At 55.4% G+C, this 120,965-nt stretch overlaps 4 protein-coding genes, 1 long non-coding RNA gene and 1 pseudogene across 25 annotated transcripts in view; 3 read left to right on the plus strand and 3 right to left on the minus strand.

Annotated features, from left to right (window-relative positions):
- SPNS3 (SPNS lysolipid transporter 3, sphingosine-1-phosphate (putative)) overlaps positions 1–21,680 on the plus strand; it is a 57,598-nt gene extending 35,918 nt beyond the window's left edge. For 8 of the 9 annotated variants that reach the window (XM_045375595.2, XM_045375598.2, XM_045375599.2 and 5 more), the window contains 4 exons: positions 11,736–11,801; positions 19,697–19,795; positions 19,881–20,052; positions 21,269–21,680. In XM_045375595.2, coding sequence (XP_045231530.2) covers positions 11,736–11,801; positions 19,697–19,795; positions 19,881–20,052; positions 21,269–21,357 — 426 coding nt within the window. In that variant the 3' untranslated portion in view covers positions 21,358–21,680. The remainder of the gene's footprint in view (positions 1–11,735; positions 11,802–19,696; positions 19,796–19,880; positions 20,053–21,268) is intronic. The other variant, XM_045375596.2, reaches the window with a different exon arrangement.
- Positions 21,681–32,040: 10,360 nt separating this feature from the next.
- LOC123569451 (uncharacterized) lies at positions 32,041–34,526 on the minus strand. Its single transcript, XR_006693167.3, has 4 exons — positions 34,264–34,526; positions 32,789–32,935; positions 32,319–32,513; positions 32,041–32,216 (listed from the first exon to the last, which is right to left on the minus strand). It is a non-coding gene; the product is annotated as an uncharacterized lncRNA (long non-coding RNA).
- On the plus strand, positions 33,518–75,695 carry SPNS2 (SPNS lysolipid transporter 2, sphingosine-1-phosphate). Of its 8 annotated transcripts, none has more exons than XR_006693165.3 (13): positions 33,518–34,054; positions 48,679–48,744; positions 61,119–61,255; positions 67,290–67,441; positions 67,711–67,777; positions 69,438–69,580; positions 69,874–70,026; positions 70,132–70,321; positions 70,666–70,731; positions 72,770–72,868; positions 72,957–73,120; positions 73,468–73,628; positions 74,134–75,695. XR_006693165.3 is itself a non-coding variant. In XM_045375594.3 (13 exons), the coding sequence occupies exons 1-12, from the start codon at positions 33,685–33,687 to the stop codon at positions 73,622–73,624; spliced, it is 1,650 nt and encodes a 549-aa protein (XP_045231529.2). In that variant the 5' UTR covers positions 33,518–33,684; the 3' UTR covers positions 73,625–73,628; positions 74,134–75,695. The 8 variants fall into 8 exon arrangements, 4 of the variants coding, with proteins under 4 accessions (XP_045231529.2, XP_073874382.1, XP_073874381.1 ...); XR_006693166.3 differs by having other exon boundaries at positions 72,957–73,130; positions 73,582–73,628; positions 74,134–74,318; XM_045375594.3 differs by having other exon boundaries at positions 73,582–73,628.
- MYBBP1A (MYB binding protein 1a) lies at positions 75,564–92,503 on the minus strand. Of its 2 annotated transcripts, XM_005582562.5 has the most exons (26): positions 92,246–92,503; positions 91,982–92,077; positions 90,757–90,840; positions 90,583–90,657; positions 90,374–90,481; positions 88,718–88,893; positions 88,392–88,559; positions 88,147–88,264; positions 86,425–86,720; positions 85,726–85,836; positions 84,902–85,027; positions 84,521–84,688; positions 84,336–84,435; positions 82,193–82,289; positions 81,957–82,108; positions 81,615–81,698; positions 81,382–81,531; positions 81,126–81,296; positions 80,888–81,045; positions 79,426–79,678; positions 79,132–79,257; positions 78,980–79,048; positions 78,303–78,410; positions 77,977–78,078; positions 76,840–76,976; positions 75,564–76,646 (listed from the first exon to the last, which is right to left on the minus strand). In XM_005582562.5, exons 1-26 carry the CDS (start codon positions 92,441–92,443, stop codon positions 76,091–76,093), a joined length of 3,987 nt encoding a protein of 1,328 aa, XP_005582619.3. In that variant the 5' UTR covers positions 92,444–92,503; the 3' UTR covers positions 75,564–76,090. The 2 variants fall into 2 exon arrangements, with proteins under 2 accessions (XP_005582619.3, XP_045231525.2); XM_045375590.3 differs by lacking the exons at positions 90,374–90,481; positions 90,583–90,657; positions 90,757–90,840; positions 91,982–92,077; positions 92,246–92,503 and having other exon boundaries at positions 88,707–88,845.
- A 2,623-nt stretch (positions 92,504–95,126) lies between these two features.
- On the minus strand, positions 95,127–98,082 carry GGT6 (gamma-glutamyltransferase 6). Of its 5 annotated transcripts, none has more exons than XM_015437476.4 (4): positions 97,887–98,082; positions 97,063–97,265; positions 96,852–96,947; positions 95,127–95,975 (listed from the first exon to the last, which is right to left on the minus strand). In XM_015437476.4, the coding sequence occupies exons 1-4, from the start codon at positions 98,024–98,026 to the stop codon at positions 95,818–95,820; spliced, it is 597 nt and encodes a 198-aa protein (XP_015292962.3). In that variant the 5' UTR covers positions 98,027–98,082; the 3' UTR covers positions 95,127–95,817. The 5 variants fall into 5 exon arrangements, with proteins under 5 accessions (XP_015292962.3, XP_005582624.3, XP_015292961.3 ...); XM_005582567.5 differs by having other exon boundaries at positions 95,127–96,565; XM_015437475.4 differs by having other exon boundaries at positions 96,852–96,965.
- A 12,408-nt stretch (positions 98,083–110,490) lies between these two features.
- On the plus strand, positions 110,491–111,338 carry LOC123569537 (thioredoxin pseudogene; annotated as a pseudogene).
- Positions 111,339–120,965: the final 9,627 nt, after the last annotated feature.

A 120,965-nucleotide genomic window follows, 5' to 3' on the forward strand; every position in this document is an offset into this window, starting at 1 on the left:
GGGGTACAGCATGAACAAAGCAGGCAAAAGTATGTGTGTGTAATACAATTAACATGGAAAATCAACACCATAGGCCGGGCATGGTAGCTCATGTCCATAAATCCCAGCACTTCGGGAGGCCAAGGTGGGCAGATCACGAGGTCAGGGGTTTGAGACCAGCCTGGCCAATATGGTGAAACCCCGCCTCTACTAAAAATACAAAAATTAGCCGGGCGTGGTGGTGTGTGCCTGTAATCCCAGCTATTCAGGAGGCTGAGGCAGGAGAATCGCTTGAGCCCAGGAACCAGAGGTTGCAGTGAGCTGAGATTGCACCTTTACACTCTATCCTGGGTGACAGAACGAGACTCTGTCTCAAAAAAAAAAAAAAAAAAAAAAAAAAAAAGGCCAGGCACAGTGGCTCACACCTGTAATCCCAGCACTTTGGGAGACCGAGGCAGGCAGATGTCATGAGATCAGGAGTTCGAAACCAGCCTGGCCAACATAGTGAAACCCTGACTCTACTAAAAATACAAAAATAAGCAGGGCATAGTGGTGGGCACCTGTAATCCCAGCTACTAGGGAGGCTGATGCAGGAGAATCGCTGGAACCTGGGAGGCAGAGGTTGCAGTGAGCCAAGATTGCACCACTGCACTCCAGCCTGGGTGACAGAGCAAAACTGCCTCTCAACAAACAAACAAACAAACAGATACCATAGTATGTTAGATGGGGATGAGTTCTGTGGAGAGCAACAGCAGGGAAAGGAGATAAAGAGAACGACAGGAGCAATGCAAGGGGCCAGGGGAGGCCTTGTTGAGACGGTGACATTCCAGGAATAAGTGTGGGAAGAAGCCATGTGGGTATGGGGTGGAGCAGGGAAGCACAGTCCATGCGGAGGACAGCCTGTGCAGAGGCCCTGAGGGAGAATGCATGACTGGCGTGTTGGGGAAATGTGGCTGGAATGGGGTCAGCCAGGGAGCAGTAGAGGCGATGAAGTCAGAGGTCACGGTGATGGGGGAGTGAGGGTGTGGCTCATGGAGGGCCTTGTACGTAGATTCACTCTGGCTTCCCATATCACTGACACTGGAAGCCACCAGAGTGTCCAGCGCAGAGGTGAGAGGATCTGACTTCGGGGTTGTATCTGGTATCTACTACTGCATAAAAAATCAACCCAAAATTTCGTGGCTTAAAACAATGCCCAGTTATTTCTGATTCTGTGGCCTGACTGGATGATTCCTCTGCTGGTTTGCCTGTGGCCACTCACGTAGCTGCTTTCCTCTGGACGATTACTGCACTGGAATGTCCACGCTGACCTTACTCACCTCTGGCTGCCCCACGGGTCCCCTTCGTTCTTCTCCGTGTGGCCACTCATCCTCCCCTAGGCGAGACCAGCTTCCTTACATGGCCATCTCAGGGCGTCTAAGACAGCAGAAGTGGAAGTTGCAAAGTCTGTTAAGCCTCAGGCCAGGAACTTGAAAAGCATCACTTCCACCTGATTTATTTGTTTTATTTATTTGTTTGTTTATGACAGAATCTTGCTCTGTCGCCCAGGCTGAAGTGCAGTGGTATGATCTCGGCTCACGGCAACCTCTGCCTCCTGAATTCAAGCGATTCTCCTGCCTCAGCCTCTAGAGTAGCTGGGATTACAGGCACCTGCCACCACACCTGGCTAATTTTTGTATTTTTAGTAGACAGGGGGGTTTCACCATGTTGGACAGGGTGGTCTCGAACTCCTGACCTCAAGCGGTCTGCTCGCCTCGACCTCCCAGAGTGCTGGGATTACAGGCGTGGGCCACTGTGCCCGGCCTCAACTGGACATATTAAGAGGAAATTCAGCTGGGCGCCCAAGGCAAACATGGTGAAACACTGTCTCTACTAAAAATATAGAAATTAGCCGGGCGTGGTGGTAGGCGCCTGCGGTCCCAGCTACTTAGGAGGCTGAGGCATGAGAATCACTTGAACCTGGGAGGTGGAGGTTGCAGTGAGCCAGGATCACACCACTGCACACCAGCCTGGGAGACAGAGCGAGACTCCATCTCAAAAAAAAAAAAAAAAAAAAGCAATTGGGTGTGTATGAGTCTGGAGTTTGGGAGACAGGTCTAGGCTGGTTATTTCAAGCCATGAGACCAAATGGGGTCACCAAGGGCATGAGCGGGGACCTGAAGCTCGAGCTTGGAGACATTCCACACATCAGTCACAGCTGTGAATGCACAGTGCTGCCGTGGTGAGGTCAAGGGTGGGACCAACAGTTCACTCTATCATGCTGTATCAAATGACTTTGGTATTTTTATTTGGGGGACACTAAAAAAAAAAACAAAACAAAAGCAGAAAAGTGCAGAGAAGACAATAACAGTTATTCATGTTTTCATCTACAAGAGTGAATAATTCTTCACATTTTGGCCTTTTTGCTTCCATATTTAATTAGGTAACCGTCATTCCATATATGTGTCTGTCTATCCATTCACAGGCTTATGGGTAGGTAGAAATAGTTTTATTAAACTGGGGTCATATGGTAGCGCAATTTTTAAAAACAGATTTATAGAGATACAATTCATATATCAGGCTGGGCGCAGTGGCTCACGCCTGTAAACCCAGCACTTTGGGAGGCTGAGGCAGGTGGATCACTTGAGGTCAGGAGTTTGTGACCAGCCTGGCCAACATGGTGAAACCCTGTCTCTACTAAAAATACTAAAATTATGGGCTGGGCATGGTGGCTCACGCCTGTAAACCCAGCACATTGGGAGGCAGAGGCAGGCGGATCACGAGGTCAGGAGATCGAGACCATCCTGGCTGACACAGTGAAACCCTGTCTCTACTAAAAATACAAAAAATTAGCCAGGCGAGGTGGCGGGCGCCTGTAATCCCAGCTACTCGGGAGGCTGAGGCAGAAGAATGGCATGAACCCGGGAGGCGGAGCTTGCAGTGAGCTGAGATCCGGCCACTGCACTCCAGTCAGGGCAACAGAGCAAGACTCCATCTCAAAATAAATAAATAATTTTTTAAAAAGTACAAAAATTAGCCAGGTGTGGTGTTAGGTGCTTGTAATTTCAGCTACTTGGGAGGCTGAGGATAAGAATCGCTTGAACCCAGGAGGCAGAAGCTGCAGTGAGCCGAGATCACACCACTGCACTCCAGCCTGGGCGACAGAGCAAGACCCTGTCTCAAAATAATATTAGTAATAATTCATATATCAGTTCACCCAATAAAGTGTATAATTCACTGGTTTTTAGTACATCCACAGAGTTGAACAACCATCACCACATCAATTTTAGAACATTTTGCTCACCCCAAAAAGAAATTTCATGCCTATTAGCACTCACCCCCATCCCTCCAATCTCTCTCTCTGCTCCCCAGCCCTGGCCCTAGGCAGCTGCTAAATCTATTTTCTGTCTTTATAGATTTGTCTGTTCTGGATAATTCATGTAAATAGAATCATATAACATGTTTCATTTATATGAATCCACTTGCAGAAACTGAAGTGAAATCAAAGGAATTAAGTTTGAATTAGTTGTAAAACCGTGGACTTATTGATAAATACGAGCTATGAAAGAGGACACCAGCCTTCTTCTACCTCCTCTCTCCCTTCTCTCCCCAACCTCTGATTTTTGTTAGTTACATTATTAGTTTTACTTTTTCTAGATGTAGAGCATTCACAGTCTGTTGTTTTGTTTGGGGTTTTTTTTCTGTTCGTTTATTTTTTGCTTTCTTTTTTTGTTGGTTTTTTTTGCTTTTATTTTGAGATGGAGTTTCGCTTTTGTTGCCCAGGCTGGAGTGGAATGGCACGATCTCATCTCACCACAACCTCCACCTCCCGGGTTCAAGTGATTTTCCTGCCTCAGCCTCCTGAGTAGCTGGTATTACAGACATGCAACACCACACCCAGCTAATTTTGTATTTTTAGCAGAGACAGGGTTTCTCTATGTTGGTCAGGCTGGTCGCGAACCCCCAACCTCAGGTGATCTGCCTGCCTCGGCCTCCCAAAGTGCTGGGATTACAGGCGTGAGCCACCGCACCTGGCCACAGTCTGTTCTTTAAGCATCATCCTGGTAGTGGCTTGAGAATAGTTTCCTATTTAAGGAGATTCAAGGTTTGTTATCAGTCTGTTTACACAGATTCTTTATTCCTGAGTTCTTTATTTTGCTTCAACTCCTAACTGGGTAGATTTTGTGATTAAGGAGTTTTTATCCACCCCCGTCCCCCAAAAGGCTAGAGAGTTTATTTTCTTTTGGTTCATTTATGCATGAGATTGTCTTTTCTTTGATATTTATTTATTTGTTTATTTATTTTGAGACAGGGTCTTACTCTGTCACCCAGGCTGGAGTTCAGTGATGCAGTCATGGCTGTCTGCAGCCTCGACCTCCTGGGCTCAAACGATCCTCCCACCTCAGCCTCCCAAGTAGCTGGGACCACAGGCACGCACTAGCACGCCCAGCTAATTTTTCTATTTTTCGTAGAGACAGGGTTTTGCCATGTTGCCTAGGCTGGTGTCAAACTCCTCAGATCAACTGATCCACCCTCCTTGGCCTCCCACAGTGCTGGGATTACAGGCATGAGCCACTGTGCCCGGTCTGAATTAATATTCTCATTGCGTTGCTTTATAACTTGAAGCCAATATAAAGAATTTCCTTCTGCTCCTTCTCTTATCACTTATCTTTTAGGTTGGATTTTTTTGTTTGTTTGTTTGTTTGTTTGTTTTTGAGACGGAGTCTCGCTCTGTCGCCCAGGCTGGAGTGCAGTGGCACAATCTCAGCTCACTGCAACCTCTGCCTCCTGGGTTCAAGCGATTCTCCTGCCTCAGCCTCCCGAGTAGCTGGAACTACAGGCGTGCTCCACGACACCAGCCAATTTTTGTACTTTTTAGTAGAGATGGGGTTTCACCATGTTGGCCAGGCTGGTCTCGAGCTCCTGACCTCAAGTGATCCACCAGCCTCGGCCTCCCAAAGTGTTGGGATTACAGACATGAGCCACTGTGCCCGGCCAGGTTGGATTTTTTTCTCCTTGTCTCCCTCCTTTCCTTCCTTCTTTGCTTTTCTACAATATGTATCCAGAGTTTACACACTGAATGATTTTCGTCTGAGCTGGGTGTGGGCAGCTCTGCGCAGAAACTGGATTTGCTTTGATAGTAGTGTCGTGGGGTAGCATGAGTGACTTCGTGTCTTTGACTCTCCCTGCCTTCTCTGTGACCATTCCGTTGTCCAAAGGCAATGCAGTTTGAGTTGAGCTTAGGCTCTGCAGACTTTTCTGTTGCCGGAGGGAAATGCAGGGCTGAGGCAAATGAGGCATCTGTAAAAACACCTGGGTTCTCTGCTCTGTCTTCTGGGATTCAGGTAAACGCTCTATAACACGGTTCATTCTACTTAATTACTGGGTGCATTCCCTTCTGAGATGGGGATTGCCCTCGGGCCTTGAGTGGAGTCAGTGATTGGAGTCATTGTTGGCTTTCTCTGGTTTTACTCGTCTCTCCCCAGCAGCTTTCCCTGCTGGCTCTCAGGGACACCACTCAGTTTATTTCCCTCCAGATATGGGGGTTTTAGTGAATGACTGTGGGGAGGGAAAACCTAGAAGGGTAATACCCTCTTCTACAGAATCGTCTGCTCTTTTGCTTGGCTGCCAATTTTTTTTTTTTTTTTTTTTTGAGGATCTTGCCGTTCACCCAGGCTGGAGTGCAGTGGTGTGATCATGTCTCACTCACTGCAGCCCCAACCTCCCAGGCTTAAGGGATCCTCCCTGCCTCAGCCTCTGGAATAGGTGGGACCACAGGTGCATGCCACCATGCCCGGCTAATTTTTAAATTACTTGTAGAGATAGAGGCTATGTTGTCCAGGCTGGTCTTGAACTCCTGGGATCAACCAGTCCTCCTGCCTGAGCCTCCCAAAGTGTTGAGATTACAGGTGTGAGCCACTGTGCCTGGCTCCCAGTAGGGAATGTTTATTTCGCTAGGTTTTGTTCTTTTCTTTGGTAAAAAAAAAAAAATCACTTCTTTTCTGACTTACTATTTTTTGCTTCTGCGTGGAAACTTAAGTCTATGACGCAACTTTCAATCCTCCATCTTTGCACAGGAGTTGACCCTGGTGATCTTGAAGGCTGCTTCCTGCCCAAACCTGATCATAGCTCTGAGATCCCTCCTTGCCCAAGGAGAGATGTGGCCACCACTGCACACAGCAGAGCCAGCGTGGCTGTCACTGAGGCCTTTAGATCCAGGAGAGGACGCTGCCCTTCCCAGCCTTTTTTTTTTTTTTTTAAGAGAGAGTCTCACTCTTTTGCCCAGGCCGGAGTGCAGCGTCAGCCTCCCCCTCCCAGGCACAACCGATTCTCCTGCCTCAGCCTCCTGAGTAGCTGGGATTACAGGTGCCCGTCACCACACCTGGCTAATTTTTGTATTTTTAGTAGAGAAGGGGTTTTACCATGTTGGCCAGGCTGGTCTCGAACTCCTGGCCTCAAGTGATTCGCCTGCCTCGGCCTCCCAAATTGCTGGGATTACAGGTGGGAGCCACCGTGCCTGGCCCCTTCCCAGTCCTGAAGACTCCTGCGTGAGGACCTGGGATGGAGGCCTGATAACTGCCCATCTGGCGTCCACAGGGAAGCTTGCAGGGTGGCTGGCAGAGATCAGCCAGGATGTAGTCCACCATAGCTGTCCTCAAGGGGCAGCCCAGGATGCAGGGGGTGGCTGTGGGATCTGCTCTCTGGTCCCTGGAGTGGTGTGGAAAGCTGGGCTATGTGAGCTTCCCAACTCTGGGGAACGTTCCTACCGCTTCCCAGACTTGCCCCTTGGGGAGCCTCTCGGATAAGCCCTTTCTACCTGGCTTTCTGGGCTGGAGTAACCAGGCCCCACCAGACGCTGTCTGAGAGGGGCTGAGACAGGCCCACTCATCCTTCCTCTGAGGGCCCCACAGCCCTGCCAAGATGTAACAGGTGTCTGTTGGCTGGCAGCATGGCACACCAGGAGAGCACACAATCTCAGCCGAATTCTCTGGGAGGACGCAAAGCTTTTGCTCCCTTCACTGCCTCACTCCCCACCTGCCTGCCCACTGGCTTGTTGGGCTGCTGCCGGCCCCTGGAAACCAGGTGGTGCCCTTGTGCCCCAATGCCAGTCCTTGCAATTACAGGTTGGCAAGCCCAGGGACAAAGCGTGCCAGACGGTGCAGCAGCTTGCTGGCGGCTGGTCTGTGTCCTGGGGGCTGTGTCCTGACTGGCTCAGGCAAAGAGCTGGTCCATGAGAGAGGAGGCTTGGGTCTCAGCTCTGCCCTGGGCACAGCGAGCCCCCAGGGGATATTGGCCTTTTCCCTTCTGGTGGTGGGCCCAGAATCCATTCTTTGCAGTTCAGAGTCAGTTACCGCCCAGTTGGAAGACTGAGCTGAACCAAGATTGAAGGCACTGCCCCTGCCACCCCACAGGGGCTGACCGTTTCTGCCTGCTTCCTCCTCCTGCCAACCTGCGTGTGCAGGTGGACAAGAGGAGAGGAATGTGTGTGTGAAGATCTAAGCGTGAGCACATCCACTCTTGTGCATGGATGTGCACAAGAGTGAAGACACAAGCATGTTTGTGTACGTGTGTGTGTGAGCATAATTACTATACTTATTATGAGACCACAGGTATGCATGGGTACATGCCAGGTTGTTATTCGGCAAGTCCACCCCAACAAGCCTGTGCCAGGGTTTATAGCCATCATCTTTCTGGTGCCCTTGCCACACATGTTTTGATAGTTTGAATGGCTCCCCATTACCTACATCTGTACGTAGTTGTGGCATGTGAGTTCTTCGTGTGTGTCTCAGGTTGTGGGTGTCCGTGTGTGGGTGCTTGTGTGTGAGTGTGCTTGTGTGTGAGTGTGCTTGTGTGTTGATCTCGTGTGCACGTGTGGGAGGCCTTGGCTGTGCGTGCGTCTGGGCATGTTCACGCGGCCGCGTGCGTGACAGTGTGAGCATGGATACCTATGTGTGTGGGTCTCTGTGGCCGGGGATGACTAAAGCCAGGGACATTTATCATTACTTTCCTAGCTCGAGGGGGAAATTATCTTGGTCTGGAATGGCAGAGGCCAGGGACTGAGGGGCTCCATGTTTCTCAGGCTCCAGGCAGTGTTCCCAGGCCCTATCTCCCAAAGGGATCTAAGTCAGGGTGCAGGGAGGCCACACAGACTCGGAGGAGACAGGGGCAGAGTCAGATTTCTCTTTCGGAAGTCCCCTCCGGGGCTGGTGTCTGGAGGGATGGTGGGGCCTGGGAAACTGGGGAGGAGACGGCCGGGGAGGCCTGGAGTGCACTGGCCAGAGGCCATGGACAGGAGAAAGAGGCAGATTCAAGGAATGTGCAGGAGGCAAATGGACAGAAATCAGTGATGAGGGGTGTGAGGGTGAGCAAGGCATGTAGGGAACCCCCAACCCCAGCATCTGGCCTGGGTGATGGGGACCGGGTGCTATTCCTGAGCCAGAGGAGATCAGCTCCAGCAGCTTGCTGACCAGTCTGCGCCTGGGGCCTGCGTCCTGGCTGGCTCAGCCACACTGGGCAGCAACAGAGATGTTTGGGGACAGGGGAGAAAATGAGTTTAGGCAGCTGTTCAGTGTGAGGTGCCTGTGGCCGTCCAGGAGGGAGTGTCCAGGAGGGACCTGGGACTGCAGGGCTGAGATGCCCATGTAGGAGCAGCTTCGAACAGTCAACTGAATTCTACAAACCAGAGCCCCTTTATTTTTTATTTTATTTTATTTTTTTTGAGGCAAAGTCTCTCTCTGTCGCCCAGACTGGAGTGCAGGGGTGCGATCTCGGCTCACTGCAAGCTCCACCTCCCGGGTTCACACCATTCTCCTGCCTCAGCCTCCTGAGTAGCTGGGACTACAGGTGCCCGCCACCACGCCTGGCTAATTTTTTTTGTATTTTTAGTAGAAATGGGGTTTCACTGTGTTAGCCAGGATGGTCTCGATCTCCTGACCTCATGATCTGCCCTTCTCGGCCTCCCAAAGTGCTGGGATTACAGGCGTGAGCCCCTGCGGCCGGCCCCAGAGCACTTTTTGTGTGTTTGCTTTGCTTTTGAGTTGTGGAGCCCAGGTTTGAACTGCTTGTGGAAGCCACTGAGCTCTAGGACCCAGTGTGCACTGGCCTGTGAGGAACCCCAGTGCAAAGCGGGGTTACCAGCTTAACAAGCAGGGGCTGCTGGTGCTGGAGGGTCCTGGTGGAGCATCTGGGGCACCCTGGTATTGTACCGTTGGGGAAGCCAAGGTCCAGAGGTGGTGGCCTCCCCAGGCCCGCTCAGCAAGGCAGGGTGGGGCTGGGCCCGTCCACCCCAGGAGGTCACACCCCTTGGCTGTGGAACCCCTCCCGGAGCTGAGTCAGCCCTGGTGGCCGCCACCCCAGGAGACTCTGTAATTACAGGATTAGAAGGTGGTCTCTCCGCAGCCGAGCCCTTTGCCCCTCAAAGCTGCCAAGCGGAGACGAGGATTTGGTGGCGCGGTGCCGGCCTCCAGGTGTGTCTGAGGAGACCTGGCATCCTCGGGCGGCTTCTTTAGTCTGAAAGGCCCCATTGTAGCTGCAGCCTCCCTCTGATGGGCTCTGTTTGGGGGCCGGGATCCACCCTGCCCCAGCTGGAGGAAGGAAAAGGTGTATTTCAGCGTGTCCTATGGGTGTGGAGCGGCCGGGGAGAGCAAAACGGGGGGCTGGTTGGGGGCCGGGGTGCCTGGGCTGCACGGAGAGGGAGGTGGTAGAGGCAGACGCTGGCGACGTAAAGCGGGGAGAGGCCTGGAGGGCCAGGTGCAGGTGCCCAGAAAACATCGAAGGGGGGAGGGTGTGAGTCAGGCCAGGCTTTCATGTGGCCCCAGGAGGCAGCTGGCAGACCCTGCTAGGCTGGAATGTGGATCTGCAGCTGCCCAGGCCCCACCTGAGACCTGTCTGCCAACAACTTCTTGATTTCTGCCCCTGTGGGTGCCCGGCCCCATGTCCCAGGCCTGAGGGAGACCCACCTGCCCTCAGGGGCCTCTCAGTTTGGGTGCCAGGGACCAGGCACTGCAGTCCCAGGGGCTGAGTTAGACCAGGAGAACGCATGGCTGCTTGGGCTCATTGGCTGGTTCTGCTCTCCCTCCACCAGAGCTGGGCCACGTTCCTGCCCCACCCAGCATGGTGGGCACATCCCAGCCCCTTGCCTCCGCTCCCGTGGGTCCCCGGCTGGCGTGGTCTTGTGGCTGTCCCGGGCCCGTCCTGATCCTGACTGTCCTTCAGGGTTCTCCCCCATGCCACCTCCGCCCAGGGACTCCCTGCCCATCTCGGGCTGTCCTCTGATTCCCCGGTGCTAGCCTCACCAGGCACTGTGGATGCTGGGAACCCCCCTCCCCGCAGTGGCCTCTTCACCCTCACCATGCACAGGCTATCACAGGGCGGGGGGTGGGGGGCGCCCATCAGGACATGGCTTGATGCATGCCCTCTGGCCTGAGTTTATCTGTGAAATGGGTGTAATGACATCTGCCTTACAGGGCACCTAACCTGAGGGGTTAGACAGGATCACAAGAGAGGACAGGGCTGGTGCGTGGTGGGTGCTCGGGCGGTGGTCCTTCAGGTCCTTTGTCCCGGGTGCTCCCCCGCCACTGATCATCAGGTCTTTGGGTGCCTGAGCCTGGGCTACCCTGGGGACAGCCCCGTGATCCAGGAATGACTAATTCCACCCTTGCAATAAGCTCTTGAAAGCTTTGAGAAATGAGACTTTTTTTTTTTCTTTCTTCTTGCTGCTTCATTAAACTCTTCTTGAGTGAGGGGAATGAGGATTGTCCTAATCCCTTGGCACGAGGTGAAGGGGGGGCAGGTTCCGGGCTTGTGGTAACCAGAGGACACTGGGAGCAGAGCTGGGGGTGGGCACTGGGCGGGGGCCGTAAGCCTCATGCCCCAGGCAGGCTTTACTCAGGGTCAGCTGGTGACCCCAGACAAGCCCCGTCCTTGACCAGGCTCAGTTTGACTGTCTGCACGATGGGTGTCCCGGGCCTTGCCCACCTCCCTGTGCTGCTCCACGGGGAGGGGGATGGCCTGGAGGGGCCTTTGGTGGGGTGCCTGGGGCTGGGCACATTGGCTGGCACACAATAGGTGCCTTCTCAGTGTATACGAACTTTTGGGGAAAACAGAGGAGGGGTGGGCAATCTCCGAGCAGTCTTTTAGTCTTTGTCCTCTAAACTCTGTTTTTCTTTTCCTCTTTTTTTTTTTTTTTTTTTTTTGAAGCGGAGTCTCACTCTATCACCCAGGCTGGAGTGCAGTGGTGTGATCTCGGCTCCCTGCAACCTCTGCCTCTTGAGTTCAAGCGATTCTCATGCCTCAGTCTCCCGAGTAGCTGGGACTACAGATGTGAGCCACCACACCCTGCTAATTTTTGTATTTTTAGTAGAGATGGGGTTTCACCATGTTGGCCAGGCTGGTCTTGAACTCCTGACCTCAAGTGATCCGCCTACCTCAGCCTCCCAAAGTGCTGGAATTACAGGCTTGAATCACTGTGCCTGGTTTAAAGTCTGTTTTCTTACCTTTAAAAGTGGCCTGGGAGGAGGCCTAGCTGCTTCCTCCTGGGCCCCAGCGAGGGGCTCCAGGGGCTGGACACTCGCCTATGGGTCCTGGCTCTGTCTACCCACCGTCAAGGCTGCTGGAACTGGAAAAATAGTTCCAGGCCTTCCTTGCTAAATCCAATAAGTTTCAACAATGCCTTTCTCTGTGGCGTCCCAGTCTCTCCCCTCCACAGGTGGGGAGCAACAGGTTGGATTAGTGACTGGGGTCTGGGAATCCTCACCGAGGCCACCCTCTGTCCACAGGTGTTCCTGGGCCTTGGGGAGCTGCTTCTGTCCTGCAACTGGGCAGTGGTTGCCGACATCCTGCTGGTAGGTGCGGGAGTCGGGGTAGGGGGCTGAGCAGGGGGAGCTAGACAGAGTCCAGCTCAGGACTGGACCTCTGCTGGTGAGCAGCTGCCTGGCAATGGCGTCAGAGACCATGCGTTAGGGCACCAAAGTCATTCACGGTTACCTTGGACCAGAGGCCTCTGACACTCTCAGACGTCTCTGACCATCATCCCCATTTTGCAGATGAACAAATGGAGGTTCAGAGAAGGCAGGTGCCTGTTCCAAAGTCACACAGCCCCACCGCAGGGAGCCAGGGCTGGAACCTATGCATTTTGACTCCCTGGGCTCCCTCCCTCTTTTTTTTTTTTTCTTTTTTTTGGAGACTGAGTTTCACTCTTGTTGCCCAGGCTGGAGTGCAATAGCCCGATTTCGGCTCACTGCAACCTCCGCCTCCTGAGTTCAACTGATTCTCCTGCCTCAGCCTCCCAAGTAGCAGAGACTACAGGCACCCGCCACCATACCCGCCTAATTTTGTATTTTTAGTAGAGATGGGGCTTCACCATATTGGCCAGGCTGGTCTTGAACTCCTGACCTCAGGTGATCCACCCGCTTCAGCCTCCCAAAGTGCTGGGATTACAGGCGTGAGCCACGGTGCCCGGCCCCTCCCTCCTTCTTTCTGTAGCTTCTCAGCAAGCAGGCTCCTTGCCCTCCACTCTGGGGCGTGCAGACAGGATGCTATCCTTCGGGGCAGTAGCCACTGAGGCCCGCTGCGCCAGCCCACACCAACTTGTGTGTCACAGGCTGCCATGCAAGGATCAGCCCTGCCTGTAAGAGGCCTGATACTGTCTTGACCACATGACTGCTGCGTCCAGAGTCCCACATGCCCCTCCCTGAGCCACACACCCTTCGTCCAGCCTCCTTGCCTCTTTCTGGGAGGCACACAGGGAAGGACTTTGGACGCCATGAAGGGTTGTGCCTTTGTAGATAACGCAGGGCCCTGGGCCTGTGAGCGTCCCGAGAGCCTTCCTTCCACCTCCTGGCAGCCTGGCACAGTCTGGTGCTGGCCACAAGGGAACTGGACCAGCCTGGCCGTCGGCTGAGAGCTGTCCCGAGGGCAGTCCAATGTCGCGGTACCAGCCTGGATTCAGAAAACAGACCTGGCTGTCAGCCCTGGTCCTGCCACTTATGAGCTGTGTGGCCTTAGGCCAGTCACTGTGTGTCTCTGAGCCTTGGTATCCCCATGTGGAAAGTGGGGATGATAATGGCACCTGCCTTATGGATTGATGTGAGGGTGAAATGAGAAGATCCATGTGCCTGGCACAGAGAATGCTGGCTAGGATTCTTACAGCAATCCAGAATTTTCCATTTTCTCATTTTCTATCCCCCAAAGAAATCATATGGTGCCCTAGAATCTGAGTTTGAAAGGGTTATGGGCATGTATAGTCGTTTACTCTGTCAACAAACCCTGCTTGAATACTACTGTGGACGGGATGCTCACTCCCTGCCAAGATGTCTGGCCTCCCCAGCAGATCCCCTGACCCCTCCCCACGGCCCAGGCCCAGCGAGCTCGGAGAGGCCTGCCCTGCCTTTGGCTCCTGGGTGAGTGCATCAGCTGCAGGGCTGGCAGGTCCTCCCTGCCCCTCCCTCCAGACGGGAGACTTGGGCTCCAGCCCAGAGTCAGCCACAGACCTGCCGCATGGCCCTGGGCCTCAGTTTCCTTGTCTATAAAAGGGGTAATCAGCACCTGCCCGGTAGGGTGAGCGAGGCGGCCTCCAGGAACGCTCAGGGAAGGGGAAGGCATTGGCAGATGTTTTATTCATGGGATTGTCCGCTTTTAGGCTCAGGGAAACTAACATCCCCCCAGCATAGCTGGTTCTCTCTGAGGTGGTCCAGACGGAGCCGTACCTGCCCCCGCAGCTTCCCTGACCTGCCCCCCACGGCGCAGCTCCCTCTTCCACATGACAGCCCCGCAGATATGTGAAGGCTGCACCGTGTCCCCCAGCGTCTGCCTTTGTAAGAATGATTAACCTGGCAGAGCCAGGCTCTTTGTGGGGTTAAAGAGGAGAGTGTGTGCTGGGGAGGGCGGGTGGGGGAAGGGGTGAAGGAGAGTTAGGGACTGGTCAGCTGCACAGTTTTACCCATCTGGGGAGCTGCCCAGGGAGCCGGCTGGACAGGAGCCAGCCCACCTCAGGGCTCCCCATGGTCCTTCCTTGGCTTAGAGGCCTCCAGCCCCAACGCTTTGCAAGGTCCACCGCCCCAGAGCCTGCCGCCCCCTTCCCTGCCTTCCCACCCTCCTGGAGCCCTGCGGCCAAAGATGCCTTTCGGCCTTTGGGGGTCAGAGCTGAGCAATCCTTGTAGCCCCTGTAGTTCAGCTCCTCCATGTTGCTGCTTCCTCCCTGTGCAGGCCGGTGGAGGGGGAGCCCTTCTGTGCAGTGGAGGGGCAGATGCCAGCTTGGAGCAGGGTGAGGAGGGTGAGGAAGGGGAAGCAGGACACCGAGGGTAGACCATTCCCTTGGGGAGCTGAGTTGGCAGGAGCAAAGGGCATGGTAGCTGGAGTTGGCAGAAGATCCCGGGAAGCTGGCATTGCTTTTCTGCTTTTCAAGACGGGAGGCCAGAACAGCCTCCGGGAGCAGGGAGGGGCAAGCAGGAGGAAAGAGGGGGCCCTGTTCGAGGGTGAGCTGAGGGTGGGATCCAGCGCTGGGGGAGGAGGTAGCCTCCCAGCAGAGCAGGGGCAGGAAGTGTGTGGGGACAGGGCCTGTGGCAGGAAGTAGAGGAAGGTCCCCTTTGCCGGCCGGCACTTGCTCCTGAGACAGGAGATCGGCTTCTCTTTCCGCAGGGGCCCAGGGAAGGAGGAAGCCTTAGGGTGTATGTGAACAGGGGCCACAGAACAAGGGAGCAGGGAGCGAAGGGCAGGGCACAGTCATGTGAACGGCTTTCATTAGCCAAGAAAGCCACAGAGGGCTGATAGGAAAATGAGTGGAAACTGCAGGTGTCTGGGAGGTTGGAGCCTGTGGGGGGGTCAGAGAGCAGAGGGCAGCAGAGCCCAGGCTCAAGGACTCTGCAGCAGCCCATCTGCTTCCGCTTCTAGCCCAGCTCCTCACTAGCTGTGTGGCCCTGGCCAAGTGACTGAACCTCTCTGGGTCTTGGTTTGCTCACCTGTCCAATAGGTAGAGCGGTGGCAACCACCAATGACACCCCAGGCTATAAGGATAGAATGAATTCACTCCTGCGTCCTATAGATTCCTGAGTGGGTGTGTGGGCCCCGCTGACTTCCAGATCATCCATTCCTCGGGACACTCCTCTCTCTTTTTTTTGCATTTGAGACAGAGTCTCTCACTGTCGCCAGGCTGGAGTGCAGTGGCGTGATCTCGGCTCACTGCAACCTCTGCTTGCTGGGTTCAAGCTATTCTCCTGCCTCAGCCTCCCAAGTAGTTGGGATTGCAGGTGTGCACCACCATGCCCAGCTAATTTTTGTATTTTAGTAGAGACAGGGTTCACCATGTTGGCCAGGATGGTCTTGATCTCTTGACCTCGTGATCCGCCCCCCTCAGGCTCCCAATGTGCTGGGATTACAGGCGTGAGCCACTGCGCCTGGCAGGGATACTGCTCTCTTCGATGCAATCTCCACAATGGGGAGAATCCAGGTTCTCTCTGGAGAAGGGACCTCAGGGGCTCTCTGGTCCAGTGGCTTGAAGACATCACTGTACATGAGAGTCAGGTTTGAGGGAGCTTGTTACAAACCCCGATTCCAGGCCCTGTGTCCTCCAAGTCCATGCTGGGGTCCAGGGACCAGTGTTTCTGATGAACTTCCCAAGTGATCCTGCCATCGCATTCCGTAGAGCACATTTTGAGGACGCTGGTCTCGCATCGCAAGCTTGCCAGTCCATAAATGCTTTGCCAAATTCCAGCCATCCCCTTGTTCACATACACCTCCCGGGAGTTCATTCCGCACGCCTCAGGCAGCGCCTGCCTCTCGGGGGGCTTTCTTTCTTTTTTTTTTTTTTTTTTTGAGACGGAGTCTCGCTCTGTCGCCCAGGCTGGAGTGCAGTGGCCGGATCTCAGCTCACTGCAAGCTCCGCCTCCCGGGTTCACGCCATTCTCCTGCCTCAGCCGCCCGAGTAGCTGGGACTACAGGCGCCCGCCACCACGCCCGGCTAATTTTTTGTATTTTTAGTAGAGACGGGGTTTCACCGTGTTAGCCAGGATGGTCTCGATCTCCTGACCTTGTGATCCGCCCGTCTCGGCCTCCCAAAGTGCTGGGATTACAGGCTTGAGCCACCGTGCCCAGCCTCGGGGGGCTTTCTGTTGGTGAAAATGATTCGGCTCAGTCACAGCCAAGACCCACCTCTGCCAGCCTCGCCTTGGCCCCGCTGGGCCGCAGAGGGCCCTGCTCCCTGGAGACTGAGATTATGTCCCCTGAACCTGCATCTCCTCAGGCAGAGCTCCCTGCCTCCCCACACCTAGTCATGGGGGCTCCTCCCAGCCCTGCTGTCTGTCGCGGCCCTACTCAGGATGGCCCAGAGCCAGCTCACCCCAACCCCTCTCCAGGCAGGGGACGGTGTAAGCCAAGGTGTGGAGGGAGGATCCTGGGAGCACGATCTCTGGATCCCAAACAGTGTGGGGGCTAGAGAAGGAGGGGGCTCAGTTCCTCTTTCTCAGGCCTGTACTCTGGGGTCCTGCAATCCAGCCACAGGCTCATCTCCCACCCCTCAGCAGACGTCCCCACATTTCCCCGGAGAGTTGTCATCTCTGGGTTCTCCCCCTGCCCCAGGTTTCAACGCTTCCCTGCTCAGCCTCTGCCCCCCAGGTAGCTGTCAGCTCACTGGCCTGTCTCACCCTCCCAGGGGTGTTTGGGGGCGAGGCCTGGGTGGGGGTGCAGGAGGCAGGCTGCCCGGGGAGTCTGCACCTGGTGGCTGCCGCTCTGACTTTCTGCAAGCCCTTGGTTGGCCCCGGTTTAGCCCTGGGCTCTAAAGGGAACAGCCCTTCTAAGAAGGGAGAGCCACAAACAGAGGTGTTTTTGTCTCAGAATAGAGTGAGCCTGGATTTTTGGGAACCCAAAGCCTCTTATTTCTGAAATTACCCCCTGGGCTCTCCAGCTTCTGTGGGGCCCAGTCTCGGCTGCTGGCTGCATGGAGACAACGCGGACTTGGAACAGGCTGGGGGAGACCCACCTCCCTCGTCACTGGCAGCAGCGACAGAGCTGGGCCCAGTAGGTTGGGGTTCCTGGGAGAGGAGGAAACGGCCACCCTACCTGGACCTTACTGTGGGGGTCCCAGCAGCCCCAGCCTCCATGTGGACCTTTTTGGACATTCAGGTTCCTCCCTCCGGGAAGCCTCAACTGCCTTCCTGGAGCCACCAGTGAGTAATTACATAATTATAGGGTGAGAAGGAAGTCCTTGGGGAAGGTGCAAAGCTGTTGGTCAGTTCCTTCTCAGGCCTGTTGGCAGATCCCGGTGATGGCAAGAGGCCCGGTTTCTCTCGCCACCTGCGCAGGGTGGCTCAGTGCCAGTGACCCTGGGACCAGACAGTCACCACAGTGACTCCCGCCCTCTGCCCTGCCCACCACAAAACCCCCTGCATCTGCCCCCTGGGGTTCTGGAATGCAGAGATCCTGTCCCTGGGATCCTCCGTCCACACCTTTGCTTACAGTGTCCCCTGCCTGGAATGCCTTTCCCCGTCTCTTTGCCAATTACTCTGCCATCCGTTTACAGGGCTAGCAATGAACTTGTCCTCCTCATCTTTCTCTTGGATTTCTGAATGCTCTATTACAAATGCACAAATATTGCTGGAAACACCGGCTCCTCCTTGCCCATCACAGCAGAGTGGTCAAAAGGCCAGGTCCTGGAGGGAGAAGGCCTGGGATCCTATCTCAGTCCTGTTATTTCAGGCTGGGTGACCTTGGGCAAGTCACTTGCCCTCCCTGTGGAGGTTTTTCTCATCTGTACAATGCAGGTGGTCATCGTATCTCCCTCATGGGTTGTTCAAGTTGATGTATAAAATGCATACAGCAAGCATTCAATAAATGTTGGCAGTTATTATTTTATTATTTTTTTTTTTGAGACAGGATCTTGCTCTGTCACTCAGTCTGGAATGCAGTGGTGCCACCTCGGCTCACTACAACCTCCACCTCCCAGGTTCGAGCGATTCTCCTGCCTCAGCCTCCCGAGTAGCTGGGATTACAGGTGCACACCACCACGCCCGGCTAATTTTTGTATTTTTAGTAGAGACGGGGTTTCACCATGTTGGCCAGGATGGTCTCGAACTCCTGACCTCAATTGATCCACCTGCCTTGGCCTCCCAAAGTGCTGGGATGATAGGCTTGAGCCCCTGTGCCCAGCTAATATTGATGATTACTAACTCATGGCCTCAGATCATGGACACCTAGGTCTTGGGGATAAGGCTACAGGGTGGTAAGCTCCCCTGTGGCTGTCCAGCTGGGTTCATGTGACCATGGTCTCAGCTTGAATCCCCTCCCCCTCCCTCCTTCCACTCCCTGCTGTAGGCCTGGGTTCTGGCAGAGTTTCTCCTGGGCATAGTCTCCCAGATGGATCTACTTGACTTATTTTGTTGGCAGACTTTCAGCTAGTCGCCTCTGTGCCTGGTACCTCGCTGCACCCAGGGACCCCAAGAGAAATCAAAGGCCTTTGTTGCCCACACACCATAGGGAATATGGGGAGGTGGACAGAGAAAGGGCCCCTCCCAGTTCTGGGTGACATGAGTTCAGTTAGGGGTGTGCATAGGAGTTGCGGGAGCTCAGGGCAGGTACCTGAACTCTGAGAGGGCTTCACAGAGGAGGTGACCCAAATGCAAGTCCTAAATGACAAATAGAGATGCTCCAGCTGGACCAGAGGGTGGAAGGCATGCCAGGCAGAAGACGCAGCCGAGTTCAAGTGGCTGGAGCATTCCATCTCAGAGCATTATTTTGGTTTGATGTCCACACGAAGCCTCCAGGTAGCAGACGAATAATGATAATGAGTGACACTCTCAAGATCGGTACTATTATTATCCCCATTTGGGGATGGAGAGACAGAGGGAAGAAAGGTGAAGCAGCTTGCTCAAAGTCACACAGCTAGCCAGTGGGGATCGGATCGGAACCTGAGACTCTGACTCCAGAGTTCATCTTTTTTTTTTGAGACGGGGTTTTGCTCTTGTTGCCCAGATTGGATTGCAATGGTGCGATCTTGGCTCACTGCAACCTCTGCCTCCTGGCTTCCAGCAATTCTCCTGCCTCAGCCTCCTGAGTAGCTGGGATTACAGGCATGTGCCACCACGCCCGGCTAGTTTTTGTATTTTTAGTAGAGACGGGGTATCGCCATATTGCCCAGGCTGGTCTTGACCTCCTGATCTCAGGTGATCCACCCACCTTGGCCTCCCAAAGTGCTGGGATTACAGAAGTGAGCCACCGTGCCCGGCCCAGTGTTCATCTTCTTAACGTTCTCAGCCTCGTCCGTCCAGTTGTGCGGGCTTCTCCAGCAAGGCTGCTTTGGTCTCTGCCCCAGGGGCCCTGCGGCTCCTGAGAGGACTGAGCCCTCCGTACCACCCCTGCCCAATTGCCCGCACATGCAGACACCTGGCATGCACCTGCTCTTCTCCCCGCCCGCCTGCACTGCTGTGTCCTGGGCCCCTGAGCTGGGATACCCCACCCCCTTTCACTGTGGTCACAGTCATGCCTGGTTCCTTCCCATTTCAAGAGCAAACTCTCAAGAGGGGTGGCCCTGATCGGGGGACTTGGCACCCCCATCCTCGGGCACTGGAGAAGCTTCAGATGGGCCTGATGTTCTGGGGTGGGACTTTAGACCTTGGGGGTTGCCGACTCCCTCCCATCCCACTCACCTGAATGGCCTGTCACTCCTCCAGGCAGGTCCTTGGCAGGTGGGGAACAGGAGGCAAGGGTGCCCTCACTTGGGGTACCCCCCTGCTGTGCCTATGTTTTTCAGTCTGTGGTGGTGCCCAGGTGCCGGGGGACAGCAGAGGCACTTCAGATCACAGTGGGCCACATCCTGGGAGACGCTGGCAGCCCCTATCTCACAGGACTTGTAAGACGTGTCTGCGTGTGTGGGGTGGGGAGGGTCTGGGGGCCAGCCTGGTGGGCCTGGCAGACCCACCCCTTCTCCTCCACAGATCTCTAGTGTCCTGCGGGCCAGGCGCCCTGACTCCTACCTGCAGCGCTTCCTCAGCCTGCAGCAGAGCTTCCTGTGCTGCACCTTCGTCATTGCCCTGGGGGGCGGCTGCTTCCTGCTGACTGCACTGTACCTGGAGAGAGACGAGGCCCGGGCCTGGCAGCCTGGCACAGGTACCCTACCCCTTGCACCAGGCCCGGCTCAGGGCTGGACACGCTAGGGGCAGACAGCACCGGCCACCCCCGAACCCCTGGCCAGTTTGTTTGTTTACTCATTCAGAAATGCTTAGTACACCCCTGCTATGTACCAGGGAAGGTTGCAGAGGCTGGGGAGGGAAAGAATGAGGCCCCTGTAGAAACTGACACTGTAGTTGGTGAAGACAGACCAGAAACAGAAAAAGTAAAGATATAGCATGTTCACGGCGACGAGTGCTATGGAGAGATATAAAGCAGGAAAGGAAGGAGACAGGGGCCGGGCACAGTGGCTCACACCTATAATCCCAGTACTTTGGGAGGCCGAGGTGGGCGGATCACAAGGTCAGGAGTTCAAGACCAGCCTGGGCAACATGGTGAAGCCCTGTCTCTACTAAAAGTACAAAAATTAGCCAGGTGTGGTGGCACACAGCTGTAGTCCCAGCTACTCAGGAGGCTGAGGCAGGAGAATCGCTTGAACCCGGGAGGTGGAGGTGATAGTGAGCTGAGATCTCGCCATCTCGCCACTGCACTCCAGCCTGGACAACAAAGTGAGACTGTCTCAAAAAAAAAAAAAAAAAAAAGGGGGGGACAGGTGGGTGCAGGTTACAAGGATCCCCACTGCGCAGGTGACATTAGAGCAAAGATCTGGAGGAAGCGAGGGAGTGAGCCGTCCAGCGACCGGGGGGGAAGACGCTCCTGGCAGTGGGGACAGCCAGTGCAAAGGCCCTGCCACGGGATTGTATGCACCTGATGTGTTTGAGGATCAGCCAGGAGGCCAGTGCGGCTGCGGCAGGAGCAAGAGGGACAGTGGTAGGGGTGAGGGATACAGGGCCAGAGCAGGGGGTCCTTGTAAAGACTGTGGCTTTCGCTCGGAGTGAGGTGGGAGCTGCCGTGGGGCTTCCAGGAGAGGAGCACTGAGGTGGTCTGATTGATGTCAAAGCGTCGCCCTGGCTGCCGTGTTGAGAACAGACTGGTCAGCGATGAAGCTGAGAGGCATAGCCGACAGCCGACTCCCCTTCCAGGGGACAGTGGTGCTAAGACCACGCCAGTGGCATTGAAGGTGATGACGAGGGGTTGGATCTGGAAGGTATTTTGCACTGGGGACAGAGAGGATTTCCTGACAGCCCGTTCCCAGGCCTGGTCCCAAAGCACCTTCTGCATCCTTTGGGCAGGCTGAGCATCTTTCCTCCTGCAGGGACCCCAGACAGCAAGGATGTGGACAGCAACGACCTGGAGAGACAAGGCCTGCTTTCGGGCACCGCTGCCTCCACAGAGGAGCCCTGAGGTTCCTGCCTGCACTTGCCCTGCCTGCCAGCCTCCCGTTGGACCCCACAGTAGCTGTGCCTCGATTCCTCTTTGGCTGTCCTCGGGGACTCCGGCTGAGGCGCGTCTGCCACTTTTGCATTCCCGGCTGGAGAGCTGGCAGGACCCTGTGGCTGGGCTACGAATGGAGCTGTCAGCACTCTGCGCGGGAAGCCTGGGCCTGTGCCTGTGCCCCACTCAAGGCTGCCCCAGCCTGGGTTCCCCAGCCTGGCTGCTGCTGGGCGCTGAATAAAGCGAGGCCAGTACAAAGCCTATGGCTTTCAGGCCTGTAGACAGCCCTGTTATTTATAGCCTCTTGTGCCTCTGCTGGAGGGGAAGGGGGAGAGGACGGATGGGCGGTCCAGGCCAAGGATGCAGGGCTGCCCTAAAGTAGGGAAGCTGAGGGGGTGGCTCAGCATGGGTCTCTAGGGGTCCTCAGCCTGGACCTCCCACTCTGACCCAGCTTCTCCATTCTGCAAAGTCATGGGCACTGGGCACCCTCTGCGTGATTCCACTCTGTTTTGTTTTTTGTTTTGTTTTGTTTTGTTTTGCTTTTGAGATGGAGTTTCACTCTTGTCCAGGCTGGAGAGCAATGGCACAATCTCGGATCATTGCAACCTCCGCCTCCTGGGTTTAAGCGATTCTTCTGCCTCAGCCTACCAAGTAGCTGGGATTACAGGCGTGCGCCACCATGCCCAGCTAATTTTTGTATTTTTAGTAGAGATGGGGTTTCACCATGTTGGCCAGGCTGGTCTTGACCTCCTGACCTCAGGTGATCTGCCCACCTCGGCCTCCCAAAGTGCTGGGATTATAGGCATGAGCCACCGTGCCCGGCCCACTCCACCCTTTGAACAAAATGTGGGGGCTGAATCTTGCTCTTGGAGATGAGTTTCCACTTGGGCGCTGGTGTGGGGATGTGGCTCCAAGTTCCAGGGAACCACACAGAGGAGCACCCACGCCTACACAGACGTGGGCGCAGCTGCTCCAGAACCCTGCTGAGGACTTGAGTGGCCGTGCAGGGATCCTCCTGGCCTGCCCGGTTCTGTACCCCCAGCCTTCCCGGGGCCCACGCTCTGACCCCAGCACAGCCTGTGGGGAGGGCTGGCTCTGCGGGGCCCACGCTTGCCACTGGGTTCAGAGCAGCTGGGCTCAGCGGGCCCTGTGGGAGATCGACAGCTTCCAGGCGGGCAGCAGTGGGAAGGCTTGTTCTCATGTTCTTTCCGCCTCCCCTGGTGCCCAGCCAGGCATCACTTGCTCACTCACTGATGGCCACCTTCGCTGTGCCAGGCTGTGCCTGTCTCCCAGCAACTGCGGGCAGAGCAGCGACTGAGACTCCTGCACAGCCCCTGATGCTTGCTTGCTCTGTCCCTGCCTTCTGTGGGGTGCCCCCCAGCCCTCCCTGTTGGCTGCAACAGGGCCCAGGAGCAGGGCTCTCCAGCTCAGCCCCCACCTACACCACAGCCAGCCCTCCCTGCAGGCTAGCCAGGCCCTTGACCATGACTCAATGCTTGGAGCTCATGCAACAGGCGGCCGTTGAAGTTACAAGGTAAAAGATCTGTGAGAATATTTTGTTTTCCTGAGAAGGAGGCAGCAACTGGGCGGGAGCCAGGATGCCACGGTCCCTGTCGACACTCACTGGCTGTGTGACCTAGGTGGCTCCCGGACTCCCTGAGGGCCGCTGACTCCCTGGCTGTGTCTGGGAGGTGTGCTGACGTGGCTTTCTAACCTGGGCATGTGATTCGCACAGGCTGGGTCTAGACCCACAGAGGCCCAGCTCCAGGGTCTGAACCTTCCTCCCAACAGCCCCAGGGAGGGCCCCTGTGAGGCGAGGCTCCCAGAAAATGAGTGACGGCTGCCCAAGGGTCAGAACACTCGGCTGGGCACGGCAACTCACGCCTGTAATCCCAACACTTTGGGAGGCAGAGGCTGGTGTATTGCTTGAGGTCAGGAGTTCAAGACCAGCCTGGGCAACATGGTGAAACCCCATCTCTGCCAAAAAATACAAAAACTTAGCTGGGCGTGGTGGCCCGCATCTGTGCTCCCAGCTCTGGGAGGCTGAGGTGGGAGGATCGCTTGATCCCGGGGGTGGGGCATGGAGTTTGTCGTGAAGGAAGATGGCACCACTGCACTCCAGCCTGGGTGACACAGTGAGACTTTGTCTTAAAAAAAAAACAGGGCCGGGCGCGGTGGCTCAAGCCTGTAATCCCAGCACTTTGGGAGGCCGAGACGGGCGGATCACAAGGTCAGGAGATCGAGACCATCCTGGCTAACATGGTGAAACCCCGTCTCTACTAAAAATACAAAAAACTAGCCGGGCGAGGTGGCGGCCGCCTGTAGTCCCAGCTACTCCGGAGGCTGAGGCAGGAGAATGGCGTGAACCCGGGAGGCGGAGCTTGCAGTGAGCTGAGACCCGGCCACTGCACTCCAGCCTGGGCGACAGAGCGAGACTCCGTCTCAAAAAAAAAAAAAAAAAAAAAAAAAAAAAAAAAACAAAAACAAGCAAACAAAAAACACCAGCCGCCACCTCCCCACCCAGAGTCCAGTACAGGAAGAACAGGAACCTCGTTCGTGCCCACTCTACAAACATGCATTGGTATCAGTGAGTGCCCATAGGGGTGTCCAGCAATGAATCAGACTCCAACCCTGCCCTTGGACCTCACAGCCCACAGCGGGACAGGCAAGTGCAGCACACCTATGGGCAGAGTAAGGGCTTCCGTGCCCCAGAAGCCTTCAAGGATGTGGCTTTGCAGGTGGTAATGAGGTTGGGGGGAAGGGAATTCTAGGGGCAGGGGATGGACCCACAAAGAGGGGGAGGGCGGGGGCAGAAGATATGCAATGAGTTATGGAGGGGTGCGGTGTGGCCAGAGAGGAGGGTGCGTGTGTCATTGAGCGGGGAGAGGAAGCGAGAGGCTGTCTGGGATCAGAGGGGTTTCAGATGCAGGTCGAGGAGCTGGGGCTTTAATCCTATAATCCAAGGTAGTTTCTTATGACTCAAGTGCATTCTGATATTTGGGTTGCTGGGCAGGGCAAGGCGGTGCTCTCCAAGGCTGAGCCACACGAGATGCCCAGCTGGGAGTTCATAGGAAGCTATTGTCTAAAGTGGCTTGGGGCAGAGTGGGAGCTCTGCGGCTGGTGGACGCAGCGAGTGACGGAGACCAGTATCTCCTCTGCAGCCAACCCAGACTCCCACCTCCTGCCTCTTTGGGGCCAGTCCTGGTGGGTCGAGGTTACAATAACAGCCTGGGGGAACCCAGTCACTCAGGCTAGAGTGGAGTCTGGTAAACGAACACATCTTCCTTGCCTAAAAGGGCCCTTGTTGGGTAATCTCAGCCACTAATACTCTGGACTTGTTTGTTGGGAATGTCAACAGGAGGAAAAATGCTGCTCAGCAGGATGAGTCCTTAAGCCTGACCTGGCTCTCTTTATGTGTTAATTGCTCTTTCCAGACATACCCTGCATTCCAGCTGCCAGGTAGTATCCACGCATGGAGGTGTGTCTGTGTGCGTGTGCCTATGCCTGTGTGAGCATCACCATGTTTGTGTGTGGCCACGTGGGGGTATGCTAGCTACCGGAACCAATACCAATAGGTATTAGTAAAGCTTTTTTTTTTTTTTTTTTTTGAGATGGAGTTTTGCTCTTGTTGCCCAGGCTGGAGTACAATGGTGTGATCTCAGCTCACTGAAACCTTGGCCTCACAGGTTCAAGAGATTCTCCTGCCTCAGCCTCCCGAGTAGCTGGGATTACAGGACCACTCCACCACACCCAGCTTTTTTTTTTTTTGAGACAGAATTTCACTCTTGTTGCCCAGGCTGGAGTGCAATGGTGCAATCTCAGCTCACTGCCACCTCCGCCTCCCAGGTTCAAGCGATTATCCTTCCTCGGCCTTCCAAGTAGCTGGGATTACAGGCATCCACCAGGCCCAGCTAATTTTGTATTTTTAATTGAGATGTGGTTTCTCCATTGGTCAGGCTAGTCTCGAACTCCCAACCTCAGGTAATCCACCTGCCTTGGCCTCCCAAACTGCTGGGATTACAAGCATGAGCCACTGTGCCCAGCCTTAATTTTTCATATTTTTAGTAGAGACAGGGTTTTGCCACGTTGACCAGGATGGTCTCGAACTCTTGAGCTCAGGCAATCCACCTGCCTCAGCCTCCCAAAGTACTAGAATTACAGGTGTGAGCCACCATGCCTGGCCTAAAAGCTCTTTTTCCACGTCGTTCTGAAGGTTGAGGGGGTTGAACCTGTGTGTCTGGATTCCCATACCCTAACCCTGGCTTGTTCCTCTGCCACCCCAAATATCGGTCTGTCTGTTTCATTCCCTGAAGTGTTTGACTTTCCTTTGTGCCTTGGTGGGCTTGGGAAGTTGTTTAATCTAATGCAGCCTCTACAGACAAAGCTGGCAGCAGGCAGCCGGAGTTTCCGGGAGTCATGATTTATCTCAACGCAGAGAGGTGTGTGACTGCGTGTACTCCTGTGGACCATATCAGTTTGGGTTGTGGGGTTGTATGCAACAGAAACAGACTGACGACCTTTACCAGGCAAAGGATGCATTGAAAGCACATCAGGAACTCAAAGGCTTGATGAGAAGGTTGGAGATTCAGGAGCCAGGGTTCCTGGGCCATATTATTTTGGGGTCTGTGCCAGAACTCCAGATATTTTATCCCTATTCTTTTGCCACCCTCCTCAAGATTTAAAGCCTTGGGCAAGAGATTCCAGTTGGGTTAGCTTGGATTCTATGCCCATGCCTTGATTTATAACCCCATTAAGATCAGCAGACCAGGGTGCTGTTAGGAAGAGGAAGGAAGTCTCAGCACCAAAACAAAATGAAACAGGAATTAAAACAGGATGACTGGCTGGGCACGGTGGCTCACGCCTGTAATCCCAGCACTTTGGGAGGCCGAGGCGGGCAGATCACCTGAGGTCAGGAGTTCAAGACCAGCCTAGCCAACATGGAGAAACCCCGTCTCTACTAAAAATACAAAAATTAGCCGGGCTTGGTGGTGTGTGCCTATAATCCCAGCTACTTGGGAGGCTGAAGCAGGAGAATCGCTTGAACCCGGGAGGCAGACGTTGTAGTGAGCCAAGATCGTGCCATTGCGCTCCCGCCTGGGCAACAAGAGTGAAACTCTGTCTTAAAAAGAAAAAAAAAAAAAAGAAGAAAGAAAACAAGACGACCGAAAACGAAAACAAAGGTAGCATCCACTACAATATCTTGGGCAGGCCAGTGGCATCTCTGAGACACAGCGTCTCCATGGGATGGCGAAGAGGCTGGACTCAATGCCCTTCAGTGAAGTCTTTATTTATTTTTTTTTTTTTTGAGACGGAGTCTCACACTGTTGCCCAGGCTGGAGTGCAGTGGCGCGATCTCGGCTCACTGCAAGCTCCGCCTCCTGGGTTCACGCCATTCTCCTGCCTCAGCCTCCTGAGTAGCTGGGACTACAGGCGCCCGCCACCGCGCCCGGCTAATTTTTTTTTTGTATTTTTAGTAGAGACGGGGTTTCACTGTGGTCTCGATCTCCTGACCTTGTGATCCGCCTGCCTCGGCCTCCCAAAGTGCTGGGATTACAGGCTTGAGCCACCGCGCCCGGCCTGAAGTCTTTATTTCTGATAGTCTGAATCCATGATGAAAGGAGACTGAAGCTTCTATAATGTAGAAAGTGTTAAAAATGTTCAAATGGCAGAACAGGAACTTCTGTGTTAGTGGGGACTCAGAACCATCTGTTCTGAGCAGGAGAGAGAGAGACGAAGTGTTCTGAGCAAAGGCAGGCTCTGGCTGGGGGAGGGAACAGGGGCCCCAACCAGTCCCCAGCTTGGCAACAGCAAGAGCAGAGAGGAGGTGCCTTCTCCCCACCGTGGGTGGTGACCTGCCGGGAAGGCTAATCAAAGGGTGGAGGCAAATAGCAGGTGGAAGCTAATGGAGGGTGGAGTCAATCAGGAAGAAAATGCCTTTTCCAGAGGGACCAGGAGAGGAATCTCGTTTCTGCGTCATTCAGAGCAACAGACACATGATGCAAATCAATGTACATTTCCTGGGCACCTGCTAAACATCATTTACTCAATCAACAAACATTCTTTGAGCACCTCCTCTGTACTGGCTCGTGGAGATGAATCAGAAAGGGTATGGGCCCTCGAGGCTTACGGTCTGTTGGTGAAGGACGGGGAACAGATTCTTTCTCAGACAAAAATCAGCACAGCGTTGGTGTGATGGAAGGATATACAGGTTGCTCAATAGCCCAGAGGAGAAAATGATTGTTCAGGTGGGCCAGGGAAGGCTTCCTGGAGGAAGCTGTTTCTGTGCTGGGTTCCTGAAGGACAAGTGGGGAGAGAGAGTGAATAGGCGGCACAGGCAGAGCCTGCCTCAGTCAGGGTCGGGGGGTCAGGGGTGGCACGTGGATGCTCTCCGTGGTCCTGAATCATCATTGTGCTAGTGGGACAAGGGCTTTTTTGTTGACGGGAGGACAGGGGCTATAGAAAAGTGCCCCAATGCTTGCCCCTCCCCCAGGTTCCCGGAAGTATGAGTTCAGGAAGCTCCATGTTCAGTGTAATTCTGAGAGATGGGTCGTAGGATCTGAGGCTGGAGATGGTCATGGGTTGTGAAACGTTGTGAAGGCTCTTAGAGATCATTAAGAAACGTAGACATTACTTTTTTCTTTTTCTTTTTTTGAGATGGACAGAGTCTCACTCTGTCACCCAGGCTGGAGTGCAGTGGCGCGATCTCGGCTCACTACAAGCTCCGCCTCCTGGGTTAACGCCATTCTCCCGCCTCAGCCTCCTGAGTAGGTGGGACTACAGGGGCCCGCCACCACGCCTGGCTAATTTTGTTTTTGTATTTTTAGTAGAGACGGGGTTTCACCGTGTTAGCGAGGTGAAACTCCTGACCTCGTGATCCGCCCACCTGGACCTCCCAAAGTGCTGGGATTACAGGCGTGAGCCACCGCGTCTGGCCAGGAACGCAGACATTTTTAACCCTATAGCCAGTGAAGAGCCTTAGAAAGGTTTCACTCAAGGTAGTGATGAGGTCCTTTGTGGGATTCAGAAAGTGACTGGCAAGCAATATGGAGAAACGACTGGAAGGCCGGCCGGGTGCAGTGGCTCAAGCCTGTAATCCCAACACTTTGGGAGGCCAAGGTGCATGGATCACTTGAGGCCAGGAGTTCAAGACCAACTTGGCCAACATGATGAAGCCCCGTCTCTACCAAAAAAAAAGAAAAAAATTAGCCAGGCATGGTGGTACGCACCTGTAATCCCAGCTACTCAGGAGGCTGAGACAGGAAAATTGCTTGAACCCAGGAGGTGGAGGTTGCAGTAAGCCAAGACTGTGCCATTACACTCCAGCCTGGGGGACAGAGCAAGACTCTGTCTCAAAAAACAAACAAACAAAACAAAACAAACAAAAAACTGGAGGGGGATGTGGGAACAGGTGATGTTGAACTTTACAAGGGTCCAGGTGAGACACAGAGATGCCTGAGCTAAGCCAGTAGGCAATGTGGACATGGGGAGATGTTCAAGAGAGGAAATTGAAAGCCCTTAGATGTGGGTGTTGAGGAGAAGGAGACCCACGTGGCCCCCAGGCTTCCTGCTTGGCGACAGCATGGATGATGGTGCTTTTTGACAAATGATAAGTGATACCAGAGTGGGAGCAGGTTGGGGGAAGGATGACAAGTTCATTTCCAAATGTGCTGAGTCTAAGGTACGTGTGGGATGTCTGGTGGGAGGTGTGTGTAGGAGACCATATATGGATCTCGTGTTTGGAGATGAGGCCCTGTCTAGAGACGGAGGTTGGGGTGTCATAGTCACATGGATGATCACTGAAAGTTGAGGCCATGGCTGCTCACGGTGGCTCATGCCTCTAATCCCAGCATTTTGGTAGGCTGAGGTGGGAGGATCACTTGAGCCCGAGTTTGAGACCAGCCTGGTCAACATAGTGAGACCCTTTCCCTAAAAAAAAAAAATGCTGGGTGTGGTGGTGCACGCTTATAGTCCCAGCCTTTCAGGAGGCTGAGGTGTGGACCCTCAGGAAAGGAAGACTCTTCTATATATATATATATATTTTTTTTTTTAATTATTATTTTTTCTCCCTGAGACAGAGTCTTGCTCTGTCGCCCAGGCTGGAATATGAAAGTCTCTGTTTCTCTGTCTTTGCTCCTCTCTGTCTTGGCTCTCTGTGTGTTTCTTTTTGTTGTTGTTGTTTTGAGACAGAGTCTCACTCTGTCACTCAGGCTGGAGTGCAGTGGTGTGATCTTGGCTCACTACAACCTCTGCCTCCTGGGTTCAAGCCATTCTCCTCCCAAGTAGCTGGGATTACAGGCGCACACCACCACACCCAGCTAATTTTGTATTTTTATTAAAGATGGGGTTTCTCCATGTTGGCCAGGCTGATCTTGAATTCCTGACCTCAAGTGATCTGCCCACCTTGGCCTCCCAAAGTGCTGGGATTACAGGCACGAGCCACTGCGCCCAGCATCAGGAAGCCCCTTCTTGAGCCCAAGAGTTCAAAGTTACCATGAGCTATGGTTGCACACTGCATTCCAGCCTGGGTGAGACACAGACCCTGCCTCTTTTTTTTTTTTTTTTTGAGACGGAGTCTCGCTCTGTCACCCAGGCTGGAGTGCAGTGGCCGGATCTCGGCTCACTGCAAGCTCCGCCTCCCAGGTTTACACCATTCTCGCGCCTCAGCCTCCCGAGTAGCTGGGACTACAGGCACCCGCCACGTCAGCTGGCTAGTTTTTTTGTATTTTTCAGTAGAGACAGGGTTTCACCGTGTTAGCCAGGATGGTCTCGATCTCCTGACCTTGTGATCCACCCATCTTGGCCTCCCAAAGTGCTGGGATTACAGGCGTGAGCCACCGCGCCCGGCCCAGACCCTGCCTCTTAAAAATTTTTTCAAAAAAAGTAAAGTTCAGGCCTAGGTGAGAGGCTGCCAAGGCAGAAGCTGCCAAGGGGGAAGGGAAGCAACAGAGGCCTGGGCCCTGGAGACACTCCCATGTGGGAGGATGGGCAGAGGGCAGATGGGCTGAGCTCCCAATTACCAGCCAGGGAGGAGCAAGTGCATTCTAGGCCAGTATTTCTCCGAGTGTCCTGCAGAGCTCTCGTCTTGCAAGACATTCTGTGGTCACATACACCTGGGAACGTGGCATCCTACATCTCCCTCTGGGAGATTCAGAGTGTCCATTCTCATAGTAAAGGCTCTGAAAAGTCTCTGAGTAAGGAAACCTACTTTTCTGTGTTTATCCCACTACTTCCCAAATATACATGCTCTTTGAATAATGGCCATTAATGTCCTGTGCCCCATTTTTTTCTTTTTGTGTGTGTGTGTGTTTTCTTTTTCTTTCCTTCCCCCGCCCCCCACCCCACTTTTTTTTTTTTTTTCTTTTTGAGACAGAGTCTCACTCTGTCACCCAGGCTGGAATGCAGCGGCATGATCTCGGCTCACTGCAACCTCCGCCTCCCAAGTTCAAGCAATTCTCCTGCCTCAGCTTCCTAAGTAGCTGGGATTACAGGCACGCACCACCATGCCCGGCTAATTTTTGTATTTTTAGTAGAGACAGGGTTTCACCATGTTGGTCAGGCTGGTTTCGGACTCCTGACCTCAGGTGATCCACCCACCTCGGCCTCCCAAAGTGCTGGATTATAGGCATGAGCCACCGCACCCGGCCCCCATTTGTTTTTGAAGCTGTGATCTAGACCTAATGAATGAATATCAGAAGGTCCTTTAGCCACGGAGTTCAGCCTCCTGTTATACTGACGAGGAAGCAGAATCCCGCCCAGGCGGAAGGCAGCGTGCGGGGCAGTGGAGGAAGTGCTGGATTAGACGGCAGACACAGCTGGGTTTAGTCCAGGCGCTGTCATTTACCAGGTGTTCAACCTTGGGCAAATGACTTCTTTTCCCTGGGCCTCAGTTTCTTCACTGGCGAGACGGAGGAAAGAACCCTACCAGTCCTGTCTGATGGCCCAGGATAGTGCCAGAGCGTCTCAGAAGGCTGCAGGGATTTGTCCCGGGCTGCACGACCAGAAAGGGCTTCTTGTCCTCCCTGTCCCTCTGCCCTTGGTGGCCCCTTATCCCACACAAGGACCTATTCTAGAGACTGCCTTTGAGTTGGATCCCCAGCGAAACACAGTGGGAATGGCTGGCTGGCTTGGTGGCAGCCCAGAGGTCCCCCAGGTTTGAAAGGCTCGTGCCACCCTCTTCCCCTGTTCTGGGACCATCCCAGTGGTGAAAAGGGAAGGCAGTCGAAAGAGAATGCTCCCCTTTCTGTCAAGGCCGAAAGTGTGCCCCTGGACAGGACTGTGGCCAAAACGATGAGTTTTGAGGCATGGGAAGGGGACCCTGGGGTTGGGTCTAGAGCCGTGGTTGTGCCTCCTTCACCACTAGACACAGTTCCACAGCTGGGCAGCCTCCCACAGCTGGACTCTGTCCACCTGCTAGCACCATCACACACTTATGAGGATCATTGCTGGGACTGGGTTCTAGCCCCATGGAGCTCCTAGCTCTGTCCTTGCTTGTTAATCACCCGTCATGCCAGGCCACCATGGGGAACTCCCCCCATCCGCCTTTGCAGGCCTGAGCTCAGCAAGCTGGAAAGAGGCAGCAGGCAACTTTCAGAATGAAATCTGTTTTCCTAACCCTCCCGTCACAGTCATTCATACCCAGCACGCTGAAGCATATTTTTAGTCACTTTGCAGAATTTAAAATACACCTCGAAGGCGCCAAGAAACACCAGCTTGGGGATTAACTCTGCTCACAAGAGACAGTGGAGGGGGGCGGGGGGTGCCTCGTGCTGCGTCACCCGTTGGCTATGCCATGACTCACTGTGGCCGACAGCTTCATCAGATGCACCTGCCTGCGGACGTGGGGTCCAGAAAAGCCTGTGGTGAGGACTGAGCTCCAGCCCTCGGGGATAATGCCAGAGCCCAGGGCAGCTCCAGCCCTGCCACAGACTCACTGCCTGTTCATAATGGGTCACATCCGTGCCCTGGGACTTGTCTGTGAAACACAGGGAATAATTAACTGGTTTCCGAGGGTCTGTCCAGTTCTAACATTCTGTCCTCTGCACTTTGTACAGGATTTTAATTTCAGTTAAAGCCCCAGACAGGTGAATGGGGGAGGGAAAGGGGAGATCATCACAGAGACACAGCACCTGAGGAGGGGAGAAACCGTGATGAGATGTCAGGAACGCAGAAGCTCCCCAGCCACTCTCTGTAGGAGGCAGACCCCTGCACCGTCCCACCAAGGGGAAGTGACCACCCATGGATTCCAGACTGAATCCCATCCTGCCATCTGCCCCCAGATACAGAAACGGAGACCCAGAGAATGGGTGTCATGTTCAGGGTCATGCCACACACCAGGGCACAGCTGAGCTGGGACCTGCCTCCTGTCTGCCACTGCGGGCTTTGTACCCTTGCTAGCATGTACCTGGAAGTCTGAAGCTTGGAGATGTGGTCACTCAGGAGAGAAGGGCCCTTCTGAATATCCTGTTTCTGTTGGGCGCCAATCAGAGCCCTGGTTCTCCCTGCCAGGGGCTGCCGGCCACTCTGTGGGGCAAGGGTAGGGTCCTGGTGCCTACACAGGAATGGGTCGGGAGTAGATTGGGGGCTGGATCTGGTTTGCCCTGGGGAGATGGGCGACACAGCCCACCATGACTGGTGGAGGTCTAGGTTCTGGGCCCTCCCTGAACTGTTTAAATCGGGGCATGTGAGCATCGGAGGAGCCACCGGCTCTCCAACCGGCGCCCCTGACTTTAGTTATCTGAGACTCCTCCCTCCAGTTCGCCCAAATACGCTAGGCTCAAGCCCTCGGCCCGGCTCCCAGAGCCTCCCCCGGCAGTCCATGCCCGAGGCAGGGGTTGGGTGAAGGGTACTGAGTAGGTGCTGGGAGCCCCGTCACTAGCACCCTGCTCCCAGCTCCGTAGCCGGAGTAAACCTTCTTCCGCTCCCCGCGGGCGTTCACGGCCGGGCGGCCCCGGCGTGACTGCGCCCCAGTTAACGGGAGGGGCTCTGCCGCTCGGGCCCCTCGCCCCCGGGCGCCCATCCCCGGGGCAGCACGTGCGGGGCGGGGCTGTGGCCCGAGCCCGGAGCTGATTGGGCGCGGGCCCGGTGGGCGGGGCCGGGCCGCAGCTGTCAGAGCCGCGGCGGCGACGGCGGCGCATCGAGCTGAGCGGTGGCGGCGCCGCAGCCGGGGTCGGAGCGCAGGAGCCGACGGGGCCCGACCGGGATGGTGCAGCGGCGGCTCCGCGGCGCACACACGCGCTGAGCGGGCCCAAGCTGGGCCCCGCGCCCCCCGCGCCTCCCGCCGCCCCGATCCCGGCCGGCATGATGTGCCTGGAATGCGCCTCGGCGGCGGCGGGCGGCGCGGAGGAGGAGGAGGCGGACGCGGAGCGGCGGCGCCGGCGCCGGGGGGCGCAGCGAGGGGCTGGCGGTAGCGGTTGCTGCGGGGCGCGGGGCGCGGGCGGCGCTGGAGTCTCGGCCGCGGACGATGAGGTGCAGACGCTGTCGGGCAGCGTAAGGCGGGCCCCGACCGGACCCCCCGGCACCCCTGGCACCCCCGGCTGCGCAGCTACTGCAAAGGGCCCCGGCGCGCAGCAGCCCAAACCGGCCAGCTTGGGCCGCGGGCGGGGGGCAGCCGCCGCTATCCTCAGCTTGGGCAACGTGCTCAACTACCTGGACAGGTACACCGTGGCAGGTGAGCGGGGGCCCCACCCAGCCCGAGGACCAGGACCCCACCCCATCCCACCACCCGCCTCGAGGGAGGTACCCCAGAGAGCTTTTGGTCCCAGGCCTACTATCTCCAGGACCTACGTGAGGTCCCTACGGACCCTCTGCTCAGGCACAACTGGGCAAGGGATGCCTCCGTGCTCCACGGGTACAATCCAGCTCCCCGCTCATACACACCCGGGGCCAAGGGTTAGGTGCGTCCCCACCCCTGGAGCAGCCCGCGCGTCCTCGCCAGCCCTTGACGGCTCATCCGTTGTCCTCTTCTCCAAGAGTCTCCTCTGCGTCTCTCTGCCTCCTTGTCTGTGCGCCCCCTCCGACCCCAGCTGCAGGTTCCCGGGCCTCCTTCCCTTCCCCCAGCCCAGGCGGTCTGTCCGTCCATGGCCCGTCAGTTCCTTCCTTTCTCCGCCGCCTCCACCCCCCTGCGTGCGTGCGGCGAGTGCGCGCGCCCCTTGCGGGTGTGGGCTAGGGAGACCGGGTGTGTGTGCGCGTGGCGGCGCGGTTGTGTGTGTGAGCGCGTGGCTGACAAAGGCTCCGGGCTGCGGGGAGCGGAGGGAGGGGCGGGGCGGGTCCGCGGCGCCTGGGGACCCAGGCTGCGGTTTGCAGCTGGCCCTGTACAGAGGCCTGAAGACGCCTCCCCCCGCCCTGTGGTGCTTGGGGTGTAGGGTAGGGCGCAGGCCTCTGAAGCTAGAGACGTGGAGCCTCAACCTCAGGGAGCATCTCTGGGAATCAGCCTTGGGGACGGGATTGGGATCGATAGAACAACTGGGTTCTAGCCCCGGATTTGCTCCTAATGTGCTTGGTGTGTGACCTTGGGCCAGTCTCAGCGTGTGTTTAGGTCTGTTTGCTCGTTTGTGAGTTGATTGATCATTGGGCCTTTGGGGGACGCACGTGGTTCTGGAATTTCCTTCTGCTGGCTCCCCTCCCCAGCTCTTAGGGGTGGCTCTAGGGGTAAGAATTTGCCCTAGACTGAGCTACTACTGGTTGGGAATGGTGGCGCCTTGAGAGGGAAGGACTTTGGCCAGACTGGCATAGGTAGGGGCTCCCTGCAGGAGGAGAGCAGTACTGTGTGCCCGGCATGCTGGCCCAGAAACTGCCTAACTATAGCTTAGTAAAATCTGGAGCTACCAAACACACACACACAACAGAGAGAGAGAGAGGAGAGAGAGAAGAGAGAGGGAAGGATTTATTTTGGACAGACTCTAAAGAGAACTTTGCGGCAGTTGAGAGAAGAGAGCCCGGGCATAAACCACACACCACCTGGTGCCTTTCTCCGGGCCTCAGTCTCCCCCTCTGTTGAATGGAGTTTTGTGTCAAATGGAAGGGAAGAATTCTGATAGGAGGGCAGAGGCTTCCCCCTCCCCCCATTCCTGCTTTCAAACCCCCTTGGCTCTCTGTCATTCCACTGGAGGAAGTTGGAAGTGGGTACCAGTGGCATCCGTTTCTGGGTCGAGCAGTCCCAAAGAGATACTTACTTTGGTCTAGCGAGCAGGAATATTGAGCACCTCCCAAGAACGCCAACGGTTGTGGTGCATACACCATGCTGCCAGGGACCTGGGAGCGTAAGTGCCACCCTTTGGGGGAGAAATCAGAGAATAGCTGGGACTTGTAGTCAGTTCAAAATTCCGTACATAGATGGGGGGGACCAAGGTCCCTGTACAGCCCCCGTCCAAGATGGCCAGGAAAGCGACTGGTAAAGCTGGTGTTAGATCTAACAGTGAGGCTCTGCCTGGGAGGAGGTCTTCCCACCCTTTCGCAGCTGAAGAATGAATGGTACTACTTCTGGCACTGTAGCGCTCTCCAACTTGTTTTTTTCCAGCCCCAGACCACCCCCTTTGACGTTCTTAGGGGAACTGCCTCTGCCAGGGGCAGAGCCAGAGGGTGGAATCAGGGAGGGCTGGCGCTTAATCTGCTCCCACCTCTAAGCGGGTCTCAGAGTTAGATTGTCAGAACGGGGGAATGAGATAGGAAATTTGTGGTGAATTGGTAAAAGGAAGTGGGGAGTGGTGGCTAAGAGGGGCGTGGGGCGGGCAGTTAGGGAGGAAGGCCTGGAAAGCCCTGTGCAAACACCCGCCTGGGCTGTGCCTCCCTCCCTCTCCTGGCCTGGGATGGGAGCTCACGCACCACCCCACCCCCAGCACACAACAGACACACGTTTCCTCTCCGGATAAGCCTGGTTGCCCCTCTCTCTCTGGTAGATTTCCCCATCTCCACTTCCCCAAGTTCAGTTTTTAGGAATATTTATTATCTCTATGGTAACTACTATGGCTTGATGTGCTAGGGTCAGGGGAGTGCTCATCCCAGGCCTGAGTGCACCTGTTGCTGGCTGGCCCGGCTGGGACAGAGGCGGCGATGTAGACACTCCATTGCTCAGTCTTCAATGTTTGCACCTACCTGGCGTCAGTTCCCCACTAGAGAATGAAGGGAGGTCCCACTCTCCTCCTTTAAATCTGTCCTTAAAATCTGTTTTTTCATAGTATAGACCAGCTTTGTCCAAAAGGAATATAATGTAAGCCACATATTCATGTCAAATTTTCTGGTAGCTGAATGAAAATAGTACAATAAATAGGTGTGATTAATTCATAATATATTTTATTTAACTCATTATATCCAACATATTTCAACATGTAATCAATATAAAAGTTGTTAGGGGCCGGGCGCGGTGGCTCAAGCCTGTAATCCCAGCACTTTGGGAGGCCGAGGCGGGTGGATCACGAGGTCAGGAGATCGAGACTATCCTGGCTAACACGGTGAAACCCCGTCTCTACTAAAAATACAAAAAAATTAGCCGGGCGTGGTAGCAGGCGCCTGTAGTCCCAGCTACTTGGGAGGCTGAGTCGGGAGAATGGCGTGAACCCAGGGGGCGGAGCTTGCGGTGAGCCGAGATCGCGCCACTGCACTGCAGCCTGGGAGACACAGCGAGACTCCGTCTCAAAAAAAAAAAAAAGTTGTTAGGGCCAGGTGCGGTGGCTCATGCCTGTAAACCCAGCACTTTGGGAGGATCACCTGAGGTCGGAAGTTCGAGACCAGCCTGGTCAACCTGGTGAAACCCCGTCTCTACTAAATACAAAAATTAGCTGGCATGGTGGTGCACACCTGTAGTCTCAGCTACTTGGGAAGCTGAGGCAGGAGAATCGCTTGAACCCAGGAGGTAGAGGTTGCAGTGAGCCAAGATCGCGCCACTGCACTCCACCCTGGGCAACAGAGTGAGACTCTGTCTCAAAAAAAAAAAAATACATACACACACACATATATATGTGTTGTTAATGGGATATTTTGCCTCCTTTTTCATACTAAGTCTTTGAAAACCAGTGTGTGTATTTTCCATTCACAGCACATGTCAATGTCATGGTGGCCAGGGGCCACTAGAGTGGACAGTGCAGGTCTAGAGTCTTTCCTGACCAAGTTCGAGGCAAGACTCTTCCGCTTCCCAGCCGTGTGACCTTGAAGACATCACCTGAGCCTTCGGTGTGATCATTCCCCTCCCGCCCGCCTCCCGGGTTGCGTGGGATAAATGAGACTGTATCTCGAGCACCTGGGACGGGGCCAGATTCCTCGGAGGGCTTCACGAGTGCCAGCTGCCTTCTCCTTCGTGCCTCTGCTCAAGCTGGGCCCCTGGCCACGATGCCCTTCCTGTTTTATTATTATTTTTTTTTTTGTCGTTCTGTTTTTTTGTTCTGTTTATGACAGTCCTTTTCAGGACACCTTTGCGAACCCCTCCCTTCTCCACAGGGCTGGTCTCCATCCTGGGAACTCTAGTAGCTTCTGCCTCTGCACAAGCATTCCCAGCGCCACCCGGTGAACCTGCTAATTACGGCCTCTCCTCCGCCCCATGAGAACTCCCTGAGGGCAGCAGGCCTCAGAGCGGGTGAGGAGGGCCAGGCTCCTGTGCTTGCTCTGCTTACTGAGCGTTGCTTCAATTGGATGAAATTGAGGTAGCCCAGAAACCTCTTCTAATTCCTTCCTTGCACCTCCTTGTGCAGATGGGAACACAGCCGTCCAGAGAACAAAGACACTTACCCAAGGTCACACGCGGGGCGGAGCAGGGCCATAGCAGCCAGTGCAGCATCCTCTGCAGCCCCAGGAACCCCGGGTGGAGGTCGGGGCGTGACCCTTGCTTGTGGCCCGGAACGCAGAGGCTCTGCTGGCTCAGGCAAGAGCCCTTTGGGTAGATGAAATTCAGTTTAATTGAGCCAAGGCAGTTTGAGCTCCTCTAGGGCACCTGGCTGCTGCTCCCATGGTCCCTACCAGCCTAGCAGCCACCCACTCTGCATTCTCAGCCCACTCCTCACTGCCAGGTCAGGAGAAGGAGGTAGTCCCTCAGACGGGGGTCTCACGCCCCCTCTAACCAGCTCTGCTTCCTGGTGCCAGAGCCACCTCTGCCCCCCAGGCTGCCGTTCTTTCCTCTGTGCAATGGAAGCAGAGCTGAGGGTGTAGGTGGCAGCATTTTGTTCCTGGAACCAGGCCCCGCAAGAGGGAGCTGGCCCCGGCCTTGTTTACGGTTGGTGAGTGACTATTTGGGAACTCAGATCCTTCCCCAACTTCTGTGGGGTACCTGTTCTCTTCTCAAGACCTATTTTCTTTCCTTTTGATCCAGCCGAGGGCAGCCTGGGCACCTGGAGTTGGGTGGAGTGGGGGCTGTTGAGGAAAGGCAAAGCCTTGCCCTGGGGGAGTCCTTTTCTGCCAAAGAAGCTGAGACTGGTATCCATGGCAACTGCTCACTAACACAAACCCAGAAGGAGCGATGAGCATAGGGACCCAGCTGGGAACACAAGCCGAGAGGGACTTGGGGGCTTCCCTGGAGCAGCTGAGCTGGGTGCAGGAGGAGGGGGCGCCAGGCTGGGGCTCACTCTCCTATTGGCCTTTTCTTTTGGTCTGTCCTGTTAAGTCTATCCAGAATTGAAAGATGGGGAAACTGAGGCCCAGGGTCTTTTACAGGGTCACCTGGTGGGTAGGGGCTAAGCCAGGCCCTATCTTGTGGCTCTGTGGCTCTCTCTTTAGATAAGAATGGCTGCCTTAAGGATAAACGGTGCACCTGCCTTCCCTCTTAGGTGGCCCTGTCCTGGCCACTGCCACGTCTGCACTGTGGGGAAACCCCAGCTAAGGTCTGAGGGGCAGGGCACCCAGAGTGTCTGACTGGCAGGCTCAGCACCCAGGTGAAGGGCCAGGTGGCCTAGAATACCAGCGCCCTTGTGACTAACCGCCTGCTGCCCTCTTCCTTGCTCCTGCTTCCTCTTCAACGCACCTTCCAGCAGGCTCTGCCAGCCCCTCCGCTGTGTTGTTGATCCGTCAGAGGAAGTGCCTTGAAACAGTACCTTCGTCTGGGGCCCTGGACCAGTGATGGCCCTGGCCTGTGCCTCTTTCTTATTTGGTGGATGAGGCAGGAAGGCTGCAGGTCTGCAGGCCTGTTCTGAGAGGGAGGCTGCCCTGTTCAGAGCTGTGCAGAGGAGGAACTCCTTGGCCCTTCCCCGGATCCTTCCGCAGTAGGAAGTGGCTTTTGTTTCTGCCTGTAGGGGCCTGAAATCTTGAAGGTAGAAGGGGGATGAGAGTGAGGGAGGCCAGTAGGACACTGGCCCGATCCCTAGGCTTCTGAGGCTGGGCTCCCTTGTGGGTTCCGAATGTCTTCTGGGCTGAGCTTCGTGTTCCTGGCTCTGCCAGCCTTTGCCAGCTTTACTGTGTGACTGGAGGCAAATTCTGACTCTCTCTGATTCCTGAATCCACGAGAGATGATTTTTGTCCCTCTCTTGCTGTTGTCAGTGTCTTGCTCCCAAGGATAGTGTGGGGCACCTGGTCTCAGGAACTCTAGTCTGCTGGTCGCTGGCTCTGCCTGCACCTCCCTTCCCCAGGACAACCAGATCTGCTTCCCAGGAGCTGCAGTAGCCAACCAAGCTTGCCCCTGGTGGGTCTCAGCGGTGTCCTCTTTCCAGGATGCCCTCTCCCGTGCTCTGGGCTGAACCGAGTGCCTAACTCCTGGTTTCGAACTGTACTCTGCTCGTCTCCATCACAGCACCCATCCCCAAGGAGGCTCACCATCCCCCTGTAGCCATGAGGGGCAGAGCCGGGTCACACCTGGGACCCCTGCATGCATAGGAGACTGCCCCAGGCTTGAGCCCTGTTGACTGAGTCACAGACTCAGTTGACTGAGACTTGGGTTGACTCATACCTGCCTGACCCAAAGCACATCCTTCTGGGCTGAAAGGGCACTGGTAGGTTTGGACAGATCAGGTGAGGGGCCAGGCCCCTGTACTGACATCAGGGTTTCTCCGACAGTGGCTGGTGCTGTCTCTTTGTTCTGACCAGGGCTCACAATGAGCCTCAGGGCCTGAGTCTCCAGGAAGGAAATGGGAGGATGTAGTCAGCCGTAGTCCCTGTCTACCCAGTCCTCAGCCCTGACAATGAGGCCGCCCAACCCCCAAGCTGGGCAGAGCAGCTTTTCTACATTCAGGAGGGCACAGTGGCAGCTTTGCCCTGTCTCTTCTGCAGATAGGGCTGCCCGGGTCACACAGTGAGGCCGTGTGAGGAAGAGCACCGGTCTGCTCTGGGCCTGGTCCTCGCCTGGTGGCTGGGAGGTGGGTGAGTAGGGCCATAGGGGAGATGAGGGTAGAGCATCAGCACTGGAGCAAGAAATAAACCTGGAAGGAGGCACTAGCCAGAGCTTGGAGGCTGGGGACAGGGTCCTGTCCTCCTGCCTCTGGCTTTCCTCTGCCTTCTTGGAGCCCTTGCTAGGGTGTCCCCACTCCCACTCCTAGAGCCATGAGGTCTTCATGATTCCTTCACTGTCGGGCATGGGGTTCCTGAATGGGCTTCCAGGAGGCGAAGAGCAGGATGAGGCTTTGTAAACTGAAAAGGGCTGTGCCTGGGGAGGGGTGGGGCTGCTTGGTCACACAGCTGTTTCTGGCACCCGTGTGAGGACAGCTGGTGTGGATGTTGAGGGGTGACTACTTGCAGCCTTTTTTGGGGGGGAGTTGTTGGGGTGCAGGTGGAGAACATAGGCCAGATGTGGGAGCCTGGGGCCCAGCTCGGCCTGGCCCCTGCAGCCTCTGTCCCGCTCACCTTCTTCATCTCAGCTTCCATGTGAGGCGGGGAGCAGCAGTCCCTGGCCGCCTCGGCTACGGAAGCAGCACGTGGGGAGAAGGCTGAGAGTTTGTGGGCTTGAGGGGAACCATTCTGAGGTCTCTTATCTCTTCCCCACCCTCTTCCCCAGGCCCCTGCCTTATCCCGTGTCTGGCTGGCATATCATGACCCACTGGCCACACCCCCTGTGGGTCATGATAAGGCTGTGGCCACCTTGTCCCTGGCCCCTGGTGGTCTTGGGAGCCCCTGGGCCAGGACAGGGCTGGGGAGGCTGAGTTGAGGAAGGAGTAGCTGTACAAAGCCCCCAAATTACTAAGGCAGAGAGCCTGGTTCCAGTAAAGCTGGCCCCAAATGATAGACTAGAACCACAGGCCAGAGGCCCGGCAGCCCGGCCCCGCCCACTCTTGGCATAGAGACACAGCAGGGAGGAGGGGGACGCGCTGGGCTCCGGGGTGGTGTCTCTAGGGCTAGCAGGGTATGCCGGCAGGCTCTTGAGTGGGGAGGGGTGTTTCTCTAAGGGCCCAAGGCTCTGGGCTGGGGGCCTCATCCTCATGGTCCCTGCAGAGACGATCACTAAGCTGCTCTGCCATGAATGACCCAGATTTGCAGGGTGGCATGGGGGTAGGGGACCGGCACATGTAGAACAAACCCAGTTGAGATTCAGAAACGAACCCAGCAGGGATGTCTTGGGATTCTGGGCCACTTCTGCAATGGGCAACCTGAGGCTCAGAGTGGGGGCCGGCTGCTCCTGAAGGTCACATAGCCTACTCCAGGCAGACGGGGCAGGATCTTGCCCTGTGGGATAAGTGGGATAAGTGATAAGTAGGAGTGAGTGTGCCTGAGTCCAGGGCACTGGCTCAGGGACTGCCTTGGCCCAGTCCCTAGGCTGGTGGGGTGCCGGCGGGGCCAGCCTGTGGGTTCCCAGCCTTAGCCATCCAGCGCCAGGCCAGCAGAGCCAGGTTCTCAGGCCCCTGTAATTACCGGAGCAGGGGTAAGACTCCCAGTGTAAGCCAGCCCTGAGGCCTCTCACATGGGGACCCGGATCCCTCTCAGAGGGACTGGTCAAGGGCATCAGGGCCCATCCGTTCAGATCCCTAGGCCTTGTCTTTCCAGGCATCTGCCCCCATTTTGGATAAAAGAAAACCAAGGTGGGAATGCCCCATTGTTCTCAAGTCATAGCTGGGGCTGTGTCCTGTCCTACTAGTTAATGACCAACGATAACATTTATGACATTTATTGAGTGCCTACTATGTGCCAGGCACTGTTCTAAACACTGTATGTGGATTAATCTACTTAAACCTCACAACAACCATATGAAATGAAGCAGGTCTTCAAATTCAGCCATATTACAGAGGAGGAAATTGGCACAGAGAGGTTATGCTATTTTCCCAAGGTCACACAGCAGAGAAAGTGGGAAAACCAGGATTTAAACCCAGATGCTCCAGTTCTGGAGCCCATGCTCTTGAGAATTTAGGCCGCCTGCTGCTCTGAGAGAGGCTCAGGCAAGGTGAATGTGGGCTGACGCTGACTGTACTTGGGGAAAGCAGGGGGTATGTGGGGACAAGCTTGAGGTGCCCTGTCTAGGCTGCCTGGGAAGGAAAAGACCTCAGGATCACGCTGTTGGCATGTTGTGTTTGAGGCTGGCCTGAGCTGAGGGCTCTCGTGGTCAGTGTGGGTTTCCTCTTACACCTTGGCCTTTCGAGGATTCTGTGATGTCAGCAGATTGGGCCTGGCTGGAGGAGGGAGGAGGAGGCCAGGAGTCCTGGAATCGGGGCTTGACTCCTCTGGGGTCTACTGAAGGACCAGCAGTGATGGGGAATCACTGTGAGTGTCTGGGGCCAGCTGTTGAGTAAGTCAGGGCCAGAGTCCATGCAGTTCTGGGGGTGCCCTTGAGGTTATAGGCACCGCTTCACCATGAGCCTCAGAGGAGAGAGGCAGGCGTCCTGGTAGACGCGACCTTGGATCTGGGTCCTAGAGGTGAGGCTGGTCTTAATGGCTGGAGAGTGACAGCCCAGGAAGAAGCACGGCGGTAGCCAGGGCTGGGAGGCCTGCGGCCTGTGATGTGCGATTCCAGGGAGCTCGGAGCAGCCCGGCCGGTGGTTTCCGATCACCTGGGCACTGCGTTGATAGATTCTTGGGCCCCACATCTAGAAAGGGTGACTCTGCAGGTTTGGGGAGGGCCCCAGGGAGCTGTATTTTAATAAACACACCCTCCTTAAAGGTCATTGGGATTCTCAGGCAGGTTTGGGGACCACTGATCTCCCCAGGAAGAAATCGGGGTCCAGGGAGGTGAAAAGTCAGGGCTAGCAGCATTGGCCTTTGCCTGGAGTCGGGGGCTGTATGTGTGTGTGGCGGGCACTGTGGGTGGGAGAAGAGCTGGCTTAGGGCCAGGTCATGGAGGCCTCAAATGCTGGAATTCTGGGCGGCAAAGGTGCTGCTAAGTGTGAGTGGGCAGCCGTACCCACCGGGCTGACACTCGTAGAACAGCGCCTGGCACAAACTAGTTGGCCGATACGTGTCAATATGTGCGCTGTCATTGTTGTTACTGGTACCATTACTGAGCCAGGGGTCTGGGCCAGTGGATCTTGAAGGACTGATGGGTGATTCTGAGGCCAGAGGTAACCAGTGGGTCACAGCATTAGCTCCTTGAGTCCAGGAACTGTCTTGTGGTCTCTAGAGGCCCAGGCCGGGACCTAGAACTCTAGAAGATTCGTAAGGGCTTGTGAGACCAGGTAGCAGGAGGGATGCCAGCTGGCTGGCAGGGGCTGGACGCAGGGAGCCCAGGGAGGAGGCTGGGCGATGAAGCAGATGGAGAATCACCGGGGCCCATTCATGGGGCAGAGGGAGCCGAAGGGGTATCCTGGCTGACTCCCAGGGTCCTGCAGTGTCCTGCAGGGTCCGCTCAGGGAATGGGGACCCAGTGGTGAGCCGAGGAATCGGAGTCAGGAGGCTGGAAAACAGGGATGAGAGTGTCTGGGAGTTGAGCCTCCAGCAGGTGGTTGGTTTCAGAGGAGGAAAGGAGGTGAGAATAGCGACTTGGGAAGGGAAAGAACTCTCCAGAACTTCTTAGCTGAGTGTGGTGGTGCACGCCTGTGGTCCCAGCTGCTCGGGAGGCTGAGGCAGGAGGATGGCTGGAGCCCAAAAGGCTGAGGCTGTGGTGAGCTGTGCTTGTGCCACTTTAGCCTGGGTCAGAGAGCAAGACCCTGTCTCAAAACAACAAATGCTGTCCCCTGTGAAAGGAGGAGAGGAAAGGAGCAGCTGGTAGTGGGGACAAGTCAGAGCTGCCCTCACCACCAGGGTGAGGGAGGTGTGGGCGTGTTTGTGGGCTGCTGTCCGGGAGCTGGAAGCTGGGGAGAGGCTGAATGCACGGGCCCAAGCCAAGGACTGACCCAGCGCAGCCTCCCCGCCAGGCGAGAGACAGTTCGCCCAGAGGAGGGGATGGTGGCCTCAGACAAGAGGTGAGACCTCCCTTGTCTTGGAAGGTATGTAACTGTTGTCAGTGGATGTTGTTCCAGAATGTTTTCTTGGGTGATGAGGACCCTGTGGCCAGGAGATGATTCTGGCTGTGGATTTGGGGCGCTGCCTGGAGAGGCCTGCGTTGTGGCTGTGTTGGCTGGGGTCTGCATCTGGGGTAGGAACCCCACTTCGCATGTTCCAGGGCTGGTGGGGTGGGCTTGGCCCGAGCTGTGGGAGGCTGCTCCTGGGCGTGAGTCCCGTCCTGTGACCCACCAAACCTCAGCCTCCAGGAAAGAGGCTAAAAATAAGGCTGTGGTTAAGAAGGGAGGGGTGTGTGGGCCCGAGCCATGCTGGAGCCCAAAGGAAAATCTGAGGCGACCTGCCGAGCTGCTGTGACACACGCTTCCCGTGCCAGCGGCCAGTGGGATCTTGCCCTCCTGTGGCTGTGGCCGCTTCCAGGCCCGGAAGAGGGAAAGCAAGCCAGAAAGGCTCAGACAGGGTCCGACCTTGGGCCTCGCAGCCTGCAGGAAGCCCTGCTCCTTGGGAAGGTTCTCTCTGGTCTTTTTCCTGGAATTTGGCCTTGGACCCAAGCCTGAGCGCCGGGCAGTGGTGGGATGGGGGCAGGCCGTGTTATCCAAAGCTTCCTGTGTCCTGGGAACTGCCCAGGACTTCCCAGAGACCTTAGATGCCCATCTGGATGTGGATGGATGTTCTCCCTCTACCAGGAGCTCTATGTGGTAGGAAGTCAGGAGAAGGTTTCCTGGAGGCAGAGGCAAATCCTGGACCTTGAAGTCATCGGATGGGGAAGTGTGCAGCTGGATGGCTGGAATGTGCTGCCGGGAGGAAGCGAGAGTGCTTTGATTTGCCGTGGACACAGGATGTCGTCATGATGGCTATTTTGATACGGCCTCCCTCCCAGAAACAGAACCTGTAGTTACTGCAGACCCATGTCCCTCCCAGAAACAGAACCTGCAGTTACTGCAGACCCATGTCCCTCCCAGAAACAGAACCTGCAGTTACTGCAGACCCATGTCCCTCCCAGAAACAGAACCTGCAGTTACTGCAGACCCATGTCCCTCCCAGTTACTGCAGACCCATGTCCCTCCCAGAAACAGAACCTGCAGTTACTGCAGACCCATGTCCCTCCCAGAAACAGAACCTGCAGTTACTGCAGACCCATGTCCCTCCCAGTTACTGCAGACCCATGTCCCTCCCAGAAACAGAACCTGCAGTTACTGCAGACCCATGTCCCTCCCAGTTACTGCAGACCCATGTCCCTCCCAGAAATGGAACCTGCAGTTGCTGCAGACCCATGTCCCTCCCAGAAACGGAACCTGCAGTTGCTGCAGACCCATGTCCCTCCCAGAAACAGAACCTGCAGTTGCTGCAGACCCATGTCGCTCCTCTGGACTATGGATGGGAACCTCCTGCCTCCTCCTGCCTCCTCCTGCCTCTGCCCATCCTCTTGTCCACCCGACACCAAAATCGCGACAGCCCCTGCTCTGGGTCCCGGAGATGACCCGCCACGGCTCCTGCCATGTTTGTGGTCTAGTGGAGGATGAAGCCACATTCACCCACATGTGAAGTCCCTGTGGGCCATGTGTGTGCTGCCCTGGAGGGTACCAGCAAACCATGCAGAAGGCAGCGTGGCAGGAGAACAAGCTTTGGTCTTTGGCAATAGACCTGGTTTCAGATCTCACCTCCAAAACAGAATGGACTGTGTGACCAATTACTTCATGTCTCAGAGCCTGGGTTTCTTCCTATCTAAAACGGGGTGAGAATCATAAATACCAGCACAGATAGTGAGGACAGCATCTGTACCATCTTCAAAGCCTCACGCATTCCTTGGAACTTAGCGGGAAGCAGTAACTAGTGACTCAGCTCAGGAGCTGCTCCCAGCTATGCTTCTGTGTGCGTTCCCTGTGCATTCCCACTCATCCTGGTGGGCCCAGCGCGAAACGAGTTTGGACGGGGGAGAGTGGGGGCAACTAACTTACTGAGGGTGGTGGGAGGGTAGCAAGCGGGGGAGATATTCCAGAACAGAAGGCAGCTGAACTGGCCTTGAAGAAGTGGCAGGAGTGAGCGTAGTTGACGAAGTTGTACCAGGATAGAAGAGGAAGTGCGTGGAGTCAGGGGGTCATGAGTAGCTTGGGGTGGCTAGTGGAGGGGTGGTGTCCTGAGAAGGGAGGCCCGAGGGCAGGGCTGGCAGGACCAAACCTGCACCCTGCAGTCTCGTGAAGGGCCTTGGACGCAGGGGAGCCCCAGATGACTGACTGTGCCACAGAGGGATGGGATCAAACCCACGTGTCAGGAGGGGGAACAGAGTCCTGACCCAGAAAGGAATGGGTTGTGGGGCTAGGAGCCTCTGGGGCTGGGTCGGGGCACCTCAGAGGTCCCTCTTGCTGGCTCTGCCATCCACAGGCCTAGGACTGGCCCCGGCTTCTACCTTCAAGGCAAAGCCACAGCCTGCCTTGGTTATTAAGTCATTAACTGGGCCTCACACAGCCTCTTCATTACGGGTAATTATGGTCAATCCACTCAGGTCATTAACAAGGAGGAAGACAGTTTCTCTGGCTGTCAGGCTGCTAGGACATCCGCCCGTCTGCTCCTGCATTCCGGGAAATTGCTCAGCATCCCAACCTGGGTCTCAGAAGGGACAGTGACATTCCAGACTCCCCACTCCTTCTGCACCCCCAGTCCCAGCTGCCAACGGGATCCTCATACAGGGCCTGGAGATTCCACTTTTTCCTGCTTCCCTGTAGTGTGACTTTGAGCCCATGGCCTAACTTCCTGTGCTCCAGTTTCCTCATCTGTCAACTTGGATCCTAGTACCAGCCTCCTAGGGCTGTGTGAGGATTAAACAGGCATTTAGTGCTCAATTAGGCAAACCATCATCTGTTGAATGCTGCCATCATCATCGTCATCATGAAGAGCTCTGGAGTCCCCTAAAGGCCTCTGTCCTTGCCTGTGGGGCCCCCAAGGGCAGGGCCATCTCCTCCTCCTCCTCCTTCTTCCCCGTCCCTCCTCACTGCAGATGTGCTATGGTCGGGGGGCTCTGGCCTGTGGCCTGGGTCCTTCTGTCCTCAGAGATAATGCAGGTGGAGACCGAGGCCCGCGGGGATGGGGGTTGTGTTTAACCAGGAACCCTGGCTGAGTGCTGCGAGGGGTAGAGGGTCCAAGATCCCGCCTGTCCCCCAGAAGCCATGGCTCTGCCAGTCTGCTGGAGCTGTGGGTGGTTTCTGGGTGGTCCAGCTGCTGCCCCCACCCCGTGACATGCAAAGCCCTAAAGTAGTTGGGCTTGGGAGCGGGTGCGGCCTCAAGAAATCCACTTCTCCCAAGAAAGCGGGCGGGCCTGGAGCCCCGCCTGCTTCCCTCTGTACCCCAGGCCTGAATCTGAAAATGGGGGGCCCAGTTATAATCCTGAGGGCAGCTGGGGTGAGAGCATGTGTGTGTGTGCAGGTGCTTGTGCACACGTATGTGTGCACGCATGTGTGTGGGTGTGTGTGCGCACGTGTGTGGGTGTGCACGTGTGGGTGTGCGTGCGTGTGTGTGGGTGTGCGGATGTGTGTGCAGGTGTGCGTGTGCGAATGTGGTTGTGCACACGTGCAGGTGAACCAGAGTGAGTGTGGCTGCCCCTCCCAGGCCAGAGGGCTCCCCGCAGCTCTCAGGGCCCCCCACTGCTCTCTGGGTGGTAGGCTTTTGGTCTCCCTGAGGGAAAGGCCCATGTCTATTGCGTTGCTCCACAGCCTGGGCCACAGGTAGGGAAGAGGCCCGAGCTGGCAGGTAGGAGGTGTGGTTGCCCATGGGGCAGAATGACCACAGAGGAGCCCTGCCTCTCCCTGCCCCTCAGGCCCTTGTGAGTGATGGGAACAGGCTGAGGACAGGAGGTCCCCGTGGAGGCAGGAGGGAGGCCTGGGAAACCTGGGCAGGGTAGAGGTCGCAGCAGAGCAGGAGCTCTGCAGATGCGGCCAGGCTGCGCCCTGCAAGGCGGGAAAGAGGCTGGTCTGGTCTGTGGGGACACCAGCATCAGACTCGGCCAGTGAGCACCCTCTGTCTTCCCTCCAGGCGTCCTTCTGGACATCCAGCAGCACTTTGGGGTCAAGGACCGAGGCGCCGGCCTGCTGCAGTCAGGTGAGGCCCACCTCCCACCTTCCCCCGCACCCAGGTGTTCGCGTTGCGGGTCCTGTCCTGCTGGCCGTCATCTGCCACCGGGTCTGTCTGCCCCTGTCCTGACTCCTGGAAAGACAGTGGGCTTTGCATCCCTGTCCCACTACTGCAGCCCGCCGATGGCGCTGCTTCTCTGAGCCTCTGCTGCTTTTCTTGTGTGACAAAATGAATAATACCTGGCCCGAGAGGCTATCAAGGTAAAGGAGAGTGCAGGCAAAGGTTGCAGAGGTGACCTTTCTCTGGGTCCTGGGGCCTCGTCGGGACCCAGTGATCGATCCAGGTTCCTTCCTGAGGCTGGTGCAGGGAGCTCCTTAATTCAGTAAGTTGGGCAATGCCAACAGAGCCGTGGTGACCCTGTTTTTATCCCCTGCCCTCCCCCACATTCCTTCCAATACCATCAACCCTGGGAATCACCTCTTAGGTGACGAGGCAGGAAACTCCACCTAGTCAGCCCCAGAGCAGTTCCCAAGCCCGGGGCAGGCGCCTGAGAATCTGGGCCCTGGACTGGACGTGGGCCTGAGGTTCCCTGGGGCCCAGGCTTCTGATGGGCTGCCAGAGCAGGGCCTGAGCCCCCAGGCTGCTGGAAGCTGGACTGGGACAGTGTGGGAGGCTATTAACCACTTAGGGCAGCCCACCAGCCCCTCCCTCTGGGGAACATGTCTCCCTTCTGCCTGCCCTCCCCGCGACACGGCCTTGTGGGAGCTGGGCCCTGGGCTCCCTGACCTTCCCACTGGCGGAGGCCATGTTGGCAATGCCCTTAGCAGCGCCCCTCAGGCCCGGGCAGAGACTAAGGCCAGTGCTGCCACCCAGGGCTGGGGGCAGGAGGCCTGGTCCTGACTCTGTTCTAGTCGTGCTGTGTGGCCCCAGCCTGGGTTCTGCCTTTTCTGGGTCCTTGGCCCTGGAGTCCCTCCGGCTGTAAGCCCCAGTCAGATGCAGGATGAGGTCCCCATGGTCTGCATTCCAGTCGGTGAACCCCTTCCCCTGCCTGGGCCCTCCTGGGAGGGAGAGGGTGGAGTGAGCTGGTTCTGTCCAAGAACCTGCCTGACCTGTCTAAGTGGCATTCCAGTATGCACAGTGCCTCCCGAGCTTGCAGAATGCCACAGCCACTCCCCTTGCCCCCCTTCCTAGCTGTCCTTATAGCCCAGATGGGGACTTTGGGGCTCAGAGAGAGGGGTTGCGATGGTTCTCGGGCTCAGGTGAGACTTGACTGTGCTAGGATGGGGCAAGGCTGTGTGGTCCAGTATCCCCTACAGGTGGCCAGGTGCCTGCCCTGGCAGACATCATGTTTTCCCAGGCCATGAGCCCCACCCCTCCCCTACCCCTTCCTGGGTCTCCCTGGCTAGGCCAGAATAAGTCTGTCTGCCCTGCCACCTGAGACAGGTTCCTCCAGCCCCCTGGGCTGTGCGCACGCAGTGACCAGCACTTCAGCCGGGCAATGGAGTTTCAGCCACGTGGGCGCATGGGAAGGAGTGGGCTGCCAGGCTGGCAAGGAAAGGGTGGGAGAAGGCCTAGCTTCCCATCCCCCACCCTGTGTGGCCCCTGACTCACTGGGGACCTGGCCTCAGCCTCAGCCCCCTCCTGGTCCCGGCCTCACTGCCTCATCTGGAGCAAGGCTCTACCCCACGCGTCCTCCATTTAATGCCCACTGAGCATGGTTGGGGCCAGCATAGCCCAGGAAGCGGGGGCAGGAGGTGCAGGGAATGGTGGGAGGGTCCCGGGCCAGGCTGGGGTGGGGAGGGTGGTGGGCTTGGCTCAAGGCAGGTGTGAGGGTTCCCTGGTTCTTTCTGCGGTTCTGTCCCAGGCTGGCTTCTCAGGCTCTCGAAAGAGAAGTCACTCCGTCCCTCGTCACCCTGGTGGCCTGGGTGGAGGTGGACAAAGCACACACAGGCGTCATCTTGTTTCATTCTTCCAGTAACCCTACGGGCTCCGTTTGTCAGCTTCACTTACCAGATAGAGGGACGAAGGCCCAAGAGAGGGAAATGGCTTGCTTGAGGGCTGGCGGTGGAGAGTAGCTGGCCTGGAATAGGGACCTGGGCCTCTGCCTCTGCTGCCCATGGGCCTGGGGGGGCCTGGATGCCTGGCATCTCTGTGTCCCCAGGGTGGGTGCCTCTGGGCCATGGTGAGAATTCCCGGCATTCTCAGGGACCCTCTAGTCTGTACACCATGGCCCTCACCTGTCACGTACCCCTGGCACAGCTGGGATGGACCCCCCAGGGTGCCCTCACCGCTTCGGCCACCTAAGCCAAGAAGCCAGGCGAGTAGACCAGGATGTGACTCAGTGGACAACTAGGCAAGTCACCTAATTGGCCTGTGTCCCAGGCACCTGTGCCTTCCCCAGGCCCGATAAGGTCGGAGCCAGGTGGAGGGCGCCAGCCAGGTGTTGGTGCCTGCCCAGATCAAAGGGCCGGAGCTGAGAGCTGGGCTGCCTGCTTATTTGTGGGCACCAGGGGCTGCTGGGCCGGGAGACAGGGAGTGGGGGTGGCTGAGGGTTAGGCCTGGGCTTGCCCCTGCTGTTTCCCTCTTGGGACTGGGCACAAAAACTGCTGAGGACGAGCCCACTTTCAGTGGCCCCTTTGCAGATTAGACGGCTGCTGGTTTGGACCTGGCTCCTGGCCCCCCGCAGGAGCCATCGCTCAGTCTCTGTGAAAGCCCACAGCAGAACTACAGTTTATAGGCCAGGCTCACGCCTGTAATCCCAGCACTTTGGGAGGCCGAGGTGGGTGGATCATCTGAGGTCAAGAGTTCAAGACCAGCCTGGTCAACATGGTGAAACCCCGTCTCTACTGAAAATACAAAAACTAGCCAGGTGTGGTGGCGGGCACTTGTAATCCCTGCTACCCGGGAGGCTGAGGCAGGAGAATTGCTTGAAGCCAGGAGGTAGAGATTGCAGTGAGCCAAGATCGCACGACTGCACTCCAGCCTGGGTGACAGAGCAAGACTCTCTCTCACACACACACACAATTATAGCTCACAGGTTTTGCTGTTTTGGGAAATCAGGAACCCCCATGGCCTATACCTAAAGAAGCAGCTGCCACTGAACCTAGTGCTTGGCAGGTTGTGTGCTGGGCTCTGCCCAGACTCAGTTCCTGCCCTCAGGTAGATTTGCTTTATCTACGGGGGCAGAAAACGTATCATCAAGTCATCACCCGGGTACAGGGGGACTGTGGGAGCCTGGGTGGATGGCAGAGAGTGTATAGGTAGCTCTGGCTGGTGGCAGGTGGAGAGCACTTCCCTGAGGAGGAGACGTTTGAATGGGGCTTTGAAGGATGAGTTAGAGTTTGTAGTCAGCGCGTGAGATCGAGTAGATGTGTGAAGCCCTCCTTTCCCCTCCAAGCTAGATAAAATATGCCAAGAAAACATGTTTAAATTACAAAGCTGAGCTTGACAGCTAAAGCTAGCAGGGAAATTCCCAGATGCCAGAAGCAGAGAGCTGAACTCAAAAACCGGAGTGGGAGCTAGAATTGAAGCCAAGTGATGCAGAGTGTTTAGGGACCAGATAAATGTCTTCGAAGCTTGTTACAGTATTTTTAATATAAACATTTTTATCATGAAAAATTTTAAACAGACATAAAAAGTAGTGAGAGTAGCGCAGCAAACTTCCACATAACACATCACCCAGATTCTTCAGAGGAACGCCCGCCTGGCTCAGTTTCCAGGCCTGGGGTTTCTTCATTCTAATCATGGGTGATTTTGTTTCCATTCAAGCTTCCTGATTCCAAGCTGTGTCCCCAGGCTGGTGGGTAGTTTTTCTGGTACGGTTCCATTTCAAGCATGGGCATTTCCCACGTGGCTCTGGCTTTATGCAGAAAGCCTAGTTCCAGCCCCTGCTCCCTACAGGCCTGGGGCTTCCACTTCCTTCCCCTTAGAGGCCCCCTGTGTTTCCAGGGACCCCCAGCAGAAGCAAATCCCAAACCATTCCTTAGGGAATTCTTTTTTTTTTTTTTTTTTTGAGACAGAGTCTCGCTCAGTCGCCCAGGCTGGAGTGCGGTGGCGCAATCTTGGCTCACTGCAAGCTCCGCCTCCCGGGTTCACACCATTCTCCTGCCTCAGCTTCCCGAGTAGCTGGGACTACAGGCGCCCGCCACCACGCCCGGCTAATTTTTTGTATTTTTAGTAGAGACGGGGTTTCACCGTGTTAGCCAGGATGGTTTCGATCTCCTGACCTTGTGATCTGCCCGCCTCGGCCTCCCAAAGTGCTGGGATGACAGGTCTGAGCCACCGCGCCTGGCCAGGGAATTCTTCATGACCCAGAGCCTGCATGGGACACAGGGGACAATTTCCACTGAAGACAAATTCAAAATTAATAGAGCAGGCCGGGCACGGTGGCTCACACCTGTAATCCCAGCACTTTGGGGAGGCCGAGGTGGGTGGATCACCTGAGGTCAGCAATTTGAGACCAGCCTGAACCAACATGGTGAACCCCGTCTCTACTAAAATACATAAGTTAGCTGAGCATGGTGTGGGCACCTGTAATCTCAGCTACTCGGGAGGCTGAGGCAGGAGAATCGCTTGAACCCAAGAGGTGGAGGTTGCAGTGAACCGAGATCGCACCACTGCACTCCAGCCTGGGTAATAAGACCAAGACTCTGTCTCAAAAAAAAAATAATAGAGCACACAGTTCTCTCTCATTTTTTTGAGAGGGAGTCAGCTGACTCTGAAATGGGAAAACAGACTCGTCGCAAAGGGACTTTAAAATTAGGCGTGTTTAATATTCAAAGCTCTAAAGGAAAGAATAGGATTTGTAAGACAAGAACCGAACATTATGAAAAGAGAACCGGAAAATGTTTAAAAGACTAATATTCAAAAATACTAGAAGTGAAAAATATAAGTATTTAAAAATGGAACGATTAGGTGGGTTAATGAGTAGACTAAACCTAGTTGAAAAGAAAAGTGTGGCCGGGCGCGGTGACTCAAGCCTGTAATCCCAGCACTTTGGGAGGCCGAGACGGGTGGATCACGAGGTCAGGAGATCGAGACCATCCTGGCTAACACGGTGAAACCCCGTCTCTACTAAAAAATACAAAAAACTAGCCGGGCGAGGTGGCGGGCGCCTGTAGTCCCAGCTACTCAGGAGGCTGAGGCAGGAGAATGGCGTGAACCCGGGAGGCGGAGCTTGCAGTGAGCTGAGATCCGGCCACTGCACTCCAGCCTGGGGGACAGAGTGAGACTCCGTCTCAAAAAAAAAAAAAAAAAAAGAAGAAAAGAAAAGTGAATTGGAAGCTAGAGCTGAGGAAATCGGCGTCAGTGCAACACAGTGAAGGGCGAGGGAGGACGAAGGTTGTTTGTGGCACTGCCTGACTGGAGTGGCTTGTGGCCCATTGGCCGTGGGTTGGTGTATGGGGAGAACAGAAGGAGAAGAGGCTGGACGGTGGGCAGGCTCTGACTATCAAAGGCTTGAAGGCCAAGATAAGGCATGCAGATTTTGTCTTGGGGCAGTAGGGAGCCAGAGAAGGTTTTGGAGCGGGGCAGTCCAGGTAAGATGTGTGTCTCAGGCTGGGTGCGGTGGCTCACGCCTGTCATCCCAGCACTTTGGGAGGCCAAGGCAGGCGGATCACAAGGCTGGGAGATCAAGACTGTTCTGGCTAACACGGTGAAACCCCATCTCTGCTAAAAATACAAAAAATTAGCCGGTTGTGGTGGTGGGTGCCTGTAATCCCAGCTACTTGGGAGGCTGAGGCAGGAGAATTGCTTGAACCTGGGAGGCGGAGGTTGCAGCGAGCTGAGATCGCACCACTGCACTCCAGTCTGGGTGACAGAGCGAGACTCCATCTCAAACCAAAACAAAACAAAAAGATGTGTGTCTCAGGATATTCATTCTGGGACCAAGTGTGGGAGGGGGCAGCAGAGGAAGCTGAAGGCTACTCAGGGCTGGGGTTTGTGGGCTCACGAGGAAGTGCCAGGATGGGGATGGGGGAACGGAGGGAGAGTGGGGACAGAGGAAGAGCCAGCTCAGACTGAAACCAGACAGTGCCTCTGCTGTTGGGGGTGAGTCTCCTTCTGGCCGTTCTCCCCTCCCCTCTTTAACCAGCCCAGTGGCTCCTGCTTCAGCAGACTTGGGTTCTGAAGGCACAGCTGGGCAGCCCCTGTGGCTGTTCCGCAGGGCCCTTCTGTTTAAAGGGTGGCCCCAAAACCTCATTCACCCTGAGGCCTGAGAGGCCAACACAGGTCTTACATCCTGAGCAGGGGATCACGGAGCAGGTGGTTCCCGTCCTTCCACCGGGAAGTCTGAGTGTGGTGAGCTTTCAGGCGCTGACAGGGCCATCTGTCCTGAACATTCTCCGTCAGCTTGGCCAGCCTAGGCCGTCCCTTGGATGGCAGAGCCTGGCCCCTGCCCCACCCATGCCTGCCTGAGCACCCTCCCTGCCCACAGGATGTGGAGGATGGCGAGTCTTCTCCAAATAACAGATCAGCCATGTAAAAATAGCCGTGGTTCAGCCCAGGCTGAGGCAAGGCCCGAATGCAGGCTCCAAGGCCGCAGAGTGGGGGCTCAGGGCTCCCCCAAGCCCAGACTTGCCCTCTCCTGCTCCAAAGCTGCCTTCTGGGGTCATACAGGCCATGTGTGCCATGGGGATGGCTCCCCTGATCACGGATGGGGGTCCTGGGGCTGCCCACCAGGACACCGAGTCCCCGTGGGGGTTCTGAGCTCTGGGCTGCCATGAGAGGTGGACAGCACGCGTCCACCCTTCTGGCTTTCTGACGGCCTCCTGCCAGCCCGGCGAGGAGGAGGGGGCGAGGCCCTGGCCCAAGACCCCGAGGCAGGCGGGTTGCTCTAACTCCTCCCTCCCTGCTGTCGCGGCCCTGCCCGCTCAGCCCTGGCTCCCTGCCCTGCCTCTCCATTGTCCCAGACCTGTGGGCTCAGCACACGTGAGCCGAGTGAGGGCTTCCCCACACCCTCCACAGGATGTCCCCGCGGGAGCTGCTGGGAAAGCCGCCCCTACCAAAACCAGGGGTGGGGCTGCCAGTCTGCCCAGAAAGCTCTCCTCAAACAAACAAAGACCACGGGATTGCGGGGTGGTGGGCAGGGGAAGCTTCTAGCTTGGAGGCCCAGCCCAGGCTGGTCTTTATTCTCAGCAGAGTTGCCTGCTGGCCTCTGTGTCCCCATCGGACACGGTTCACATGGGCAAGGCTTCGCCTATCCCGTCCCTTCTGCCAGGAACATTCTCTCAGCCCCCTCCCTGTCCCTACCCTGATTGCATTCAGGCCCCTTCATAGCCTGTGACCTCCAGAGGGCCAGGAGGGGATCTTCCCTCCTGTCTATCCTGAGCAGAGGGAGGGCGGCAGTGACGGATCTCACGTCCCTCCTGGCCCTGGACTGCCGTGTCCCAAGGGAAGGCACTGAGGGGCAGGCAGGTCCAGACTGTGCCTTCCTAATTTGGTCTGTCATCTCGGGCAACTTCTTCCACCTCTTGGGGCCTCAGTGACCCCAGCTGTAAGATGGGGGTGGACGTGGGGAGGATCAGGTGAGCTAAGGGCACGAAGGTGCTTGGGCAGGTTCATCAGACTGGGGCCGCTGGGTGGGGATGGGACGTGCCAGCGTCTGCCAGGAGTCCACCTGCAGTCCTGGGGGCTCCTGCCCATCTGAGTGAGCAGCCAGAAACCAAGGAAGGGTTGAAAGAGCTAGGAGGGGCCTGTGCTTCCTGTTCCACTGCGGGCAAGAGGGGAGAATGGAGCATGATGGCCGGGCTCTGGCGAAGGTCTGGGTCACGTCCCTCCAGCCCTTCTTCACCTCCCTGGGTAGGGGGCTTTTTCAAGGGTCCCACCATGGCGTTGGGGGGCGGGGTAGAGAGAGTGCGCTGTGGTTCTCTGTCACCTTCTAAACACCAAATCCTGTCCTGGTCTTGAGCCCAGTCCTCCCTCCACAGCCTGGTCTCTCGCTACTTCCTCTTCAGCATCCTCAGGCCATGGCCTGACCTGTCTCCTTGCTGTCCTCAACAGGCCCTGAACTTTCCCTGACCTTGGGAACATCAGCTGGGACCTTCCCCCTTCCCAGCATGGCAGTCTGTGGAGTGATTTAGAGCAAGGACTCTGGAGTCTGCCAAATTGGGGTTTAAATTCTGGCTCAGCCGCACACTGGCTGTGTGACATCACTTCTTTTGGCCTCTATTGTCTCCTCTGTAAAATGAAGAGAACAGAATCCAATGAGATCATCTGTGCATATGTCAAGTCTGTATCCTGGGCCTTGCCTATAATAAGTGCTCCATGATACTAACTGCAGTTATTATGAACACTAAGCATCAGATGCCTCATGAGCCATTATATAATATTGCTCGTAAGATCTGAAGTTTATATTTCAGTGTGTATTACTGATGTTAAGTATTATCGTAACAGTAAACTTCTATGCATGCTTCAGTGCCCAGCTTTGACGCCACCACCTCCAGGAAGCCTCTCTTCATTATCCTGGCAGGATCTGGAGCTCTTTGGTGGTTCCCCAGCATAGGTTGTCCTTTAAACAGAGCGACCTATGAACAGGATCTGCCGCTGACCAGACAGGGGGCAACTTCTCTTCTGATGCTTTCTGTCGGCTCCCCACCTAGCACAGACAAGCACAGAGAAAACAGTTCCTCCTCCTCCTCACATGTGTCAGTCCTGATGCAATTGGAAATCTCCCTCCTGCCACGTTCTGATCTGATCTCGGGCAGGCCCTTGGAGGCAGGCCCAGCAGGAAAAATTCCTTTTCTAGATGTGAGGAAATAATTTCTGCCTTGACTAATTTAAACAAGGGCCCAGTGTTGACCAAGGCCGGCCCGCTCTGGGCAGGGTGTGGCATTAAGCACCTTGCACGTGCTATCCAGCACCCAGACCCACCCTGGAGAGCGGCTATTTTTATCTTCATTTTACAGATGAGGATGTTGGCGCTGGCTCGGGCCGGCTCGTGAGAGTCAATTGTTAACATTTCAGGAATGGTGTGTGAGCTGGTCGTAAAATACAACCATTGTTAAAAACTAAATGATATCAGCTTACAATTAAATAATCAGAAACAAAGGTAATAACTACTCAAAAGTCCTCACTTCCTAATTGTTTGGCTGTGTTTAGGCGTTATCTGTGTTCCTATGGTGAGTGGCGTCTATTCTATTTGTGTGGTAGAAACACTGGACAATGGCATGTTTCTGCACATCCCTTTCCAACGCCCATCAGTGACATGATGTGGGCAGCCTGAACTCAGCCAGGGCGGAGCGTTTACACCACAGAAATGAGCAAACACAGCCGGGCGCGGTGGCTCACGCCTGTCATCCCAGCACTTTGGGAGGCTGAGGCAGGAGGATCACCTGAGGTCAGGGTGTTTGAGACCAGCCTGGCCAACATGGCAAAATCCCATCTCTACTAAAAATACAAAAATTAGCTGGGCGTGGTGGCGGGCACCTATATCCCAGCTACTCAGGAAGCTGAAGCAAAAGAATCGCTTGAACCCGGGAGGAGGAGGTTGCAGTGAGCCGAGATGGCGCCACGGCACTCCAGCCGGGCGACAAGAGCAGAACTCCATCTCAAAAAAAAAAAAAAGCAAACATGCTACATCAGGGCTCCTCTTGCCCCTTTTTCAGAGCCAGTTAAACATTTATCAGCACACCACTGAAGGTGAGACACAGAAAGGCTGTGGCCTGACTGAGGTCACTGGCCGGGAGGGAGCAGAGGTGAATTTGAGCCCAGGGTGTGTGTCTCATGCCCGGATTTGTGTACCCGCATGCTGATTCTACCCAAGGCCTCTGGAATTAACAGGTCTGCTTGTACACCCACCACCCATGCACACTCGCTGACCTGTTCTTGCTCGCGTAAGAGAGGGGTAGTCACTCCTCCAGCCAGGTTCAGGGGAGCTCTGCCCAGCTCTCTCACCTCTCCTTCACCTCTCTCTTTTCCTCCTCCCTCCCTCCCTCTTTCTCTTCTCTCAGGTCCCATCTCGCCAGGGTCTCAGGCCCATGGAGGAGCAGCCGGGGCTACACACACGTTCAGCCTGGCGGTCAGAGGCCAACTGGCTGCCATGTCTGCCGCTCCCAGCCTTTGTCTGGCCATCTGCCCATCAGCTATGGGACTGCTCTAGGGGGAGGAATGGGGGGCCACCTCGCTGTGTGACCTAGGGTCTACCCTGCCTTGCTCTGGGCCTCTTCATCCCACCTGGGGCCTCCCAGGCCCCTCCCATCACTGGCAGTGGCCTCCCTGTGGAGTCTTCCAAACCTCTTGTTCTGGAAGAACAAAGCCAGGTCACGGCCTTTGCTCAGCATCCCCTCATGTTTTCCTTTCTCACCCATGGACGTCACAGTCATCACAGTGGGCTCCGGGGCCCCACCCCAGCCTCCTTCCTGTTCCTCCGACATGCTAAGTAAACTGCTGCCCCAGGGCATACGCACTTGCTGTTCTTGCCCCAATAATTGCATGACTTGTTTCCTTACCTCCTCCAGGTCCTGGCTGAAATATCCCCTTCTCTGACTGCTCTATTTAAAATTGTGGTGGCCGTGTGCAGTGGCTCATGCCTGTAATCCCAGCACTTTGGGAGGCCAAGGCAGGTAGATCATCTGAGGTCAGGAGTTCGAGACCAGGCTGGCCAACATGGAGAAACCCTGTCTCTACTAAAAATACAAAAATTAGCTGGGCATGGTGGCAGGCACCTGTAATCCCAGCTGCTCAAGAGGCTGAGGCAGGAGAATTGCTTGAACCTGGGAGGCAGAGGTTACAGTGAGCGGAGATCGCGCCACTGCACTCCAGCAGCCTGGGCAGCAGAGCAAGACGCAGTCTCACAAACAAAACACCAGCTAAGCTACCTATATCAATCAATTTCTCAGCCGGGCGCAGTGGCTCACGCCTGTAGTCCCAGCACTTTGGGAGGCCGAGGCAGGCAGATCACCTGAGGTCAGGAGTTGGAGACCAGCCTGGCCAACATGGTGAAACCCCGTCTCTACTAAAAATACAGAAATTAGCAGAGCACAGTGGCATATGACTGTAATCCCAGCTACTCGTGAGGCTGAGGTGGAAGAATCACTTGAATCCAGGAGGCGGAGGTTGCAGTGAGCCGAGATTGTGCCATTGCACTCCAGCCTGGGTGATAGAGTGAGACTCTTGTTTCAAAAAATGTAAAATTGTGGCATCCACTTGCTCTCACACACACCCTTCCACGCTCCTGTGTCAGCCCCTCCCACCGTCTGACAGGCTGTGTTATCGATTTGTTTATTTCTTTAATGTCTGCTTCTCCTCACTCGAGTGAAAGCTCCATGGGGTCTCTCTTGTTCATTGATGTATCCCGAACACCTAAAACGGTTCCTGGTGCCTTGTAGGTACAAAAAAATTGTTGTTGTTGTTGAATGACAGGATGGAAGGATGGACGGATGGATGACTGTTTTCAGCCATTAGGAAAGGCCCTGCAGTGCGCTGGGAGCGAGGGCAGCTGTGTGGTCTGGCAGGTGTGAAATCGGGTGTTCCAGGCCCAGTTCTGCCCTGATTTGCTGTGTGACCTTTCGTCGATCCCTTCCCCTCTCTGACCTCTGTTCTCAAGTAGAATAAGAAGTGCAGTGTGGTAACGTATAAGGAACACAGGCTCTGGAGTCAGGCAACTGGGGTCAGATCCCCACTGGAACATATTGCCTGGGGGGTCTTGGGCAAGTCGCTCTTCCTCTGAGTGTGTCTCCACATCTGTGGGGTGGGAGGGGGCTGGAAAGGTACGTGATACATGAGATACAAAGATACATGAGATATAGCTGGGCACAGTGGCTCACACCTGTAATCCCAGCACTTTGGGAGGCTGAAGTGGGTGGATCACTTGAGCCCAGGAGTTGGAGACCAGCCTGGCCAACATGGCAAAACCCCATCTGTAGTAAAATACAAAGATCCGCCAAGCGTGGTGGCCCATGCCTGTAATGCCAGCTACTCAGGAGGCTGAGGTATAAGAATCTCTTGAACCCAGGAGATGGAGGTTGCAGTGAGCCAAGATGATGCTACTGCACTCCAGCCTGGGTGACACAGCAAGACCCTGTCTCAAAACAATAAAAATTTTTAAAAATTTTAAAAAGATAAGTGAGATACGACATGGTAAGTCCCTAGCATAGTGTCTGGCGTGTAGAAAACATTCAATAAATAGATCTTTGCTCTTTTAAAAAGTACCCAAAGGGCTCACCCAAACCTGGACAAACCGGACGAACTGGACATACATGGGAGAGGATGGCGTCATGGATGTGCCTGACCTCGCAAGGCCTTTCCCACCTTCCTGAGGTGCAGCTCGGGCTGAGGCTGCCTCTCTGGGCTGCTTCCTTGGTCCCTTTGCTGCCCAGACGCTTGGCCTCGAGCTGGCGTGAAATGGGCCGGGAGGCTGGGGTGCAGGGACCTGGGCTGGCCCTCAAGCTCTCCTCTCCCTGCAGTGTTCATCTGTAGCTTCATGGTGGCTGCCCCCATCTTCGGCTACCTGGGCGACCGCTTCAACAGGAAGGTGATTCTCAGCTGTGGCATTTTCTTCTGGTCGGCCGTCACCTTCTCCAGCTCCTTCATTCCCCAGCAGGTGAGGCCCGCCCAGGCTTCTCCCCCGACCGGTGTCCTGCTCCCTCCGGCGAGTGGCCAGTCTTACTGGCTGGTGTTAATCCAGCCCGGGGCTTCCAGCTCCTCTGCTTGAACCCCACTGTCTTCCCGGTGCAGAAGGATGAGGTGGCCTTCGGGTACTTTTGTAAACCAGTCTTCTAGCTGGGGCCTTCCCCACACTGGCCTCTGACCTGAGAGCCTTCCAGCCCATGTGGCCTCCTGACTCCTCCTGAGTGGCCCTCTGATTTGGGATGGATGCAAAGAACAAGTCTGGCCTAGGAGTGAGGGCCTTGCGTCCTAGTCCTGGCTCTGCCATTACCTGGCTTTGTGACCCTGGGGGAGTCACTACCCCTCTCTGGTTCTTGCTCAGTTTGCACTTGGTCTGATGACCAGCTAACTTCTTGGGTCGACATCCCAGAGAAGCAAACATCAATTCAACACAAACAAGAGTCTTCTCATTTAGCTCCCACAGGCCTGGGCTTGAATATCCCAACTTTGTTGCCTACTTAGCTTTGTGACCTGGAAGAACGTACTCTTAATGTCTCTGAGCCTCAGTTTCCTCATCTTTAAAATGGGGATAATACTTCCCAACTTGAAGGTTTCCCATGAGAAGCAGCTGAGCTGTGAAGGTCCAGACCCTGGAACAGGTTGAGTGCCCGGCGAGTCATTGTTTCTGTTCCTCCTTCCAGAGATGAGACCGTTGCCTTGTTAGGTAGTGAGTTTCCCATCTCGAGGCATATTCAAGCAGACAGTGGCAATCACATGATGACTGCTGTAGAGAAAGATGAAGGAAGAAGGGGAGAGCATGATCTGTCTCCAAGGAGCTTTCAGGATAGCTCTGTCCTTGGGAGCACCCAGGCTTCGGGGTAGGAAGATTTGACAGGAGCACCTGTGCTCAGAGCCTTCAAGAGGTGCAGAAAAAGTGCTGAGAGTCCTCACTAAAGAGACAGCAGTCTCTTGAAATCCATGGGGTCAGAGAAGCCTTCCTGGAGGAGGTGGCATTTGCACTGGGCAGGCGGGACTGTGAGATTAGACCTTTTGGTGAAGGTAGCATGGGCAGAGGGAGTCAACACACAGATGCAGAAATGGTGGAGTATGTTGAAAGGCTGAGGATTGGGCCAGGTGTGATGGCTCGTGCCTGTAATCCCAGCACTTGGGGAGGCCGAAGCAGGTGGATCCCCTGAGGTCAGGAGTTCGAGACCAGCCTGGCCAACGTGGAAAAACCCCATCTCTATTAAAAATACAAAAATTAGCCAGGCATGGTGGTGCATGCCTATAATCCCAGCTACTTGGGAGGCTGAGGCAGGAGAATCGCTTGAACCCGGAAAGTGGAGGTTGCAGTGAGCAGAGATCGTGCCACTGCACTCCAGCCTGGGTGACAAGAGCAAAACTCCATCTCAAAAAAAAAAAAAGATTGAGGATTGCATTCTCACTGGAAAGAAAGCAGGGACTGGGTCATGGAGAACCTTGAATGCCAGGCTAGAGGGCCTGGGCTTCCTTCTGTGGCAGTGCTGAGCTCTGGAAAAGTCTGAAGAACAGTGGCGGGGTCAGATTTGGGTTGATGGTAGGGACTCTGGAGGGAGGGCAGAGAGAATCAGCAGGTTTGCCAAGGACATCCTTCCTTCATGGGCAGCTTCACAGAGGAGGGTCAGGTCAGGTAAAGCTCCAGGCCCAGGATGGCAAGCAGAGCCTGGAGGCCACAGTCAAAAGGAAGGACTGGACCAGAGGCCTCTAAGGCCCCTCAGGGCCTCATCTTGCCCCTGGCCAGGCCCCTGGTCACCAACCTCTGAGGCTGCTCCTGGGACTGACCAGTAAGTCTAGGACCACCATGCCAGGTCTGGGTCCATCTCCGGCTGTGTGGAAGGGGAGGGAAGATAAGCAAAGGCAGAGGGAGAAACAGGTCACCTCCATTGAAGCCATAAATTCATTGCAGTCACAATTTGCATCCCATGGGGGTTTCTGGTAGACCTTGGCAATGTGATTCTGAAGTTAATTTGGCAGAGAAAATGCCCAGGAATAGCCAAGAACATTGTGAAAAAAATAACAGTGAAAGGGGATTTGCCTCTCAGTTATCAAAATACAGCGATTCTAACTAAAACAGCAGAGGGATGGACTAAGATCAATGAGCCAGAGTCCTCATTTCTACGGGGATTTAGTATAGGATGAAAGTTGCATCTCAAATGAGTGGTTTGGGAAGAACTGTGTATCCAACTGGATTGAAAGAAAAGTTTGGCCTGTGTTTCAAACCATCCTGCAGAATAAAGTCCCAAAAGGGGAGAGTAAAGCAAAAAGCATGCTCTTAAAATCTAGAACATAAGCTGGGTGCGGTGGCTCACGCCTGTAATCCCAGCACTTTGGGAGGCTGAGACGGGCAGATCATGAGGTCAGGAGATCAAGACCATCCTGGCTAACACGGTGAAATCCCGTCTCTACTAAAAATACAAAAAAAAAAAAAAAAAAAAAAAGCCGGGCGTGGTGGCAGGTGCCTATAATCCCAGCTACTCTGGAGGCTGAGGCAGGAGAATGGTGTGAACCCGGGAGGCAGAGCTTGCAGTGAGCCGAGATCATGCCACTGCACTCCAGCCTGGGTGACAGAGCGAGACTCTGTCTCAAAAAAAAAAAAATCTATAACTATGAATCAACAAGAAAAAGACAAATAACTCAGTAGAAAAATGGGCAAGAGATAGCTACAGTTTCAGGAGAAAATACCCAAATGGCCAATACATGTCGGAAGAGACGGTGCTCAGCTTCTCTAGTCATCAGGGAAATGCAAATTAGAACAACAATGAGATCCCATTTCACACCCGTCAGATTGGCAACAATTAAAAAGGCTGACAGTACCAAGTGTGATCAAAGCTGTGGGGACTCCAGCCCTGCTGGTGGGAGTGTAAATTGGTAGAACCTCTTTGGAGAGCGAAATGGCAGGATATTGTAAAACTCTGTGTATCTCCCATGGCCCAGCCTTCTGCTTGGGGTATACACTCAAGAGAGAAACTCTTGTTTCTCTCTTGTAGATACATGCATGTAAGAAGAACAGTAATACCAAAAAAAAAAAAAAAAAGAAAAAAAGCAATCTAAACAACCATCACTGGTGCGCACAGTTTAATGGTATATATTACTCTTTCCAAGACAGAGTTTTGCTCTTGTTGTCCAGGCTGGAGTGCAGTGGCACAATCTCGGCTCACTGCAACCTCCACCTCCCAGGTTCAAGTGATTCTCCTGCCTCAGCCTTCCAAGTAGCTGGGATTACAGGCGCCCGCCACCACACCCAGCTAATTTTTGTATTTTTAATAGAGATGGGGTTTCACCATGTTGACCAGGCTAGTCTCGAACTCCTGACCTCAGGTGATCCTACCACTTCAGCCTCCTAAAGTGCTGGAATTATAGGCGTGAGCCACCGTGCCCGGCCCTGTGAGACTCAATAGGAAAAGAATGAACTAGATCTTAATTAACTAGCATAAATGGGTTTCAAAAAAATAAGAATGAGGGCCGGGCGCGGTGGCTCAAGCCTGTAATCCCAGCACTTTGGGAGGCCGAGGCGGGCGGATCACGAGGTCAGGAGATCGAGACCATCCTGGCTAACACGGTGAAACCCCGTCTCTACTAAAAAGTAGAAAAAAACTAGCCGGGCGAGGTAGCCAGGTGCCTGTAGTCCCAGCTACTCGGGAGGCTGAGGCAGGAGAATGGCGTGAACCCGGGAGGCGGAGCTTGCAGTGAGCTGAGATCCGGCCACTGCACTCCAGCCTGGGCGACAGAGCGAGACTCCGTCTCAAAAAATAAATAAATAAATAAGAATGAGGGGGCAAAAGCAAGTTACAGGATAAGATACATGGAGGGTTTCCTTTCATGTTCATTTTATTTTTAAATGTTGTTTGTTTTGAGACTGAGTTTCGCTCTTTCGCCCAGGATGGAGTGCAGTGGCGCAATCTTGGCTCACTGCAACCTCTGCCACCTTCTCCCCCACCACCAGGTTCAAGCGATTCTCCTGCCTCAGCCTCCTGTGTAGCTGCGATTATAGGCGCCCGCCACCACGCCTGGCTAATTTTTGTATTTTTAGTAGAGATGGGGTTTCGCCATGTTGACCAGGCTGGTCTCGAATTCCTGACCTCAGGTGATCCACTCGCCTTGATTTCCCAAAGTGCTGGGATTACAGGTGTGAGCCCACCACACCCAGCCTTAAATGTGTTTTTGAGACCGGGTCTCGCTCTGTCACCTAGGCTGATATGCAGTGGTGTGATAATAACTCACTGCAGGCTTGACTTCCTGGGCTCAATTGATCCTCCTGTCTCAGTCTCCTAAGTAGCTAGGATGCACCATGATGTCCTGCTGACATACATATAAATATATATATATACATATTTTGAAATGGAGTCTTGCTCTGTCACCCAGGCTGGAGTGCAATGGTGCAATCTTGGCTCACTGCAACCTCCGCCTCCTGGGTTCAAGCAACTCTCTGCCTCAGCCTCCCCAGTAGCTGGGATCACAGGCGCCCGCCACCATGCCCGGCTAACTTTTGTATTTTTAGTAGAGAAGGGACTTCAATGTCTTGGCCAGGCTGGTCTTGAACTCCTGGCCTTGTGATCCACCTGCCTTGGCCTCCCAAAGTGCTGGGATTACAGGTGTAAGCCACCATGCCTGGCCTGATTTTTATCTTATTTTCAAATTTTTTGTAGAGATAAGATCTTGCTATGTTACCCAGGCTGGTCTCGAACTCCTGGCCTCAAGCAGTCCTCCTGCCTCAGCTTCCTAAAGTGCTGGGATTATAGGCATGAGCCCCCATGCCCAGCCTCATGTTTGTTCTTTAAAAGCACACAGAGGGCCGGATGTGGTGGCTCACGCCTGTAATCCCAGCACTTTGGGAGACAGAGGCAGGCAGATCAAGAGCAGCCTGGCCAACATGGCGAAACCCCATCTCTACAAAAATTCAAAAATTAGCTGGGTGTGGTGCTGGGTGCCTATAATCCCATCTCCTCAGGAGGCTGAGGCAGGAGAATCACTTGAACCCGGGGCGCAGAAGTTGCAGTAAGTGAGATCGCGCCACTGCACTCCAGCCTGAGCAACAGAGCAAGACTCCGTCTCAAAAAAAAAAAAAAGAAAAGAAAAAGAAGAAATTAATGCAAAAGAGACAAATGACCCAACAGAAAAACAGGCCAAGGCTGTAGGCAGGCGATTGCCAGGAAGAGAAACAGAGGCGAGGAGCTAAGGGCAAATAGGGAGATGGGGAGAGGGAGGAGGAGGAGAGACAAGCATGAAGGGGTCAGAGATGGGCCAACGCAGGCAGCACCTGCAGGCACAGCAGCCAGGAACGAGGTGAGCAGATGGAGGGAAGTCAGGGAGACCCGGGGGAGGGCTGGACGTGGGCGATGCTGGCCAGATGGGTGGCCAGGGTGGGGCTGGGGAAAGATGACCAGGCTGGGTTCTCAGGCCCCGGGCAGCTGGGGCATGGAGGGAGCAGGTCCACATCAAAGGGGTCATGCTACCAGCAGCTGGCAGGGCCCCACCCTTCCCCGCTCAGCCAGGCTTTGCCCTTTGATGTATATGGGGGGGGGGGTTCTGGGTCCCCTGGGCTTCCCTGCCCACTCCCCACTCCACACTGGGCCCTCCGTGCTGCCAGGGCTGGCCCAGCCACCCGGCTTGGGGGAGGGACAGAGTGGAGGGTGGTGGCTTGAGGCTCCCGAGGTGGAGTCAGAACCAGGGAGGAGGTCTCCCAGTTGGTGGAGTAGTGGAGACATAGGCTTGTGTCCCCAGTGCCTATGAGGACAGAGGGGCCTGCCTGGGCCATACCACTCTCAAGCTGGGATAGTCCTGGCCCCGTCAGACCCACTACACAGAGGGGCAAACTGAGGCCCGGAGTGGCCCGGGGAGGTGGTCTTTACGGAGGTGCAGCCCACCAGCACCCTCACCCTTCTCTCTCCTGGCTCCTGGGCCCTGCAGGGGGAGGGAGCAAAGTGGGAACAAGGGATGAGAGGCAGACAATGGGTAGCTGGTCCCCCAGTATCCTCCACCCCTCCCCACAGTACTTCTGGCTGTTGGTCCTGTCCCGGGGGCTGGTGGGCATCGGTGAGGCCAGCTACTCCACCATCGCCCCCACTATCATTGGCGACCTCTTCACCAAGAACACGCGTACGCTCATGCTGTCCGTCTTCTACTTCGCCATCCCACTGGGCAGGTGAGAGCCGGAGATGCCAGGGGCTGGGTGAGGATCTGGGCAAGGTTCCCTTGGACTTTTGAGTGCTCCCACTCCCTGGGGTTCTGGCCCAGGTGGGCGCCCTCAGAGAACTAAACATGTAGGTGATCAGCCTTTGAGAAATGCCTGGACCTGCTCCCTGGCCAGCTGGCTGGGTGGGGAGGGTGGGCAGCCTGCCCTGCAGACCAGCAGGCACTCCCTGTCCCCAGCCCGTGTCTCTGCTCAGCCTGACGTGTCTCTCTTCTCTGCAGTGGCCTGGGCTACATCACTGGCTCCAGCGTGAAGCAGGCAGCCGGAGACTGGCACTGGGCATTGCGGGTAAGGCCTACGTCCCTTCCCACGAGGACACTCTTCAGTCCAGATCTCGCCCCACGGTTGCCCAGAGATGTATCCCAGGCTAGGACACAGACCTCCAGGATTCCTCCCCCAGCTGCCTGGACTCTGAAATCCCTGCCCTTCCAGATGAGTCCAGATTGAGGTGTCAGAGCCAGACACAGCCCTGCCGCCCTCAGGGCCCCCAGGCTGAGGGTTGGAATCTCCCGCCCGGGAGTCCCAGGTTGAGAGAATCAAGGATTCTCCCACCACGTCAGGAAATTCCAGGTCCGTGGCGGAGCTTCCTGCTTCCAGCCCTGGCACTGTGCTAGGGTAAGGCTGGGACAAGACCTCTGTGTGGGGGCCCCAGGGTCTGGAGCCACTTCCTGTCTCGCTGGGTTTGGGGCAAGTTACCAAGGCCCCAGGACAGTGCAATCGGAGGAAACAGAGATCCCCAGTCTCTCGGAGGAGCGGAAGCTCAAGACAAAGTGTTTTTTCCTAAAAGCAGGAAGGAAGTGGCCTCCGTGGAATTTCTTAGTGTGGGGGGGGGGGGGGACAGGTGGGGGGGCGAGAGGGAGGCCGCAGGCAGAGGAACTCCCCAGCCCAGGGGCTCCCAGTCCCGGGGGCATGCGGGAAATTGTTCTGTGGGGCTGGTGAGATGGAATCCAGGCTGCCAGGATGTCTCCCTCCCATCCGGAGAGAAGCCTGGGGCCTTGGAAGTTCTGTTCTGGAAAATGGGCTGGACACAGGGAAGATCCAAAAGAGCTCATGAGCCTCTGTGGGGCCTGCATGGGCCCCCCACCAAATGCCAGCCCACCTGATCTGTCAGTCCAACACTTCATACCCGGACAGCACCTTCCCAGGGCCCCGCGACTGAGGAACCTACATGGGGAACCTTCTCCAGGAATTATCTCCTCCCTGAAAGTCATCATCCCATCTGGCTACTTATCTTCCATTCATCTGTCCATCCATCCGTCTGTCCATCCGTCCGTCCCTCCCTCCCTCTCTCTCTGTCCATCTCTCCATCCACCTCTTCAGCCCTCTCTTCTCCATCCATCCATCCACCGCTCCACTCACCCACCCCTCCTCCTTCCTTCAGTCTGCCCGGCTTCCCTGTATCCTCCCCATTCTGGTCCTGCCCCTGGTCTGGACAGTCCTTCTCAAGCTTCCAGTCTCTTGACTGACCTCAGCCCCAGCTTTTCTTTTTTTTTTTTTTTTTTTTGAGACAGAGTCTCGCTCTGTCGCCCAGGCTGGAGTGCAGTGGCCAGATCTCAGCTCACTGCAAGCTCCTTCTCCCGGGTTCCCGCCATTCTCCTGCCTCAGCCTCCCGGGTAGCTGGGACTACAGGCGCCGCCACCTCACCTGGCTAGTTTTTTGTCTTTTTTGGTAGAGACGGGGTTTCACCGTGTTAGCCAGGCTGGTCTTGATCTCCTGACCTCGTGATCCGCCCGTCTCGGCCTCCCAAAGTGCTGGGATTACAGGCTTGAGCCACCGCACCCGGCCTGCCCCAGCTTTTCTCAGCAGCCCAGTTAGGAAGACTGGGCAGATACCAGCTCAGAGGAGACCCCTAGGGCCTAGAGAAGGCACGGCTTGCCCGAGTCCCTCCTCCTGCAGCAGGGACGAGCCTCACTGGGCCCTGGTGTCCTAACTTCCTGCTCCCTGGCAGGTGTCCCCTGTCCTGGGCATGATCACAGGAACACTCATCCTCATCCTGGTCCCGGCCACTAAAAGGGGCCATGCTGACCAGCTCGGGGACCAGCTCAAGACCCGGACCTCATGGCTCCGAGATATGAAGGCCCTGATTCGAAAGTGAGTACCTGGGAAGGGGTCTGGTGGGAAGAGGGAAGGGTGCTGAGATGAGAGGGCCTCTCCCTGCAGGGCAGCCCCCCAGCACCCTCAGCCAGACACCCCACCACCTCTGCTGCCTCAGTGCTAGGGGGGACATTTTGGCCCCTAGAATCAATTATTCCTGCAGCCTGAACCCTCATCCCTGGAGCCTGTAAGATGAGGCATTCGGGGCCTCCTGTTCCCCAGTGCAGGGGGTGCCTATGGGGGCTGAAGGAGGTCCCTGAGCTCAGTGTCACTGCCTGGCCTCTCCCCAGCCGCAGCTACGTCTTCTCCTCCCTGGCCACGTCGGCTGTCTCCTTCGCCACAGGGGCCCTGGGCATGTGGATCCCGCTCTACCTGCACCGCGCCCAAGTTGTGCAGAAGACAGCGGAGACGTGCAACAACCCGCCCTGTGGAGCCAAGGACAGGTGGGGCCCGCGGGGTGGGCCCAGGGCTGGCAAGGGACCTCGGACAGGAGAGCTCCTCAGCCTTAGCCCTCTCAACTCATGCCCCACCGTCCTCTGTCCCCACAGTCTCATCTTTGGGGCCATCACCTGCTTTACGGGCTTTCTGGGTGTGGTCACGGGTGCAGGAGCCACGCGCTGGTGCCGCCTGAAGACCCAGCGGGCCGACCCACTGGTGTGCGCCGTGGGCATGCTGGGCTCTGCCATCTTCATCTGCCTGATCTTCGTGGCTGCCAAGAGCAGCATCGTAGGGGCCTATGTGAGTGCAGTCGGGGGGCAAGGGTGCAGGGAAGCTGGACCTGGGCCACGGGAGGGTCTGGAATAGGACATTTGGTCTTATTTGCTGGACGTTCCCTTCCCTCAGGGAGGCTGCTGATCTCTGGCTGCCCCTGCTCATCCTCAGCCTGGCCACGGCCTGTCCAGGGCCTCTGGTGTCTCAGGGCCGCAGGGATGGCTTGGTGTCTGGTTAGCCCATGAATGGATGTGGGCCTGGGAGGGGTGAGGATTCGTGGGCTCCCTTCCAGCAGCCAGTGTGTAGGGAGCAGGCTGCAGCTGCTGTGGATGGAGGCACCCCTGATGGTGGCTTTGCATTCTCCTGGGCAGATCTGTATCTTCGTCGGGGAGACGCTGCTGTTTTCTAACTGGGCCATCACTGCAGACATCCTCATGGTGAGCCAGGCAGGCCGAAGTCACCTTGTGCTGCGGACCCAGACCTCTTGACCTCACAGGGGTGGCTGGGGAGGGCCGGTGAGGGGGTGGGAGAGCTGGAAGTGGGTGGTGGGGAAGGCAGGCCTGCCAGGAATATGAACCCAGAGGCAGGGAGGGGATCAGAGTTTGGGGTCAGCCTCCAGACAGGGCAGGAAAACAGGGTTGGGCAGGCAGAGCGAGATGTGGGGACCGCGTGGGAGAGGGTGGCTCGAGGCTCAGGTTAGTGTCTGGGAGGCTGGCAGTGCCAGGCTGGCACTGAGGTGGTGCTGCCTGCCAGCACTCCTCCCAACCCGCCCCCGCCACCGGGTCTGAGCATCCATGGGCTCTGCCCCCTGCTCAGCCTGGCTCCCAGGCGTGCCTGCCCGAGTGCCTGCGGCTGGGGCCGGGCGGACAGAGGCTGTCTTCACAGGGCCAACAATGGGCTCTAGACCAGCCAGCCAGGGACAAAGGGCTGTCTGAGCAGCCAGCAGGGGCTAGGGATTTGTGGCCATGTGGGGGTGGCAGGAGTGTGACACTTGGTCCCGTGGCCAGGGGAGAGTATCTGGGAGGTGTCGGGGCAGGCTCTGGGGCAGAGAGAGGGAGGACTCAGGGGTGGACTCTCAGGGTGCTCGGGGTTGGGCACCCCAGCATGGCATAGCCCCGGAGATGAGTCTGCCAGGGACCATGGCTCCTGCACTTCGGGAAGCCTGCCTCACCCCATCCCAAGCCTCCCAGCATCTCCGCTACCCCCGGGGTGTCACTGTGTCCTCCTGAGTCCATGGGCTGGGGCGGTGGCAGGGGTGTGCCAGGGTCACTGCACAGGCCCAGCGTGAAGGGAGGAGTGAGTCTGTGGATCAGGTGCTCTTGGTGCTGGGCACGGCCCCTCCCCTGCGTCCACCCCCAGGGAGCCCCTGACAACTGCCGGCAGGGTCAGGGTCCCAGGGAAATCGTGTCCCAGTTTATTAAGTGTCACAGCTTATTCCTGCTGGAAATGGGGTCACTCGTCTCATCAGGCTCAGGCCTTTTTCTACCCGCCCCCACCTCCGGTAACGGGATGCCCCGTGGGTGCTGGCTGCTTGCACACAATGCCCACTAAGGCTGGCGCTCCGAGGAGGCAAGGCAGCCAGAGTTCGGGGCACAGGGGCTGCCTGGGCACCCACAGAGCTGGCTGTGCCTATCCCACCTCCACCCCAGCCCCTCCTGACTCTGGCCTGCTCAGCTTTGAAGCAAAGCTCCTGTGGGTCTGGGGCCCAGCAGGGCCTGGCATTCAGTGCTGAGGGACCAGCTCCCGTCCCAGGCCAGTCGAGGCCTCACTTGGTCTTCAGGGAGGGGAAGGAACCAAGATGGGTCTTTAGCTTGTTGGGAGGTGAGGACAAATGGCCACGGCTGGGGTTCGGGTTCTCTCGGGAACATGTGCCTCTCTGGATCTCAGTGTCCCCATGACCCAGGGCCAAGGGCAGAAGCCAAGGCACCCTGGTCTCAGGAATGGAGCAGGAGCCACCCCAGGAAGGTGGCAGCGCGGCCGTTCCTGATGTCTTGGGTACTCCAAGACTTGGAGGCCTCCGGGCTAATGGCCTCTAGTGACTGGCACCCGCGCAACCCCCAAAGTATCCTCCCTTGACCGCATGTAGCTGGGAGGGAGGTGAAGATTGTCATTTCTGAGGGGTGTCCTGGGGGCGCAGCAGGTTTGAGGCCAGTGATGCTTCCGGTCTGGGGCAGGCTACAGTGGTCTGGGTTGAAGGTGTGGAAGCCCCTGGGGCTGAGGGGGTGACTGCAGCTGTGTGTGGAAGGGGCTCAGGGAGGAGAGGGGTGACTGGTGGGAGAGGAGCAGCCAGGCTGGTGGGGTGGGCAGTAGAGGGGACTGTGGGGAGGAGGTACGGCCCAGCAGGGAGAGGTGTCAAGATCCAGGGCAGGGGAGAGTCTGAGGGTGTGTAGGCTTTAGAAGCGCCATGGCCCGGGGCTGGGGCCAGGCGGGTGGGCCTGGCTCCTCTGGCTGCTGACCTGCCTGCCTGTTCCGCAGTACGTGGTCATCCCCACCCGGCGGGCCACTGCTGTGGCCTTGCAGAGCTTCACCTCCCACCTGCTGGGGGATGCCGGGAGCCCCTACCTCATTGGCTTTGTGAGTAACCCTGGGGTGGGGCTGGCCTGGGGAAGTTGGGGGGCTTCAGGAGGGCTCTGCCCTGACATCCACCCCCAAATCCTCACAGATCTCAGACCTGATCCGCCAGAGCACCAAGGACTCCCCACTCTGGGAGTTCCTGAGCCTGGGCTACGCGCTCATGCTCTGCCCCTTCGTCGTGGTCCTGGGTGGCATGTTCTTCCTCGCCACCGCTCTCTTCTTCCTCAGCGACCGCGCCAAGGCTGAGCAGCAGTGAGTGGGGGTGAGGGAAGGCCTGCTGTGCCTGCTGGGAAGCAGGGACCGTGATAGCCCCTGTGAGCCCTGCCCTGGGATGGGTGGGGAGGGTACAGGCCTCCCATGCACCCAGTGGGTGACCTGGTTGCTGGGGTCCAGCCCCCGGGTCAGCCTGGAGCTGTGGGGGGCCCACAGGGGTGTCCGGGGGGTCCAGACGTGGGTTTGGCTCTGGACTTAGTGGTTTTCAAAGCTGGGACCCCCTCCCCTTCCTCTTACTTTCTGACTTTTCTCCTTTCCTCTTTACTCCTGTCTCTCTCTCCTCTCCCCACCCCTGGGCTCTCCCGCCTCCCCCTGGGGCTGACGAGGTCCCTGCCCAGCACCTCCGGTCAGCTGGCCCCCAGGACGCGATGTGCCAGAGCAGTGCCCGGGCCCGGCCCCCGCTGATGCGCCGCCCTGACCCCCGCCCGTCTCTCCCCCAGGGTGAACCAGCTGGTGATGCCGCCCGCATCTGTGAAAGTCTGAGGTGGTGAGTGCAGGCCGGGAGGCCCCTGGGGGCTCCCTGCGGAAGGGGGAAGGCCAGGGTGAGGCGACAGGGAGCACTTTTCTTCGGAGTCACCTCCTGCCCCAGCACATTCCACCAACCCTGGGCTTGGTCTCTGAAGATGTTGCCAGAATTTACTGATGGAGCCATGGGTGGGACAGCAGGCTCCTCCTTCCAGTAAATGAGCTCCCCTTTCCTTCCTTCCAAGGGCTGGGTGGGGCCTCACATAGGTCAGGGCCAGGACTGGCCAGGAACTCCCCACTCTGTCCGGACTTCTGTTCTCCCAGATCCTCCTAGATGTACCAGGGCCTGACTCCTTGGACCTTCCCTCTGGGAGCTATAGCTTCCCAGCAGCACCAGAGCCAGGGTTACAGCCCTAAGACCAGGGGAAGGCCTGCGTCTCCAAACAGCAAGAAAAGGGAAGGAGGGAGGGCAGCCGTGGAATAGGCCTCACTAAGCCCCACTTCTGACCTAACACCCCTTTCCCCAGGTGCCATTGGGACAATGAAGAACTCACATTCCCACCTCATCCGGGAGGTGTCCTACAGCGTCCGGGACCGGCTGGGCTGCCCCAAAGCTTTGTGTGTGATCCACGGCTGGGCATCCCCCCTCTCTGGCCTGGGCCTGCTGAGTGGCCCTGGCATCAAGAAGAGGCTGTGTCCTCAGTTACCCTGGAAGGCTGTGTGTGTTGGAGCCACATGGTTGGACAGATTCCCAGCCCTAGGTTTGGGCTGCAGGGCCCCTGGGGCCAAGGAAGAAGACAGCCCCAAGTGGGTGTCCGGGGAGAGCCTGGCCTGCCACCAGCTTATGTGATCTTGGGCAAGTCCCTGCCCTCCCTGGAACTAAGGGCCAGGGGGCCGGACTTTCCCACACAACTTGCTGGGCAAAGCAGGATCTGCAGCTTTGAAGACTCGACAGACCCTGGACCTTACAAAGAGCAGGTGGCCCAGGCCTCAGGGCGGCAGTCCCGGCTTTGAGGCTCACGTAAGGGCCTGGTGTGCGGGACCACTGCTTCTCAGCTGGGCCTCGGACCTCGGGGATATCGGACTCAACCTGGCAACTGAAGCTGGGCACTCAAGTGGCTGGGTACTCCCTGGCCTGGCTGGTCTCTCTAGAGGACACTCACTATCTCGGGTTCGCTCCTAGCCTGGAGGTCCCAGATGGGGACTGTTCTGACAAGCTGGCATCACCAGGGGTGAAGGCCCTGGCTGCAGCTGTACACCACCTGTGCCCCCAGGCTTGAGGGCTCTAGGAGGGACACACCAGCCCACCTCTACAGGACTCCTCTCCCTGCCACCACCCCCCAAGCCAGGAACCCACTCCCTCCCTGAGGCTGAGCCAAGCCTTTTCCAGGGGCAGGGCCCAGGAGACCATTCCCAGAATCCGTGGGGCAGCAGCCAGGGCTCCGGCTGCTGGAGGAAGCAGCTATCCACAAAGCTTCCTGCCCCAGAGCTGAGGCCGAGGCCCCCGGGAGACGCCAGCCCCTGCCTGCTGGTATTCCACCAAATGACCCTGGGGGCCAGGCCTTCGATCACCCACGTCCCATCCGTGCACACACCGGGATGCGGCTGCCAACTTCACACCAGCCCCAACCCGCTTTGGGGGAGCTTACCTCCTGCGTCACACACTCCCTGCGCATCTGCTGCAATCGAGGTGGTTCTGGTGCCGGGGGCGGGGGCCCTTGTGGCCAACAGGAGGCCCCAAGAGCCAGCTTGGACAATGCTCTTCTTGCTCCTTAGTTACTGGCTGGCTGTGGCTTCAGTGGTGTGTAAGCTAGTGGAACACCCACCCACCAAGCTCTGGGGTACCCTGGGGGTCTGACAAGAGGATGGGGTGGGGGTGGTATCCCCCAAAGACCAGCCTCAGCCTCAGCGGGGCCCCAGCGATGTTTTCTTGTTGTACAAGAACCAGGTCCGAGTGTTGCCTCCTCTTCCTTCCGGAAGCCAAACTGCTCCTTTATTTTTTAGGGCTGCTGATTGTGAATCTCAGAGTCTTAAGAGAGAAGCCAAATATATTCCTCTTGTAAATGAAGAAATAAACCTATTTAAATCACTCCCTGGTGGCTCCCTCACAGCAGAAAGGCCTGGAGGCGGGGGACGGGGGGGGGTGGCAGGCAGGAGTGATGGTCACACCTGTACCTAGCCTGCAGCCAGTGCGTCAACCTGCACCCACCCAGGCGAACACCAGAGCCCTGGACATGGCCCTGGAGCCAAGGTCCCAGCCCAGAACCGGGGACGGGGAGGTCTCTGCACCCTGGGACCCCTGCAGGAATGGCTTAGGCTGTGCTTGCCTGGGCAGGTGGCCACAGACACCCTCCCCAGTGGCAGAGCCAGCGCCATAGAAGCAGCTTGCCTATTAAATCACGGTTAAAAAAAAAAAAAAAAAAAAAAAAAATAGGAGTCTCAGACAAGATGGAGGCAGGGGCCGAGGGTGGCCTGTGCCTGTGCTCAGGGCTTCCCCGCCTTCCTCAGCTGCGCTTTCTTCTTCTTGGCCCCGCTCTGAAGCAAGCTGGGACTCCTGCTGACCAAAGACAGCCTTGCCTTTCTCCGTGCCGGCGCAGACAGTGGTGATTTGCCCACGACCCCCTTTTCGGGAAGAGCCTTCTGAGGCTGCTTTTGGCCCGCAGGCTCCACGGGGGGCCTGGGAGCTCCATTCACCTGGGACGGCTTCTGGCTTTTCTTCTGCAGTTTTGGGGATTTGGCAGCGGTGCTGGGGCTCAGAGTGGGGGTGCCAGGGGCTGGACTCTTGGTGGCAGGCGTCCCGTTTGCCTGGGCCGGGACCTTGGCCTTTGTCCTGTTCCTCTTCTTCCTGCCCATGCTGGGGGGCTGGCTCCTGCCGGTGGCTGCAGGTGTGCCATCCTCTGCTAGCGTGCCATCCTCTGACTTGCGTTTCTTGCGCTTCTTTGTCTCTGGCAAGAATCCCTTTTTCTTCCGCTTCTTGCTGATAGGGCTCTGGGTGGCACTGGGGACCTCCTTGGCACCCTTCTTTTCCAACTTGGGGCGCCTGAAGGGAAGTGAGCAAGGGAAGAAGGTGCCCAGTGAGGGCAGCCGCCGCCGCCACCTCCACCTGGGTCCTGTGGGGCCCCAGAGGCCTACGGCTCCCGCATCTGAGCATGCGCTTGAGCGCGTACATGTGCAGCAGCGTGCGGGTGTTCCCAACCCCTGCCCCAGGTGTGCGTCCCCCTCCCAGAACCTACTGGACTCCCAGGGTTTTCATGGCCTGCCAGTAGAGGTCATGCAGGCGGCTGGAGCCGGTGGAGTGTGCCCCCTGCTGTAGGCTCTGCTGTTGCCCCTGCAGCACGCCCAGGAGCACCGTCAGGTCTAAGGTCAGCTTCTGCAGAGGGTGGGAAGGCAGAGCTATGGGGACCATAGAGGGCAGGGCCTCTCCCGGGGACCACAGAGGACAGGGCCTCTCCCAGACTCCCAGTCTTCCCACCTTTGCCCTGCTGCTGCCTCACCAGTGACCCCTGCCCCTTTCCGGGCCTCAGCCTCTCCTTCTGCCTGTTACGTCGTCCGTGTCTCTCACCGAGGGAGGAAACACGCACCCCAGGTGTTGGTTCTCGTCCTTCCCATAGCCGAAGGCCTGGTCTCAAGAGTCTCGGTGTCCTCCCCTCCAGCAGTGGCCCTGGCCCGCCCACCTCCAAGAGGGCCACTCCCCATCACTCCATCACCACAGGGCTGCCAGAGCCCTTCCCCACCCACCCCTGCCACCTTCCTGCACATCCTGAAGGGTTATTGTTGGAATCCGCTGGCTCCCAGGAGCCCTGCTCTCCCAACTTCCTCACTATCACCCAGTGTCGAGGCCCCATCCCAGGCCCCGCCTCTGCCTGCCAGCACACCGGTGGCAAGCTCCCCCTCCACAAGGGCTGCTAGCACCCATGCTGAAGATTCCCAAACCCTGCCCTCTGGGCCAGACCAGGGGACCCACATGGCCACCTCCAGCTGCCTCCTGGCCCTGCCCTGATGGCCACCCACACCCCTGCACCAGGCCTGGAAACCTGGCTGCCCACCCTTGGATGTTCTCCAACCCTTCCACAGTCTCCAGCCCTGCCAGCCCCTTCTCGGCTTTCTCAGTGGATGTGACAGCACCACACCCTCTCACCCCGCCCTGCAGGAGGAGGACAGGGTGGCACAGTCCCTTCCTAAGTCACTCACCCATCCATGGTTCGGTAACTGCCCAAATGACAATCCAGAGCCCTGGCCCAGGCACTCCGAAGTTTCCCCACGTGACCCCCATCCCCGCAGTCCAGCCTGGGCATGGCACTGCTGCCCTGGGGGCCCCGAGGCCCCCAAGAGGAACCCCAACACGACCCCAGGCTGGGCCCCTGCCTCACCTCCTGTTTGCAGGTCCTGAAGAGAGCATTGAGCAGCTCCAGGGAGGACAGTGCCTGCTGGTGTTCCGCCTTGGTCTGCGCCTCCCCCAGCACGCGCAGGTTCTAGGGGAGGGTGGCCAGGCTGAGGCGCTCCGGAGAGCGGCTCAAAGCCTTTCTGTTTCCCCGCCGGGACTAGGGCCCAGAGGCAGGGACCGTCTCCTGGGACAATCCCAGTTCCCCCCACTCCCGACTCAGGCTCCAATCCTCACTTCTCTCCCAGAGATCGGAGAACTCTCCCACAGAACTGACTCTGAGGGGGTAGGGAAAGGGGCGCCCCCGGTTGTTACCTCGGTGACCTTTGCTAGGACCTGGCCCATCAGCTGCTTCCACTCGGGGTCCTCAAAGCACGACCTCACCTCCCGCAGGGACAGGGCCTTCTGGAGCAGCAGGCAGGCCTGTGGTTGGGCAAAGGTGGGTGGTAGGAGCCTCGGCACATTGGGTGCGCACGGCTCAGGGACGCATGAGGGCTCGGGGCCTGCCGGGCGCTGCCGTGGGCAGCGCGCGAGGCTGCCTGCTGCTCTGGGCTTTGTGGCCACCTGCTCCCAGGCCTTTGTGTGCAGGTGGGGGACACCAAGACCTCCCGGCTGGACAGAAGTGGGACCTCAGGTTGGGACAACTCCTGCCCATTACTGGCTTAATGCCATCTTCCTCCAGCCTGCCCGACAGCCCTGGCACCTAAGCAGATGCTACCAGGGGCGTCCTCTGTGTGGCAAGACGGGCAGCAGTGGCTGCGGGAATGAGGCCGGCCCTGCCCCCTCTGCTCCTCTGTGTTCAAGGTGTGGCAGGGGCCAGGGCATGGCCACCCCCATCAGAGAGCGTGTACCACAGTCAGGCCAGTAGGGCAGGGACGGCTGTGCCCGTGCTCACCAGGGCAGCGCTCTGGGGCCTCACAATATCCAGTCAGAAGAGGGTTAAGTGGGTTAATTCAGACAGGCCCTGGGCTGGGAGCTGGGAAGCCTCTTACCTGATGACGGGGCCGCACTGGGCCTGTGACATGCTGGACCAGGATGGGGAGAAGCCTCTTACAGAGAACCTGGTGGGGAGTGACAAGGGCTGTGAGGTGCAGGCTGGGCTGAGCAGGGACCCTGAGTCAGCAGGGCAGGCCCCAACACTCACCGGGTGCCGGGAGAAGAGGCTGAGGAACATGGGAACTGTGAGGGGGCTGTTGCGCTTGGTCAGGAAGGAGCTCAGCGCTGATGAGTACACCCGCGTCACCAGGTTCAAGTCCAAGCAGCTGGCAGCCTAGGCCAAGCGAGAGAGGGCTGGGTGACGCCAGGAGAGGGGTCCCTGGGACGGGGGCAGAGCCTGGCCTCCCTTCAGCAGGCTGAGGGTTGGGCCCTGGGGAAGTCCCGGCCTCCCCTCCCTGGCTGTGAAATGCCTGGGGCTGCTCCTGGGCCAGGCCCTGCTCACCTGCGGGCCGGTGGGCACGGGGCTGGGGTCAGTGCCGGCTTTCTGCTTCTCCCGTGTCTCACGCATGCAGCCCTCGGCAGTGCTGCCCTTCAAGACCCGGAGCAGGTAGAGGGAGGCGTTGAAGTGGTAGAGGGCGGTGGCGGAGTCGGGCTGGCGGCCAGCCTGCTGCACCAACCGCTCCACCTGGGCATGCAGTGCCTCTGCGCGCTCGCCCAAGTCGTGGCAGTAGCGCCGGGCACGGCACAGGTGGTGCCTATGGGTGGTGAGGACGAGAGCTGGTCACAACATTCTCGGTCCACCCTGCTCCGCCAAGCAGAGCCAGCCCAAGTCCCACTTTACAGGTGGGGAAACAGACCTAGAAGACAGAGGAGACCCAGGCCACAGAGGAAGGCCCAGGCCGCCTGCAGGCTGCTTGGAAGCCGTGTGGGCTCAGCATGCTTGGGGGAGCGGAGCACCCCAGGGGAGAACAGAACAGCTCCCTGAGCGGAGGCTGCACCAAGGGCCACCCACCCGCCTGGGGCACCCCTCCCGCCCACACTTGACTGTCCTGGGGCTGTGGCCTCCCGGCCTTGTGTAAAGACAGACAAGGGTTGGTGTGCTCAGAACCCTATGTGGCCCTGCAGGGGTGGGGACACAATGGGACAAGAGGCAGGATGCTCAACGAACACTGTCCACGCACACTGGCAGAACTATCTGAGAAGGCGTGGCCTGGGGCTGGGAAGAATGCACTGCCAGTCACGCTCCCCACCCCTCCAGACTATCCATGCAGCGCCCGGGTCCCAGGCCTTCACCTCCCCAGCACCTGAGCTCTGCAGGCAGGTCTACCTGGCACCTGCCTCTCTCCTGAGCCCCCTGCCTCCAGCACAGCCCCTCCCAAACCCTTCTCTGCACTGCCAGCCATTTCTGAAAAGGGAAACCAGACCCAGACCCTTCCCCACGCCAATGCTCTTGCTGATAATGCCTCCGTGGCCCCCAGCACCACTAGGGTCAGGGCCTGCGAGGGTGCAGGGGCCCGTGGCCTCGCTGCTCACCTCACCTTCCAGCTGTGTGTCGGACCGGCTCCCGTCAGGATGCTCTTCCTCCCTCTCTGCCCTGCCCAAGGCCTCCCAGCCTGACAAACTCTCACGCTCGCTACACCTCTGAGGACTGGGTTGGGTGTCCACTGCCACAGGTGCTCTCACTGTCCCCCTCCACCCCCACTCGAGACTGTCAAGGGCAGGGATGGCCCCCAGCTCCAGGGCACTGCTGGCACTGTGGCGGGAGAACGTGGGGATGAAGCAAGGACTGTGGGATTCACAGAGTGACGTGTGCCTCTAGGGCTGAGCGGGGAGCCTGCAAGCTGGGGGCCCAGGCTGGAAGCCTGGCTCTCTCCTTCCTGTGCAGACAGCAAGCCTAGAGCTCTGGCCCTCCTGCGCCTGGGGGCTGCCGGCCGCACCCGCCCGCCCTGCCCCACGGTGCTCACGTGAAGATGCGCGCCGTCTTGTGCAGAAAGTCCTGCTCCTGTTTGGAGCTGCTGCTGCGCAGGCTGCGCCGGATGATGCTCAGCAGCGGCTCCAGCAGCTCCAGGACCAGGGCATTCTCGGGCTGCTTGGTCACTAGCACCTCCACCAGGTCCAGCACCTGTGGCCGAGAGGGCAGGTCAGCAACACAGGGGCGGGTGCATGGGGGAGGCAGGCGGGGCGGTCCGCCCCCAGGCTCACCCGGATCTGGAAGTCGCGCCGCAGCGCCTTCTCCTTTTGCAGCTTGTTCTTCTCATCTCGCCGGGCCTGGACACGCAGCTTCTGCTCGGCAAAGAGGCTGGCGAGGCTCTGGTCCAGGGCCATCATGGCCTCATCCCCAAGCTCTTCCTCATCCTCACTGTCCTCTCCACCCTGAGGGACAGGCCCAGCGGTCAGCCTGGCCTCGGGTGGGCACACAACACGGGGACACCTGAGCCCTCCCCGGCCCCCCGCTCACCAGTGCCTTCCCAGCCTGCAGCACGGTCATCAGCTGCTCCCGGAAGCCCTGGTCCACGTCCCCATCGCGCTCCTCCTCCTCGCTCTCCTCCCCCTCACTCTCCTCTTCACTCTCTGAGCTTCTGTTGTCCTCGCCATCCTCGCTCTTGTCCTGGGTGGTAGGGGCAGGCATGTCACACACCTCTCCGACTGTCCCACTCCCCGCCGCCCCCACCCGGCCCGCGCCAGCAGCACCTCTGCACCCTTCAGCCGCCGCTCATCAGAATCGTCCGTCACCACCACATGGTCCTCATCCTCACTGGTCTCCGGGTTCAGCACCTGGGGAGGGGTCCCAGCCGCTGACCCATCTGCGGCCCCCGCCCTCCTCTCCAGGCCCGGCCCAGCGTTGGCCAAAGGCCCCCATTTCCCAGAAGAAAACGGAGCCTAGGAGAGGTGGCCAGGCCAGGGAGACCGAGACCCTCCCACCGGCCGCAGGCTCCCAGCGGGGAGGTGGGGACACGGGAGGCTGGAGTGGCGACCCCGGTGCAGCTCGCTGCTCAGTGAGCCCACGGTCCCTTCCCAAAGGTCTGAACTCACATCCAGAATTAGCTGCAGGGCACGCGGGGTCAGCTGGGAGCAGATGTGGCCAAACACGCTCCGCGCCACCTGGCGCATGAGGTGGCTGGGCTGGGCCAACAGGGCCAGCAGGATCTCCACCAGCACCTCTACCCATGGGGGCTCCTGGGGGTCTGCAAGAGGGAGGGGTTGAGCCTGGGCAGGGGACCACTGGCCCCGCTGCACCACTCCAGCCCCTCTCGTGAGCGAGGACCCACCGATGGCCTTGGTGCGGCTCCGGCGGGGCTTCTCTCCCAGGCTCTTCCTGATGCAGGTCTGGATGTCGCCCAGCAGGTCACAGCTCTCTGCAGGGGACTGTGGCAGGACAGGACACACACTGGGGCCAGGCCCTGTCCCTCGCCCTTCTAAGCCAGGCGAGGGGCTGGCCAAATGGGAGCAGTGGCATCAGAAGCCTTCAACACCCCAACCCCTGGCCCGCCCTGGCCAGTCACCCCTATAATCCAGAATGGAAGCCCCCAGCTGGACCCCAGGACACCCCGAGAACTGAGGGTTTTTTTTTTTTTTTGAGATGGAGTCTCGCTCTATTGCCCAGGCTGGAGTGCAGTGGTGTGATCTCGGCTCACCACAACCTCCGCCTCCCGTGTTCAAGTCATTCTCCTGCCTCAGCCTCCCAAGTAGCTGGGATTACAGGCACATGCCACCATGCACAGCTAATTTTTGTATTTTGAGTAGAAACGGGGTTTCACCATGTTGGCCAGGATGGTCTTGAACTCCTGACCTCAGGTGACCGCCCACCTCGGCCTCCCAAAGTGCTGGGATTACAGGCTTGAGCCACCGCACCTGGCTAGTTGAGGGCCTTTTTACACCTAATACGCAGTTACAGGATCCAAAAGCCTGCAGGAGACAAGGCGTCCCACTCCCGCTTTGACACTCAAGAGAGGCAGAGCCTGACAAGGATGGTCAGGGTCCCAGAGAAGCCAGCAAGCCTCAGCCCCCAGTTCATAATTCTAGATTATTCCTTCCATGCTTGGCTTGGCATGAGAGACTGAACTGAAAGTCATTAGTTTTAACCAATTACGTTGAACTCATCTGACTGGGGATAACCCCGGACTTGAGTGAGGAGGTGTGGTGTGCGTATGTGCGTGTACAGGAGGCGCTCTTGAAAACTGTGGGATCTTTGGCACCTAAAAGACAGACTTGCCCCTCATAATGCAGTGGGCAGCTTGAACGTTCAGGCCAGGGTGGGACAAAGCCGCCCAAAGCCCTTGTCACTGCTCTCCGGCTCCCAGGCTGTGTGCCCAGGCAGGGCCCTGTCCTTCTCTGGGCTGCGCCTTTTTCTTTTTTTCTAAGACGGAATCTTGCTCTGTCACCCAGGCTGGAGTGCAGTGGCGCCACCTCAGTTCACTGCAACCTCCGTCTCCCAGGTTCAAGCAATTCTCCCGCCTCACCCTCCTGAGTAGCTGGGATTACAGGCACCTGCCACCACGCCCGGCTGATTTTTGTATTTTAGTAGAGATGGGGTTTCACTGTGTTACCCAGGCTGGTCTCGAACTCCTGACCTCAAGTGATCACCCGCCTCGGCCTCCCAAAGTGCTGGGATGACAGGTGTGAGCCACCGCACCCGGCCAGAGCTGTACATTTTATCTAAAGGTCCAACACAGCAAACTGCAGCCTCCTCTGTCCAAGTCCAGTTCAGAGATCAAGGCTGGGGACAGGCTCCCCATGTGTCCCAGAATCACCAGGGCTCTGCTGCTATCAAAGGCCTGACGCCTAGAATCAGAAGGGGTATCGTGGCCAACCTTTCCCCAAACAGCTCATCCACATGCTGGGCTCAGAATAACCAAAGCTCGCAAGTAAGACAACCACAGTCAAGTGGCCAGACCGGAGCAAGCGAGAGACCCACCTACTCAGGCTACAGAAGACGCGAAGCAGCCCCGGGAAGAGCCTCCTATGTTATGAGAAGAAAACTCTCAAAAGAAATCAGAGTACTGAGCCTCGAATGTGGTCAGGGCTTCTTGATGGGAAGAACCGAGAGGGAGACTCCGTGGTTCTAGAGAGCCCGTTGCCTGAAGGTGTTCCCACAGCTGCGGGTACAGCGCAAGCTACTTTGCCTCTGAGTCAGAGTCTCCGTTTTTCCACGTCAAACATGGAGAGGAGGTGGCTGCCTCAAAGCTACGGGGATTACGAGAGACCCTGCACGGAGAGCCGAGGACACCGGCTAGTGCCGCTAACTGGCCAGAGGGACGTTTCCACTGTGACGAGGCTGGCTTCAAACACCTCCCAACTTAACTCCCCCAGAGCCTCTCCTGGCCACCCCCACAGCCCTCAGGCCTCTCGGTAGGGGGCCCATTGCACCACAGAACCCCAGGCTCACAGCCCCTCCCTCCCAGGCCCCGGTACCTTGAGGAGGTGGATGCCCACAAGGAGCAGAAGGTGCTGGAAGGCAGCAGCCCTGGCCTCTGAGGAGTGGGCCTCCAGCTCCTTCAGAGTCTGCAGCATCCTGTGGGAGACAGGCGGATTCCCAGGCCCCTGCGCCAGTCAGACTGCAGCGTCCTGCCCGTCCCCTGGAAATCCCGCGTGCTCACCGGTCCCAGGCCTGGCGCTGCTGCGCACTGAAGGGTGTCACGGTGGTCACGTTGTGGCTGTGATTCAACAGCAGGTCTGCGAACTGCACCAGGTGGTAGGTCCAGGGCTGCCCACCCCGAGTCTGGTCTGTGGCCTGCTTCAACTGCGTGCTGAGGGTCTGCAGCAGACTGGGCGAGGGGTGGGGCTTGGGGTCACCAGACCGGACTAGTGAATGTAGCCACCTCCCTCCGCCCTCCCCAGGGCTCAGTCTCCCACCTCTACAGGACCTACTAGAACTCCCGGGACCTCTGCCGTTGTTCCCAGCTTGGGGGACCCGGAGGCAGCAGGCGCTCTCAAGGCCTTCCCACCCTTGGGCCTCTCCTGGGCTGCCTGAGACTCACCTGAAGAAGGCACTGCTGGCCGCCTCTCGGGCCTGGCTTTCCAAAGGGAAGGAGAACGGCTGCTTTGTCTCGGGGATCTGGGATGTGGGCTTCTTTGTGACAAAGAACGCGTGGAACAAACAAAACCTGGGGAGGGCGGGAGAGCGGCCATCACCATTCACTGCCATTGGTTTTACAGGCTCCCCTCCTTGGATGGCACCACCGAGCGTACGAGGCCAGGAGGACGAGGGGGAGCCCTTCTGCTCTGGGCACAGTCCTCAGGGGTCTGACGGGCAAGGCTGGAGGTGGCTGGGCTGGGCTGGGCTAGGATGGGAAGGGGCCGTTTCTCTGGTCTGGATCCCCAGCTGAACGCGGCTTAACCCGAGCTGGAGAGAGAGAATCAGTGCCCCTCCCAAGAAACCAAGAGATGGGAGGCTGTGTGGTCATGGCCAAGTCACGTCACTGCTCCGGCAGACATGGGGCCAGTGCAGCCCCCTCTTGCAACCGTGAATGTTGAGGGTGATTCGAGCACCCGGCTCTGCACAGGCACAGCCGAGGCAGGTGTGGGCAGAGGCTTCCCTCACAGCTCCCACGTGCAAAAGCTGCCTGCAGGGCGCGCAGAGCACACCTGAACCTTTTAGGCCCCTGCAGCTGGGATGCCTCCTGGGCCCCTTCCCTTCACGGGTTCCTAAGGAATTCCCAAGTCCCCTTGCGCCTGTTCCCCACTGATGACTCAACCCAAAGGCTTCTGGCTCCAGGGGATGCAAACTAGGATGAGTTAAGGGGCCCCATTCCTTGGCCACACGCCCATGGGAAGCTGGGGCTCCAGCACATCTCGTACGTACCTGGCCACCTGTGCAGTCAAGGCCTCCTCCATCTCCAGGTGCAGGCTGTCCACAATGCTCACCAATCGAAAGATGATCCATTTCCTCAGCCGGAACACAGCTCGCTCAGGCCTAGCAGGGCAGGAGGTGAGGTCATGTGAGCCACTTAGAACTGGCAAAAACAGGCTGGGCCCAGTGGCTCACACCTGCAATCCCAGTACTTTGGGAGACCAAGGCAGGTGGATCACTTGAGGTCAGGAGTTCGAGACCAGCCTGGCCAATATGGTGAAACCTCACCTCCACTAAAAATAGAAAAATTAGCTGGGTGTGGTGGCGGGTGCCTGTAGTCCCAGCTACCGGAGAGGCTGTGGCAGAGAATCGCTTGATCACTTGAACCTGGGAGGCAGAAATTGCAGTGAGCTGAGATCACCTGCCACTGCATACCAGCTTGGGCCACACAGTGAGACTCTGTCTCAGAAGAACTGGCAAAAACAGGACATTCCTTTGCCTGATCTCAGGAAGCCAAGATCTCCCCATCCCAATCACCAGTGTGCGACCACACAAGCACACGGAAGCCTCACATGAGAGCTCAGGCTCTTCCCTTCTCTCCTCTCACGGTTTAGAGCCAGGACACTGTGGAGGGAGGGCTCGGGTTGCTGGGCTCTGCAGGCCTAGGAAGCTAACTCCTAAGTTAGGGGTCCTTCCCCAAGGTCCACTCACACGTGGAGCGACGCGTCCTGGGCTTTCTTCTGGTTGTTGGTGCTGAAGTCAACCAAGGAGTCCAGGTCTGGCTGGAGAAACATGTCCTGCAGCCAGGCCACATAGCCCCGCAGGGCCGGAGGGCTCAGGAACCGCACGACCCGCCAGAAAGTAGGCGCAACAGGGAGGCCTTGGTTGGTGACGGATGAGAAGGCCACTAGCACGGCCAGCTGCCGCTCAGGGTCATCCTGGCACCCCTCTAGGAAGGTGCCCACATAATCCTCCATCTCTGGGGCAAACTTGAACTGCTTTGGGAGCTGCAAGAAGTTAGGCATGGAGCTGAGCCCACCAGCCCAGGGGGCAGGCGGTCAATAACCCAACAATCCACCAGGCTTGCACCCGCTACGGGTTAAACCAAGGCCCGGAAACCTCGCGTCGTACACAGCTAGGCTGAGCCTGAACTTGCAACAGTTCCGTCACCCCAGTGCTTTTGTCTGGCATCAAGGCCTCTCTGGGTCTGACTGCCCCAGCTTCACCACCTCCGGCCCCAGAAGGCCCCTCTTTCTGCCTTGCTGGATGGGGATGGTCTGTTTTCTGGCTCCATGCAGGGCAGGGTGGTAGTTGAGGCGAGACTGACCTGGGTTCAAAGCCCATGCTGCTAATTCCTAGCTGTGTCATCTTCAGGACCAAAAACCACCACCTCCCATGCACTTCCTCAGCGCCAGGACCCACACCCCACGTTTTTGTGTGGCAGCTTAGCATTTTAGCAACCCTTTGCAGTCAGCCAATATTATCATTGTGTAGGTGAATAAAGGGAGACACAAAAACACCTAGAAAGAACGTCTCAGGGTCAGAGGCTCCCAGTGGGTAATGTCTGGCTTCACGGCCCAAGCTGTTTTCCTTTTAGATTTTTTAGAATTATGTCCCCAGAGTGTGGTGCCACGATCATGGCTCACTGATCCTCCCACCTCAGCCTCCTGAGTAACTGGGACTCCAGGTGTGCACCACCGTCCAACCCAAACTCTTAACCACTGCCTGATACTTCAAGTCTGCCCCCTCACCCAGAATGACAGCTCTCTGAAACTCGTTGCAAAGATAAAATGAGCTGGTGAGAACAGTAAACCCAGCAGCACTTACTGGGCATCAGGCTCACTGGTGCCCAAACACGGTCATGACGACTGTTCTCATCACTGCAGCATGGGTTGGAGCGGTGGAGGTCTGAACAGCCCACTGGCTATCCACGCCCATGAGGGGCCTGCTGGCAGAAGGGCCTGACCTTACAAAACCGTCAGAGGGAAGCCGAGCGCAGTGGCTCACGTCTGTAATCCCAGCACTTTGGGAGGCCAAGGCGGGTGGATCACCTAAGGTCAGGAGTTCAAGACCAGCCTGGCCAACATGGCAAAACCCCGTCTCTACTGCAAATACAAATATTAGCTGGGCGTGGTAGTGGGCACCTGTAATTCCAGCTACTCAGGAGGCTGAGTCAGGAGAATCGCTTGAACCTGGGGGGTGGAGGTTGCAGTGAGCCCAGATCACACCACTGTACTCCAGCCTGGCCAACAAGAGCGAAACTCCAACTCAAAAAATCAAATCTGTCCGAGGGGAAGGGGTTCAGGCAGCTCACTACCCAGACAGAGGGGACACCCGTGGCCAAGCCCCCGAGGTGCCCTGCTCCCCTTCTTGGCAGGGAGAGCTCCCTGTCTAGCCTTTCTGGCAGTGTCGAGCTGCACGGGCGTTACCCACCTTCGCAGTGCACACGTGCTCCCCATAATGGCGGATCACGTCTCCCCGCAACACCAGCTGCAGCTGCTCCTTGGTCAGCAGGGGCAGGGCTGCGCCCAGCAGGCGGAAACACAGGTAGCTAAGGGGGTGCGGGACAGAGCCTGATCAGAGCCCTTGGGACCCCTGGCGGGGACCTCAGGACTGGTGGCCCAGCCCCACTTCACAGACAGGGAAGGGGGCCGAGAGAGGACACGCCCCGCGAGCACCTGGCTGGCCAGAACTGCATCTTCAGCAACCCTTGTTCCACCACCTCCTTCCAGAACCGTGGGAACTTGTCTTCCTTGAGCGCTAGGCGGAGCAGGTCCAGAGCAATGGCGGGCAGCTTGCGGTCCTTCTTCACGGAGGCGGCGGCCATCTTCAGCACGTTCACCAGCCTGCGGAGAGCAAGGGACTGAGGGAACACTCGCCTCACGGGCAAGGGCCAGGGTGCCAAGAGCAGCCGGGACACCCCCAGGCCACATGGCAAACCTGGGCCTGGCCAGATGCAGTCCCACAGCCCCAGGGAGGGCAAATCCGCCCACCTCCGTCACACCTGGGAACATTCTCATCCGAGAATAGGTTCACGGATCCCACCAGCTTCTTGAGCTTGGAGGGCACCTTCTGCTGGGCCAGGAGGAAGAGCTCCAGCTGTTCGGGGGAGCTGAGTATTGCATTCAAGTCGGCTTTAAGGACCTCTGGCAGGATCTCCTGCAATGTAGCCACTGAGACCTAAGGATGGAGAGATAAAGAGATGGTGGCTTCCTCTGCGGGATGAGCCCGGTGGATCCTGCTCTACCTGCCAGGCTCCTGACACAGGGCCACCTGGTGAGGCACCAGAGTCATCAGAGGGTATTTGCTAACAAAACTCAAATTCCCAGGCAGCTGGGTTTTTGACAAGCATCCCACTGATGCTAACTGGCCCAGAGGTAGCTGCTTTTTTTGAGACAGAGTCTCGCTTTGCTGCCCAGGTTGAGTGCAGTGGTGTGATCTTGGCTTACTGCAACCTCTGCCTCCCAGGTTCAAGCAATTCTCTTGCTTCAGCTGGGATTAAAGGTGTGCACCATCACACTGAGCTAATTTTTGTACTTTTAGTAGAAACAGGGTTTCACCATGTTGGCCAGGCTGGTCTCGAACTCCTGACCTCAAGTGATCCACCCACCTTGGCCTCCCAAAGTTCTGGGATTATAGGCGTGGGCCACTGTGCCCAGTCAGAGCTACCCTTTTAATTATTCCTTTTTTTTTTTTTTTAGTATTTCAGAGGACTAGCTCATTTCACACACAAGGAGCCCTGGGTGGAGAGCTGGGATTCAAATTCAGGTCCTTCCGGCTCTGAGGTCAAGACTGCACAGTAAGCCCCGGCCTGGGACCTGCCAGCCCCTGCCTTTCTCTTCAGTGGCAAAAGGGCCTAGGTGCTACCTTCCCAAGTCGGGCAGTGGAGGCCCACGAGGGGCCAGCCTTGACTAGGATAACAAGGCAAACGTTTTATATATTTGTGACGCGCCAGGCACAGTTCTGGAGTTGCACTGCCCAATACAGTAGTCACAGCCACACGGGGCTGCTGAGCGCTTCAAAGGTGGCCAATCTGAACAGGGATGTGCCTAAGTGTAAAATACACACTGGATTCTGGAGACTACCTGACAAAAAGTGTGTAAGAGGCTGGGACCGGTGGCTCACGCCTGTAATGCCAGTACTTTGGGAGGCCGAGATGGGCGGATCACAAGGTCAGGAGATCGAGACCATCCTGGCTAACACGGTGAAACCCCATCTCTACTAAAAAACAAAAAAAATTAGCTGGGTGAGGTGGCAGGCGCCTGTAGTCCCAGCTACTCGGGAGGCTGAGGCAGGAGAATGGTGTGAACCCGGGAGGCGGAGCTTGCAGTGAGCTGAGATCGTGCCACTGCACTCCAGCCTGGGTGACAGAGCGAGACTCCGTCTCAAAAAAAAAAAAAAAAAAAAGCATGTAAGATACCTCAACGGTTTTTTATACCAATGCATACTGCAGTAATATTTTAGATATACCAGACGAAGTAAAATGTTACTAAATGACACCTGTTTCTTTTTACCTTTTCGACTAAGTCACTGAAACACTTCAAATTATACATCTCTGTATTTCTATGGAACAATGCTGTTCCAGACTCTCATCCAAGCCCCGATGATGTCTCTGTAACGGGAAGCGCTGGCCGAGCCCGCACAGCGGGTGAGCTCGTACCTCGGAGAGGACGTCCAGCAGGGCCTTCCCGGGCTGCTCCTGCAAGTGGTTCTGGTACTGGGCCAGGGCCTGCAGCAGCTTCACGGACTTCATCAGGGCCTCCTGGTCCTGGTCCCCACGGAACGACAGAGGGTATGAACAGGGCACACTACTGTCCCCTACCCATTCCAAGTCAGCCTACATTCCCCCAGCCCCTCCAAAGCTCTTACCTTCACCAGCCGGCCTGACTGAAAGAGGGCGAGTACTCCGAACAGGTTTGCAAAGAGAGCAGGTCTCAGCATTGTCTAGAAAAGGATTCCAGGCACAGGCATGAGGGGCCCTGGGACTCCCCGTTCCCCAAGCCTCCCACCCCTGGGGCTGCTGACGTCCCTGGATCCACTTACCTTCTTCACCTCACACAGGTCATATTTTTCTTGTATCTGCTGCAGGATGCTGCACAACGGGAGGTCCTCGAAAGACTGTAACAGCTGCCAGCAGTTGTGTGGCAGGAGGAAGAGGGGTTCAGGAGAGTGGCCCAGCTACATCTTCACAAACTTTAACCTCCTTTCCCCTTTCAACTTCTCCCAAGAAGCCTCAGGTCCCTAGTCCCACCCCAAGGACGCCTCTGGAGCTGCTCACATGGAACCAAGTCTCATCCCCCTGCTCTGTCTCCACCAGGGCTTCTGAAAGTACTTTATGAGATGGAGTCTCGCTCTGCTGCCCAGGCTGGAGTGCAGTGGTGCGATCTCGGTTCACTGCAACCTCCACCTCCTGGGTTCAAACGATTCTCCTGTCTCAGCCTCCTGAGTAGCTGGGATTACAGACACCCACCACTACGCCCCGCTAATTTTTGTTGTTTTTTTTCTTTTCTTTTTTTTTTTTTTTTTTGAGATGGAGTGTTGTCCTGTGGCCCAGGCTGGAGTACAGTGGCGTGATCTCGGCTCACTGCGGCCTCTGCCTCCTGGGTTCCAGTGATTCTGCTGCCTCAGCCTCCTGGATAGCTGGGATTACAGGCACACGCCACCACGTCCAGCTAATTTTTGTATTTGTAGTAGAGACGGGGCTTCACCATGTTGGCCAGGCTGGTCTTGAACTCCTGACCTCAGGTGATCCGCTCACCTCAGCCTCCCAAAGTGCTGAGATTACAGGCATGAACCACAATGCCCAGCACAAAAGTACCTTCTATAGCCCCTAGATTGCTCGTCTGAAATTCTCACCCACTGGGTCTTCTCTCCACACCTGGTCTGAGCTCCCCTCAGGCTGATCCTGCAGGCCTGGGTCTTTATTGTTCTTCCCCTTGTCAAGGCTCCTCAGAGGGTGGTCTACTGCAATCAGCTGAATGCCTTTGCAGGCCTAAGGGAGCCCACCCAGCGCGCACTGCTCCCAGCAAGTGTACCTAAGAGGCCGGGCAACCCAAGCACCAAATAGAAAACCTGGCCAGGCCTTGCTCACACTTTCTCCACCTTTATGTAAGGAGACCTCCCTCAGGTTGGCCTCCAATCAACTCTGCCACTCCCTACCTCTCTCTCGGGCTGCCCCTCCGCCGCAGCTGATACACCACACCTGCCCTCCTCACACCCCACCGTTTTGACCTGGATGGCTGGGATCCTGCCAGGAGCACCACCTCACCTGTGCCAGGGCCAAACTGTAACACGGCCGGGCTGTTTCTCGCGCAACCCCGAGTCCCGTGATTAGGCGCTTCAGGGCATATTTCATCTCGGACCCCTGCAGAACCAAGCGCACCCTCGTGTTCAATGGTGAAACAAGGTGCACGCCCCCGCGCACCTTGGCATCTAGGTTCGCGACCACGTGCCCCCCGTCCCAAATCCCTGGCCCGCCGCCTCTTCCTTGCCGGGATATGCGCGGCCCCTGCCCCAGACCCCGCCACTCCACCTTCGGCCTGCCGCGCAGATACTCCAGCAGCTTCTCCGTGGCCGCAAGTCGCGTCTCCTGCTCAGGCTTCGCAATGTCCCAGAAGAAGTCTAAGAACTCGCGGCTGTGCTTCAATAGGCCATGGCGGTCGGCAGGCCGGGCGCCACTCTGCGTCGCCTCTCCAGGAGACAGCGGCTCGGCGAGTTCCCTGCTCCCCATCCCCGCCACACTCACCGAAACACAAAACACGTGTGCCCCGGGCCCAGCAGCTTCCAGGTCAGGGCATGGCGCATGCGCACCGGTAGTGTCGGCGCGGAGGCGGAAGAACCTGGAGGGTCGGGGAAACCAAGAGGGGCGGGGCCACCGAGAGGGGCGGGGCCGGGGCGGATGACCCCCCCGAAAGGCGGGGAAGGGGCGGGGCCAGGGAAAGCGGCGTTTCCGCCTTAGCTCTGAGCGGAAGTCCCTAGCTGAGCGGCGCGTGGTCTTTCCCAGCCTTCTGCTCACACCCGTACTTTCCTGGCGGCTGTGGCATCTGCCCCTTTGGAGCCCCTTGGGGGCATTGCTGAGGGCCCATCTCGGAAACAAACCGAGGTGTAGCACATCGATCCGCCTCGTCCCCGATCGGCCCCTGCGCTCCGAACGTTGAGCCATTCAACAATTACTGGGCTCCTGCTGCGTTCCGTGCTAGGCGGTCGGAACAAAGCCGCTGCTCTCGTGGAGGAACACGGAGCCAAATGCATTAAAAAGGATCATAATTATGAAGAGAATTAGGAATGCAATTCTAATTGCAGGAGCTTTTTAAACGCTGGAACGTGAATACATCACCCGTTAAAAACACGGCTAATTACTATTAAATAGGGTCTACAATAATGATTTGAGGGGTTGGTCAGGGGAGGCCTCTGTGAGGAAGTGGCTTTTGGGATGAGAGCTGAGTGACAAGAAGGGCCCCCCTTCCCCGCACTCCTGCAAGTATCTAAGGGGACGAAATCCCAAGCCTTGCGATTTACAAAGGTCCAGGGCTGGAGGGGCTGAGGCTGGCGAGAAGCAAGGTTGCATGGGCCCCGGGCTAGGATTTCATTCTGAGGGTGATGGGAAATCACTGGTGAGTTTAATGCAGGGTCAGGCTTGGATCTGATTTACATTTTAACAAGATGATGCTGGCTGCTGTGTGGGGGATGGACTGTAGGTCTGCGCAGGTGGAAGCACGGGAAGACCATTTAGAAACTGGTGAACTGGACCCAGGGAAAATGAGAACAGGTCAGATTTGGGCTAATGTGGAGCAGGTTGGGGGGGTGATGGATTTGGATGTCGGGGAAGAGGAAATGAGGGGGATGCCAGGTTTGGGACCTAAATAACTGGGTACATTGTGATGCCATTATGGAGAAGAATTTTCTTGGGAGTGGGAGGTGGAGGTGGTGGGACCAAACGGTCTATTAAATCAGAGAAGCCTTTTACAATGGCAGGGGAGGGGAAGTGCTACTTACTGGTCACCGTTGCTTCTTGGTTTGAGAAGCTGTGTATAGAGGGCTGTGGTCCAGAGAGGACCTAACCCTGGGGGGAGGTCAGGGCTAACCTTCACCTTGAATTTCCACATGCTCAACTCCAATCCCTTTGTACCCAAGCCCCTGGGGCACCTTCTCACCCTCTCAACCGCTTCTCTGCTTTGCTGTCTGTTCTAGAAAGTGAAATGAAAACATTCACCTTGCACATCTGGTGCCCCAGGAGGCAGGAGGTGAGTGGAGCAGGGGGAAGCTGAAAGATGTCAACCCAGGCTCTCCCCTCTCTGGTTGTTGGTCACCTGTGCTGCCCATGAGGGAAGCCCTGACTCCAGTTGCTTCAAAAGCTGATGGAAAATTAACCAAGAAGCAGGAATGGCGCTTGGTTTCCGGGAGACTTGATCTTTATTTTGTACCCAGTCTGGTTGAGGAAGATAGGTAAGGGCTGTCCTGAAGGGAAGGACAGAGATGCCAACAGTACCCTGGGCTCTGCCTGTCCTGCTCCGTGGGGCCCAGAGCCTAGGCAGAGGCTCTGCACTCTCCCCTGTCCTCCTGAAAGCTGGATCTGAACTCAGGGCTACCCCCAAGCCCTATTGCTTTTTCCTTATTACCCTGATGTTCTTAGCTGATAAAACAGCTAGAGATTCCATCCAGTGTGGGTGATCTGAAGAATGATTGTGTTAGCTCTGGATGCCAGAACTCAAGTTTAGGAACTGAAAAGGCCAGAGGTTGGGGCGTGAGCCAGCAGTGAGCACATAATAGATACACACTCTTTTTTTTTTCTTTTTTTTTTTTTTTTTTTTTTTTTTTGAGACGGAGTCTCGCTCTGCTGCCCAGGCTGGAGTGCAGTGGCCAGATCTCGGCTCACTGCAAGCTCTGCCTCCCGGGTTCACGCCATTCTCCTGCCTCAGCCTCCTGAGTAGCTGGGACTACAGGCGCCCGCCACCTCGCCCGGCAATTTTTTTTTTGTATTTTTTTAGTAGAGACGGGGTTTCACCGTGTCAGCCAGGATGGTCTCGATCTGCTGACCTCGTGATCCACCCGTCTCGGCCTCCCAAAATGCTGGGATTACAGGCTTGAGCCACCGCGCCCGGCCTATACACACTCTTTTTTTTAGACAGAGTTTCGCTCTTGTTGCCCAGGTGGGGTTGCAATGGTGCGATCTCGACTCACCGCAACCTCCACCTCCCGGATTCAAGTGATTCTCCTGCCTCAGCCTCCTGAGTAGCTGGGATTACAGGCGCCCGCCACCTCGCCCAGCTAATTTTTTGTATTTTTAGTAAAGACGGGGTTTCACCATGTTGCCCAGGCTGGTCTCGAACTCCTAGCCTCAGGTGATCCACCTGCCTTGGCCTCCTGAAGCGCTAGGATTACAGGCGTGAGCCACAGCACCCGGCTATTATTATTATTATTATTATTATTATTATTAAAGACAGGGTCTCACTCTGTTGTCCAGGCTGGAATGCAGTGGTGTGACCCTAGCTTTCTGCAGCCTTGAACTCCTGAGCTCAAGCAAGCTCCCGGCCTCAGCCTCCCAAGCAGCTGGGACAACAGGCATGTGCCACCGCCCCTGGCAAATTTTTAAAATTTTAGTAGAGACGAGAGTTCTTGCTCTGTTGTTTAGGCTGGTTTCAAACTCCTGGCCTCAAGGTGTCTTCCTGCCTTGTCTACCCAAAGAGCTGAGATGACAGGTGTGAGCCACCACACCCTGCGGGTGCACACTCGACTGCTGCTGGATCTGCTTTGCTCCTGCCCCCGTGCTTCAGATAACTCTGTCTTCTGCCAGACCCACTTCCATCCTGTTAGAACCCCTGGAAGGGGCAGCAGTCATGGGGGACACTGGAGACATGGGCGTGCTCTGCGTGGGCTGCCACCTGGAGCAGGGTCCCTTGGCCACAAGTGCTGGGATGCTGTGTTGGTTCTTGCTGCCCCTGGTGCTGGTGCTGGGCCTGGGTTGGGGGCCCTGCCGCCAGATGCCTGAGTATGGTGTGAGTCATGGCCCTGGCCACATCAGGGGTCCCTGAAGCCACAAGCCCCAACACATCGGCCTCTGTGTCATCCAGGCTGCCACGGAGGATGAGGGGGCAGGCCCAGGCACTAGCAGTAGACTTGGCCACCAGGTTGCTGAGCAGAACCCCAGTGCTTGGGGACAGGTGTGCAGAGCCAAAGGAGCAGTTGAGCGAGGAGGTGAGAAGAAGCACAGAGCCGCTGCTGTCCACGGCGGCCAGGGCACTGCTCCCAGGGCTCACAGCAGTCTGCAGGAATGGTGGGCAGGGGTCAGGGATGGGCACCCCAGAGTGCAGGGCTGCCTCCAACAGTGCCAGCAGTTCCGGGCCAGCTGAGGGACTAGGGGTGGTGAACAGGATGCCCTGGGGCACAGGTAGCTGCTGTGCTGGTTCCAAAGCGGGCCTGGGTCCAGCTGAGGGCACCTCCAGCCCCAGGTCTCCCGCCAGCAGACTCAGTAGAGCGTCCCCAGCAAGGTCTGAGGTGGGAGCAAAGGCTGCCCTGCGAAGCACAGCTGCCAGTTGTGGGTTAGTGGCTCGGGCCCCAGCGCCCAGGGGCGTCCCATCAGCATGGCAAAATAGTGGACAGAGGCCTTCTGTGCCCCGGGCCACCAGAGCCCTTGCCAGGGGTGTGTCCACCAGGAAGCCCTCCTGAGCCAGCGTGGTGGGGCCCACTAGCAGGCGTGGCCAGGGCAGGCGGCCAAAGCGTGCGTGCAGTAGGTGCAGGGTGGGCAGAGCCATGGGCAGCCCCAGGCCGGGTGCCAGGGTCTGTGCTGGGCCCGATGTCAGGGCCGTGGAATTGCCCGAGGAGCTATTGTGGAAGAGGCCCCAAAACATGGCACCTGCAGGAGACAGAGGGGTCACTCAGCAGCCGCAGGTCAAGAGTCACTGACTTATTTCAGTCAAGATCCCTTGACTGAGCCTGGGATCAGAAGTTACTGACCAGGCCTGAGGTCAAGGTTCCACGGACCTGGGCTCAAGGGTCATAGCCTGGGGTTGGGACTGCCTCCCAAACCCTAGGTCCTGCTCACTAAGCAGCCTTGAGGTCAGGGCTACTGACTCCCTAAGTTCCAGGTCACTGATGAGGCTGTGGGTTGGGGTTGTGGTCTGGGGTCAGGGGTCACTGACCTAGGCCTGTGGCATGAGGATGCACCACTGCCAGGCACAATGCGGCTCCAACTCCAGCATCCACGACGTTGCCCCCGGCAACAAGCAGCTCTCGGCCTAGGTGGGAGCATGTGGCTGCAGCAAGGAAGGCACTGTCATGCAGCAAAGAGGGGGGCTGGGCCGGTGACCCCTGACCCTCCCCTCCCCCAAGCTGCCCCCAGCACTCACTGACCTGCAGGGCTGATGATGGCACCGTGGTGGTATACGCCAGAGCTGTGGGAGTGTCCGCCGGGTGGAGGGGCCACAGAGCCCAAGCTTCCTGTCGAGCTGCCCTGATTCTGGAGCTGCCTCACAGCCAGGGAGCAGCCAACAGCCAGCAGCAGCAGGGCTGCCACTACACGGGCCCAGGTTCCGGGCAGCCCACCAGCCTTGTTCCTGGAGAAGGGGGGGTGTCCTGAGCCAGGACTGGGACAGAGAGATGCCCACGAACCCCAAGAGACCCCAGGGAATGTTTCCCAACAGGTTTGATTTAACAAGAGGAGTGCAAGTCTGCTGAGGAGAAAGGGCTTCTTGGTAGCGGGCACAGCTTGGGCAAAGACATGGAGGTGGGAAAGCACTTGGGGAAACAGGCTAGCTAGGGAGGGATCCTCTGGAGGGGACATTGGAGGGGCAGAGTCCAATCAGGCGGGAGGGAGGCCCAGTGGGGTGTGGCAGGCAGGAAAGAAGGGGCTGGGGAGCAGGCCCAGCCAGGCATAGCCAGGCCCCAACCTGCCCAGCAGGTGCCTCCTGCACCAGGGCTTGGGGGCTGGGGACCTTTGACAGAGCAGCAGATGGGACAGAGGCCAGCTTGCTACAGATGTCCCTCCAGGTGCACAGACTTTTGGTTGGGTCAGGCCAAGTCTGGGGCTACAGCCTAGGTTTTCCCCCAAACCGATCAGACGGTGCCTGGAGCTAAGCCCAGCCGGGAGTTGCCTGGTCCTCCTGAGGGGCTCAGAGAGAGGGACTTGCCAACCTCAAGCCTGGGGAGCCTGGTGCTCAGACCCCTCCCTTACCTACCTGGAAGAGTCCTGGTGCCTCCAGGGGTTTGGAACCAGCATCTCTGATGTCTCCTCCTCCTCCTCTTCCTCCTCCAACTCCAAGCTTGGCTCCCAGGGCAGCAGCTTCTGATAGACCACAGGCTCTGCTGCCAGCTCCATGGCCCCCTAGTGCTCGCCCCAGCCCTCCTGCCTGCCAGCCTTCCCGGCTGTGTGTCAGAGGCCCTGCCCAAGCCTGGCAGGTGGGAGGTGGCAGCGACCTTGGGGAAGGGTGGGGGTGGAATCCAGAACAGGTCTGGGCAGGGCACGGGGCCAAGGAGGCTGCATCTGAGCCTGCCCCATTAGGACACAAGGCCCGAGGAGCTCTCGCGACAGGGCTCCCAGGTGACTGCCTGGAAGGGGTCACAGCTCAGTGAGGTCGACGACGAGCTCAGCCCTAATGCCACAACCTTGACACCCAGGCACCTGCTAGGCTCCTCCCCTTGGGGGATGTAGCCCATGGATGCCCCCAGGACTGTAGTTTAGGGACTGTGGACTTGAATTAGAGCTACAGTTACATGGTGGCTTGGGTCAGAGCTCCCACCTGCTTGAGTCAGCACGTGACTAGGTTCTGGCGTAGGGGTGTCCACTCTCTGGCTGGGGTCAAGGCTCACCCTGTGGCTACTCTGGGTCTGGGTTTCTTTGGGGAGCAACTTGGTTCAAAACTCCCTGTGCGTGTTTTGCGACTTTTGTCCAGAAGGTAGCTCCACAGCCTGGAAACCAACATTTCTAAGTTCATTTTGGGTTTCCCATCAAGGACCTGTTGCAAAACAGTGCTGTTTGTAACGGCCCCAAATTGGAAAGTGCCCAAATGCCCATTGTCGCTAGAATAAATGATGTAAGTCACAACGGACCACTCTGCAGCAGTGAGAATGAGCAATCTGCAATCATATGCAATAGTATACACAAGTCTGACAAACATACGGACGAGGGAAAGCAGCCAGGCAGGTGGCAGCACGCGCTACATGCTTTCATTTACACAAAGTACACAAACAGGCAACAACAGTCTGCCCTTAGAAGTCAGAGAGTGACTGGAGCAGGGACCAGGGGGCTTCTGAGATGCTGGAGATGTCCTTTCTTTCCTCTCTTTTCCTTCCTTTCTTTCTTTTCTTCCCTTTCTTTTCTTTCTTTCTTGACAGAATTTTCGTTCTTGTTGCCCAGGCTAGAGTGCAATGGTGCAATCTCAGCTCACTGCAACTTCCACCTACTGGGTTCAAGCAATTCTCCTGCCTCAGCCTCCCAAGTGGCTGGGATTACAGGCGCCCGCCACCATGCCTGGCTAATTTTTTGTATTTTTAGTAGAGACATGTTGGCCAGGCTGGTCTTGAACTCTTGACCTCGGGTAATCCACCCGCCTCGGCCTCCCAAAGTACTAGGATTACAGGTGTGAGCCACCACGCCCGGCCAAGATGTTGCTTCTTAATCTGAGTGTTGGTGACACAAGTGCCCTGAGTGTGAAAATGCATCAAGTTGGGCATTGATGACGTGTACTTTTCTATATGAATATTGTCTTTCAATAAAAAAGTAAAAATGAAAAAGCTCATGTATTTTCTACATTAAAACAACAACCATGAAAATCATCCTTCAAATCATCCATCTTCCCATCTGGCTCTCCAGCTGCTTCCCTTTCTCGCGGCCTCTTCACAAGCAAGTACAGGGGTTCTTTAAGGCTGGTGTGCGTCACGATCACCTGGGCAGCTTGTTAAGTCAGATCGCTGGGCTCCCCTCCCAGAAAGTCTGGCTCCAGCTGTAGGGTCTAGAACATGCTTTCCTAACTGCCAGTCCTGGAACCACGCCTTCAATCTAAAACAAAAGTGTACACCTGCTGTCTTCACGTCTTTCCCTCCTGTTTCTTCCCTTAGCTGGTTTCTGTCTCTCATTCCCCAGAGAAACCTTTGGTTTCCTTTTTTTTTTTTTCTTGGACCAATAAAAAACCAACCAACCAAATAGAGCAGCCTAGGGTTGCCACCTTCTCATTTTGCCAGTGGTTGGGAGATGGGAATCAAAATGACCATTTTTATGATTTTATGACATTTATGTCATAAAACAATTCAGTTTCACTTTCTGTTAACATAGTGTAAGAAGGTTAGAATTTCAGAATGAAGGTCCGTCCTTCCTTCCTGAGAAACGGCATCTGGGAGCCTTACGGCTCTGTGCTGCCCCCATCTCCTGCCCCAGCCTCAGTCTGGCCTTTGGACTCCTAGCATTGCTCCTTTCGTCCAGCAGGCAGAATTATTTTCGCTCCCCACCCTGCCCAGCCAACATTCCTCTGCTCTTAGAGCTAGGTCCTCACAAGCTCTTTGAGACAAGACCTCCACTGGTTGGGTTCTGGGAACATTTCCTAGTGTGGCCTTTCTCGTTCCTGCAGCTCTGGACGTATTAGCTAAGCTCCAATTAGATGCAGATGGGTTCTGGGGATAAATGCTCAGGCCAAAGTAGCTCTGGGGCAGATGGACTCGGTCATTTTAGGGCTCAGGGTAGGGGTGGGGGTTGGCAATGGCTTCAGGAGAACTGGGTCTAGTCCCATGTCTGCTAATAACTGAATATATGACTGCAGGCGAGACATTTAACCTCTGGGAGTCTTGATTTCACTTCTGTAAAATGAGGATAACAATATTTATCTTCCTAGGGTTGTTTTGAGGATTATACAAAATATATTTAAAGCAGCCAGGCGTGGGGGCTCATACCTGTAATCCCAGCACTTTGGGAGGCCAAGGCAGGTGGATCACGAGGTCAGGAGATTGAGACCATCCTGGCTAACATGGTGAAACCCCGTCTCTACTAAAAATACAAAAATATTAGCTGGGTGTGATGGTGTGCGCCAGTAGTCCCAGCTACTCGGAAGGCTGAGGCAGGAGAATGGCATGAACCCAGGAGGTGGAGCTTGCAGTCAGCTGAGATCGCGCCACTGCACTCCAGCCTGGGTGACAGAGCGAGGAAAAAAAAAAAAAAAAAAGAAAATATATTTAAAGCATCTAGACCAGTGCTTAGTACAGAGCAGTTCCTCCAAAAGCATGAATTCTTTTCTCTCTGCTCTGTGAGCCTCAGTCTCCCCAGTGATTATTATGCATAATCTACATACGCATGTGTGCGTGCACACACACAAAGGGTGGCTTGAAGTCTGAAGTGTAAGACTGTAGATTCGTTAATTTCTCCATTCATTTCCTCATTTGTCCTCTTATCCTAATGGTTCTCAACCTTAGATGCATATTACAATTACCTGGCAAGCTTTGGAAAATTCTAATACCTATTCAGACCAGTTAAATAACGAAATCAGGATCTCTAGATTGTAGCTTCATCAGTTTTGAAGCTTCCCAGGTGTTTTCAATGTGCAGGCAAGGTTGAGAACCACCGCTTTAGCTAGTGATTTCTGCAATTCGAATCACCTGTAGCAATTGGAAAACACCCAAACACCAATATCCTCGTCCCTCCCTTTCTCCCCCTCCCACGACAATTGAATCAGCTTCTCTGAAAGTGAGTCTCAGTCATGATGATGTTTTTTTGTTTTGTTTTGTTTTGTTTTTTGAGATGGAGTTTTGCTCTTGTTGCCCAGGCTGCAGTGCAATGGCACGATCTCAGCTCATCGCAACCTCTGCCTCCCAGGTTCAAGCAATTCTCCTGCCTCAGCCTCCCAAGTAGCTGGGATTACAGGCACCCACCACCACAACCGGCTAATTTTTGTATTTTTAGTAGAGACAGGGTTTCACCATGTTGACCAGGTTGGTCTCAAACTCCTGGCCTCAGATTGATCTCTCTGCCTTGGCCTCCCAAAGTACTGGGATTGCAGGCTTGAGCCACTACACCTGGCCTCTGGCTGCACCTTCTAACCAAGAAAGGACCCCTGAGATGAGAAACAAGGAAGAGTATGGGCCCCATGTGTGTGTAAGCCTTTCCCCAGGTTGACTTTATAATTGGCCCTCTTGGACATGCTGGGATTTGACTCTATAGAATGGAGACAATGAAGTATGTGTATGTGGCAGGGTTGGGGGTGGGTTCAAGCAATTCTCCTGTCTCAGCCTCCCGAGTAGCTGGGATTACAGGTGCCCACCACAGCACCCAGCTAATTTTTGCATTTTTAGTAAAGACAGGGTTTTGCCACATTGGCCGGGCTGGTCTTGAACTCCTGACCTCACGTGACCCACCCACCTCGGCCTCCCAAAGTGCTGGGATTACAGGCGTGAGCCACCATGCCCGGCCTCTAGGTGTTTCTTTATGGGGAAAATCAACATAGCTCCTGGAAAATGCTTTCTTCTTTTTTTATTTTATTTTATTTTATTTTAATTTTTAGTTTATTTATTTATTTATTTATTTGAGATGGAGTTCGTCTCTGTCACCCAGGCTGGAGCACAGTGGCACAATCTCGGCTCACTGCAACCTCTGCCTCCTAGGTTCAAGCGATTCTCCTGTCTCAGCCTCCTGAGTAGCTGGGATTATAGGCATGTGCCACCATGCCTGGGTAATTTTTGTATTTTTAGTAGAGATGGGGTTTTACCACGTTGGCCAGGCTGGTCTCGAACTCCTGACCTCAGGTGATCTGCCTGCCTTGGCCTCCCAAAGTGCTGCGATTACAGGCATGAGCCACTGCGCCCGGCCAAATGTTTTGTTCTTTATCCCAATAACCAGAGAATTCCGAAGTCATTTGCTTTTACCTGGTAGGGACAGCAGTGCACCTTTACAATCTTGCCTCAGAGTTATGGCAACACAGTATCTAATGGTCAAGGTCAGGGATATACACCATGGCAGCTGGTGCTCAGATGAGGTGGAGACAGCAGTGCCTTCCCCCAGACATTTCTGCAATGTGATTTTGAGCACTGGTCTTGGCTGTATAGCCTCTGAGCTAGCTCTCCAACATCTCTACCCCCCATCCGCTTTCTGTGCCCACCGATTTTTCATAAATTTATTTTCTATTTAACTCAGGCAGAAGTGTGTCTTTTGTTTACAATTAATAACACTGACTGATGCATATCCTTCTAGGAGTCCCTAGAGGGCAGCAAACAGCATCTGCAGCTTGAAGCGGGAGCAGGGAGGCAGGAGCAGCGCTGGATCACGTTGGACTTTGGCTCAAAGACTCTGCACAGGTAAAGAGGGCATTTGTGTTTTCCTGACCTGTGGCTCTCAGGAAGAGTGTGTCTTAGACCTGGACTAAGGAGGAAGACTCACACTAAGGAAGTTCAATTCCAGTAGGAGGCCATTGCTTTGTAAATTTTTTTTCTTTTTCTTTTTTTTTTTTTTTTTTTGAGACGGAATCTCGCTCTGTCGCCCAGGCTGCAGTGCAGTGGCCGAATCTCAGCTCACTGCAAGCTCCACCTCCCGGGTTCCCGCCATTCTCCTGCCTCAGCCTCCCGAGTAGCTGGGACTACAGGCGCCCACCACCTTGCCCGGCTAGTATTTTGTATTTTTTTAGTAGAGACGAGGTTTCACCGTGTTAGCCAGGATGGTCTCGATCTCCTGACCTCGTGATCTGCCCGTCTCGGCCTCCCAAAGTGCTGGGATTACAGGCTTGAGCCACCGCGCCCGGCCGGGATTACATTTCTAAAGCAGAAGGGATGAATTATGAGGCACTTGTGGTGTCTCCTTCCTGGTAGCATCTACTTTATTCACTGCTTTTACCTCTTGTCAAAAGTATTCTAGCTGCCTTTGGGCCCCAGCCTTTGTCTTGTGCCGAGAGTCTTGTTTATCTTAGACATTACCTGCATGCCACCACAACCAGGTTCCTCGCTGCCTACCCTCTATTCTTCTCCCTAATAGCATCAGATTTACTTTTTCTTTCTTTCTTTTTTTTATTTTTGAGACAGAGTCTCGCTCTTTGTGCAGTGGCATGATCTCAGCTCACTGCCATCTCTGTCTCCCAGGTTCAAGCAATTCTCCTGCCTCAGCCTCCCAAGTAGCTGGGATTACAGGCGCCCCAGCACGCCTGGCTCATTTTTGTATTTTTTTTTTGGTAGAGACAGGGTTTCTCCATATTGGTCACGCTGGTCTTGAACTCCCAAGCTCAGGTGATCCGCCCACCTTGACCTCCCAAAGAGCTGGGATTACAGATGTGAGCCACCCTACCTAGTCCAGATTTTTCTTTTCTTTTTCTTTCTTTCTTCTTTCTTTCTTTCTTTCTTTCTTTCTTTCTTTCTTTTTTTTTTTTTTTTTTTTGACAGAGTTTTCCTCTCCCAAGTTGCTGGGATTACAAGCATGCCCCACCATACCTGGTAATTTTGTATTTTTTTTTAGTAGAGATGAGGTTTCTCCGTGTTGGTCAGGCTGATCTCAAACTCCCGACTTCAGGTGATCCGCCCACCTTGGCCTCCCAAAGTGCTGGGATTACAGGCGTAAGCCACCATGCCCAGCCCAGATTTTCTAATAGGGAATTATTCCTTGCTACTGTGTGTCGAATCCTGGGGAAAGAAGTTGAGGTCATTAACAGTCCTAGGGTTTGGGGTTGACCTAGAGGAAAATGACCACGAGATGGCAGTAGCATGCAATGAGCTTTACTGGGGCGGCTCTGAGACAGGGTTACCTGTGAGGGGGAAGTCCCCCATAGCGGGAGTCCTTCCAAGGACAGTGATGCGGGGCCACCATCCAGAAAGAGGAGAAGACAAGAGAGCTTCTGGGGAGAGGGGTATCAGAGGCGGTTTACATGTCTGGATGAGGAGGGCTGTCTCTGGATCAAAGAACTGCCAAGGGCAGCCCTGGCTTGGGCTCTGTTATAGCCCCAGGGTTTGTCCTCTCTGTGGCCAGCAGATGTGGGGTGCGGTCTGGCAGGGTATATAAAGCAGGCAGGCTCTAAGTGGCTAGAAATACATTTATTTGGGCTATTTAATTAAAAGCACCTGGATGTGTAAAAAACTGAGTTTAGCTCTTAGGGGTTTTTGAGCTAGCAGTCCTGTTGTGAAGAAGTAAACAACGTAGGGCTCAAGGTTCAGCTCATTTATGTAACAGGGTGAATAACAGTGCCTGCCTCCCCCACTCTCTCCCACTACAGAGGTTGACGGAGCAGATCCTTCCTCAGTCTTCCCTGCTCGTATAGCCAAGGGCAAACATGGGGCCTAAGCTCAGCCAGTTCGAGAATTGTCTCCAGGTCTTTAAACTTTTATTTATTTATGTATTTATTTTTGAGACAGGGTCTTGCTCCGTTACCCACGCTGGAGCGCAGTGGTGCAATCGTGGCTCACTGCAGCCTTGACCTCCTAGGTTCAAGTGGTCCTCCTGCCTCAGCCTTTTGAGTAGCTGGGATCACAGGTATGTACCACCAGGCCCAGCTAATGTTTACATTTTCTGTAGAGATGGGGTCTTGCTATGTTGCCCAGGCTGGTCTCAAACTCCTGGCTTCAAAAGATCCTCCTTCTTTGCCCTTCCAAAGTGTTAAGATTACAGGTGTGAGCCCACCCCATACCTCTCACTTTTTTTTTGTGAGATAGCATGTTACTCTGTCTCCCAGGCTGGAGGGCAGTGGTTCAATCTCAGCTCACTGCAACCTCTGCCTCCTGGGCTCACGTGATCCTCCCACCTCAGCCTCCCAAGTAGTTGGCATTACCGGCCTGAGCTACCACGTCCAACTTTTTTTTTTTTTTTAGTAGAGATGAGTTTTTACTGTGTTGCCTAGACTGGCATCAAACTCCTGGGTTCAGCCAATCAGCCCACCACCTCCCAAAGCATCTAGATTTTCTTTTTCCTTTTTTCTTTTCTTTTCTTTCTTTCTTTCTTTTTTTTTTCTTTTTCTTTTTTCTTTTTTTTTTTTTTTTGAGATAAAGTCTCGCTCTGTTACCCAGGCTGGAATGCAGTGGTGCGATCTGGGCTCACTGCAACCTCTCCCTCCCAGATTCAAGCAATTCTCCCACCTTAGCCTCCCAAGTAGCTGGGACTACAAGTGTGTACCACCACGCCTAGCTAATGATTTTTTGTATTTTAGTAGAGATGGGGTTTCACCATGTTGCCCAGGCTGGCCTCGAGCTCCTGAGCTCAGGCAATCTGCCCACCTTGGCCTCCCAAAGTGCTAGGATTACAGATGTGAGCCACTGCGCCTGGCCTAGATTTTCTAACTGGGAATTATTAAATAGGCTGGGTTTCAGCCACTGCATCCAGCCCTCTCCAGGCCTTTTCATATGTGTGTATGACTTCAGTATTTGGAGATTTGGAGATGAGAATCATTGGCCAGTCTGGCCCTATCGAGAGACTCTGCCATGCCGCTTCTCGATTCTATTTATTTATTTATTTATTTATTTATTTATTTATTTATTTATTTATTTTAAGACAGAGTCTAACTCTGTCATCCAGGCTGGAATGCAGTGGCATGATCTCAGCTCACTGCAACCCCCACCTCCTGGGTTCAAGCGATTCTCCTGCTTCAACCTCCTGAGTAGCTGGGATTACAGGGGCGCGCCACCACAAGCAGCTAATTTTTGCATTTTTTAGTACAGACGGGGTTTCACCAAGTTGGCCAGGCTGGTCTCAAACTCCTGACCTCAGGTGACCCGCCCGCCTCGGCCTCCCAAAGTGCTGGGATTACAGGTGTGAGCTACTGAGCCCACCACTTCTCGCTTCTTGATCCTTTCGAGCAGGCTTTGTCAACCAGGTCCCTCCTCTGAACCACAGAACACAGGAATGATTCTCCCAATTCTCCAAAGAGCCTTTGCCCTTTCCCTTTCTTCCTGCTGGAATTCCAACTCTAGGCCTGGGCCCCGGGGATGGCACGGCTGCGCTAAGGACAGTGCGGCAGGCAGCTAAACAGAGGCTGGGCCTTCCTCACCTCTCAACCAGTGGTTTGTGCCCTGGACTCTAGATCTTTACATTTCTTGTCACATGGGCAAAATAAATCTCTCTGCGTAGCTGTGAGGTTGAACAAATAGGACTCGCAGTCTGCCTTTATTTTAATCTCCTAATCTCCATTCAAATCTGTTTTGTGGGGATGGCCCTTCACCGTTCTTTTGAATGGAACATAGGGCAGGCCCATGTCTTTTCGGGACACTCTCCTTTGGTAACAAGTTTTTGGGTCACTTCAAGTTATAAAAGTTTCATTTCAGCCAGGCGCAGTGGCTCACGCCTGTAATCCCAGCACTTTGGGAGGCCGAGGTGGGTGGACCGCCTGAGGTCAGGAGTTTGAGACCAGCCTGGCCAACATGTTGAAACCCCATCTCTACTAAAAATACAAAGTTAGTCAGGCATGGTGGTGGGTGCCTGTAATCCCAGCTACTCAGGAGGCTGAGGCAGGAGAATCGCTTGAACCTGGGAGGCAGAGGTTGCAATGAGCCGAGATCGCACCACTGTACTCTGGCCTGGGTGACAGAGTGAGACCCTGTCTCAAAAAAAAAAAAAGTTTCATTTCAATAATTGCAATTAAAAAAATAAGTGCAGTCCCTTTCATGGAGCTGGAGGGCAGAGCAGTGGTTGCCAGGGGCTGGGGGAGGTGGGCGGGGACTTGTTGTTTAGTGTGTGGGGTTCCGTCTGGGATGGCGAACAGCTTCTGCAGGTGGCTGCGCAACAGCGTGAGCATATTTGGGGCCACTGAAATGATTCATATACATGTAAATTGGTTAAAATGGTAAATTTTGTGTTGTGTATTTTGCATCACAATGAAAAAATGCAAAAAAAGGTGTAAGCCACAAAACTCCAAAACACCCCACAGCCCCTCCCCCAAATGTAAAAGTCCATTTAAAGTTAAAAACTTCTCCCTTGCACCTTCTCGGTCTGTTTTGGGCAAGCAGCATGCAACAGGAAAAGTGTGTGTGTGTGTGTGTGTGTGTGTGTGTGTGTGTGTGTGTGTATGTCTGTAGGAAAGAGTACGGTGAGGACAGAGAGACTCAAATTAACTTCTCAATGTACCCCCAACCCACACCTGCTCCTATGCCCTGGGATTCTCCTCCTCACTCACGTGACTGCCTTTGTACCCCCAGGGTTGACATGGCCGGGGAAGAGGAAGAAAAGGGCAGGAAAGATCTGATTTTGTATTGTACGAGCTGGTACGGAAGCTTCTTGGACTTTGTACATAGCTGACTCTTTATCTATTGGGGGACTTGTTTAAGTCCTTCTAAGACCTCCAGTCGACCCCATTATTGGGGTCTCACCTCCAGTTCCCTGGGTATAACTGAACTCTTCTTGGCTCACATGCAGCTCAGGCCTCAGTTTCTTGCTGCTGGGGCCGCATCTTTCTCTCCAGGTGGCGCTCCTGGGCAGGTTTTAGTCTTTGTGTTTTGTTTTGTTTTGTTTTTTAATAGCTCTTGCTCAAGGTTGGGTAGGTTTTAATGTGGCCTGATGCTGGTTCTCCCTCCTGCATAGCTCACATCTGGCCCATAGGAAACAATCACATATCCTTTTCCTGCGATATAGATTTCAGGGGTCCCAGTTTCCAATGCAGCCAACTCTCTTCAATGTATGATCAAAACCACTATCAGCCAGCACATCTCTCATGCACCAAATTAAACATTTTTTTGTGTGATCACTTTGGCAGCACATATCCTAAATTTTTTTTTTTTTTTTTTGGTAGAGATGGGGTCTTGTCATGTTCACTAGGCTGGTTTTGAACTCCTAGGCTTGAGCAATCTTCCCACTTCGGCCTCCGAAAATGCTGGGATTACAGGCATAGCCACTGTTCCAGGACTTGGATTTTTTTTTTTTTTTTTTGAGATGGAGTCTTGCTCTGTCGCCCAGGCAGGAGTGCAGTGGCCGGATCTCAGCTCACTGCAAGCTCCGCCTCCCGGGTTCTCGCCATTCTCCTGCCTCAGCCTCCCGAGTAGCTGGGACTACAGGCGCCTGCCACCACGTCTGGCTAGTTTTTTGTATTTTTTAGTAGAAACGGGGTTTCACCGTGTTAGCCAGGATGGTCTCGATCTGCTGACCTCGTGATCCGCCCGTCTCGGCCTCCCAAAGTGCTGGGATTACAGGCTTGAGCTACCGCCCCCGGCCCAGGACTTGGATTTTTAAAATCAGTTTGATTGAGGTATATATATATATATATATATATATATATATATATATATTTTTTTTTTTTTTTTTTTTTTTTTTTTTTTTGAGACGGATCTTGCTCTGTCACCCAAGCTGGAGTGCAGTGGCATGATCTCGGCTCACCGCAACCTCTGCCTCCCAGGTTCAAGCGATTCTCCTGCCTCAGCTTCCCAGGTAGCTGGGAATACAGGCGCCCGCTGCCAAGCCCGCTCCCAGGTAGCTGGGACTACAGGTGCCCGCTGCCAAGCCCAGGTAACTTTTGTATTTTTGGTAGAGACGGGGTTTCACCATATTGGTCAGGCTGGTCTCGAACTCCTGACCTCGTGATCCACCCACCTCAGCCTCCCAAAGTGCTGGGATTATAGGCATGAGCCGCCGTGTCCAGCTGAGGTATAATTTACATAAAGTAAAAGTCACCAATTTATGTGTATATTGCCAGCAACTGACACCACAATTAAATAGACAACGAAGGAACCGATCGCTCCCGCAGCCAACACTATAGTTCACCGTGGAGGACCCCGTGGACAGCTCCAAGCCTCCCTCTGCATGACCATTTCCTGGGCGGAAGTCCTTTGAGCTAGGTGGGAAATTTGGACAGTACCCAACCTATGTGGAGGAACCATGTCCTGGCACTGGGGAAGTGGGAGATTTAGAGCATCAAATCGATGCTCGGTCCAACCCATTGATCACACCTCACCCCATCACAGCAAGTTAGGTGTTTCTCTGCTTTCTGTTTGAGGCGTTACGTGAGAATCTCTTATCTGTAGGACTCTCCAGGGAGTTGTATGTTGCGATTCCAGTAGTGGAAAGAACAAAATCAAAACACTGTATGGTGAAATCCTCAAAGGGAAGGAGCCGGAACTCACATCCTTCAAGATATCATCTGTACCTTGGCACTGTTGTGACCGGGTGGGCAACGTAGTGGCAGAGTTGAGGGACAAAATGCGTGCTAATAGTCTCCAGGCTCAAAAATGATTCAAGACCCTGATGGTGTCTCTCCAAAGACCAACACACGGGGATGGTGCCAACCTGTCGCTCAGTTACAACGCAGGGCTGGCGACTAACTGGTTTAATTCGAGACCGTGGGTGGGATCACTGGTCTTTGCTTTGACAACAGAATTCGAGTCCCCGGAAAAAGAGCTACTCGACCAGGTTATAGACTAGTGGCTGCTAGAGTGCGAATGACAACATATTGTATTATCAAGATGTTCTTAGATCAGCGTATGGACCGATCTATTGCACTGCCGTCAGTTGTAACCAAGATTGTTGTATTCAAGGAGAAAGAGACGCTTGCCTGGAAAACACACGGACAGTTTTTTGAGTATGGGGGAGCCCCGCACCAACCCATTATGATTTGAGGTCTCTTCTCAGATGCTCCCAAATCTGGCAATGGTGGCAAACTATTGGGCTAAAAGACTCAATCCAGCAAATTCTGGATTTAAGGCTCCTGACATAATACCTGGAGCAAATATGACACTTCCACTTACTCAGATGGCTGCTCACTGAGTGTCAAGAGGAACAGGGACAGGCATATGGTCACTCCAACTTTGAACATCCTAAAGAATTATGGGGTAACAGGCTACAAATGAAAACGGTCAGTTCCTATTTAAAAAGAAAAAAAAAAAAAGACAGCCGCTCGTCAGACCTCAGCAGCCAAGATGGTGAAGCAGGTCGAGAGCGAGGTTGCTTTTTAGGAAGCCTTGGATGCCACAGGCGATAAACTTGTAGTAGATGGCTTCTCAGCCACGTGATATGGGCCTTGCAAAATGATCAAGCCTTTCTTTATCCCCTCTCTGGAAAGTATTCCAACGTGGTGTTCCTTGAAGCAGATGTGGATGACTGTCAGGATGTTGCTTCAGAGTGTGAAGTCAAATGCATGCCAACATTCCAGTTTTTTTAAGAAGGGACAAAAAGTGGGTGAACTTTCTGGAGCTCATAAGGAAAAGCTTGAAGCCACCATGAATGAATTAGTCTAATCGTGTTTTCTGAAAACATCACCAGCCATTGGCTATTTAAAACTTGTAATTTTTTTAATTTACAAAAAATATATATATAAAAGTATGAAGACTATAAACCCAAATGCCATCTGGATGACAATAAAACATTCATTCTAACACCTGAAAAAAAAAAAAAGACAAAGAACATTTCCAACAACTGAGCATTTTCCTAGTCCCCCTTTGCTCCACCCCTTACCTCTGCTCCTTGACAACCACTCATCTGATTTTGATCCATATATGTTGGTCTTTACCTAAGAAATCATGTTTTGAGGACTTACATATTGTAAATGGAATCATACAAGATGTACTTGTTCATATCTTTTTTCACTTAGCATGAAGCCTTTGAGAAGCATCCATGTCATTCCGTGCATCTGTTTTTTCTTTTTATTGCTGAGTAGTGTTTATTGTATCTATGTACCACAATGTATCGATTCACCCATTGACATAGACTGGATTGTTTCCAATTGTTTACTATAGTGAATATAGGCATTATAAGCATTTGTGTACAAGCCTTTGTGGGGACGTATGTTTTCATTCTTCTTGGATAAATATCTGAGTGAGATTGCCGGGTCATGTTTTAAGTATATGGTTAACTCAGCAAGAAATCCACCAATTTATTTCCCAAAATAACTCTACCATTTTGCTTTTCCACCAGCATGGGATGAACATTCCAGTTTCTCTGTATTCTTGGCAACACTTAAGTATTATCAGTTTTTAAGGGGTGTGTGTGTGTGTGTGTGTGTGTGTGTGTGTGTGTGTATTGGTATCTCATTATAGTTTTAATTTCCATTTCCCTCATGTCTAATGATATTGGACATCATTTTATTCATTTATTGCTACTCATATATCTTCTTTGCTGAAATATCTGTTGAAATCTTTTTCCCATTAACAAATCAGGTGATTTTATTTTATTACTGAGGTGGTGGTGTTGTTTTTTGACAGAGTCTCACTCTTGTCACCCAGGCTGGAGTGCATCGGTGCGATCTCGGCTCACTGCAACCTCTGCCTCCCGGGTTCAAGCGAGTCTCCTGCTTCAGCCTCCCGAGTAGCTGGGATTACAGGCGCCTGCCACCATGCCCAGCTAATTTTTATATTTTTAGTAGAGATGGGTTTTCACCCTGTTGGCCAGGTTGGTCTTGAACTCCTGACCTCAGGTGATCCACCCACCTCAGCCTCCCAAACTGCTGTGATTGCAGGCATAACCCACTGTGCCCGGCCTACTACTGAATTTTAAGAGTTCCTTGTGTATGCTGGATACAAGTCCTTTATCAGATACATGATTATTTTTTAAATTTATTTTTAAAATGTATTTATTTTTAGCAACCCTGTTAACTGAATAGTTAAACAAATTTTCCGTATATGTTTTCTCTCAATCTGCGGTTTGCCTTTTCATCTTCTTAAAAGCATCTTTAAAGGTCAGAACTTTAAAATTTTGGTAACGTTCTATTTATCATTTTGCTTTTGTTTCCCATTTAAGGAATCTTTGCCTAACTCAAGGTCACAAAGATTTTGTCCTATGTTTTCTTCTAGAAGTATTATGGTTTTAGCTCTTATATTTAGGTCTATGATTTATTTCAAATTCATTTTAGGGTATGATGTGAGGTAAAGGTCAAGGTTTTTTAAATTTAATTTTGGCATACAGGTAATCTAATTATTCTGGCACTATTTATATGAAATACTATCCTTTTTCCCACTGAGTTACCATTGGATAAAATCAGCTGACTGTTTGTCAGCCTATTTCTGGACTCTATTCTGTTCCATTGATATCCCTGTTTATCCTTACAGTGAGAGAACACTATCTTGATTATTATTGCTTTATAATACATCTCAAAATTGAATAGTTTTGTCCTCCAATGTGTTTCTTTTTTCTTTCTGCTTTTTTTTTTTTTTTTTTAGACAGAGTCTTGCTCTGTCACCCAGTCTGGAGTGTAGTGCCACAATCTCAGCTCACTGCAACCTCCACCTCCTGGGTTCAAGCAATTCTCCTGTCTCAGCCTCCCAAGGGGCAGGGATTACAGGCACCTGCCACCATGACTGGCTAACTTTTTGTATTTTTAGTATAGATGGGGTTTCACCACATTGGCCAGGCTGGTCTTGAACTCCTGACCTCCAGACCTCAAGTGATCCACCCTCCTCAGCCTCCCAAAGTGCTGGGATTACGGGTATAAACCACCACGCCTGGCCCATATTTCTTATTTAAACATTTTTTTAGGTAAATTTTAGCATTAACTAGTCTGTTTTTAAGAATGAGTGCCTCCAGAAATTTTGATTGGGATAGTGACACTCTATAGATAAATTTGCAGAGAATTGGCAATGTTGAGTCTTAAGGTCCATGAATATGGTCTATCTCCCCATTTCTTTTTTTTTTTTTTTTTTTTGAGACGGAGTCTTGCTCTGTCGCCCAGGCTGGAGTGCAGTGGCGCAATCTCGGCTCACTGCAAGCTCCGCCTCCCGGGTTCACGCCATTCTCCTGCCTCAGCCTCCCGAGTAGCTGGGACTACAGGCGCCCGCCACTGCGCCCGGCTAATTTTTTTTTCTATTTTTAGTAGAGACGGAGTTTCACCATGGTCTCGATCTCCTGACCTTGTGATCCGCCCGCCTCGGCCTCCCAAAGTGCTGGGATTACAGGCGTGAGCCACCGCGCCCGGCCCTATCTCCCCATTTCTTTAGGTCTTCTTTAATTTATCTCAGCAGTATTTTGCAGACTTCCTGCTCCCTTTCTCTTTTCCTCATATCAGGACCACCCATAATTTTTTTTTTTTTTTGAAATGGAGTCTTGCTCTGTTGCATAGGCTGGAGTGCTGTGGCATGATCTCGGCTCACTGCAACCTCCACCTCGCCTCCTGGGTTCAAGTGATTCTTCTGCTTCAGCCTCCCAAGTAGCTGGGATTGCAAGTGTGTGCCACTGTGCCCAGCTAATTTTTGTATTTTTAGTACAGATGGGGTTTCACCATGTTGGCCAGGTTGGTCTTGAACTCCTGACCTCCAGTGATCCACCTGCCTCGGCATCCCAAAGTGCTGGGATTACAGGTGTGAGCCACTGCACCGGGCCCATATTTTCTATCTTTTAGTGCTGGATTATGTTTTTCCCCATCTGTGTTTGATCAGATATTCAACCTGCCTTTTAAGGTTTGATTTTACTGTAATTTTAATTCTCTAGATTTCTAATGGAATCTTTGTCATTTGTCCTATTCTTATTTCATGACTTCCTTTTTTTAAGCAGTTTATTTATTTATTTATTTATTTATTATTATATGTTAAGTTCTAGGGTACATGTGCACAGTGTGCAGGTTTGTTACATATGTATACATGTGCCATGTTGGTGTGCTGCACCCATTAACTCGTCATTTACATTAGGTATATCTCCTAATGCTACCCCTCCCCCCGCCCCCTCCCCACAATAGGCCCCAGGTGTGATGTTCCCCACCCTGTGTCCAAGTGTTCTCATTGTTCAATTCCCACCTATGAGGGAGCCTGACTTCCTTTTCTTGTTTCATGGTTGCTGTACCCTTTTTATTTCTCTGAGGACTTTAAAGATGCTTTCTTAAGGCCAGCCGTAGTGACTCATGCCTGTAAACCCAGCACTTTCAGAGGCCATGGCGGGTGGATCACTTGAGGTCAGGAGTTTGAGACCAGCCTGACCAACATGGTGAAACCCCACCTCTACTAAAAATACAAAAATTAGTCAGGTGTCGTGGCGCACACCTGTAGTCCCAGCTGCTTGGGAGGCTGAGACAGGAGAATCACTTAAACCTGGCAGGCAGAGGTTGCAGTGAGCTGAGATCTTGCCATTGCACTCCCGCAGCAATAAGAATGAAACCTCATCTCAAAATAAAATAAAATGTAAAAAAAGATACTTTCTTTAAAGCGGTTTTCAGGGCGCTCTAAACCCATTTTCTCAGTGATCAGTTCCCCTGTTTGCTGAGTTTGTTTGCTCTCATGAGGTTGGTCTTCCTCGGCGCTCTCAGGTTGTGAGGTTATCTGGAGAGTCTGTAAAAACCAAGGCCATCTGTTAGTGGCCTCAGCTTGGTTGATACTGGGCTGGGCTCCAGCCAGAGGTTTCCTCAGAAATGTCTTCTGTGGGTCTCCACTTCATGTGAGTGATGCATTTCTGGGACAGTCCCTGGGAGCTTGGTGGCTCTGCTGAGCCACAGGCACGTGGCTTGGTCTTCGCCATGACCTTGGAGAGGAGGTGTAGCCACTCTGGCTGATGCTTACTAACTGGCAGCATGGGTCCCAGTGCCAGCCAGGCTCAGGCCCCAGTCCTGCTGGGCATCTACACCGTGGCCCATCCCCTCCAACTTCAGCCCTGCTGTCGTCCCCGCCCCCAGAGACTGCCCATACCAGCTCCTGTGTCCCCTGCCAGCTCCTGTCTCCTTTCTCTTAAGGAGAAGTCTCCATTTTTGGTCTACAAAACTGTCTATCTTTTGTTATTGATCATGTTTGTGTCATTATTACTTTTTAAGAGATCTCCTGTCTATATGTTTGAAGCAGAGGGAATGGTTTCCACGATCTCAATCAGAAGCATTGTAACTTATCTACGTGTGTGATGCAGCTGCTGTTAGCTACATTTTGTTCCACAAGCAGATCTGCAGAAATGCACATACCCTAGAGCTGTGTGTTATTCTTCAACTTGCATAACAACGACTCACATCAAGCCTGTTTGGACCTGTTGGTGACCTAGGTCCAGCTCAGCCTGGGGCAACAGGACAAAGGTGAAAGCAACCTCTAGTTTTTATTTTAACATATATGCATATTCATTAATTTGTGTGTGTGTGTGTGTGCGTGTGAGATCGCTATGTATCAGACATAAGTGCCTTTGTAAGGGACTTACAAACATGAACTGATTTATGATCCCCATTTTACAGATAAGGAAACTGAGGCCCAAAGAGTGGTGAGCCGTGACTGGGGTCCAGAGTCCTGCGGATCTCTCTGCTGTGTGTACTCACGCGTGCCCTCTTGCCTTAGCTTGCACACAAGGGTGGGGGGCATGAAGTCCATGCTCCCTCTGACAGTGGCATGCTTTTCCACAGCCAGAGTGGAAGGGGAAAGGATCGGAGAGTGGCAGACTCAGGGCCTTGCCTGGGGACACCAGCCCTCTGACCCAGACACGCTCTGCCCACTTCCCCCCTGCCTACTCACTAGACTCAGATGCAAGAGTCTGAGACTGCCAAGGAGGCCTGGCTGCAGCAGGGGCAATGTGGTCTCTCTCCCACTCTCTCCCATCCCCAGCCCACTGTCAGGAGTGATCTGTTCCCTGCAGGCTGTAGGGACCAGGGCCTGGAGAGGAGGGAGATACGTGAAGACAGCTACCTCCTTAGAGGAGAGGGCTACCATGCCACCTCACTGAGGTTCTTTATGTCTAGAGACACAGCAAGATAGAGAGAGAACAAGGGATACAGGACCCAGGAGAGAACAAATAATTCAGGGGAATACAGAAATACAGGCTGGGCGTGGTGGCTCAGGCCTGTAATCCCAGCAGTTTGGGAGGCTGAGGTGGGTGGATCACTTGAGGTCAGAAGTTCGAGACCAGCCTGGCCAACATGGCAAAACTCATCTCTACTAAAAACACACATGTGGAAAGAAAAGAAAAGAGAAGAGAAAAGAAAAGAAAAGAAAAGAAGAGAAAGAAAAATTAGCCGGGCGTGATGGTGGGCACTTGTAGTCCCAAGCTACTCAGGAGGCTGATTCAGGAGAACTGCTAGAACCCGGGAAGCGGAGGTTGCAGCGAGCAGAGATTGTGCCACTACACTCCAGCCTGGGTGACAGAGCGAGACTCTATCTCCAAAAAAAAATAAAAATAAAGAAAGTAAAAAAAGAAATACAGAGAGCCAAGACAGAGAGGCGCAAAGACAGAGAAACAGAGACTGGGAGGTGGAGGGAAGTACCTGGAGGGCATCTGAAAGTGAGGCTTCGGGAGATGGGGCTGGGGTGAGTCAACGTTGGTACAGGAGGTGGCAGGAGGTGGCCATGCAGGGAACGAGTCCCTGGCCATGGGGGATTAGAGCTCTGGGGAGTCCAAGTTAAAAAGACCTGGAGCCAGGGGTTCCTCCCACTACCCGTGCGGCCCTGTATCGGGTGGGGCTGAGCTGGGGCTGGAGTAAGCGTGCATATTGTATCCAGTCCCTCCTGGCTGCTGGCCTGGTGTCCCTGGATCTGGGGACAGGCGCCCGGCCTTACGGTGCCCTCCTCCTGCATGGGCCAGTTGGCTCCACCCTCCCGGTGCCAGTGTCAGGTTCCAGGCTGTTCCCTGGGGGAACTTTGATCTGGAAAGAATGAGGGTGACCGATCTGGCTGCTGCCCAGGGCCGAGCCATGTCACCGAGACCTGGCCTGAGCTGCCCCTGCCGCCTTCCCGCCCACTGGGACACCACGCGGTTACCGTGGGCTCAGGAGACACAGAGGGGTCTTTCCTGCTTCCCTTCCCTCCCTTCTCCTCTTTGTCATCCATGGTTTATTCAGTAGTTCACTCATTCACTCATTCATCAAGCATTGGCTGATGGAGTGCGGGCGAGTGATGGGGACAGAGGGACAAGGAGATGGGTCCTGCCCTTTAGGGAGCCCCTCGCCTGATGGGGGGCAGGTGGCCCACACAGACACACCCTAAACAGAGACCACTGCTTGAGAAACACAAGCTCTGTTTTGGAGGAGGAAGACGGGGAGTGCGAGGAGGGATGTGTCCTCGTGGACACCATGTGGGGTTAGTGGAGGTAAGGAGGTAAGGACAGGCTTTATCAGGGAGGGCTTCCCAGAGGAGGGGGTGGTTAAGCTGGACCCTGATCTGGAGAATGAGCAGGAATGTGTCCATTTGAGAAGTAGAAGGCCAGGCACAATCACAGAAGTGCGAAAGAGTTTTGTGTTTGTGCGTTTGTGGGCAGCAGTGGCTGAGAAAGGGGGGTTGGAGAGGTAGGTGGGGGGCTGGTTAGGAAGGGCCTTGAATGGCCCCCTCAGGCATTACCCTGTTGGCGAGGGGACCCATGAGTCAGGGTTAGGGGTCCTAGCTGGAACAGATTGTCAAATCAAGATACAGCTGGGGGCTATAGGGGAAGCGGCAGCTTGATGGCACTCCAGGCCTTGCCGAGGAGGGGTTGGTGCCTCCGAGACCTCCCCTGCCAGCCCCAGCCCCAGTTAGTCTCCACAGTGCTTTTGAGGAAGCCCAGCTGGTCTATGGGCTGCAGCGGCTCCAGTGGGCTCCAGGCCCAGGGCTCAGCCCAGCCCCCTCGCCTTGGCCTGGCCTCCCCACCCCCACTGCCCACTGTGACTGACGCAGCCTTTTGCTGGGCTGAAAGCGGACACTGCCTGGCCTGTGAGGCCCCTGGGGAAGGCCCAGGGAGCAAAGCCCTGGAGCTCGGGCTCCTCTTGTCCTGAAGGCGGCTGAGCCAGGGCCTATAAATAACCCCTTCCCCGGCCCTGTCTCTGGGAAGGGGGAGGGGAGGCAGGCCCAGGCCAGACTGAAGGCACCAGGTCTTTTGGTGGGAAGCTGTGGAGGGGGTGAGGAACGAAGGGGACAGGGCCCACGGTTGGAGGCCCAGTTCTGTCCCGGGACAGTGACTGCTTGCCCCTGGAGTCTCGGGGTCCTCTGGCCTGGAGCAGCCAAGCTCCACAGGGAAAGAGTGCGTGCAGGGACTGTTGTTGTAAGAGGAGCGGCCAGTCCTCCTTCCTCCCATCACTGGGTGGGTTTCCGGAGGTCCAAGAGTCCGGATATGAGCTCCGAGGGCCACCCAGGCTGGGCCTGGCCTGCCCCAGAGACCCCTTTTTCAATTCCCAATGGCCCAGGACAAACTTGTCCCTGCTTGCCTGAGACCTTAAACATGTGCCTGTTCTTCCTGGACTCAGTCTCCCCTCCTGGCTCTGCAGTTTTCGGGGTAGGGGTAGGGAGCCGAGTGAGTCAGTGCAGAGCCCTCTCCAGGCCATGGGGCCAGGGCTTAGGGGCTGCGACCCAAGGGGGAGGATCCTGGAAATGGAAAATCTGAGCCGGACAGCCTTATCTGGGCTGGAAGCAGCTGTCTCCACCCCACACCCTGCGCAGCCCCCGCCTCTTAGGGGAGGACAGCGGCCCCTCTCTGCAGGAATAGGTGGTGTTTGTTCTCCGGGTAGCCTGGGCCTCCGCGGAGGCCTGTGGGAAATTCTTCCTTATTGGGGTCAAGAGGGCCCAAGGTTGGCGCAGGAGGGCAAGAAACTCTGCTCGCTCTCTTCTTTCCGCACATCACAGCCATCCTGATTTTTTTTTTTTTTTTTTTTTTGAGATGGAGTCTGGATCTGTCATCCAGGCCGGAGTGCACTACAACCTCCACTTCCCCAGTTCAAACGATTCACGTGCCTCAGCCTCCTGAGTAGCTGGGATTGCAGGCACACGCCACCACGCCCAGCTAATCTTTTACATTTTTAGTAGAGATGGAGTTTCTCTTTCTTTCTTTCTTTCTTTCTTCTTTCTTTCTTTTTTTTTTTTTTTAGATGGAGTCTTGCTCTGTCGCCCAGGCTGGAGTGCAGTGGTGTGATCTCTGCTCACTGCAACCTCCGCTTCCTGGGTTCAAGCTGTTTTCCTGTCTCAGCCTCCTGAGTAGCTGGGATTACAGGCACACGCCACCATGCTTGGCTAATTTTTGAATTTTTTTAGTGGAGACAGAGTTTCAGCATGTTGGCCAAGCTGGTCTCAAGCTCCTGAACTCAGGTGATCCACCTGCCTCGGCCTCCCAAAGTGCTAGGATTACAGGCACGAGCCACCATGTCCGGCCATGTGCTTAGAATTTTAGCAGACCCTACAACAGCCAGGATCTGCATCTTCTAGAGACCTACTTCTGATTAGAGTGAGCCAGAACTGGGGCATGTAATATACATGTTCAAACTCATGCTCACACAACATTATACATGCAAACATTTACTATATGGAAGCATGTGTACACACGTGACCCATGTACAAGCAGGTGGACAGTAAAGGCTGCATAGGACATATCCTGATGTCTACATTGACACATGTACTGGAGGCATACATTTGTATGTGTGCATATAAACACATTCCCCACCTACAAGCAAGAGCATTGAAAACCCTCCTGTAAACATGGGTGCTTACAAATGTGCACATACCCCACACACCACCTATCCGCGCCAGTAAGGAGTATAGATGCCTGAACTCCCAGCACTTTCCTCTACCCAGACATACTCACACATGCACGTGCAAGCACCACGCATACCCAGACGCATCCTCAGATACACGGGAAAGAGATGAACATTGAAAGGTACACGTGTGTCTGGCAGAATGTCTGCTGGGACGGAGGGATGGCGTTTAAAGGAGGGTTTGGTGGAGCGGAGTTGAAGTTATCCAGAGGGCAGGAGGGTCCCAGGATTAGCCCCTGTGGCTCCGCTTCAGGCAGGCAGAGCTGTGGGACTAGGGCAGAGACCCATGCGTCCCTCTCCTGGGCACTGCCCTGGGACCCAGCTGAAGATAAGATTTGGAGGCTCCAAGACGTGCCCAGCATGGGGCCCTCACTCCTGCACAGCCTTCACCAAGTTTTCTACCTCCCTCTTTATCGCTCTTCTTGGCTCCTGAATCCAGCAACCTGGCAGGAAAAGATAAATCTAAGCCCTGTGTTCCCACCCCTATGGATCTCATAACAAGGCAACAGTTTCCAGGGCAGAGGCTGGATTTCAGGATTTGGGAGGAGGAGGGGGAATGGCGTGTTTGCCAGGGGTGGTGGGGTCCAGTCCTGGAGTGTACGTCTCCTCTGAGGCCTCATTAGCTTGCTCCCTGTAGGTGCCTGCAGCTGCAGACCATGACGAGTCAGAGGGTACGGCAGGATGCACACACCTTCCTGACTGTGACCCTGATAGCCAGGCCGGCTAGCTGCCCCAGCCAGTGAGACCTCTGTGGGGGTGTGGCAGGGCCAAGAAGGGCCCGACCCTCCAACCTGAGTCCTTCCTGGTGGAGGGGCTTGGAGGGATCCCCAGTGAGGTGTGCAGCTGCCTTTGACCCAGTGAGGAGGCTGATGCGAGCTTGTAGACAGGCCGGGGAGACCCACAGCTCGCTATCCCACTAACACACCCTCTGTGTGACTTATTTTATTTTATTTTGAGACAGAGTCTCACTGTCACCCAGGCTGGAGTGCAGTGGTATGATCTCAGCTCACTGCAACCTCTGCC

The sequence above is a fragment of the Macaca fascicularis genome, chromosome 16 (assembly GCF_037993035.2).
Source record: "Macaca fascicularis isolate 582-1 chromosome 16, T2T-MFA8v1.1".
NCBI lineage: Eukaryota > Metazoa > Chordata > Mammalia > Primates > Cercopithecidae > Macaca > Macaca fascicularis.

Coding starts and splice junctions, on each gene's coding strand:
- SPNS2 (XM_045375594.3), top strand. CDS start 33,685: ATGATGTGCCTGGAATGCGCCTCGGCGGCGGCGGGCGGCGCGGAGGAG. Junction 48,745..61,118: donor CGCCGGCCTGCTGCAGTCAG/GTGAGGCCCACC, acceptor CTCTCCCTGCAG/TGTTCATCTGTAGCTTCATG. Junction 70,322..70,665: donor GCAGCATCGTAGGGGCCTAT/GTGAGTGCAGTC, acceptor TCTCCTGGGCAG/ATCTGTATCTTCGTCGGGGA.
- MYBBP1A (XM_005582562.5), bottom strand. CDS start 92,443: ATGGGGAGCAGGGAACTCGCCGAGCCGCTGTCTCCTGGAGAGGCGACG. Junction 90,482..90,582: donor AGTCAGGCCGGCTGGTGAAG/GTAAGAGCTTTG, acceptor CGTGGGGACCAG/GACCAGGAGGCCCTGATGAA. Junction 81,046..81,125: donor GGCGCGACTTCCAGATCCGG/GTGAGCCTGGGG, acceptor TCTCGGCCACAG/GTGCTGGACCTGGTGGAGGT.
- GGT6 (XM_005582566.5), bottom strand. CDS start 98,026: ATGGAGCTGGCAGCAGAGCCTGTGGTCTATCAGAAGCTGCTGCCCTGG. Junction 97,266..97,886: donor AGGCACCAGGACTCTTCCAG/GTAGGTAAGGGA, acceptor CCCCTTCTCCAG/GAACAAGGCTGGTGGGCTGC. Junction 96,966..97,062: donor TGCCATCATCAGCCCTGCAG/GTCAGTGAGTGC, acceptor TCCTTGCTGCAG/CCACATGCTCCCACCTAGGC.